Source organism: Gymnoscopelus braueri, assembly GCF_963280865.1.
Source record: "Gymnoscopelus braueri genome assembly, chromosome: 23".
NCBI classification, from domain to species: Eukaryota; Metazoa; Chordata; class Actinopteri; order Myctophiformes; family Myctophidae; genus Gymnoscopelus; species Gymnoscopelus braueri.
The window spans coordinates 25231140-25353035 of record NC_137625.1 but is presented as its reverse complement, the minus strand read 5'-3'; the positions used below and the strand labels follow the sequence as shown (position 1 = coordinate 25353035).

The 121896-nt window shown below is 41.6% G+C and overlaps 8 protein-coding genes across 10 annotated transcripts in view; 3 read left to right on the top strand and 5 right to left on the bottom strand.

Annotated features, from left to right (window-relative positions):
• Positions 1 to 1073: 1073 nt before the first annotated feature.
• Positions 1074 to 7185, top strand: phyh (phytanoyl-CoA 2-hydroxylase). Its single transcript, XM_080421765.1, has 9 exons — positions 1074 to 1352; positions 2195 to 2247; positions 2481 to 2591; positions 3022 to 3190; positions 3385 to 3466; positions 3744 to 3925; positions 4713 to 4862; positions 5718 to 5852; positions 5959 to 7185. Exons 1-9 carry the CDS (start codon positions 1284 to 1286, stop codon positions 6010 to 6012), a joined length of 1005 nt encoding a protein of 334 aa, XP_080277891.1. The 5' UTR covers positions 1074 to 1283; the 3' UTR covers positions 6013 to 7185.
• Positions 7186 to 10739: 3554 nt separating this feature from the next.
• On the top strand, positions 10740 to 14833 carry ucmaa (upper zone of growth plate and cartilage matrix associated a). Its single transcript, XM_080421484.1, has 5 exons — positions 10740 to 10831; positions 11029 to 11081; positions 11243 to 11338; positions 13584 to 13682; positions 14287 to 14833. Exons 1-5 carry the CDS (start codon positions 10767 to 10769, stop codon positions 14373 to 14375), a joined length of 402 nt encoding a protein of 133 aa, XP_080277610.1. The 5' UTR covers positions 10740 to 10766; the 3' UTR covers positions 14376 to 14833.
• A 531-nt stretch (positions 14834 to 15364) lies between these two features.
• On the bottom strand, positions 15365 to 30224 carry mcm10 (minichromosome maintenance 10 replication initiation factor). The gene is made up of 18 exons (XM_080421458.1): positions 30060 to 30224; positions 29712 to 29764; positions 27478 to 27759; positions 25652 to 25876; positions 25003 to 25131; positions 24688 to 24877; positions 23867 to 24032; positions 23121 to 23288; positions 22475 to 22591; positions 21826 to 22022; positions 21061 to 21149; positions 20676 to 20783; positions 20032 to 20541; positions 18457 to 18587; positions 18235 to 18348; positions 17403 to 17548; positions 16930 to 16972; positions 15365 to 15738 (listed from the first exon to the last, which is right to left on the bottom strand). The coding sequence occupies exons 2-18, from the start codon at positions 29716 to 29718 to the stop codon at positions 15655 to 15657; spliced, it is 2706 nt and encodes a 901-aa protein (XP_080277584.1). The 5' UTR covers positions 29719 to 29764; positions 30060 to 30224; the 3' UTR covers positions 15365 to 15654.
• Positions 30225 to 31920: 1696 nt separating this feature from the next.
• LOC308079268 (optineurin-like) lies at positions 31921 to 56796 on the bottom strand. Its single transcript, XM_080420647.1, has 14 exons — positions 56713 to 56796; positions 49736 to 49890; positions 49230 to 49347; positions 48594 to 48748; positions 48053 to 48200; positions 47565 to 47719; positions 47059 to 47176; positions 37213 to 37328; positions 36686 to 36835; positions 35831 to 35915; positions 35251 to 35409; positions 34242 to 34384; positions 33635 to 33717; positions 31921 to 33546 (listed from the first exon to the last, which is right to left on the bottom strand). Exons 1-14 carry the CDS (start codon positions 56785 to 56787, stop codon positions 33428 to 33430), a joined length of 1779 nt encoding a protein of 592 aa, XP_080276773.1. The 5' UTR covers positions 56788 to 56796; the 3' UTR covers positions 31921 to 33427.
• Positions 56797 to 59925: 3129 nt separating this feature from the next.
• LOC308079602 (optineurin-like) lies at positions 59926 to 71489 on the bottom strand (the record flags this gene model as incomplete). Its single annotated transcript, XM_080421152.1, has 15 exons — positions 59926 to 60752; positions 60841 to 60923; positions 61448 to 61590; positions 62366 to 62524; positions 62921 to 63005; positions 63779 to 63928; positions 64310 to 64422; positions 66579 to 66696; positions 67086 to 67240; positions 67574 to 67721; positions 68115 to 68269; positions 68605 to 68752; positions 69146 to 69300; positions 70370 to 70531; positions 71481 to 71489. The coding sequence occupies 15 exons, from the start codon at positions 71487 to 71489 to the stop codon at positions 60634 to 60636; spliced, it is 1902 nt and encodes a 633-aa protein (XP_080277278.1). The 3' UTR covers positions 59926 to 60633.
• Positions 71490 to 72966: 1477 nt separating this feature from the next.
• On the bottom strand, positions 72967 to 88105 carry optn (optineurin). 2 transcript variants are annotated; one of them, XM_080420645.1, is made up of 13 exons: positions 87990 to 88105; positions 86294 to 86433; positions 85561 to 85751; positions 84017 to 84178; positions 83285 to 83469; positions 82776 to 82893; positions 80500 to 80615; positions 79973 to 80122; positions 76747 to 76831; positions 76166 to 76324; positions 75294 to 75436; positions 74687 to 74769; positions 72967 to 74598 (listed from the first exon to the last, which is right to left on the bottom strand). In XM_080420645.1, the coding sequence occupies exons 2-13, from the start codon at positions 86424 to 86426 to the stop codon at positions 74480 to 74482; spliced, it is 1644 nt and encodes a 547-aa protein (XP_080276771.1). In that variant the 5' UTR covers positions 86427 to 86433; positions 87990 to 88105; the 3' UTR covers positions 72967 to 74479. The 2 variants fall into 2 exon arrangements, with proteins under 2 accessions (XP_080276771.1, XP_080276772.1); XM_080420646.1 differs by having other exon boundaries at positions 84017 to 84160.
• A 3115-nt stretch (positions 88106 to 91220) lies between these two features.
• On the top strand, positions 91221 to 105118 carry ccdc3a (coiled-coil domain containing 3a). Its single transcript, XM_080421384.1, has 5 exons — positions 91221 to 91902; positions 93146 to 93285; positions 93635 to 93809; positions 103699 to 104200; positions 104466 to 105118. Exons 1-4 carry the CDS (start codon positions 91651 to 91653, stop codon positions 103999 to 104001), a joined length of 870 nt encoding a protein of 289 aa, XP_080277510.1. The 5' UTR covers positions 91221 to 91650; the 3' UTR covers positions 104002 to 104200; positions 104466 to 105118.
• An 8927-nt stretch (positions 105119 to 114045) lies between these two features.
• Positions 114046 to 121896, bottom strand: part of camk1da (calcium/calmodulin-dependent protein kinase 1Da) — a 73468-nt gene continuing 65617 nt past the window's right edge. The window contains exons 7-12 of one of the 2 annotated variants that reach the window (XR_013932668.1): positions 121143 to 121255; positions 119974 to 120052; positions 118925 to 119012; positions 116472 to 116730; positions 115498 to 116243; positions 114046 to 115069 (exon numbers count right to left, since the gene is read on the bottom strand). Coding sequence is in view for 1 of the 2 variants with exons in the window: in XM_080421762.1 (XP_080277888.1) it covers positions 116113 to 116243; positions 116472 to 116730; positions 118925 to 119012; positions 119974 to 120052; positions 121143 to 121255 (670 nt within the window). In the remaining variant the exon portion in view is untranslated. Of the gene's footprint in view, positions 116244 to 116471; positions 116731 to 118924; positions 119013 to 119973; positions 120053 to 121142; positions 121256 to 121896 lie in introns of both variants that reach the window. The other variant, XM_080421762.1, reaches the window with a different exon arrangement.

The following is a 121896-nucleotide window of genomic DNA, read 5'->3' as shown; positions in this document are numbered from 1 at the left end:
AGGGCTTTTACTTAACAGAGTATTTTTTACATTGCAGTATTGATACTTTTACTTAAGTAAAACATTTGAGTACTTTTTCCACCTCTGGATTCTAACCCACAGAGCCACAGCCTACTTTTATAGGCTCTAGGTTTTTTTAATAGGCCACTCTCTAGGACAGCTGACACTTTCCTGTTTATTTTCATACCACAGAAGAAAGAAGATGGTTGAACACAGCTGAAAAAGTAATAATTACATGACATCTCTGCGAATCGATGTAGGCTACATATTGTTGCTTTAAATTGTGCACACAAAAAAATCTCCAATAACCATCATTGAGTTATGTTAGTTGTTGTGTGGCGCCTCCTACTGGATTAAAGTTAACATGTTGCAGAATTACTAAACTTTAAGAAAACGGATAACGATAATGGTAAGTGATATTTAACCAACTGTTAAGTCATTTTTCCCCCTCTATTTTTTTTTACAGTATGCTACTCATCTTTATAATAAAAAAATAATGGTAGGCAACTATTTAGCTCATTTTTTTCTATCATTTTATTGTGTTGGTCTACTGTTTAGCTATGGTTTCTCTATCCTAACATTGATCATTTGACATTTTTTTGGTATCCTTAATTATTTTTTTTTCTATTTTTTTAACAGTACTTCTATTTTGGCAAATACACTCTTATAATGTACTTTTGACCTCAGTACTATTTTGGCGAATAAACTCTTATAATGTTCTGTTGACCTCGTTGTTGTGTCGTGTTTGGGGGTTCAAAGAACAGTGGCTTAAATACCACTTATACCAACAACAAAGCAGCATGCTATGAAAAAGTAAAAACTTGTGGACAAGAATCCTAATTCAGGTGCCCACTCATCCAGGTGCCCAGTTATCTCCACCCCTAAGTGCCCACTCGTCCAGGTGCCCACATGTCCCTAGTGCCCACTCATCCAGGTGCCCAGTTTTCTCCACCCCTAAGTGCCCACTCGTCCAGGTGCCCAGATGTCCCTATAGTGCCCAATTGTCCCTAGTGCCCAGATGGGTTTTGGTGCCCAGTGCCCAGATGTTTTTGGTGCCCACTGGTCCTGTTTCCAATGGTTGTTGCCAAAGTTGCGTAACAGTTACTGTGTTATTATCACTTTGACCTAGTGGGAGATGTGCCCACCTACTCCTAGCATAAGTGTAGGACGTAGGAGAGATACTAGTGGACCATTAGATGACAGTCACAGGACAGACTGTTCCATTTGATCGTCGTGTGTAAGACATTTTTAAATCAATAATATAAGTTAGTTATTTTGGTAAAATGTCGCGGGCTGCGGAGAGGCTCAAAGTGGTCTTCAGTCATCTGGACCGACGGTCTGGAGATTTGATTGTATCCTTTTTCAGATTGTGTCTGATAGACAGCTTGTTCATGATGTTCATGCTCCAAGTACAGACTGTACAGTAGCTACTGCCTGGGTTGTTGACACACTGTGTCGGCGGAGCCAGGAAATCGAGCCCGGGGTCTGGGAATAATACGAAGAAGGCCGCTGCAAAACTATTTGTTTCCCGCAGGGAAATAAATGATCTTATTTTTTAAATGTATTTAATTATGCTGACCGACCACCAGAGCACTTCCGAGGATTTTGCCACAGCTTTTTGGATATGTATGCCTGGTTGGTACACTGTAGTAACACAACGATCTTTTTAGTTTTTATTGTTGTCGTGGTTGATGAAAGGGTAACAGCAGGAAGAGTGGGCACCTCGATGTAAAATCGGCTATTTGGTCTGAAATGTCAAAAAATAAAATATTTGGATAACGGTCTTAAGTAATGTAAATAGTATACATTATTAGGACATGATAGAACATTTGACAATTAAGGTATAATATTTCTACAATTGCTACACATGGCTACAAAACCTGTATATCCATTTTTTTGGGGGGCGTAAACAAGAAGTTGAAAGTTACATTTAAGTCTGATAATGATGTACCATGCATGTTCACATCATGTAGGCTATAGCCTACTTTACATAACTTAAGACATTTTTCAACAAACACTTTTGACGTTTTGGACAAAATAGCTAATTTTACATCGAGGTGCCCACTCTTCTTGTATGGGCTGAAAGTAACGAACCTATCGTGACACATCTGCAAGCTGAATATATTCTATATATACACATATTCTTTGTAATATCTAACAAGCTTTTACTGCCCTTGACTGATTTAATCATTAGCAAGCCTCACCCACTTCTGGCCAAGTTGCATACTATCACCCACAAGTGCTTAGGTAAGTTTATCTTGTATTTTATTGCCCAATCACTTCTGTAACATCGCCGTAATATTTCTATTCATAATTTGTATCGACAGGCTACAGTAGGCCCTATCACCTGTTATACAAGCAGCTGCTTCTTCACCTTTGACACACATTACCCCCGTGCATCTGGGATGTAGAGTCCATAGATCAATGTTGACCAGCAAAGCATGATGTCATAACAGACACAGTCTGTTTACTTTTCACAGGTACACACATGACAATGACCTGCTGACTACTGAGCAGCGACTGTCCTATGACAGTAATGGCTTCGTCCTCATCAAGAACTTGGTGTCCGAGGAGGACATCGACAGGTTCAGGTGACAACACAGTAACATCACCACAAACTGTCAGATCACTAGATGGAATTAGTTCTCCTGCAGAAAAACAGAGCCCGATAAGATTGCGGGCTATAATATAAATTGTATGATGTTGTAAATAATAATAATATTGTTGGGAAATAATGGTATGTATAAATGGTATTTGATCAGTGTTAGTGTTACAGGTATGCAGATCATTTCTGAAGTGAATGAATGCCAGTTCTCATGCATTGTGCCATGTGGGGCAGTAAGACAGTGCTCCTCTGTTGCTGACAGAGGGAGACACACAGAGAAACCAGATGTGTTTATTCACTGGTGCTGAATAGAGCAGAGGAGAACAAATCCCATCTTCCCTGAGGATTGAACACAATCTGTCTCTATCCCTCTGTGCGTGCGTGCATGCATGTGTGTGTGTGTGTGTGGTCTTCAGGGGTGAGTTTGAGCGTATTTGCAGACGAGAGGTGAATGTTCCCGGGCTGATGGTGATGAGAGACGTGTCCATCGCGAAGTCCGAGTTTGTCGCGGATCAGAAGGCGGTCTCCAAGCTCCAGGACTTCCAGGAAGACCCTGAATTGTTCCGATATTGCACATTACCGGAGGTACTGTAGGCACTTATAACTTATATGTTAATACAGTGGTTCTCATACTTTTTCATGTCAAGGACCCCCAAATTGATATGTATTTTGCTGCGGACTCCCATGTGATTCCCCCTCCCCCAGGGGGGATACCTTTTACAGTAAGGAGCTACACTGATGAAACTTGAACACTTAAAACGTATTCTTTCTTTGCTCAGATTCTTAAGTATGTGGAATGTTTTACTGGTCCCAACATCATGGCCATGCACACCATGCTGATCAACAAACCTCCAGATGCAGGTACAGCACATGTATGGAGCAACTCTACAAACATATACTGTAGCACCTGCTGAAATATTGATTATATAAGCTTTATAACTATGTAATAAAATAGGTAACTATTGTAGGAGTCATGTTATAGGAGTCATTTTAATTAAATACAATTCTGTAATACCTTCCACCTATACAGGGGATGGGATATTATGATCTGTAGTTTACCGACCACATGCATTACTTACACATGTATTACTTAGTCACATTTGTATTGTGTAATGGCTTGTTACTATTTCTAAATCAGGAAATAAGTCGTCCCGTCACCCGATGCACCAGGACTTGCATTACTTTCCCTTCCGCCCGGCCGATCAGATTGTATGTTCGTGGACGGCCATGGAGAAAGTCAACAGGCAAAATGGCTGCCTGGTCGTTCTGCCTGGAACACACACCGGCACCCTGAAAGAGCATGACTACCCAGACTGGGAGGTATGCCCTCTCATCCATACAACATATGTATACACACACGTACACACACACGCTCACTGTCTGAAACCACATTATAACATGCACAACATGCCCCACACCAGTGTTGATTTCGTCGACTATAGAACTATGACGAAAAATGTTGGTCGACTACCTTTTTTTCACTGACGAAAACTAAATAAAAACTAAGCTATGACGACTAAAACTAAGACTAAATATATTGACAATTTCGTCAACAAATAAAAACTAGACTAAAATGTTAGTGAGGGACTAGTGGAGAAGAGATCCAGTAGAACTAAAGTCATTTTATGTTTAGTTGCGCTCGGGTGTGGTGCTCTGAAAATAGCAGATCTACAAGCTCACAACACGTCGCAGCGCGACGCGTTGTGAGCTTGTAGATCGGCTATTTTCAGCATGCAAACAAGTGTAAAATCATCCATTACGACGCCATCAAGGCACCGCCAAAATACATTATAGTCGACTAAATCAACTGTAGATTTAGTCGATTATAATCTTATGATATTTAGTCGACTAAAACTAGACAAAATCTAAAACATTTCAGATGACTAAAATATGACTAAAACTAAATGGAATATTATTCAAAAGACTATGACTAAAACTAAATCAAAATTTGCTGTCAAAATCAACACTGATGCCCCACACTATATCACTCCATCTTTTCCGCACACAGAGCGATATGTACAGTACATGCACAAAATCAAATGCATAAACTTGCATGCACGCACGCACACTGTACAGAGCATACAATGCTACTCTCTTCTCCCTCCAGGGTGGTGTGAATAAGATGTACCATGGAATACGGGACTATGACCCTCAGCATCCCAGGGTGCACCTGGAGATGGAGAAAGGCGACACAGTGTTCTTCCACCCCTTGCTGATCCACGGCTCGGGGATGAACCAGACGCAGGGCTTCCGCAAGGTAACGAATTCTCCATATTCACACGGCAGCTTTTTCGCTACCTGATGTAATAATGGTCAGAGTGGCATTTCCCACCCACACCCACGAGTATGACATGAGACTGAACTGGATGCCGTGTGAATATGGTCAATTAACCCATTAAGACCGGGAACGCATGCGTGTCATTTTAAGATTTCTTTGGCTATTCAAAAATAGCAGATCTACAAGTTCATAGCGCAGCACCGAGTGCCGCGCTATGAACTTGTAGATCTACTATTTTGGAAAAATCTTGAAAATGTGTGCAAATCTTTGAATATATATGCGTTTTTAAGCGAACTTTTTTTGCTCAAATCTTTGCTTCTGGGGGGGTTCCTGGAACAAAATATTTTGAGATGGGGGTCCGCGGCCAAATACATATCATTTGGGGGGTCCTTGACATGAAACAGTTTGAGAACCACTGATATTATAGCAACATAAGTTTTTTTCTAAAAACTGTTATGATTTAGAAGACATTTGCAGAACCCCAGAAGCAAAGATTTGAGTTTAAAAAAAAAACAAGATTAAAAAAAAATAGCAGATCTACAAGCTCATAGCGCGGCACTTGGTGCCGCGCTATGAGCTATGAGCTATTTTTTAATAGCCAAATAAATCTAAAAATGACACAGATGCATGCGTTCTTGGTCTTAATGGGTTAAAAGTAAATAAATAAATAATCAGAATACAATGCTTAACCCCCCCTCTCCCTCTCTACTTTCTGCGTGTGTGTGTGCGTGTGTGTGTGTGTGTGTGTGTGTGTGTGTGTGTGTGTGTGTGTGTGTGTGTGTGCGTGTGCGTGTGCGTGTGCGTGCGCGTGCGCGTGTGTGTGTGTGTTTACAGGCCATCTCCTGCCACTATGCTAGTGCCAACTGTTATTACATTGACGTGAAGGGAACAACCCAGGAGAACATTGAGAAGGAAGTGAAAGAGATTGCAGCCAAGAAATATGATTTGGATGACAGCCTCACTTTCAAGGTGTGATATGTGTGATTTTAATACATGAATGCAATTGTACAGTATAATAAAATGAAAAAAAGGTGAGGTTCAGTAAACTTACGCTTTGCTTATATTTCTGCTGCAGGACACATGGGCCTTAAGGGGCCGTCTGGTGCAAGGGGAGAGGACCAGCCTGTGACGGAGGAAATCAATGAAAGCTCTTTGGGAGATAGTTATTGTAAACTATAATAATCACTAGAGACTGACCTGTGGACCAGTCAATACGCTGAAACACGACGACGACGACAACTACTACTATTACTAGTGGCTGCTTAACAGGCAATCGTCAGTGTGTTGATGCCAATTTGGGGGGTTAGGCTTTATACTTCATTGAATGACCAACCTGACAAGTGACATAAAGGTTGAGAGAAATATTCAGCTGATAATACCTTTATTAATACAAGTCGTTTTTGTTGAGCAGGTGGGTCAGGCTATAAGGCATTGGTTCTCAAAGTGGGGTCCGGGGACCCCTAGGGGTCCTTGAGGGAGTTCCAGGGGGTCCCCAGCTAAATGATAGATTAGGCACCAAATGGACCCTTATGGGTCTGTAACTGATGGAACCAAATGGACCCTGACGGGTCCATTTGGTTCCATTTGTACACTCTCAGAGTTAAATTAACATAGATTTTACAATATAAATTGGGGTCCAAGAGAGAGAAATGACATTAAATGGGGGTCCATAGCCCTAATGCATGTCAAACTGGGGGTCCTTGAAATGTAAATGGTTGAGAATCACTGCTAGAGCCGTAAGCAATCTTCTCTTATGGGGGTCTCTGGCATATCTTTTCAAATGGGGATCCGCGGGCTAATAAGTCTCAATTTGGGGGTCCTTGACATGAAAAAGTTTGAGAACCACTGCTATAAGGTATAAATAAGCCTTTATTGTTCTGTGTTGTATTCGATTGGTATGCAAATCAAAATGGAGAGAAAAAATGCTCAGAAGAATTGCTCTCAATATGTTAGACAGGATTGTGTGTTTCAGACTAACAGTCAATGGAAGCATCAGGGAAAGAGTGAAAGTGAGTAAGGATTGGAATTGGAGAGATGAAAATACAGGGAACGGGTACAGGCAGAGAAGCCATGGGATGATTCAGAGGTGTCATGGTGGTGTGTGGTATTTTTGTCGACTTAGAAATGTGTTAAAGCAGAGGAACTGTCCCAGCGTTTTAAATTGTAGTACTTCATTAATGACACACAAATGCTAATATATTTTGCACCTAATTGCCTTACTCGACTTTTGTCGTATATCATTTTAATCCTTTCAGTTCCTGTTGTAATATTTGTAGTAATAAACAGAACTGTAATATGATAATGAGCAGATTTCTACTGGTTTCTTCAATCTTTTATTTAATGTGTGTGCGCGCGTGTGACACACATGGTGTTGTATTCATCTGAAACTCTTTTTTTTTACAGACATGATTTGCAGGAAGCCCCATCCTCTCTAAGCTGCATGAATATGGACTAAAGTTTAATGAAAACCAAAAAATGACTAGAAACCTCTCTGATCTCGGCTTGTCCCAGACAGACAGATGCGGATACTGGTGGTGGGAGTGGTTGGCATTTATTATTACAATAGAAATGGGGTGGATGTGATACAACAGGCAGCAATGGTGCAGTACACTAGAAATGCATGTCGATCACCCTAAAAAAAATACTATGCTGTGCAAAACCCCTTCTTTACAAATGAAAGGACAGGCTTTGAGAGAGTGAGAGGACAAAGAGAGTTAGGGACTGTTATTGGGAGCAGTTTCTATTTGGCTGTTTTTGAAATAAGAAGTTGGACTGTTTCCTGGCTGAGGCCCACGTCTCAGCCAGGAAAGAAATAAGAAATACCTGACTGCAGAACTCGGCACGCGTGTACGAGGCGAGTTCAAATGTATTGAGCCATGAGAAACGGAGAGAACGCCGACTTTGTTCAAAAGGGGAACCTCTCAGTCTGACACTAATGCAGGAAAACTCGACGTGTTAGGAAAACACAGTGATGTTTGATCTCCAATGTTCATCATGCTTTAAGCAGGAACTGGTGTACCCTGCTGCCTCTCTGAGTGCATCCCTTCCAGCAACCAGCATGTGCACGCACGCACACACGCACACGCGCACGCGCGCACACACACACACACACACACACACACACACACACACACACACACACACACACACACACACACACACACACACACACACACACACACACACACACACACACACACACACACACACACACACACACACACACACACAGGTTTAATTGCAGACACACCTATTGCCAAAATCTGTAGTCACTTTACTGAGAGCAGGCTGGCCAAACAGCCATCCTCTTGCCCATTTTCCTTCTGAGAGAGAGAAGGATTCTCAACTACAGTAGCACAGACTGTAAGAATTCAGAAATCCCTCCACATATAACACAGACACATACTAAATCAGACATGTCCTTTTCCTACAGTAACTAATGCTCTTAGCTTAGATTCTATAGAGTACAATAGTAGATTTACAATTGTTCTGGTTGTGTGAGATGCTGCCAAAAAGTATGGGTTCCTGCCAAGACAAAACTTTGCACACCAAGACTAACTCATACTTCATCATATGGCCATGTCACTCGCTAAGAAACATTTAACTGAAAAGTAGTTCTTTTTGGCAAGAGATGTGGATTACAAGTATATATTAGGCTTAAGTCATGGAGCCTCAGTGCTCATGAATGCAGACATCAAGAAAAGACTGTCAAGGTTGTTTTGGGTGGAAACCTCACGTGTCCAAAACTGTTACTTCTCAGGATTCCAATTCAAAAGAATACTGTTGGGATTTAGAAGATATTTGTAGAATATTCGGCTTCAGGTCTTAATGGGTCAAGGTGGTCTTTATTGTTATATCTTGTGTACAGGTACATAAGAGTAAAACTTCAGACATTGTAGCAGCATTAGTAACAGTACCACAAAAAAAATCTAATGTACTGTATCTACACAACAAATGAAAATATATAATAAATAACCTGAATGTGAGAGCGTCCTCCTGGAGGTATTCTGGGGGAAGTTATTCCCTCCTTGTCCAGCAGGATGACAATCCAGCCTCATAACTTTCATAAACCTTTGGCTCTCTGGACCAACATCAATCATGTAGGCTGTTCATTTTTCCATCATATGCTACATATGCATAATGCTACCCTTCCTGTAATACACGGTATTTCTCCTATTTGCCTATTTTATTTCCATTGCACTGGGCTGTCTATTGCAACACGGTTTTTAAATCCTTTTTTTAAATATGAATATTTTATTAGCTAAAGGGAAATTTCACTTTAAAACACCTCTGAGGTAATTCTGACATCTTCTTGGACTTTTGTACGCACCCCAAACTGATTTTAAGTTTCTTGATTCAATATTTAGATATTTGATATTCATTTGATCAGACGGTAAGCCCATTCAACTTCAAACTCCATATTATACTCATTGCAAACACGTCCCTTGTTCTGGTCGACAAATATTGTCCTTCTAATGAATGGAGAGACCTTCAGTGGGTAGTATTTCATGCATAGACTTCATGGATTTCACGCATGGACTCCTTGAGGCAGCATTACATTACAGAAAATGTTAACATAATAAAATAACTAATGGAAAAATGAAGATCTCCCCATTCATTAGGAAAATATCAGTCACCAGAAGTAAGTATGTGTGTGTTTTCAGTGAGTGCAACACAGAGTTTGAAGTTGAATGGGCTTATATGTGTGTGTGTGGGGGGGGGAGGGTTTCTAAACAAATGAATATCAAATTATGTAAATATTGAATCAAGCATGCTTACAAACTGTCTGGTGTGCACACAAATGCCAGATTAGACACGAAAATGACCCCTGAAGTGTTTTAAAGCTAACTAATTTAAGTGTCTGAAATGCACATCTTCACTGTTAGAAGTGCAAAACGTAATTGTCAAATTGATCTACCATGTATTAGGTACACTAGTACTGTTTAATAACATGCGTGTAAGCTATGCTCATATAAGCAACGCATGATGGCTGCAGCATGTATTGCATGTACTGTATGTGATGGCATGCATCAACATACACACAGACACACACCATGCTCCTGTGAGAGATACACATTACACACACAAGAACCAGCAAACACATCTGTATCTCCATTTGTATCTACTTACAAACAGCATGGCAAGACGACCTCAAACAGAAACACATGCCTCCTCCACCCTGCCACACAGACAAACAGAGGCAGACAAAGAAACCATTGACATGTTGGGAAAGGTTCTGATAACTGATTGGCGAGAGATGTGTCCTGATTTTGCTTCACTTGCCAGCCCAGTGCCACAGATCATCATACATGATCCATACAGTATGAACATATTATTCACTGTCAGAGGTTACAGTAGAGTTTAGTTATGTAGTACTACTACTTACTGCCCTTTATGCCTGCTCTTTTCTAGCAATCTCCCATTCACTCCTTAACCACCTTCAACCTGGCATATTAATGGCCAATCTACAAGCTCACTATGTGTTACTTTGCATCATATCATAAAGTACAACATAGGGCTTAAGAGGTTAATCGATATTTGTTGACAGAAAGTTAAATGGTCACGTAAGTGCATTTCCAGGAAGTGTTTGTGTGTTTTTTAATGTCTTACAGTAATCAAAGCAACACACCGACCGGAGCTCTGTCTCTCTCTGCGTTTCCTCAGGTTATATTCCACAGCCCCTACTTCTTCCCCTCGCTTCACCCCATACCACTCCTCCTCCCTAGTGAAATTCCAGCTGTCCCCCTTCTCCCATTAGACTCTTTCTTTCTCTCTCTCTCTCTCTCCTCCCACTCTCCCTCCCTTGCCTCAATCTCTCTCTCTCTCTCCCGCTCATTCAGTTGTGCTGCAGATCCAGTAGAGCACCACACTGTCCCCTCCAAGATGTCCTGGATGCAAGTCATCATGCTTTCTCTGCTCGCCACCGTCCTCCTCCTCCTCACCGGTGAGTGAAAGGGCCTGGGATGAACGTCATTGGGGGGGGGGGGGGGGGGGGGACAGGTAGGTGGGGGTAGAGAGGGCGTGGTAACAAACGAGACACAAATTCTTCAAACGAATTCGATTAGAGGACGGACAACCAAATCCATCCATTTTTATCTGCTTGCGATGTGATAAAAGTGTTTCTCCTCTCTCTCCCAGTCTCCAGCGGGGTGGAAAGTGCTGCTGTACCAGACGACCCCAAGGCAGAGGAACCCAAAGGTGAATTTTTACCGATCTTTAACCCAACCCGGCTGCGTATATATATAAATATATATAATAACATTTTCTCCCATGACTGCACCTGCCACTGCTTATATGTGACCTGCTGTGCCGTGGCCTTCAACCTCTGCACCCCCCCCCCCCCCGTCTTTGAACCCTAGGGCCGGCGCGGCAGGTCTTCATGCCCGAGTCGGACGCCTCCACCTTCTTCAAGCGTCGCAGCCGCCGCTCTGTCAGGTGGCAGGACGAGTACCAAGGTAGGGGCTGCTTCTCGTTTAACTGTGGCAGAGGATGGTGGGTGAGGGGGGGGTTTGGTGGTGGATGGTTTGGGGTTTGTGTGTGTGTGTGTGGGGGGGGGGGCATTTATCAACTTGCATGTGGTTGACGCGCACCAACTTAGCCAGTGTGGTTGAAGTGGTCTCAGTGTAGGCAGTTGAAATGTGTCAGAGGGCAGGTGGTCTTGGAAGAGTATGGTGTGGGTGTGTTGAATGTGTAGGTTTTTGGCCGAGATGGTTTGAGGTTGTTGTGACGGTCAGCTGCGAAACCTCAGCAGAGAAAAGAAGTTGCCTGAAATGTACGCATGTGCCCTACTGTCGAGCGGTGACACTTAAATCTATCACACATGCACACACACAGCTGGAAGTTTCAGAGGGAGTCACAGGGTACAATGGAGTAGTTTCTCTGTGATGTTGTCCCCCTCAGTTAGAGTTAACCCATTAATACCTGATGCCGATTCTACAAATGTCTACTAAATCCCAACAGTTAAAAAAAAAAAAAAAAATTCTATATCAGTGGTTCTCAAACTTTTTCATGTCAAGGATCTACAAAATGATATGTATTTGGCCGCGGACCCTCATTGCAAAATATTTGGTTCCAGGGACCCCCAGAAGCAAAGATTTAAGTAAAAAAATGTCCCTTTAAAAATGTATATATTCATAGATTTGCACACATTTTCACGATTTTTCAAAAATAGCAGATCTACAAGCGCTATTTATATCCCTTGCCAACACAAACCCATGAGAACCTGAGGGGGGGCAGCCACGCGCATGTTGTTGTCCTGTACATGTGTGGGTGAGTGAGGTGCTTTGAAGTTGTGACCCCGATGGCAAAGTGATGCACAGGTAGCAGGGAAAATGGCAGCAGGGGCTGAGCTTTGCAATGCAGCCACCAATAAACAGAACATTTGTGTGAGAGAGGACAAGAAATGAGAGAGAGAAGGTAAATGGGAAAAATGTGCAGAGAAATAGATTAGAAACAGAAAGGCCTCCGTTATTCATGTGAGCAGTGGTGGAAACTAAGTAACGTACAGTTACTGAAGTACTTTACTTAAGTAAAATGTTGCAGTACTTTTACTTTACTTGAGTATTTAACATTTTCAGTGCTTTATACTTCTATTCCACTATGTTTCAAAGGCAAATATTGTACTTTTTACTCCACTACAATTATTTGAAAACTTTAGTTACTTTACTACAGTACTAGTTACTTTGTAGATTTAGCTTATTACAAAACACACATTAACCAGTTAACCCTATTTTATACTTTGTATACAGCACGTCACACACCGACGCATTGTGAGCTTGTAGATCGGCTATTCTTGAAAACATTGAGACAAAATTTGAGTACTTTTACTTTTGTACTGCAAGTATAATTTGATGCCAATACTTTTGTACTTTTACTCAAGTACTGTACATTTTTAATACTGGCCTTTTACTTATAACATAGTATTTTTATATTGTGGTATTGCTACCTTTTCTTAAGTAAAAGTACTTCTTCCAGCACTGCTAAATGGGAGAGGAGAGTTTCCTTCACCTAACCTGCAGCTAAGCCCCAAAACATTACAGTACTTGGTAGGAAAACAAGTGTGTGTGTGTGTGTGTGTGTGTGTGTGTGTGTGTGTGTGTGTGTGTGTGTGTGTGTTTGTTTATTGAAAATATTGTGATGGAGATGATCTTAACGCTTCGGATTTTGGGGGTAAAGTGCTAATGTGTACTGTACACAATAACTGCTCTGTAACCCCATGTGCATGTGTCTATGTTTGCATGCAAGAGCTCATACAAGCATCATTTACAAAGCACTGCATAGTAGCATGCTCATTACATCACAGGTTTTCAAAATGGGGGCTGCCAGGCACGGAACGGGGGGGGGGGCATTTGGAAAGGAGGGGGGGGGGGGAAAAATCATATACAGTAAAGTAGATTTTTTTTTTCAATTCATACGATTATTGTGCGAGTTTAACTACTTATTTACAAATTTTGGGCATGTCATTGTCTAAATAAAAAAAGTTGTCAAAAATAGCAGATCTACAATCTGCTATTTTTGGGGTAAAGCCATTTCACAGTGGGAGGCGCCCGCAACCAGAGGCTGTGGCTATTTCCGGGGACTTGGCATGGAAAAGTTTAGAACTGCAGCATTACATCGCATAAAAAACAACATAAAACGCCTCGATCCTCTTTTCCCACTAATGTCTCTCCATAATGCACTCCCGCCTCTTCCTCCATATAGCCGAGCAGAGGGTGAGGATGGCGACGAACGAGAGGAGGCGCGAGTACAACGAGGAGCAAAGGACCGAGTTTGAGAACTACGTGGAAGAGGAGCGTGACGGTAAGACACAATCCCCACGAGCCACTGAGCCGCAGATGACAGCCTGAGGTCTCAAACCAAACCTTAAGTGTCCATTTGCGTCCATGCACAGATGACAATGTTCTCTGTGGTCGACTGGCTTATGGTTTATGGGAATGGGGTAACAACAGCTTCTAAACTGAGGGCCTTGAGAATAAAGATGCAATCGCGTGCTAAATATATATCCAGAAAGTGTCAAATGCCAGTAACCACCAGTAGCGCTCTCACGTGGTTCATGTGTCACATGTGCTTCATCAACGCCCCCTATGACGATTCAATGTTTGGAACTATACAGTAGTGTTTGGAACTATACAACAGTGTTTGGAAGTATAGAGTAATGTTTGGAACTATTCACAGTAGAGTTTGGAAGTACATTCCAAGCATAACTTCCACAACTTACTTACACATTCTTCTTTTTGTTGTCATCACTGAGCAAACCAAAACAAATTCCAAATCAACTTCCAAGTTGGTTTTGACAATGAATTATTGAATATTGAATGTTATGATTATTCTTCATTTACGTACAATAGTCTATGAGACGGTCATAAATAATCTGCCAGTAACGACAAAATCTCCACCTCCACAGAGCAAAATGAGAGAACGAGGGAGAAGCACGAGCAGGTGCGTGAGTATCACTACGACGGACAGTACCCACGCTACTACTGGAGCCACTGAGCATGCTCAGCAACCTGGACGTTAGTCCTTGGAAACAGACGTAAGGTAGTTGTAGGTTGTAGGTGTAGTCAATCTGCTGTCCTCTCATGACAGAACCCCCCCTCCTCCCCCCACAACAGTCCACTATTCACCTCATAAAGCTTTGTCTATGAAAACCTAAATGCAATGTGTCATGTCAAATTGTAAACAAAATGCTTTTTTTGTCATAAAGAATGGAATCTAGAACTTCTGAAGCTTAAGAGTCTTAAAACAGCAATCTGTCTGCTAAAGTATGCATGCATTTTATACTGTCCTGTACATTAACACTTATACCGGTATACTATTGTTTTGCATTTGAAAACTACACAATGAGATATTAAGAATATACTTCTCAGGCAATTGCTGGCTCTCCAGAGACAGTGGCAGTGTTGTCTTTGTCAGCAAACTGAGCAAAGATCACTACTGTAATACAACTACAAATAAAGACATGGTTTCCATACCAAATACTGTAGCTCTGGTGTGTCCTAATTTCATACGAGCATTACCAGGTATTTGCAGTGGATGAAATAAAAGAGCAGAAGATGTAGTGCCCTGGAGAACTCATCAGCAATGGGATGAATGCTGTCTGGAATCCACGTGAGGCTCTCCACATTCCAGTGGAAATATTACACAAGAACTGGGCAGAAGAGAAAACAGAGGATATGGAGAAAAATGCAAAAACAGAAAATGAGCTGAAAAAAAGCCTTCTCAAGTCATTTGACTTGACGTTCACTCCTTGCTGATCAACTGAATTCTCACAACTAGGATCATTTGTTTTACGTGCCAAAGACATGTGGCCAAATACAACCAAATACTCTTAGTGACACAGACTCTTCACTGGACTCTTCACTGGATGGCAAAGAATGCAAACAAAACGTAACAAAAGCCAATTTCCATTTCTTTTCAAATTACTCTGCACGATTTAATACGTTCATTTCCAGCAAATACAGCAGGAGGTCAGAACAAATTGTTTAATTAAAAAAGCACACAGGAAGATCTCCATAATCAACATTAAAAAAACCATAACAAGTAGTACATTATTCAAGGAAATGTAACATTAACAAACTTAAAACACATGAACCCTCGTGTCCCTATTCTGGGCATAACAGAATAGGCGAACATTCACAGAAAATAGGTGGACATTCAGGTATTTTAAGTGGTTAAAAATACCCAATTTTCCTCGACACACACAGTTGTGGGTGGCCTGTGAGTAGCAAGGAAGATGACGAGATGAAGGTAACCATTAAGTGGGGGGGGGTTGTCACTGCATGCTGTTCAGGAATTTGGCCTGTTCCTCTCCCCGAGGCTGCAGCAGCTCACCACCTAGCTTAGGTCCTTTCTTCTCCTGGGGTTGAGAAACACGTTAAGTTAGGAACTTAGGATCATTGATTTGATGATGTTTTACACCACTGATTCTCAACGTTGTGTCCGGGGAGTGGACCACCAGCGGTCCAAATGGACCCTTATGGGTCTGTAACTTTGAGACTGTACATATGGAACCAAATGGACCCCCATTTCTACACTCTCAAATGTGGATCCTGGGACTAATGCATATCAAACTGTGGATCCTTGGGAAAAAAAGGCTGAGAATCACTGAACTATACTATTGTGAAACCCCAATCTACTGTACACTGTCAAATCACTTATTCAACTCTCAGAGTTACAGACCTGTAAGGCACTGGTGGTCCCTAAACCCAAAGTTGAGAACCAGTGTTTTACATGGAAGAACTGTACTCACAGGCCTGGCTTTGTGATATTAATGATGTAATGATCCTGACGAGGTTGTTAAGTTACTTATTTAAATCAACTATTCTTCAGTCTGTTATTTTTGAATAACTGTTCTGCTATGGATGCAGAAGTTTGTAAGCTATTAATACAATCTCATTACAGATTTTGTATGTACGTAGCTAACTAGGTAATTAATGCGACATTGTACAGAGAAGTGGTCATTATTGCAAAATAACCCCCTTCAGGATACAGGATCATGTTGTGTTGATAGTCGGTATATAATCAAACACATTTCTGTAGGCCAACTTTTAGCTTTTTGATAGATGAAATTACACAATAATGTAGCCTACCCACAATTGTCCTATGCTAGAAAAGCCTGACAAAAGTGTCAACATTCCCAAAATGCACCAGAATACAGGAAATTACATCTACTTAGTTTTAAAAGTTTCCAGAAACGGCGGCCTTTGCTGTGTGTCCTTGCTGTGACGGCCATTGCTGTGTGTCACTCCCTATCTCTCTCCCCATTTCCTGTCAGTCTACGGTCCTATCTATAATAAAGGCATAAAAGCCCACAACTAAATCTTTTTTCTTTTAAAAGATGCATAATCAGAGATTTTCCAGCACATAGCTTCAGTAAAGCACCACTCAATTAAAAAAACCACACCACCCTTTACAAAATACGTTTTTTTGTTCCGTTTCTGACCTCATGCCACAACTATTATAATTACCTACAAAAATGCAGTACTTTATTCAAAATATAAGCACATAACTTGTAACGTATTATATGTAAATGTAAATTGTAATTTACCTTCAGCATGCCATCTCTTTCCCATTTGAACAGCCCACAGTTACTGAAACACAAGACACAACATAACTAAGCAATGAACCCCAACAACAAACATCATTTTCTAACAGAGCACAGTATTACCAAGGATGTGTTCTACTTCTAAATGTGATAGTTGCTAGCTGAAGCAAAATGTGGCACGATCATGTCATTTTACTTGACGAAATTGTCACACAATTGTGATAAACAAATGTAATCGTGTTTTTGGCATTGAACATTGGAACATACAACTAAATATTACATCTGTTTGGCTTTTAGACTTCGTAAACAAATAATTCACAGGGCAGATTATACAGAAGAAATGACTGACATATTTAATAACTTGTTTTACTATTATTTTTGTATTATTGGTATTGTGCAAAATAACTGCGATTAGGCAATTATGTAATAATTGTGACAGGCCTAGAAATGTCATTCACTATGTAAGGCTGTCTCACCTGCAGTGTTGATGAGGGAGTCTGTCCAGTGCGATGGCCCGCTGTCCACAGGGACATTTGAAGAAGCGCTTGGTTGCGTCATGCCACTTTAAGGCATGATTCTGCTCAACACAGCGGTCTGCTGGCTTGAAGTACGTGTAGTTACACTGGCAATGGAGGAACACAAGACATCATCAGATTGAAATGCATATTATACAGCATAATAATAACTTGACGTGAACTGGAAAATTTCACAGTAATATATTTTCTCCCATTGTGACGACTATTTATTTATTTTATAATTGGTGAGACATGAGTGGTACAGAGAAACAAAAGTTAATTGTCATAGTTAACATATCACCAGGTTTTTTAATTATATGAGACAGTGACAACCAAAACCGATAGGACTGAACATAAACAAAGAAAAAGAACACCACCGACGCCACCAACAACAACAAAAAAGGGCAAAACAGAAAAGTAAATGACCAAAAATTCAATGGGGAGAAATTACGTTAATCAGAGATTACAGTATGAGAATAAAATAAAATGACCCGCACACCGTCTGCACTTGCACAATAGACATTCTACAGGCCTGAAGAAGGTCTATGTGACCGAAACGTTGCTTAAATAATAAAAGTGTTCCTATTGTGCAAGTGCAGACGGCGTGCGGGTCATTTTTATTGTATTCTCATACGTTGATCCCGGCCTACGCACCCGTCTCTGAGCCGATCAGTTGTGCATAAGACTTTTCCACTTCTATCACAGTGAAATCAAAATGTGTGAAGTGTCTATTCTGGTCCCATCTCGTTGTTATAAAAGTCTCTTTAATCAATAGAAAGAAATCCTCTAGTACCTTCTTACAGGAGACAGCTCGACACTTCATCTCTTTGGTGTCCCTCATCTTGTCTTCCATCTGCTCCTTCTTCACCAGCACGTCAAAGTAGCGTTCCTGGAGCTGGTACTCAGCCTGTGAGAGAGAAGAGAAGGACTTTTAAGCTTTATTTATACTTAGATCGCACGTCCATGTCAGTTGACAAAGACACGATGACAGCTATTGCATTGAAATACATCTTACCGCCTGTAGTACGAGATTGTGGCGAGATTTGGCATTAAGGATCTTCTGAAACTCCTCTGACTCAACATATTCAAGCTGTTCCCGTCTCTTCTTCTGCGCCGGCATGTCCCCCTCGGCCCCAGATGACTCCCCTGCATGGGTGAGTGAAAAAGAACTGGTGAGGACTTGAACAAAACCCAAACTCCAGATGTGTGTTGAAGTTTAAGATGGGCTTTGAAATGGGGCATGTCATGTAGATGAGTGGAGAGTGCGCTGACCACATAATCACAACGTCACTGGTTTGATTCCGGCAGACCTGTGTTGTACATGATCTTCCCCCCCGCCCCCCCATACCCTCAGCTCAATATAGATATTTGTTTATTTGTTAGGATCCCCAATAGCTGTACCCTAAAGCACCGCTAGTCTTCCTGGGGTCCACATATAAAACAATACATACATTTAAAACATACATTTAAAAAGACAAAACATAAAGAAAAAAGAAAAAGTACATTAAATTTTATAGTCCATATACAAAATAATTTTAAGAACACATATGACCAATTAAAATGCATTAAAAACTATCTAGAACATCATACAACAATTATTTCCCCAGGTGAACTAGCTTTTTGAATAGTGATTTCTGTGTCAGTTTGGTCATTATTATGAGATAGATACCTCAATGAAGACTAAATATCTATGCTTCTATAGACACGATATCTATACTGTATATAAACTGGGACTTGAATGTCCTCATATAGATGATAAAAGCCTGTCAGGTAGGGGTGTGCCGACATATCGTCCCGCGATATATCGCGATACGTTTTCGTGACGATATGTATCGTTTTGGAAATATTGAAATATGTTTTTTTTTTTTTTTTTTTTTTTTTACAATAATAATAATCAGGCATGCAAACAGCCCCGAGGTGAAAAGGGTGACAACACGTAGTTTTTTTTCGGGTCAGGTGTCACACTATTGCCCTATTTGGATTCAAAACGGCTATTGTAGCTGAAAAGCTACAAGTTTGCATGTCTGAATAATTCAAAAACAGAATTTTTGTTTGCTTTTTTTCTCCCCCATATATTTTCATAATAAAAAAGTGCGTATCGTATCGAAATCGTATCGAAGTTGTGAGCCCAATATCGTATCGTATCGTATCGTATCGTATCGTATCGTATCGTTTCGTATCCGTATCGTTTCGTGAAATCGGCACACCCCTACTGTCAGGCAAACTCTTTGCCAAGTGTCTGTGTGTTGCATACCATCAGGTAGGGGTGTGGGGAAAAAATCGATTCGAATATGAATCGCGATTCTCATGGACGATTCTCAACAACAAAAAATATCAATACAAATAAAAAAATATATATATATGTTTTTTTTGTATAATGACATTTTTGAGAAGTGGCAAGTTCTGGGCTGAATCGGGGAAAAAACAAATTTGAATCGAAAAAGAAAAAGTTTTTGAATCGAGAATCGTTTTGAATCGGGAAAAAATTATCGTTTTTGAATCGAGAATCGTTTGTTTTGAAAAAAATCTGAATCGTGACCCCCAAGAATCGGAATCGAATCGTGAGATAGCAGAAGATTCACAGCCCTACCATCGGGTGATACCAGGTTCTTCTCTACCCGGGCAGAGATGTCACTGCCATCACTTCTTTTCCTCTTAGTCTTCACAGCATTGGGGTCTTCCTTTGCCAGCGACCCTTTAGCTCGCAGCTTCCTGAGGGCTGCCAGCTTAGCGGCCGACAGACTGGGCGAGCTCGGGGCCGGTGGAGGGCTGTGGTCAAAGAACAGGATGTCCTCTCCCTCTGAGAAGCCTCGTCCGAGGGTGGGGGCGGCGTGGCGCACGGCGGGGCTCTGGGCGGTGGCCTTGGGGACCTTAGAGGCGGCTTTAGGTGACAGCAGGGCCCCCCCTGCTGGGCCTGGCGGGGAGGAGGAGGGCCCTGGCGCTCCTGCGGCCCCGGGGGTATTCTGCGAAACCCTCTTCTGGATCTCCTCAGCCCTGCGCTTGCGGTTCTCCAGCAACTCCAGCTGCTTCTGTTTCTGCTGCTTGATCAACTCGGAGGCCGTGATGGACTGGACCCCTGCTCCATCTGTGCCCTTGGAGCCTGGAAGAGATGGCGTGTTCCGTGAGGGGTAGTGAGAATACAAACCCACTGCCACTGAACATACAAACGGTTAACAAGAGTTGTTAGGTCAGTGGCTATCATATTTGGTTTAATCCCGTCTCTGGAGTCAGTACCTGAAGGTTTGGTCAGGTGCTTCTTTAGCTGGAGGGCGCCAGGGGTCGGCACCGCCATCAGTGTCTTGAAGTCATCTGTGCAGCCTGAGACCTCGCCAGACTTTAGGGCTGAACACACAAGTCAATTCACACAAACAAGTTAATTTAAACACTTTCAATCTGGCATCCCTATTTTGGGCATGACATTATAGGTGAAAATGTTTTCAAAACATAAAAAAAATACAAGTTCACAATGCATCACATTATGATGTGTTGTAAGTTTGCAGGTCGGCTATTTTCAGAAAGCAAGCACAAAAACACGTCAATTGAAATACACAGTAAGAGCATTGCGTTTTCCTTTACATCCATATTCCCTTTCTCTCTTCCATTTCCCCCACATTCTTACCCAGTGTCTTGGCTTGGTTAACTAGCTGTGCTGAGCCCTTCACAAACAGCTTGTCCAGAGTGCCCTGGGTGGACTTGTTTGGCTTGGATCTTTAAAAAAATGATATTGGTCGGTGAATTTACTGCTCAAACATTAAAAAACATAACTTCTTCACAGAGATGTAGCAATTTGACTTCTACTTTGCGGCACAATACTTTTAACTAGCGTTACTTGGTGGAAATGAGTGTTGATTTCGTCGACTAAAACGATGACGAAAAATGTTCGTCGACTACCTTTTTTCACTGACGAAAACTAAATAAAACGAAATTCGTCAACAAATAAAAACTAGACTAAAATGTTAGTGAGGGACTAGTGGAGAAGAGATCCAGTAGAACTAAAAGACACTTGGGTGTTGCGCTCTGAAAATAGCAGATCTACAAGCTCACTACGTCGCGCTGCGACGCGTTGTGAGCTTGTAGATCTGCTATTTTCAGCATGCAACCAAGTGTAAAATCAGCCTTTAATACACCATCAAGGCACCGCCAAAATAGATTTTAGTCGACTAAATCAACTGAAGATTTAGTTGACTAAAGTCTAATGATATTTAGTCAACTAAAACTAGACTAACAGTAAAACATTTTAGATGACTAAAATATGACTGAAACTAAATGGAATCTTATTCAAAAGACTAGTATGACTAAAACTAAATCAAAATGTGCTGTCAAAATCAACACCGGTGGATAAATGCCATTTTCTTCAAGCAACGAAGTATACTACTACACTCACAGAGCCGTGGCACAGGCAGACGAGGACACGCCGCCGTAGTAGAAGCCCTCATTACACAGACGCTCCTTCAGGCTCCCGCCCTTCGCCTTCACCTTGCCAGTAGCCTTTCCCGAGAAGGAGGACTGGAGTTCGGATCTCTTGGAGCTCATCTTCTTGTACTGGGCTTTGACGTGGTACTGGCAGTACTGGCATTCATACTGGGACATGGAGCAGACAGAACAACAGTAAGACACGGAAAAGAAAGTGGCAGCAGTTTATACTTAACCTGTTAAGACCGCGAACGCATCTGTGTGTCATTTTTAGATTTCTTTGGGCTATTCATAAATAGCAGATCTACAAGCTCATAGATCAGATTTTTTTTTGTTATCGTTTAAATTTGTGCAAATCTTTGAATATAGATTTTTTAAAGCGAAATGTTTACTCAAATATTTGCTTCTGGGGGTTCCTGGAACAGAATATTTTGAGATGGGGGTCCGCGGCCAAATACATAATTTTGGGGGTCCTTGACATAAAAAGGTTTCAGAACCACTGCTTTAGAAACATTGTTTTTTTTCAAAAAAATGTTAGGATTTAGAAGACATTTTGTAGAATCGGAACCTCAGGCCTTTAATGGGTTAATGAATAGACATGTGGAAGGTCTGGGGCCCACCAAGTTAACCAGCTGCGAGCAGGGTTCTCCATTCTTCTTTGCCGCCTTACAGGTGCCGAAGTCGACGGCCTCACCCATCAACATCACCTTCTGCGGGTGGTCTACCGACAGACTGACCTGACAAGAGGAGAAGGGGAAAGGGAAACAAAGTCAGACTGTATTCATTCAAATGCATTTTATTTTCTCATTACATTACAGTCATTTAGCAGCCGCTTTTCATCCAAAGCCACTTACAACAAGTGTTTCAACATAGGTAGGCAAGAAAACTACTAATCACCAGAAGTCTTAAGAATACTTAAGAGTATACCTAGCAAAAGGTAAAAGTGTAATATATCAGCTACCTACATTCTTAAAACAGATGAGACAAATAGGAAAATCAAATGAGCAAGAGCTAAAACAAATAAATCTATCGAATAAACAAGATCCAATAAAAACAAGAGCTCGTACAACTAATTGAGAACAAGTAGGCAAGGCAAAGGAGGAAGGGTCTGGGTAGTGTTTCCTGAAGAGGTGGGTTTTCAGCCTGCGGTGAAAGATGGGCAGTGACTCTGCTGTCATGACATCAGTGGGGAGTTCATTCCACCACTGTGGGACCAGAACAGAAAAAAAGCTGCGACCGTGTAGATCTCACATGGCTTTCACTCACCCCGTCATAGCCGTCTTTCTGTTTCATGGGGTTGGGATTGAGGACACCAATCACGGTGCCAGGCTCGGTTTTCCAGTGTTCTTTGTGCACCTCGCCAAACAGCAAGAGGGACACATACACATCCAGGTTATGGAGGTCGTTCAGCTTCCAAATGCTGAAGGTCTTGCCCTGGAAAAACAAAATCGTTCTGTCTCTGTCGTTGCTGAAATGATCTTCTGTTTTTGGTTAACCCATTTAAGACCGGGAACGCATCTGTGTCATTTTAAGATTTCTTTGGCTATTCAAAAATAGCAGATATACGAGCTCATAGCGCGGCACCGAGTGCCGCGCTATGAGCTTGTAGATCTGCTATTTTTGAAAAATCTTGAAAAATGTGTGCAAATGTTTGAGAACCACTGATATTGTAGCAACATAAGTGTTTCAAATTTAAAAAATTCAAATTTGATTTTAGAAGACATTTGTAGAATCCCCCAGAATCAAAGAGTTGAGTTACAAATGTTCGCTTAAAAAATATACACATTCAAAGATTTGACCAGATTTTCACGAAAAAAAAAAAAAAAGAATGCAGATCTACAAGCTCATAGCGCGGCACTCGGTGCCACGCTATGAGCTTGTAGATATTTTTGAATAGCCCAATTTTCTTTTTTTTTAAATTACACAGATGCGTGCCCGGTCTTAATGCGTTAACAGGGATTGGAGAAGTCACCTGACAGAAAGGAAGTAAATAATAGAGTATATAGACATACACTGCTATTGCTCTGCGGGGTGGCTTTGCTGACCAGCACGGCGAAGGTTACCCAGTCGCTGTCCTCTAGCTTCTCCTTGGCCAAACGCTCCGGCAGCTGGGAGAGCCGGATCATCCTGCGGTTAGCCATTTTATTGTCCATCTCAGTGGACGACACACGAGGTCTCCTAAAAACACAACAACGGTCACAAATTACACCTCAGCCTCGTCTGAGAGAGAGCCTGGAGTGCTTAGATTACACAAACACACACATATAGGGTAAAATGTCTCTTATCAAATCAAATCTAACGTTATTGAAATAGCACATTTAACCCATTAAGACCTGGAACGCATCTGTGACATTTTTTGATTTGAGCTAAAAAGCATTATTTTAAACTTTGGGCTATTCAAAAATAGCAGATATACAAGCTCGTAGTGCGGCACCAAGAACCGCACTACGAGCTTGTAGATCTGCTATTTTTTTTAAATCGTGAAAATGTGTGCAAATCTTTGAATACATATATTCTTTTAAAGTGACTCATATCTTTGCTTCTGGCGGTCCCTGGAACAAAATATTTTGAGATGGGGGTCCGCGGCCAAATTCATACAGTTTTGGGGGTCCTTGACATGACAAAGTTTGAGCACCACTGACATAGAAACATACGTTTTTTAGAATACTGTTGGGATTTCGAAGACATTCGTAGAATCGGCTTCAGGTCTTAATGGGTTCAAAACAACAACTGTTGACCAAAGTGAAAACCATTTAATATAAGTGCATGTTCTTGTCTTGGATATTTGCTCCATATTGCTTTAGAGTTGGACATATTAGGGATGTGGGCCAACCTTAGCCGTAATCCAGAGTACTTCTCAACGGCCACGTCTTTTGGAGCAGGAGGATGATTGGTGGGTTTTGCCTGTTTCGTTGTGGAAGAAGAAGCAAAACCAGAGCTTTTTGGAGCTGGAGGTGAACGAAGTGGATCTTTTGGAAGGAACGTGCTGCCAATCTTTATCTCCACCAGAGGGCATCTATCTTCTGAGGAGGATGAAAAAAAAAGAAGAAAAAAACATTCAAGTCTCCTTTTCCACAAAATGTATGTTAATCATACAGTACATGTCCAGATTGTCCACATAGTATTAACCAATTTGTCCAAGTCTTACCTGGTGAGGTCTGGTGGGCTACTCTAGGTTTGCGTTTGAATGAGTCGGCATTGTTCAACTGCGCAGAGAAGTCTGAGGAATCGTGCATCTTCTGGCCTTCTTGTCTTTCTGGCGTGGTCAATGGCTTTACTGCAGTCAAAAAGACATATATATATATATATATTCATAAATATATTTGCACCATTCTGTTCTGCTTTGCTAGTGCAGGTATATTTAAAAGGGCCATACTGCAGTCAATACATTACAATACAGTCATTGTCTATTCACAGCTTCAGTCATACAGTCTATCGTGACATTGTTTTCCGTTAATAATGTTTTCGATGTTGCGTATTTCCTCCAAACTCATTAAAATGAATTATACTTACCTGAATAATTGATTTAATGTTGGCTAAACATCATTGGATGGGTACTAAGTCATGGACATTTGTCTTTCATAATTACAAAATCAATCTTTTCTCCAGGGACGTTTGTCTGTACTTTTCAAATTGCAATGATAATATAACAAAGACATTTACCACTCAATGACATTTAGTGTGTCGAATTATCAGTCTCAAGCAAGTCTTTGCAAATAGATGTTCACACCGTACTGAAAGGAATGGGATCAAATGGTCTGCAAAACTTTAAAAAAAGAAAATAGTGAAAATCATACCCGTTTGGGTCTGGGTCTTGGTCTTGTGCGTGGAAGGGGGTGGTTTGGTGGTGAAAATCTGTCTGGATACTCCCTGTGAAGGTGACCTGGGTTTAGGGCTGGGTTTAGGGCTAGACAGACTCCCCGTGCTCCTGCCTGGAGTGGAGGCTGAAGTGGAAGCCTTCTGTGATGCTTTCAGCTGCTGCTGGAGCTTCTGCATCTTCTCCTGCATACGCCTCATCTCCTCTAACAGACGGAAACGGTCAAGATACACACACGCACCGTGATTAGCTCGCACATTTTCAAAAATCGCTTATAGGACCACCGTTCTGCTAGAATTAACTCATTGAGACCTGGAACGCATCTGTGTCATTTTTTGATTTCTTCTGCTTTTAAAAAATAGCAGATATACAAGCTCATATGAGCTTGTAGATCAGCTATTTTTTTTTTATCTTGAAAATGTGTGCAAATCTTTGAATATAAATATCACTTTTTAGAGTGATTTTTTTTACTAAAATCTTTGCTTTTGGGGGGTCCCTGGAACAACATATTTTGAGATGGGGGTCCAAATATATGAAAAAGTTTGAAAACCGCTGATATTATAGCAACATACGTTTTTTCTTAGGATTTTTGTTAGGATTTAGAAGACCAATCTGGCGCAGAAGCAAAGATTTGAGTTAAAATTTTAAAAAATATATATATTCCAAGATTCGCGATTTTTTTTTTGAATAGCCAAATAAATCTAAAATGACACATATTCCAGGTCTTAAAGGGTTAATACAGTTTACCTTATTTCACCTCAACATAACATGGGCAGCTATGCTATTGCTATGCAAATCAAGTCACTTATTAGTTCTTAATCACTGTCTGCTACAAACTCAAAGGGCTTTTACAGGTCCACATGGAACCACAGAAACAAACGACACCCCATGTCCTTTAGTTTAACTTTAGACCCTCAAAATGGGCAAGAAATGTAGCCCGGTAAACAACCCTGGTCGCGGAATTCACATTTCATTTGAATTCAGCAGAATTCAAAGGAAATGTGAATTGCGCGACCAGGATGGTTTACCAGGCTACAAGAAATGTCCCCCAAGATAAAATCCTTGACAAGAAAAAAGAAACCTAGGAAGGATCATAAAAGAGAGGGCCTACTTCTAGGGCAGATGGGCATGCAATATGTGCACTTGTTGGCAATGTCCAAATGCACAACAAATAAAAGTATTAATTATCATTACAAGTAAAGTGGTCATCAATATGTCCGTACACGGACAAATGTGTCCATGGCAAATTTTTTATTTTATTTTTTACACACCATTATAATGTTCTTATTTTGATCATAAGACCCAATGACTGAATGTCAAGTCTCCAGGTTTTATTCAAAATATGTATGACACTGATTTACTGACACTATGGCATATTAGGAGTCCAACTAGTACTGGTGGTTCTCAAATGTTTTATTTGCAAGGACCCCCATAACTCTGAGAGTGTACAAATGGAACCAAATGGACCCGTAAGGGTCCATTTGGTTCCATTTGAACACTCTCAGAGTTACAGACCTGTTATGGTCATTCAGGGCTAGTGTTTTTGGTAATAGTATTGCACTCATTTTTAATGTCCGTGGCAAAAATGGAATTTTGTAAAAAAATGTCCACCACAAGCCAGCATGGCGATGACCCCTGGATCAGTAACTAATACTAATGTTTGTTTCAAAATACTACTTACTGTAACACTACTTATACGATAGCGTTTAGTGTGTATAACTTGTTACTATATTCTTTGCTACCATAGTAACAAATTATACACTAACGTAATATGTTAAAACAAGTTGCCAACCATTTTGCACAAACCTTCCAAGTCTTCCCTGGACTTGTCAAGGCTCCCAGTGGCTTCTCCATCAGCTTCTACCTTCTCATCGTCAATGTCATCAACATCTCCAAAGGGATCGGTCACTTTGTCCCCGTTCTTCACATCTTCCTCGATCCCGTCCCTGTATTCGCCCTCATCCTCGTCGTTGTCAAACAGGTCATTCAAGTCTTCTTCTGCGGTCTCTTGACGCGCGGGGTCGCGCTCCTCTCCAGCGCCCTCTGCCTCTGTTAGCAGCGCAGTCAAGATGTCCAGATCATCCTCACCTAGAGACACACGGTCTGAATCACTGCTCCGTACAATGTTACACTGATGTAATCGCTAATCGTCAATATTAGATAACAACTTTAAACACATTGAGTTACAAAGTGTTGGATTGAACAGATGACAAATCATATAAACAAGAAAACACACAACATAAACTTCATTTATAAATTGATATAAACAAAATGAGAGAGAGAGAGACATTTTGAAAAAAAAAAGCCTAATTAACATCGATGTGCCCACCTATCCTGTTACCCCTCATAATACAGCACATCACCTGTAACTGCAAATGGACATTGTCTAACGTATGTATGTGATTATTATAAAGTCTGTCATAATTTAGTCTTCATGGACGGGACAGGTTTGCCATTGGGAAGGAATCAGGAAGGCTGTTCCAAAGTGGAAGAGAGTTCTAACAGCAGCAAGGCTACTAGATGTTTACTTTGACAGTGAAACGCTAATAGACAGAGCTCTGTAGTAGCCTACTGTCTCTGGTTCGGTAACCAGAAAGACTCGCCCCAAAACACACTCGCCCCTTCTTGTATTCTTGCATTTGTTTTACTGAGGATAGAAATAAGTTTAGGGTTAGGTATAGGTTTTAGTTACTGAGGTTACGTTTAGGAATAAGGTTAGGTTTAAGCACAGTTTACTGAGGTTACGTTTAGGAATAAGGTTAGGTTTAAGCATAGTTTACTGAGGTTACGTTTAGGAATAAGGTTAGGTTTAAGCATAGTTTTACTGAGGTTACGTTTAGGAATAAGGTTAGGTTTAAGCATAGTTTACTGAGGTTACGTTTAGGAATAAGGTTAGGTTTAAGCATAGTTTTACTGAGGTTACGTTTAGGAATAAGGTTAGGTTTAAGCATAGTTTACTGAGGTTACGTTTAGGAATAAGGTTAGGTTTAAGCATAGTTTACTGAGGTTACGTTTAGGAATAAGGTTAAGTTTAAGCATAGTTTACTGAGGTTACGTTTAGGAATAAGGTTAGGTTTAAGCATAGTTTACTGAGGTTACGTTTAGGAATAAGGTTAGGTTTAAGCATAGTTTACTGAGGTTACGTTTAGGAATAAGGTTAGGTTTAAGCATAGTTTACTGAGGTTACGCTTAGGAATAAGGTTAGGTTTAAGCATAGTTTACTGAGGTTACGTTTAGGAATAAGGTTAGGTTTAAGCACAGTTTACTGAGGTTACGTTTAGGAATAAGGTTAGGTTTAAGCATAGTTTTACTGAGGTTACGTTTAGGAATAAGGTTATGTTTAACCATAGTTTACTGAGGTTACGATTAGGAATACCAGGTGAATACCACTGGATTTGCCCCGGGGCGACTGTGTTTTGGGGCGAGCGTTTTTGGTATTCTCTGGTTCTACTCACTGTACTCCCTGACCTACGGCTGCTGGTATGGAGGCAAAAAATCATACAAAGGGGGCAAAGTTTAAACGTCCAACTTGGACATTTAAACTTTGCCCCCTTTGTATGATTTTTCCAAGTACCAAGTACCTTATCAATAATATCAAGTTCAAGTTTATTATGTCCCAAACTGGGCAATTTATGTTACTGCAGATAATGATAGGAAACTCCAAGACACAGTAAACATACATACACAAGACATATAGACATAGACATGATCGCAAGATCCAGATAATAATAGCTACTAATAGCTAACTCCTCCTGCTTCCATTATTGATGGCACGAATGGAAGTAGGTACAAATGAGAATTTGTACCTATTGTTTTTAGCTGCAGGGGTCTTTAACCTTTGGCCGGAAGGCAAGAATTCTTAATCTAAAAATCAATGTCATGTGAAACTTGATTGAGAGACAGATCAAATGTGAGTGAGTGTGGTCTCAATCTAGTTATTATGGTTTAAACAGTTGGCAGACACTGGAGACAGAGTAGTCAGAGAATCACAATAATCAGGAAATAAACTTTCAAAACGAAGAAAATGTTATGTTACTTACTTTCCATTTTCAAAAATCCCTCGGAGGTAAGATTATGCTGAGTTTAGATGGCTCTGTGAGAAACCGACAATAACAGACATTATACTTTAACTTAAGGTAGGTTAGATAGATCAGATGTTATTGTAGGGGGGGGACACTTTAACTTAGTTAATTTAAACTTAAGCAGTGGTTAGCAGTGGATATATAGATCAGATATTATTGTAAAGGGGGGAACACTTTAACTTAAGCAGTGGTTAGATAGGTATATAGATCAGATATTATTGTAAAGGGGGGAACACTTTAACTTAAGCAGTGGGGTAGATAGATCATATGTTATTGTTAAAAGGGGGGGAAAACAATTTAACTTACATGGTGTCACCCTCGTCTTCGACTAGTATCTGTCAGTTGACCGCCGCATCAGCCTGTTCACAGAATAGTTATTACTTTCTCTGTTTGCCAACCTAACACGTTATGTCTACAGTTTATTTGTTATTATTATTAAGTGCTGAAGTGGTTACAGACTACATGCATCCGCTCAGCTCAGCTGCTGTGTGAAGCGTATTCGTGTCTAAAACTGGCGCTAAACGAAGGACCCAGTGTTGACAGATGTTGTGAGAGAAACAAGCAACCAGGTCAAGGACTACAAGCCCAGTTTCCTCCGAGGTGGAAAGACTGGTGACGCGAGGTTACTTACAAGCCCAGAAGAAACAACTAGGGCACTACTAAGCCATTATAAGCACTTTAACCTATATACGCAACGCATAGTGAGCTTGTAGATCGGCTATTTAAAAAAATGTGGAATAGTTGGTATATTTTTGAAACATTCTAACACAAGTCTGGCATGCGGCTCCCTGGCATAAAACATTTTCAGATGGGGGACAAAATACATATTAATTTGGCGGTCCATGACAGGAACATATATGGTTGAAATAATACAATTAAATTGTGGGGGGGAAAAAGCCCAAATAAGTAACTACTACACTAACAAGCCCAAAAAACGCAACGCGCAACTAACCAATATTTACAAGCAACTTTACAGAAAGTCAAGTCATAAGTCGCTTATAATAAGCGGACATGGCAACACTGGAAGGACCCCGTTGTGTTGTTGAATTGTAGGTTGTTTTCGATTTGCCTGATTAAAACTGCATACTGTGTGTGTCCGCTTTCCTTTGCATTCTCATTTCTCTCTAATTAAATTGATAGTTAAAATGTAATTAACTATCAGGAAAAGACATTTAAAATAACAAAACATTTTGATTATGATCAGATTATGATCGGTAATCGGTTTAACGGTCAGGCACACACAGACAACTATGCACTAGTGTTAACCCGAAAAGGGTACAGTCAATTATACAGTGGTTCTCAGGGGGGGGGGGGGTCTCCAGATGACAGTGAAGTTACAATTTAAGTCATTTTAAATCCTTTTTAGTACCTAAAAAAATACAAGAAAAAATGACCATTACTATGCCAAAAGTAATCAACAAACTATACTGATCAAACATTGGCCAAGTTCTCAAATAATATAATAAAGAGCCTCAAGAGGCGAAAATCGTGGAAATAGCAGATCTACAAGCGATCTGCTAGAGATCTGCTATTTTCAAAATATGTATCTGTGGAACCAAGTCTAACTAAAAGTAATGCCTCAACTCCTACAATTCCAAGAGCTTGTCAGGGTGGGGGGGTCCCCAGTTCCAATATGATTATTTTGGGGGGGGGTCCCAGTTCCAATATGATTTTTTTGGGGGGTCCCCAGTTCAAATATAATGATTATTGTCAGGGTGGGGGGGTCCCCAGTTCAAATATTATATTTTTTTTGGGGGGGGGGGGGGGGGGGGGGTCCCCAGTTCAAATATAATGATTATTTTGGGGGGGTCTCCAGATTAAATATGATTATTTTTTGGGGGTCCCCAGTTCAGATATAATGATTATTTTGGGGGGGTCTCCAGATTAAATATGATTATTTTGGGGGTCCTCAGTTCAAATGATTATTTTGGGGGGGGGTCACGGCCTGAAAAGGTTGAGACCACTGCCCTACTAGACAGTAAAAACGAATGAACAGAGATACATAATATATTAAACCTAATATACCTGTGTACTTTATAATATATATTATAGTATTTGCCATATTAAATAATCTAACACACAAGTGTATTGTAATGAATAAATATAACTTTGTATTTGATAGATGATGTCCATATTGCTGTACACTCTGTCAATATGGTACAGTATGTAACATTACCATGTATTTAATTTACACAAAAATCAATTCATGTTGACATCCTGTGCTGTTTGTCAGACAGAGACAGCAAATATTTGAAAACTGTTTTTATTATATTCATAAAACTAAAGCACAGAATTTAAGGTCATAGACAACTTAACTTACGAAGCAGATGTTTGGTAGAAAGATGTGCCAGTTAACACACTAGAACATAAGGTGATGTACAGTAATATACAGTACACATACTGTAGGTTAACAGAATCAGCTTAATACAGTATGTTCATATTTTTTTATGTTGCTACTAGGTAAACAAGAGTTGAAAGACAAATCGCAACATTAAAGTGCCTACGGGCTGTTTGCCACCACTAAGATAGACCTGAATATTGGAAATATTGAACACGATATTGCCAAAGAAAACAGAATGAATTTTCTTAAATAAACACACCTCCAAAGATCTCAGAGCATCCCAGCTAATTATTCAATATTTAACCTGTAAAAGGTTCAACTTTGGCTGATTAATAATCTGTAAGTGTGGGTACAGGCTACACATAAAAGAAAATCACACACTTGTCAGTACTTATACTTATTTCTATCCTTCATCCAATACCAGACCACATTTTAATGTATATTACCGTCTACCAAGCATTTAGAGATGAACCATGTGATTGCCCGGTTCCAATATCAAAGGATTGTGGATCAGAAAAGAGGTACAGTTCAAAGCAGAGGAAGACTTATATATTAAAGGAATAGTCAACCCCCCAAAAAATGAATATATTATCATCATCTACTCAGCTAGCTTAAGGGTCAAATACATGCATTTTAATGGTGTAATTTGGTGTAATGTAAATGTTTTGCTTATCTTTGACAGCCTCTGACAGACGCACATTTCCATGACACGAACAGTGGTTCATGTCGAGGACACCCAAATTGATATGCATTTGGCCGGCCAGGAAGACCCCAGAGATTTGTGTTGTTAAAATTTAACAACACAAATCTCTGGGGTCTTCCGGCCCCAACAAAATGTGTAATTTTTTTAAAATTGGGAATACATTTGAACAACCCGTGGAACCCCTTCAAGGAGGACCCAAAAAGAACCTTCACCCGTTTCAACTGGCATGAGGGTGAGGAGATGATGACAGAATTTTCATTTCTGGATTTCCTATTACTTTATGGTGCTACTTAGGATTGCACAAGTTGTTGTAGTTCAGATACTCTACAGCTTGAGGAACCGAATATAACATGGCACCACTTCTCTATAGTGCGTGCCAACTTGCCGTCACCACGGGGGGTGTGGCATAGTAGCTGCAGACATACTTGTGGGGGGCAATGTTAAGTCAACCTGTTTATACCCCACAAAGTCCGCCGCTACAAAATGACACTTGTTGACGCCCCCTTCAGGATTTTTGGCACGCACTATAGAACTCAATGGACGCGGCCGCCGTGTTCTATTGGGTTTTGAATGGTGTTCTCGGGGCAGAGACAGTGTTCTACTGTCTCTGGGCTTGACAGAGACAGTAGTTCAGATGATGCAATCCATGATGTGGATTTGCAGACTGTCCAGGTCTGGTAGAATCTCGTTGCATTTGGGACAGGCATGCTCCGGGATGTTCACCTGCTGCTGCCATTCTCTGCCGTCACCTGAGAAGAGTCAGAGGGGCTCATTAGGACCTTTGCTGTACCTGCTACTGGCCTATCAAAAAACATGTTGATGTACACACAGCATTACCTCTTCCACCCTGTGCACCAGCGCCCCCATGTGGATTGCCTCCCCGTGGCACGTGTCTCCTTTGCATCTCGTTCAGGGATTGCCTATGCAGAAGATAAGAGAATGGCTGTATTGTCTTCATATCATTGGTTCCATAAAAATACATGGATATTTTATCAAGACAGACAGCAGGAAAGCTGAGAAGGCAGATAACCACTTGATTGAACCCCAGCATCCATATTATGGGGGGAACATTAGCCAAAGAATATAAGATCGACAAGCTCACAACGCTTCGTGTGAGCTTGTAGATCGGCAGTTTTGGGCTTAGGAATGTAACAAAACATCTCCATGAATGCAAGGCTTTATGGGGTGTGTAATTGATAGAAAATAAGTAATTATTTGAGTGAACTGCTCCTAAGCATTATAAATACCATTTATATCAAGATAGGTTGAAAATGGGTGAAGTGCTCACTTAAGCGTAATTGATGTTTCGGTGACAAGGTGTTGAGCACATGATATATTACGTAATATTTTGCCACTAGACAAAAGAAAATGTATTATGTGATTTATGTTGAGTCCCATGTTGCACGACAATTTCTTTGCCAAAACATAAATTATTCAGCCACACCTGCCCAGTGAATCCATTTCCTCTTGAAGTTGGGAGTTCTGCTTCTTTACGAACTCCAACTGAGCAGCCAGGCGTTCCCTCTCTTCATGGATCTTCTCTCTGGCTGCACGCTCAGCATAAAAGTCTGATGAATACACCTCTGCCTGCAAACAGAAGTGCCACAGCAAGTTATTTATTCTTCTAAAACAGATAGTTCTAGTCCTGGATTCTGAATGGCTGAGTCCCGTTGTAAAATACTCAATTAGCATAGCACACACCTAGGACAGCATGTATCAGCAACGTCTTGTTTACAATATTCAACCGTAACATTACATGGATGGATGTGTAATCTGTTTTCAATTTACTTTTTTTCCTAGGGCAAGGTAAAGCCCGAGTTATACACGACAGTGTGGCGCTTCTAAAATAGCCGACCTACAAGCTCACAGCGCGTTGTGATGCTTGTAGATCAGCCATTTTAGAAGCATGGAACCATCGTAAGCTGAAGCATAAAATTAGGCTTAAGAGGAGCGCTCCTTCTTGGCCTGTGTATGTGCAATTCTTTTCTGTTTTAACCAACAGTCAGGTTTTTCCTTACATTTTAATCATTTGGGGAACGCTAAAGGCATGTCTACGCACAGACACACGTTTGTCTTTCTCAACAGAGTATAAATCAGGCAACCCCTAATCCTAAACCCCAATTGAATATTTTCCAAATAGTAAAACTAACCATTAAAACAACAATTTCTCTTGTGAGGACCAGGACAATGGTCGTCACAATGTCCATTTCTCAAATTCTACTATACATGTGGGAACATCTGGCCCTCACAAGGATAGTAATGCACGCACGCACGCACGCACGCACACACACACACACACACACACACACACACACACACACACACACACACACACACACACACACACACACACACACACACACACACACACACACACACACACACACACACACACACACACACACACACACACACACACACACACACACACACACACACACACACACACACACACAGGCCTGGAAGACAGAGATGGTCTCCAGCTCCTTCTCTTTCTGGAAGATCTCCTGCTTCATGGCATCCATCTTCTCTTGTTTAGTAGCCAGGGCCTGTTCTGCTGCAGCCAGCCGGGCCTGCATGTCATCCAACGCCTCCTTGGGCGCCATCTGAGTCTAGAAGGTATGTTCAAGACAACTTCGTTTGAGTTTTAAGTCAGTTCTCAATAGGGCTGGTTAATTAACGGAAAATATATAAAAAAAGACTTTTAGAACTTATTCTAACCATGTCAAACTTGCTCACATACGTTATTTAAGACCATTTTTTTAAAAGTAATCAAGTCCAGTCTCAAGTTATTAGAATCCAAGTCCCAAATTCTCTTCATACATCAAGTCTCAAGTAAATAATGAGTTTTACTGATAAGGTTTTGTGCATTTTAATGCACAAATTAGACTACGCATTTTAATGACAGCCATACCAATTCCACACAAGCAATGTTGCACAATACTGGAAGTTGTCTATTTGCTTGGTAGAGGATATTTACATGTAATACATTATAACAGATGTAGTGTAGATGTTGGCTGTGGACAGAGTCACCTCTCTCTTTTTCTTCTCCTCTTTGAGCTCGTTGTAGTCTTCAAAGAGCTTGGTGTAGGCATCCTTCAGCTGCGCCAGGTTGTTCCTGAGATGGAGAATGGGGATTATTGGTGGGATGAATTATCGTTATTTAACAAGACCGGTGGCATTCGGGCACTGACCTACTCGGACACCACGCAAGTTGGGAACAATGTAAGTCGGAAAAGCTGGGAATGCATGCCTCACCCAGTTATGCGATACCTGTTGTTGCGGTTGTCAAGAGTACTCATTGTACTCATTGTTAAGAGTACCCAGTGTGGTACCCATTACCCCAGTACTAAGAACGTTGGATATTAAAATCAACAAGTTATTTATATAAACACCACTGGCCTACTCAGAAACGATGCAAGTCGGGAACGATGCAAGTTGGGAATGCATGCAATACCCATTGCAGTTGTTGTCAGTACCTGTTGTCGGAGTACACAGGACCGATTAACTAAATAGGATCTCCATAATTGGAGTTGTAATGGAGTTCGATTGTACACACTACCACTTATATGGGTGCAACAGCACAAACGTGAAGCAAAGCTCTGCCAAAACTGGTTGGCCAATCAGAGAAGCCAGTGGAGACATACATGCTTTGTGAATTTATAGATATATTGTTTGTATTTTGTGTTATTATTATTGGTGACTTAAGACTCAAGTGTATGGTTCAGATACAGCATGAGAAGCGGACACGCTAAAGGAATATGGGTGTGTTAATAGCAATATTTTTTAAATAGCCAACGACCTACAAACGTCAGAAAGTGGTTGCCTGTGTGTGTGTGTGTGTGTGTGTGTGTGTGTGTGTGTGTGTGTGTGTGTGTTCTCTCCCACCTCTCCTCGCCAGTCTTCCTTTGCTCCAGCTGGCTCTGAGCCTGCATGCTGTCCAGCTGCAGCTTTAGCCTGTCATTCTCTGTCTGCACTGCCTGCTTGTCCACCAGCTGGGCACGTAGAGTCACCACGTCCTGTTCCACTTCTCGACATCTACAGAGAGAGCGAGAAAGCAATGAAAGAAGTGACAGTTCACCATAAGCAGAACTTCAATGGGTGCAAGGCACAACCCCGCCTTGAATATTGTTTATGAAATAATAATATACCGATATGTCGAATAACTGTTATTAACAACTGTAGACAACAATTGCAGAAAAAAACGTTTTTTAACACAAATCTTCTCTTCTGGTTTAAAAGACTGAACAATGCAGGCAATGGGCATGTGCATAATGAATATACTTTAATCAAGCAGTAAGTCCCATGTGGATCGATTACTTCCCCCCCCCCCCTCTTGCGTGTCTGACACAGATGAACAGCATTGGTATGAATGAAAAGGTTTGTTCTTTACTTGTCCATTTCTGCGGTCTTACCTGTCTTGGAGTTTCTTCTTCATACCCTCTGCTTCTCCCAGTTTACTCTGAGCCTGCTGCAGCTCTTTAAACAGTGCCATCATCTGAGACTTCAGATCCTCCACCTCGGACGCAGCCTGAACCACAAGAAGAACATCTAATTGTGTCAAAACAAGTCATCGATAGGACAGCGTTTCTCTGGGATTTGTCCTTGCAGCTTGATTTCACATTAGGCCTAGGCAATTCGAAATTATAACAAAATCGACAAGCAGGTTTTATTTTATATTTGTTTTATTTCGTATGTATAAACACTTGTAGATCTGCTAGTTTCACTATAGTTCTTTTTTTTTTTACGTTTGAAATAATTGATTTCAAGTCATATCGCTCAGCCCCATTTCACGTGCTGAAGTGCCCTTTCCTTTTTTTATCATCAAATCAAAATCAATGTTTCACGATTATGTAATCATGAAACTTCAAACATTACATCTTATTAGGTCAGCTGTTGCACCTCGTCCTCGTCTCCTCACAATTACACAAAACTTGATATGTGAGAACATTGTACAACCCATCTGTAGTGATTGAACTAAATTTGGCCCAATACCGCCTTCAGTTCGGTCACGGTGGCGTTTGGACTCACCAAAAGTTTGCTTCTTGACGCGCTCGCCTCGCTCACTCCAGCCTGGCTCCTTCCAGCAAGCAGCACGGCAATAATAATAATACCCCAAAAGTCACCCTTGTGTGTGTATTTCCTAATTCCTTTTGTTTCTATGTTTGTTTCCTAAATTCCTTAATGTGTGCTATAACGTGCGTGCGGTAAGAACTGTTGCTTCTCTCCGAGTCCAAACACCGGGAGTCGCACACGTGTGTTCATTATATCAATGAGTAGGTGACGTGAACCACCACCAATGCGCCAAATGCTCCCTTGTGGCTTGGCAGTGCAATGACACCACCAAATAAGGAATATAAATCAAATAAACCAAAAACACCCATATTGGCTCCTACACACCGGCCCCTTAATTGTGATAAACAATTACCAAAAACAAAACAAATTCCTATGGAGCCAATAATAAAGTGAACTTTAGACTGTTTGTGCAGCAGAGGTGTTGTCTGCAACCTCTGCAGCTTCTTGCAGTAGACAGATCTTGTTGATTGGTCTATCCAACTGTCCAGTCTTTGTCTTTAGCTTCACTGATCGCACTAGGCCTCTCTTATCGGGGTAAGTGTCTATTATTTTTCCCATCAGCCATGAACCTCTTGGCGCAGTGGGATCCATAATGATGACCAAGTCACCAACAGCGAAGCTTCTCTTTTGTTTGTTCCACTTTTGTCTTTCCTGTAATAGTGGGAGGTATTCCTTCAACCACCTTTTCCAAAATAGGTCTGCCATATACTGAACTTGTCGCCATCTTTTTCTGGTGTACAGATCTTCCTCCTTGAAAAGTCCAGGTGGCAGTAATGGTTTCCTCTTCAAAAGTAGCAGATGATTAGGCGTGAGCGCCTCCAGGTCATTGGGGTCATCTGAAACCTTTGTGATAGGTCGGTCGTTCAAAATGGCTTCAATTTCACACATGATGGTATGCAAGCCCTCATCATCCATATGTTGTTGTTTGAGAACAGAGTAGAGCACTTTCTTAACAAGACGTATAAGGCGTTCCCATGCTCCTCCATGATGAGATCCTGCAGGTGTGTTGAAGCTCCATTTTAGTCCATCTGATAAGAAAGCTTTCTGTATTTTGCTATGGTCCAAGGATGACAATGCTTCTCTGAGCTCTCTTTCTGCACCAACAAAATTTGTGCCGTTGTCAGATCGCAAATGTACTACTTGGCCTCTGCGACATATGAATCTTCTCACAGCATTTATACATGAGCTTGTATCTAATGAATATGCCACTTCAAGGTGTATGGCTCTACTAGCCATGCAAGTAAATATAACACCATAGCGCTTGACCATATTGCGACCTCTCTTAACCTCAATAGGTCCAAAATAATCAACTCCTGTGTTTGTGAAAGGAGGTAGGTTGGGAATAAGTCTTTCTGGTGGCAAATCAGCCATTTTTTGTTCTCCAAGCCTTCCTTGGTAACGTCTGCATACAACACAGTGAGATATTGTTTTCCTGCATGCTGCATTGGCATTTGTGATCCAATATTTCTTTCTGAGGGTAGATAGCATATGGTTTCGCCCAGCATGTCCTAAAAGGGTATGAATGTGTTGTAGAATGAGTTTGGAAATGAACTGATCTTTGGACAGAATCACAGGGTGCTTAACTTCTTCAGGCATGGCTGCCTTACTGAGTCTGCCTCCTACTTTCAACAGCTCATTCTCGAACACAGGGTCCAATCTGGAAATGTCACTGTTCCCTTTTACAGCTTTCCCCTTTTCCAAGTTGCTAACTTCCATTGGGAATCTCTCTCTCTGGCTGAAACGAACAATTTCAATCTCAGCCTTTGAAACATCTTCCACAGTTACTGACTGTCCACCAAGTTCAGCTTTAAGTTTAGTCATTTTTTAATCGTTTTGATCAGAGGCTTGCATTTCTCTTCTGCATCTTGCAAGTTTAAGCAGAGTGTCTTTGAATTTGAGAAACCAAGCTACTGCAATTCTTAGTCTAGTCCAATCTGAAAAGTAGCACAACAGCTGTTGTGTGGCATTCTTTGAATCATTCACAGTTATGACATTCACATGAACATTCTTTTTGACGTTTGGGTCATCATTGGAAATTGGATGGGGCTCCACGGTGAGTTTTGGCCATTCCTCTTCTGCTTTCAGAAGAAACTCTGGGCCCTTGATCCATCTCTTACAAGTCAGAAAACGATCTGCAGACAACCCTCTGGAAGCATCATCAGCGGGATTGGTCTTTGAGTTGATGTATCTCCACTGTGAGAGGTCTGTCGCTTCTCTTATGGTAGCCACTCGATTTGCTACAAAGGTAAGAAACCTTGTAGTTTCACTTGCGATGTACTTGAGTACTGTCATGCTGTCCGTCCAAAATACGGATTGTTTCAACTGAAATGAAAGCTCCTTCTTCAGCATTTTGTCAACACGCACTGCTAACACAGCAGCCGTGAGCTCGAGTCTGGGAATCGTAGTTTGTTTCATTGGAGCAACTCTAGACTTTCCTAAAAGAAAAGAAACTTGTGCTCCCGTTTTAAATGTTAGTCTAATGTAAGCCACGGTTCCATAACCATATTCACTTGCGTCTGAAAAATGATGCAATTGTGCACTTTCTGGCAGTCCAGAGTATTTATCTTTGATGCACCGCGGCACCTTAAACACCGACATCTTTTTCAGCTCTGCCAACCATTCTTGCCATTGTCGAGAAGTTGTCTGTGGTACCTCTTCATCCCAGCTGATGTTTTTCCTACACATTTCTTGCAGCAACCGTTTAGGTGGGAGAATGAACGGAGCTAAAAAGCCTAAGGGATCATAGATGGAACTAATCACAGATAAGATGCCACGTCTGGTGCATGGGCGTGGTTCCACAGATGTTCTAAACTGAAATGTGTCAGTTTCCACACACCAGTACAGTCCAAGAGCTCGTTCCATGGGCAAGTCATCCTTATCCAAATCTAGATCTCTGGTGGTCTTAGATCTTTTCTCCTCTGCAATAGATGTCAACACTGTGCGACTGTTAGCGATCCATTTTGAAAGATGAAATCCTCCTTTCTGAAGCATATTAGCCAGGTCTTGTACCATTTGCATTGCCTCTTCCTTTGATGGTAGTGATTTCAAGCAATCATCCACGTAGAAGTTATGATAGACAGTGTCACACACTATTGGAGGGAAACGATCTTTGTTATCCTCTGCTGTTTTCTTAAGGGCATAATTAGCACAACTGGGGGATGAGGTAGCACCAAACAGATGCACCAGCATTCGATATTCTACTGGATCTTTAGAGCAGTCTCCTTTAGGCCACCACAAAAACCTGAGAAAATCAATGTCTTTTTCTGACACTCTGACCTGGTGGAACATTGCTTGTATATCTGCCATTAAGGCCACATGTTCTTCTCTAAATCTTAAGAGAACTCCAAGCAGAGTGTTAGTAAGGTCTGGTCCTTGCAGTAATTGGCTGTTAAGCGAGACACCTTGAAAATCTGCTGCACAGTCAAAAACTACTCTCAATGATTTCTTTTGGGGGTGGTACACTCCATGATGAGGGAGGTACCATGTCTTACTGTCATTACGCTGTAATTGATGTGGTGGAACAATCTCAGCGTATCCTTTGTCGATAACGTCACCTAAAAAAGCTGCATAATCTTGCTGATATTTCAAGTCTCTTTTGAACTTCCTCTTTAAATTCTGCAGACGCTGCACAGCAATGTTGCGGTTGTTAGGCATAGTGATGTTATCGTTTCTGAATGGTAGATCCAAACAGTAATGGCCTTCCTTAAGTTTGACTGATTTCTCCATGATGTCCATGAATTTCAAGTCCTCCCTTGACATTTCAAGTTTTTCCTCTGTTGACTTTTCATTGAAATCCTGATTGTATTGTGAAATTAACAGCTCCTCAATTTTGGCAACAGAAATCCTATTTGCAGTTACAATGTCACTGTTGTCATTTCCACTTCTCAGCGGTCCATTAACGACCCATCCTAATTGGGTTCGCACAGCGTAGGGTCCATTTTTGCGACTGTTGATAACCTCTAGTGGTTCCATTAGATGAGGAGCGTTCGTTCCTATGAGTAGATCCACGTCCTTGTCAATTTCTTTGATTTTGATTTTGTTCAAGTATGGCCATTTCTGTACTTCCTTTTGTTTAGGTGCATTGTTTTTAGACACAGGCATCGTTTGTTGTGTGATTACTTCTGGGAGGTGAAGAAATTGATCACCATCAAGCTTGCACACTTCCAATCCCTTAAATGCACTACAAGTTACAACTTTTTGTTGCCCCATTGTGCGGAGCAGTATTTCTTTACGTGTTCCTGTTAAGTTTAACCGTTTCAATAAATTCTCAGTACAAAAGGTAGCTGTGCTTCCTGGGTCTAAGAATGCATATGTCTGTACCATTTTATCACCCTTTTGTGACTTCACCTGTACAGGCACAATTGAGAGAACACAATTATCCTCCTGTCCGGCCCCTGTATGGCCACATGACTCCACTGTTACGATAGCACTGCTCACTGGTGCTTCCTGTTGCTGAACTGTTTTGCTCTCTCTTTCTTTGAACTGAATATGAAGGATGCTGGGGTGTTTGGCATTACACACATTGCAAATGAGCCGCCCTTTACAGTCTTTGCTCATGTGTCCTACTTTTAAACAGCCAAAGCAAATGCCTTTCTCCTTTAGAAAGACAATTTTATCCTTGTGCATCTTCTTTTTCAGCTTGTAGCACTCCCCCAATAGGTGTGCTCCTTCACAGCATAAACAGAGCTCTTTTGAGTTGCCAGATGCCACTTGTGGCTGCTCTGGCTCAACAGCAGCTGCTACTGTAGCAAAACTGCTTCCTTTGTACTTTTGACTTTTGACATTTAAGCTCTTTTTGTCAGTGTCAACTTTGCCTTTGCCTTGAATATCGCCAAATAAAGGATCAGACATTATTTTGACTTGTTTTTCAATGAAATGAACTAGATCTGGAAACAGAGCTCTGTAGCCTCTACGCTCCTGTAGCTCACAGGCCACAACTCTCCACCGCTCTCTAAGTCTGTATGGCAATTTCATGATTATTGATCTGATGTTAGATGTGATATTTAATTCTTCCATATTCTCTATTTCCTCCATAGCAGTACAACATTCTCGTAGAAAGAAAGCAAAAGACTGAAACCCACTGACATCCTCTGGCTTGATTAAAGGCCAAGCATAAGCCTTTTCCATGTAAGCTGAAGCTATTTTACTTTCATTGCCGAAATGAGTTTTTAGCAGTAATTTGGCTCTTTCATAACCTTGATTTGGGGGTAAGTATTGACAACTTTTCACAAGCTCTTTAGGTTTCCCTTTCGTGTACTGCTCTAAGTAGTAGAGACAGTCCTGGCTATTGTCAGTTTTCTTTTCAATTGAATGTTCAAAAGACTTGAATGTTCCATAGGATCGCCACTGAACACTGGGATTTCTCTTTCAGGCAACATGGCAGCAATCTGTTGTTTGACTAATAATGCAGTGATTTCATTTTGCGTCCTTAACAAGCTGTGGATGTTACTTTCACTGTTAACACCACGTGAAGTTAAATCAGCAGCATTGCTCCTGTTAGTTTGAGATTGTCTTTGATGTTGGTGGTCCCTTGTTTGGTGGTCCCTTGTGGTTCTTTGAGTTCTACTGAGTGGCTGAGATTCAGCAGCATCCATTGCTCCAAGTGAGAGAGCCTGTTGTCCTCGATGAGGCCTTTCAACTTGTGTTGTTTCGTATTGTAGATGTGGCTGATATGTTTGTCTGGGTTCCTTTGGTCGAACGTCCTGTGAATATGCCAGTTCATTTGTAGGTTGAGTTGTTGATCTGATCCGAGGCCTTTCCGTGGCCTGCAATGGTGCAGGCTGCTTTTCTTTTGATGTGATATTTGGTTCAGTTAGAGTTCGCTGTTGTTTTGAGTTGACTAGGTATGCATTCATGCCATCACCTTTGCTTTTGGCTCCAATAGACACACCACTTCCTTCCAACACCTGTATTTTTGCATTTGCAGCAGCTATATCAGTGTTCATGGCCAATTGTTCTTTTTTCCTTTTTATATTTTCCTCCTCCACCTCCAAAGCATGCTTAGCTCCCAGTGCAGCAGCACGCTCCAGCAATGCAGCCTTCTCTGCTTGAGCTTTTCGATAAGCTGAGGAAGTAGTACTTATTTTTGAGACATTTGTTTTTGAGAGTATCTTAGAAATGTTTGAAATACTGTCTTCTGGGTGAACAATGTCCTCATCATCATCATCATCATCATCGTCATCATCATCGTCATCATCCTGTACGACATTAGCAGACAGCCACTTTGTCACAAGACTTACAAACTGATTATTTACACCTGTTTTTGTTTTAAACCAATAATCCTGCTTTTTATACTCCCCTTCAGGGAGTGGGTATTTAAGCAACTGCTGGTGCGATTCAGCAGCACCATCACAACTGAGTTGAAACTGCTTCAAACCCAATTGAACCTCTTTAACTTAATTTGTTTGCATATGATTCTCAATTTCTTTTAACAGCTTACTTGCTTTAGCAAATTTAGCTTTTCTCTCCTTTTGAATATTTTCAATGTACATTTGGAACCCCCTTTCGGTGATTGTAATTGGCCTCTTTTCCGTTCCATCCTCCTGGGTTTGAACGGGTTCGGAATCCCCAGCGGGGGGTGCATTGTCTTTATCCAAACCCTCGGCCTCGTCCATTTTAATATGACGACGGGCTTATAGTTCATATAATGACATCAAATGCAAACGCATACAAACGAACACATCAATTTGACGGTCAAACTCCTCATTGTCTTTCAACTCGCCACCTAAATACAGCCTAATACTGTTCCAAAACTTCAGGCAGTGTTAAAGAAAGGAAAGGACACACCCACCACAATCAATGTCTTCTTTTAGCGTTGCAGATGACGTTCATCCGATTAATAATTGCCGTCGCAATATCTAATTGTCCAAAGAAACGTAAACAATCAAACGAAGTCCTCAAATGAAAACGATATCCATCCTTCGATGTCCTCACTTGAAGTCCCTCGCTGTCCTCATTGTGAACATAAACGATCCAACGATGTCCTCAATGTCTTCTCCATAGAGATAAAGTTCTTACTTGTGTAGTGATTGAACTAAATTTGGCCCAATACCGCCTTCAGTTCGGTCACGGTGGCGTTTGGACTCACCAAAAGTTTGCTTCTTGACGCGCTCGCCTCGCTCGCTCCAGCCTGGCTCCTTCCAGCAAGCAGCACGGCAATAATAATAATACCCCAAAAGTCACCCTTGTGTGTGTATTTCCTAATTCCTTTTGTTTCTATGTTTGTTTCCTAAATTCCTTAATGTGTGCTATAACGTGCGTGCGGTAAGAACTGTTGCTTCTCTCCGAGTCCAAACACCGGGAGTCGCACACGTGTGTTCATTATATCAATGAGTAGGTGACGTGAACCACCACCAATGCGCCAAATGCTCCCTTGTGGCTTGGCAGTGCAATGACACCACCAAATAAGGAATATAAATCAAATAAACCAAAAACACCCATATTGGCTCCTACACCATCCATCCGTCCATCCATGATTCAGACCACAGAAGAACAATAATCACACAGAGACTATTACTGTGCATGCCATCTGGTATATGGTACCCATAAGCACAAAAACCAAAGACATATTAAGAAAATTGTAAAATAAATGTAATTAAAATAATCCAATTTTATCATCAATAATCGTAATTACAATATCAAAGTAATCAGGATAATAATTGTACCCATAATCATGCAGCACTGATCCGGAAATATTATTACAAACACGCATTTCTACTACAGATTTGATTTTCATCATTACACACCCCAGTGTTGATTTTGATCTTTATTCTTTATTTAGTTGAGAACCAGATATATGGGCAGAGTTTCCTCTTTTGTCAACCCTCAGGCCCTCAGGATCCTCTCAGGGGCCCTGACTCAGCCCCTTTTTGACTATGCTAGCTCCTCTTGGTACTCCAACACCTCAGTGTCACTGAAGACTAAGCTTCAAACCTCCCAAAACAAACTGATTCGACTACTTCTCGGACTGGGGCCCATGACCCACCTCTCTCCCACTCACTTTACCAGCCTAGGCTGGCTCAGGGTGGAAGACAGGGTTAAACAACTAAAAATGGGACTGGTCTTCAAAATTGTAAATGCAGATTTGCCCGAAATGCCCCCTATACCCGCTTATCTGTCAAAATACCTCCAAAAAGTTAGTGACACCCACAGTCACGAAACTAGAGGGAGCGTAAACAACAATCTGGTACCACCCACCCATAAAACAAACATGGGCAAATTCTCCTTCTACACCACGGCCACTGAGGTATGGAATAGCCTAACCCCATCCCTCAAAAAATGCAGTTCGTTGGGCTCATTCAAAACGGCCCTAAAAACTCATCTTTCTGGAGGCCATAAGATGAGGTAGTACCAGTTTCCCTGTAGACAGATGACCCCCCCCCCCCTTTTTTTGTATATACTTTTTATTTATTTTTCATGAGGCTTTTTTTGTACATAGTGGTATTTTTTTCTCTGTTTTTTATGTTGATTTGAACTGTTTGGTTGCTATTATATATGTCTATGAAATTAATTCAAGGACCCCAACGGAAACAAGACCGCAAGGACTTTTTTGGTCGGACCTTTTAGACAAAAGTATTATAAATGTAACTGTGTTGTTTTACATTCTTTTGCCTAATAAAAATGTCAATCAATCAATCAAAGTTTTAGTCATAGTCTTTTGAATAAGATTCCATTTAGTTTTAGTCATATTTTAGTCATCTGAAATGTTTTACTGTTTGTCTAGTTTTAGTCGACTAAATATCATAAGATTATAGTCAACTAAATCTACAGTTGATTTAGTCGACTAAAATGTATTTTGCCGGTGCCTTGATGGCGTCATAATGGCTGATTTTACACTTGGTTGCAAGCGCCACACCCGAGCGAAACCAAACATAAAATAACTTGTCTTAGTTCTACTGGATCTCTTCTCCACTAAACCCTCACTAAAATGTTAGTCTAGTTTTTATTTGCTGACGAAATTGTCAATATATTTAGTCTTAGTTTTAGTCGTCATAGCTTAGTTTTTATTTAGTTTTTATTTAGTTTTCGTCAGTGAAAAAAGGTAGTCGACGAACATTTTTCGTCATAGTTTTAGTCGACGAAATATAGTCACACCCCCTATAATTTTACTATCACTACTAATACTATTACTACCGCCACCATTATCACAACTGCTTTACTAATGTACCATTACTGCTAGTATATACCTTTTCTTCCTTCCCAGTTTCTCCTTGTTGGGTTTTCCCGTCCGTCCCCTTCTCAAGCTGCAGGGAGGTTTGTGTTGAGCTCTCAATGACCAAACTCTTCTCTTCCAACTCCATGATCCTACAGTATAAAAGAGGTACATGAGGCAGTGTTCCAGACTTACACACTATAGGCCCAGAAATAGGCCATTTAACCAATTTCAACCAGGCGTAGCTGTTTTCATGTCATTGTAGGCAAATATGTAAAAAATAATCAGAATTTTTCACAAAATAGCTGATCTACAACTGTGATTCTCAACCTTTTTAATTTCAAGGACCCCCAGGTTGATATGCATTAGGCCACGGACCCTTAACAGGTCCATTTGCACACTCTCAAGAGTTAAATTAACACTCAGGTCAGGATTTCACATTGTGTCCACATTCACAAAGCACTACAAAGCATAAAATCAGACTTAAGTGGTTAAATATATCACATAAAAAATTAGGCAACTCAAAAACCTTAGGCCTACCTGGCCTGAGATGCCTGGAGCTCAATTTCCAATTTCTGGAGGGGCTGGCTCACGGTCAATTCCTCAGACTCCAGCCGAGAGGCGCTCATGCTCAAGTCCTGCCGACCACACCTTTCACCTCCACATGCATCCCTCAGACCCTCCGCATCGCCATCCTGAAAATCCAAGCAGGAACACATTAGTGTGTGTGTGTGTGTTGACTGATTGAATATTTTATTAGGCAAAAATGTAAAACAGCACAGTTACATTTAAAATACTTTGTCTAAAAGGTCTGTTCAGTCCTTGCGGTCTTGTTTCCAATGAGGTCTTTGGTATTCAATTCATAGTCATATATAGTGGCACCACAGTTCAAATATCAATACAAAAATACAGAAAAAGATAACACTAAGTACAAACAAAAAATAAAATAAAAAAAAAGCAGAGGAAAAAAATAAAAAGCTATATGTACAAAACAGGGGGTCGTCTGTCTAATGGGAAAATAGTACTACCTCCTTTTTTTGCCTCCTGAAAGGTGAATTTTCAGAATATAGCCCAGCGAATAAGCCCAGCGAACTGCACTTTTTGAGGGAAGGGGTTTGTGTTGAGCTCTCAATGACCCACTGCACCACCAAACTCTTCTCTTCCAACTCCCTGATCCTACAGTATAAAAAAAAAAGGTACATGAGGCAGTGTTCCAGACTTACACACTATAGGCCCAGAAATAGGCCATTTAACCAATTTCAACCAGGCGTAGCTGTTTTCATGTCATTGTAGGCAAATATGTAAAAAAATAATCAGAATTTTTCACAAAATAGCTGATCTACAACTGTGATTCTCAACCTTTTTAATTTCAAGGACCCCCAGGTTGATATGCATTAGGCCACGGACCCTTAACAGGTCCATTTGCACACTCTCAAGAGTTAAATTAACACTCAGGTCAGGATTTCACATTGTGTCCACATTCACAAAGCACTACAAAGCATAAAATCAGACTTAAGTGGTTAAATATATCACATAAAAAATTAGGCAACTCAAAAACCTTAGGCCTACCTGGCCTGAGATGCCTGGAGCTCAATTTCCAATTTCTGGAGGGGCTGGCTCACGGTCAATTCCTCAGACTCCAGCCGAGAGGCGCTCATGCTCAAGTCCTGCCGACCACACCTTTCACCTCCACATGCATCCCTCAGACCCTCCGCATCGCCATCCTGAAAATGGCGATGGCGTTTTAGTCGACTAAATATCATAAGATTATAGTCAACTAAATCTACAGTTGATTTAGTCGACTAAAATGTATTTTGCCGGTGCCTTGATGGCGTCATAATGGCTGATTTTACACTTGGTTGCAAGCGCCACACCCGAGCGAAACCAAACATAAAATAACTTGTCTTAGTTCTACTGGATCTCTTCTCCACTAAACCCTCACTAAAATGTTAGTCTAGTTTTTATTTGCTGACGAAATTGTCAATATATTTAGTCTTAGTTTTAGTCGTCATAGCTTAGTTTTTATTTAGTTTTTATTTAGTTTTCGTCAGTGAAAAAAGGTAGTCGACGAACATTTTTCGTCATAGTTTTAGTCGACGAAATATAGTCACACCCCCTATAATTTTACTATCACTACTAATACTATTACTACCGCCACCATTATCACAACTGCTTTACTAATGTACCATTACTGCTAGTATATACCTTTTCTTCCTTCCCAGTTTCTCCTTGTTGGGTTTTCCCGTCCGTCCCCTTCTCAAGCTGCAGGGAGGTTTGTGTTGAGCTCTCAATGACCAAACTCTTCTCTTCCAACTCCATGATCCTACAGTATAAAAGAGGTACATGAGGCAGTGTTCCAGACTTACACACTATAGGCCCAGAAATAGGCCATTTAACCAATTTCAACCAGGCGTAGCTGTTTTCATGTCATTGTAGGCAAATATGTAAAAAATAATCAGAATTTTTCACAAAATAGCTGATCTACAACTGTGATTCTCAACCTTTTTAATTTCAAGGACCCCCAGGTTGATATGCATTAGGCCACGGACCCTTAACAGGTCCATTTGCACACTCTCAAGAGTTAAATTAACACTCAGGTCAGGATTTCACATTGTGTCCACATTCACAAAGCACTACAAAGCATAAAATCAGACTTAAGTGGTTAAATATATCACATAAAAAATTAGGCAACTCAAAAACCTTAGGCCTACCTGGCCTGAGATGCCTGGAGCTCAATTTCCAATTTCTGGAGGGGCTGGCTCACGGTCAATTCCTCAGACTCCAGCCGAGAGGCGCTCATGCTCAAGTCCTGCCGACCACACCTTTCACCTCCACATGCATCCCTCAGACCCTCCGCATCGCCATCCTGAAAATCCAAGCAGGAACACATTAGTGTGTGTGTGTGTGTTGACTGATTGAATATTTTATTAGGCAAAAATGTAAAACAGCACAGTTACATTTAAAATACTTTGTCTAAAAGGTCTGTTCAGTCCTTGCGGTCTTGTTTCCAATGAGGTCTTTGGTATTCAATTCATAGTCATATATAGTGGCACCACAGTTCAAATATCAATACAAAAATACAGAAAAAGATAACACTAAGTACAAACAAAAAATAAAATAAAAAAAAAGCAGAGGAAAAAAATAAAAAGCTATATGTACAAAACAGGGGGTCGTCTGTCTAATGGGAAAATAGTACTACCTCCTTTTTTTGCCTCCTGAAAGGTGAATTTTCAGAATATAGCCCAGCGAATAAGCCCAGCGAACTGCACTTTTTGAGGGAAGGGGTTAGACTATTCCCAATCTGGGAACCCAGAGCCAGTGAGAATGAAAAACAGCACCCTCTGCTGTTTGTACTATCTCTCACTGGCTCTGGGACAATGGCGACGTAGCACCCGTGCGCAAAGGAAACCAGGGTTTTGGTCTGCCTTCAGCTTTCACTTCCGGTGGTGCCACTATGTTTTCATTCCCACTAACAATATTTCTACACGGAACACTAACACCACTTCTCCCAGAAAACATGGATCGTTTTGGTTATAAGCCCACTTGTTTCTTTTTTTTTGAAATTTTGTTTTTATTGAAGTCATCTTGTGTACAGACAGTTTCTTATATTCATATATATGTATACGCATTCTTTTGTACAGTTTCAGAGTTTTTGAAATGTTCATTTTTCTTTGATGACGACAGTTTGACATTTTTTCTTTTTTTTTTGCAGTCAAAATAAACAAAGAAAGAAAACCAAAAACAGAGACAAAAGATAAAAAGAAATAAAATATAGCATAATAGTATCTGGCAGTGAGCAGCTTGGGGGGGGCTTTACATAATCTTGCGCATTTAAGAACAGTTGCAGGGTCAACACACAGGGCACAAAAGAAAAAGAAAAGGGAAGGAAGAAACAGGGCACCTTAGAATTTGTTTAGTCTTTCAGCAGAAGTCTGAGCGGGTTGGTTTCACATATTCAGTCCATTTAGACCAAATCCAAAAGAATTTGTCTTCTTGATTTTTGATTGAGAAAGACAGTTTTTCCATTCTATAGATCTCATGAACTATCTCAATCCATTCCTCCACGGTGGGTGTCTGTGGTTGCATCCACTTTCTAGTAATGGCCTTCTTGCATGCCACCAGAAGGATCAGAATCAGTTTCTTATCGTTGCTGTCCAGAGAGTCATATGGGAGGTTACCCAGATATAAGGCATCGAACTGGAAGAGAATGTTAATTCCGAAAACAGCCTCTAGGTGTTCGTGAATGTCCTTCCAATATGAATTCAAGACTGGGCACTCCCAGAAGACATGAAAGTGATTTGCTACATTCTGACCACATGATCTCCAACAGTTAACCCCTGTCTCTCTGTATCTTTTTTGCAGAGGTGTTATGAAGTATCTTATTTGATTTTTCCAATTAAATTCCCTCCATGTGTTTGAACATGTCGTTTCCCATAATACTGTGCTTGTTTTCTCCCATTCCTCCTCAGTTATAGTAAAATTACCCTCTCTTTCCCATTTATCCTTGACATATATCGTGTCCTCAGTTGTATTCTGTTGGAGACCATTATACAGTCTGGAAATAATCCTGTTACATGTAGGAGAACTTCCTGCTGACAAGAATACCTTCATTAATTCTGATGCCTCTAAGTTCAAGAATCCTCCCAATTTTTGGTGGATATAGTGTCTGAGCTGAAGATACCTGTAAAAGTCTTTTTTCTCCAATCCAAATTCCTTCTGGATGGATTCAAAGCTCCTGAGTGCCCCCTTGTGTACAAATGTGTAATAATTTGAGATGCCTTTTTCAGTCCAGCTATTAAATCGTCCATCATTACTGTTTGGGATAAAGTCAGTGTCGTATGCACACCATCTCAGCATTTTGACTCCGTTTTTTAGGCCACATTTTTTCAGTGTTTCTTGCCAAATTTGTAATGCTGTGTTAATCCAGGGGTTGTTTTTGTCCTTCATTTCGTTTATAAGCCTATCATCTCCAATTATGGCAGCCAGTGGGACCCCCTGTGAGCATGCCATCTCAATATCTTTCCATCTTGCCGAATATGATGGGGTACACCAGCACACAAGAGGCCTCAGTTGAGCAGCACAGTAATATTCGTTCAAACATGGTAAACCCAGACCACCTGCCTTCCTTCTTAATTGTAGTGTTTTATATCTAATTCTAGGTTTCTTCCCTTGCCATAGAAAGCCAGATATTAATTTATCCCAATCTCTAAACTGTTTGGGTGTCACCTCAACCGGGAGGGACTGAAACAGGTACAATAGCCTTGGCAAAATGTTCATTTTGACCGAGTCTATTCTGGAGCTCAGACTCAGGAAGGGAATAAGACTCCATCGTGCTACGTCAGATTTAAGTTTTTCATTTAGTGGGCCATAATTGAGATCTGCTATTTTGGAGATATCTTTGGGCAAAACGATCCCTAAGTAGCGAATTGAGTCTGAGTCCCATTTCAAGTTGTACTTTCCTATTATACTGGTAGGTGGGTTGTAGTTAAAAGTGATAACCTGGGTCTTCTCTACGTTGAGTTTGTAGCCCGATAGGGATCCGTACTCCTCTAATCCTTCCATTAGGATCGGGACTGACTGTGTGGGCCGCCTTACATATAAAAGGACATCGTCCGTGAAAAGGGCCAGTTTATGTTCTCCATCTGCCATATTTATTCCCTTAATACTTCCATTTTGTCTAATCATTTGGCTTAATGGTTCGATGAATGCGGCGAAGAGTCCGCACGAAAGCCCGCAGCCTTGTCTAACTCCACGTTCCAGTGTAAACGGATCTGACAAGTCACCATTTATTTTTATTCTAGCGGATGGATTTTTGTATAATGCCTGGATTGTCTTGATAATAGAGTCATGGAACCCAAATCTCTTTAGAACCTTGAAAAGGAAGCTCCAAACCACTAAATCGTAAGCTTTGCGTGCATCCAGGCTTATTAAGGCCGTCTCTTCTCCACTCTGAGCCATGTGACTGATAATATGTAAAGATCTTTTAATGTTATCCTGTGTCTGTCTCTGGCGAATGAACCCCGTCTGGTCATTATGGATAATTATAGGTAGAATCTTATCTAGTCTTTGTGTCAGTATGGATGTGAATAGCTTGTAGTCTAGATTTAATAAGCTGATGGGTCGGTAACTGTCACATTCTACTTTGTCTTTGCCCTCTTTTGGGATGACTGTAATTATTGCTTCCTTCCAGGATGACGGGGTCTCTCCCGTCTGCAAAACCCAGTTAAAAGCTCTAAAGAGAATCGGAGTCAAGACCTCTCTCAATCCTTTATACCATTCTGCCGTGAAGCCGTCTGTGCCTGGAGATTTCCCTGTTTTCAGTCTAGAGATGGCCAATTCTATTTCTTCTGTTGTTATTTTAGCTATTAATTCTTTGTTTTGGTTCTCTGTGACCGTGGGTAAATCAAGAGATGTAAGGAATGAGTCAATTTGGTGTTCATTATCAATTTGTGGCTGTGAGTATAATTTCTTATAAAAAGTGTTGAAGCTTTCTTTGATTTTTTTCTAGGCTATTCTCTATGGCACCAGACTCAGGGTTCCGTATCTTGTGGATAGTACTGTCGGCTTCTTGTTTTCTCAATTTATATGCTAAAAGGCGCATTGACTTTCCTCCTACTTCGTAATATCGCTGTCTAGTGAATAGTAGTTTCTTTTTTATTTCTTGCGTGCCCATGTCATCCAGTTCGTTCTTTATTTCCCTCATCTCTTCTTTCACCCCAACATCTAAGCTATTGGCATGGTTTCTTTGTAGGTGTTTTAATTTAATTTCCAAATCATGTATTTTTTGTCTCCTTAGTTTCTTAGTTAAGGCGGCAAGGGCTATGATTTTTCCTCTAGAAACCGATTTTAAACAGTCCCAGAGCACAGACGGTGAAACCTCCCCATTATCATTCAGCTCAAGATACGTTTCAATATCACTTTTCAGATTCGCTTTAATCGCTAGATTATTCATAATGCTAGAATTGAATCTCCACAGTGTGGTCCTTGGTTTTCCATTCAGGCATATGGTCATATATATAGGGCTGTGATCTGACAGGGCTATTGGGCCTATATCACAACCTTTTATTTTATGAAAGTCTCTATTGAACACGAAGAAGTAATCTAACCTGGCATATACTGAGTGTGGGGCACTGTAATGGGTATAGTCTCGACTGGTGGGGTACATTTCTCTCCAAACATCTACAAATCCTACTTCCTTCATCAATGCAGTAGTCTTTCTACTTATTGGTTTGGGCTCTGGGTTGCCCCCAGAGGAATCAAGATGTGGTCGCAGGCGGAAATTATAGTCTCCCGCATTAATGAGAGTGCCTTGTGACTTTGTCACCATTAAATCAAATATTTGCTTGTAAAATGTCCAATCACTACCCGGTGGGGCGTACACGTTTAGCAGGCTCACCGTAATCCCCTCTATCTTCCCTATTATCATTATGAATCTACCTTCCTTATCCTTAAACTCTGCTATGTGTTCATAGTTCACAGAGCGGGATATCAGTATAGCCACCCCTCTCCTATGACCGAACTTATAGGAAGATGAATATACATATTTAAACCCTGATTTGTTCAATTTAGCGTGTTCTATATCATTGAGGTGGGTCTCTTGTAGATATGCTATTTGTACTCTATCCTTTTGTAACTTTGAAAGTACCTTTCCTCTTTTAGTTGGACTAATCAGGCCATTTACATTAAATGAAACTATCCTTGTGTCCTGCATTTAGGTTATACCCAGCGTGAACATCATCACAGTGAAAAGCATCCCCCTAGCTGCCCGACAAAGCTGCGAAAAAACAAAAAATATGCACCAGACATGTAAAAACAAAAACATATAAGGTAGAATGAAAAATGCATATCTGGGTTCCAAGGTAGAGGTCTTAGCTACGACCCTACACCAACCCTGAACAAGGTTCAGGGGTAGACCCCCCTCTCTAGAGGGGAAGCCCTTAAAGTTGACAACATAATTTTCTATCTTTTTAAAGTATCGGCTTGGTAAACAATTTTACTGTATTGGAAACATAAACAAACAAACAAACAAAAAGGATCAACATCTACTGTGATTTGACTCACCGATCTCAATTTCAAATCCTAATTTAAGTTACCGCAGGTCGGCCATTCTTTTCTTTGTTTTAATGTACTCCATCTCACCCATCTGTCATTAAGATTCCTCCTCAATGTTCTCTGTAGCTTCGGGTGGTGGTGTGTGTCTTCTGAAAGACTGTAGTTTCTCCTTGTAGCGTGAGGTGCTTGGGCGAGGTACTCGTTTCTCGTTCCCACGTCGGGTGTTCTTCTGCCATGTCAGTAGTCGAATTCTCTCCATTAGCGTCTCCGGGGTTTGGATCACGGTGACGGGGAAGCCTCTTCTCTCCATGTCCTGCGTCGCCTCCATCGCTGTATCATACTGTAGGTCTTGGTTCCCTCGTTGTAATCCACTCTTAGGCGGGCGGGGTGGAGGGTTTTGAATTGTATATTCTTATCTTTCAGTACCTTGCGTGCCTCCGTGTATTCTCTGCGCTTTTGTAGGATGCGTGGGGGGTGGTCATTGTCCAGGTTGATGCGATGATCTTTCCACGTGAATCCTTTCTTTTGCCACGCCGTTTGGAGCACCATTTCTTTAGTTTTAAAGCTAAGAAATTTGACCACAATGGACCTAGCTTGCGCGTCTGCCGGTGGTTTGGGGCCCAGTGAGCGATGTGATCTCTGGAGCTGAAGAGGCTCTGTGGCCGGCAGCCCCAAACCTTCTTGTAGTAATTTCTCCACAAATTCGTTCATTGACGTGGCATCGTCTTCCATCTCCTCCGGGACGCCAAACACCCGCAAATTTTCGCGTCTGGAACGGCATTGTTGGTCGAGTATGTTAGCGTCGAATTGGGCTAATAGCTTTAGCATTTCCGACGTGACATCCTCCGTGTTCTGGATCCTTTCCTCCGTCTTAGTGATTCGGTCCTCTGCTTCGTCCATTCTTTTGTTCGTTTTCTGTAGCTCCTCTTTAATATCTTCAAGTTGTTTCTTGTTATCTTGTCTGAACTCCTGTATTTCCTTGAGGATTGTGGCCGCCATGCCTGAATTCACAGGCTGGGCCGCGCCATCTTGGCTGTCGTGACCAGGAGAGCTGCTGCGGCTTTCTCCACCTTCGTCGTATTTGTTCATGTTTCTGATGGGTTTTCTGTGCGGGGTTTTGTTACCAGGCATTTCCGCCCCTCTCTCGTTGTTTTATTTATACGTTTGACTAACAATTTCGCAGTTTATGGGGCTTTCTGTTGATTTCTTATCGGGAGCGACTTTACTATGCTGCCATCCTGTTGGCGTCACAACCGGAACTCCCCAAGCCCACTTGTTTCTATGATGAAAGAGTAAGTTAAAATGTGAATATCTTTCTGTGGTTTTGTGACGCTATTGTTAAATTAGTTTGGGTTTGTTTCGAGGGGGAAAGATCGACGGACACGTGAATCCCGCCCACTACACTTGATTGGGTAAAGCGCGGCCTGCTTCCTGATCTGAAGGCACGCCCACTTGTAGCCCAGTGCGTACATGTTATGACGAGCCTTCACGACAGATTCCAACGCAGAGCAGAATCTGTTCTTGAGAGATTAGACTATTCCAAACCTGGGTGGCAGTGCTGTAGAAGGAGAATTTGCCTGCGTGTTTTATGAGTGGGTGGTACCAGTGTGTGTGTGTGTGTGTGTGTGTTACTTACTTCAAACGTTATGATCTCTATGAAGGAGTCATCTGGTGACCCCTGGCCTGTCTTGAGTTGGAGTTCAGAGTTCATGGGCACCAAGTCGTTCTTCTCCGCTTGCAGCCGAGCCACCTGGACACGCAGTGCGTCCAGCTCTGCACTCTGATTGGCCGATATCTGCCTGGAAATGAAATCCCAGTTAAACCAAAGAAATCAAGGCAAAATAAATAATAGCGGCAGAAGGAACAGATGAAAGGGAGTTTCAACGCTCCTCAGCCAAGTAGAGGTAGGTCTGGTGCGTCACAGCAGAGGGACACAAGCAGCAATAAACGTGAGGATAACACTGGGGCAGCTCTAGTTGAAGCCTCTTTATTGAAGGAACAATTATACAAGACAACAACTAACGTTTCGGTGTTAGCTGCACAATGCACAACTTCTTCAGAGTCGTGACAGATAAAGGCCGCTCAGCTCAGCTGCTGTGTGAAGCGTATTTGTGTCTAAAACCATAGATATATATCTATGTCTAAAACTGGCGCTAAACGAAGGACCCAGTGTTGACAGATGTTGTGAGAGAAACAAGCAACCAGGTCAAGGACTACAAGCCCAGTTTCCTCCGAGGTGGAAAGACTGGTGACGTGAGGTTACTTACAAGCCCAGAAGAAACAACTAGGGCACTACTAAGCCATTATAAGCACTTTAACCTATATATATACATACGCAACGCATAGTGAGCTTGTAGATTGGCTATTTTTTTATTTTTTTTAATAGTTGGTATATTTTTGAAACATTCTAACAACACAAGTCTGGCATGCGGCTCCCTGGCATAAAACATTTTCAGATGGGGGACAAAATACATATTAATTTGGCGGTCCATGACAGGAACATATATGGTTGAAATAATAAAATGAAATTGTGGGGGAAAAAAAGCCCAAATAAGTAACTACTACACTAACAAGCCCAAAAAACGCAACGCGCAACTAACCAATATTTACAAGCAACTTTACAGAAAATCAAATCATAAGTCGCTTATAATAAGCGGACATGGCAACACTGGAAGGACCCCGTTGTGTTGTTGAATTGTAGGTTGTTTTCGATTTGCCTGATTAAAACTGCATACTGTGTGTGTCCGCTTTCCTTTGCATTCTCATTTCTCTCTAATTAAATTGATAGTTAAAATTAAATTAACTATCAGGAAAAGAAATTTAAAATAACAAAACATTTTGATTATGATCAGATTATGATCGGTAATCGGTTTAACTGTCAGGCACACACAGACAACTATGCGCTAGTGTTAACCCGAAAAGGGTACAGTCAATTATTTGGTACAGTGGTTCTCAGGGGGGGGGGGGGGGGGGGTCTCCAGATGACAGTGAAGTTACAATTTAAGTAATTTTAAATCCTTTTTAGTACCTAAAAAAATACAAGAAACAATGACCATTACTATGCCAAAAGTAATCAACAAACTATACTGATCAAACATTGGCCAAGTTCTCAAATAATATAATAAAGAGCCTCAAGGGACGAAAATCGTGGAAATAGCAGATCTACAAGCGATCTGCTAGACGCTAGAGATCTGCTATTTTCAAAATATTTATCTGTGGAACCAAGTCTAACTAAAAGTAATGCCTCAACTCCTACAATTCCAAGAGCTTGTCAGGGTGGGGGGGGGGGGGTCCCCAGTTCCAATATGATTATTTTGGGGGGGGGTCCCAGTTCCAATATGATTTTTTTGGGGGGTCCCCAGTTCAAATATAATGATTATTGTCAGGGTGGGGGGGTCCCCAGTTCAAATATTATATTATTATTTTTTTTTGGGGGGGGGGTCCCCAGTTCAAATATAATGATTATTTTGGGGGGGGTCTCCAGATTAAATATGATTATTTTTTGGGGGTCCCCAGTTCAAATATAATGATTATTTTGGGGGGGTCTCCAGATTAAATATGATTATTTTGGGGGTCCTCAGTTCAAATGATTATTTTGGGGGGGGGTCACGGCCTGAAAAGGTTGAGACCACTGCCCTACTAGACAGTAAAAACGAATGAATAGAGATACATAATATATTAAACCTAATATACCTGTGTACTTTATAATATATATTATAATATGTGCCATATTAAATAATCTAACACACAAGTGTATTGTAATGAATAAATATAACTTTGTATTTGATAGATGATGTCCATATTGCTGTACACTGTCAATATGGTACAGTATGTAACATTACCATGTATTTAATTTACACAAAAATCAATTCATGTTGACATCCTGTGCTGTTTGTCAGACAGAGACAGCAAATATTTGAAAACTGTTTTTATTATATTCATAAAACTAAAGCACAGAATTTAAGGTCATAGACAACTTAACTTACGAAGCAGATGTTTGGTAGAAAGATGTGCCAGTTAACACACTAGAACATAAGGTGATGTACAGTAATATACAGTACACATACTGTAGGTTAACAGAATCAGCTTAATACAGTATGTTCATATTTTTTTATGTTGCTACTAGGTAAACAAGAGTTGAAAGACAAATCGCAACATTAAAGTGCCTACGGGCTGTTTGCCACCACTAAGATAGACCTGAATATTGGAAATATTGAACACGATATTCCTTTTGCCAAAGAAAACAGAATGAATTTTCTTAAATAAACACACCTCCAAAGATCTCAGAGCATCCCAGCTAATTATTCAATATTTAACCTGTAAAAGGTTCAACTTTGGCTGATTAATAATCTGTAAGTGTGGGTACAGGCTACACATAAAAGAAAATCACACACTTGTCAGTACTTATACTTATTTCTATCCTTCATCCAATACCAGACCACATTTTAATGTATATTACCGTCTACCAAGCATTTAGAGATGAACCATGTGATTGCCCGGTTCCAATATCAAAGGATTGTGGATCAGAAAAGAGGTACAGTTCAAAGCAGAGGAAGACTTATATATTAAAGGAATAGTCAACCCCCCAAAAAATGAATATATTATCATCATCTACTCAGCTAGCTTAAAGGGATACTTCACTTTCGGGCCGGGGACACATTTAAAAAAAATATTAAAAATAAATGAAAAAAGTTATGGAAAATTCATGGCCCCCTCACACATTAGTAGGACACTGCGTGTCGTGAGGGGGCCATGAATTTTCCATAACTTTTTTCATTTATTTTTAATATTTTTTTTAAATGTGTCCCCGGCCCGAAAGTGAAGTATCCCTTTAAGGGTCAAATACATGCATTTTAATGGTGTAATTTGGTGTAATGTAAATGTTTTGCTTATTTTTGACAGCCTCTGACAGACGCACATTTCCATGACACGAACAGTGGTTCATGTCGAGGACACCCAAATTGATATGCATTTGGCCGGCCAGGAAGACCCCAGAGATTTGTGTTGTTAAAATTTAACAACACAAATCTCTGGGGTCTTCCGGCCCCAACAAAATGTGTAATTTTTTTTAAAATTGGGAATACATTTGAACAACCCGTGGAACCCCTTCAAGGAGGACCCAAAAAGAACCTTCACCCGTTTCAACTGGCATGAGGGTGAGGAGATGATGACAGAATTTTCATTTCTGGATTTCCTATTACTTTATGGTGCTACTTAGGATTGCACAAGTTGTTGTAGTTCAGATACTCTACAGCTTGAGGAACCGAATATAACATGGCACCACTTCTCTATAGTGCGTGCCAACTTGCCGTCACCACGGGGGGCGTGGCATAGTAGCTGCAGACATACTTGTGGGGGGCAATGTTAAGTCAACCTGTTTATACCCCACAAAGATGTCCGCCGCTACAAAATGACACTTGTTGACGCCCCCTTCAGGATTTTTGGCACGCACTATAGAACTCAATGGACGCGGCCGGCGTGTTCTATTGGGTTTTGAATGGTGTTCTCGGGGCAGAGACAGTGTTCTACTGTCTCTGGGCTTGACAGAGACAGTAGTTCAGATGATGCAATCCATGATGTGGATTTGCAGACTGTCCAGGTCTGGTAGAATCTCGTTGCATTTGGGACAGGCATGCTCCGGGATGTTCACCTGCTGCTGCCATTCTCTGCCGTCACCTGAGAAGAGTCAGAGGGGCTCATTAGGACCTTTGCTGTACCTGCTACTGGCCTATCAAAAAACATGTTGATGTACACACAGCATTACCTCTTCCACCCTGTGCACCAGCGCCCCCATGTGGATTGCCTCCCCGTGGCACGTGTCTCCTTTGCATCTCGTTCAGGGATTGCCTATGCAGAAGATAAGAGAATGGCTGTATTGTCTTCATATCATTGGTTCCATAAAAATACATGGATATTTTATCAAGACAGACAGCAGGAAAGCTGAGAAGGCAGATAACCACTTGATTGAACCCCAGCATCCATATTATGGGGGGAACATTAGCCAAAGAATATAAGATCGACAAGCTCACAACGCTTCGTGTGAGCTTGTAGATCGGCAGTTTTGGGCTTAGGAATGTAACAAAACATCTCCATGAATGCAAGGCTTTATGGGGTGTGTAATTGATAGAAAATAAGTAATTATTTGAGTGAACTACTCCTAAGCATTATAAATACCATTTATATCAAGATAGGTTGAAAATGGGTGAAGTGCTCACTTAAGCGTAATTGATGTTTCGGTGACAAGGTGTTGAGCACATGATATATTACGTAATATTTTGCCACTAGACAAAAGAAAATGTATTATGTGATTTATGTTGAGTCCCATGTTGCACGACAATTTCTTTGCCAAAACATAAATTATTCAGCCACACCTGCCCAGTGAATCCATTTCCTCTTGAAGTTGGGAGTTCTGCTTCTTTACGAACTCCAACTGAGCAGCCAGGCGTTCCCTCTCTTCATGGATCTTCTCTCTGGCTGCACGCTCAGCATAAAAGTCTGATGAATACACCTCTGCCTGCAAACAGAAGTGCCACAGCAAGTTATTTATTCTTCTAAAACAGATAGTTCTAGTCCTGGATTCTGAATGGCTGAGTCCCGTTGTAAAATACTCAATTAGCATAGCACACACCTAGGACAGCATGTATCAGCAACGTCTTGTTTACAATATTCAACCGTAACATTACATGGATGTGCTACTGTTTTCAATTTACTTTTTTTCCTAGGGCAAGGTAAAGCCCGAGTTATACACGACAGTGTGGCGCTTCTAAAATAGCCGACCTACAAGCTCACAGCGCGTTGTGATGCTTGTAGATCAGCCATTTTAGAAGCATGGCACCATCGTAAGCTGAAGCATAAAATTAGGCTTAAGAGGAGCGCTCCTTCTTGGCCTGTGTATGTGCAATTCTTTTCTGTTTTAACCAACAGTCAGGTTTTTCCTTACATTTTAATCATTTGGGGAACGCTAAAGGCATGTCTACGCACAGACACACGTTTGTCTTTCTCAACAGAGTATAAATCAGGCATGACTCTAAACCCAACCCCTAAACGCCTAATCCTAACCCCCAATTGAATATTTTCCAAATAGTAAAACTAACCATTAAAACAACAATTTCTCTTGTGAGGACCAGGACAATGGTCGTCACAATGTCCATTTCTCAAATTCTACTATACATGTGGGAACATCTGGCCCTCACAAGGATAGTAATACAAGTACACACACACACACACACACACACACACACACACACACACACACACACACACACACACACACACACACACACACACACCTGGGCCTGGAAGACAGAGATGGTCTCCAGCTCCTTCTCTTTCTGGAAGATCTCCTGCTTCATGGCATCCATCTTCTCTTGTTTAGTAGCCAGGGCCTGTTCTGCTGCAGCCAGCCGGGCCTGCATGTCATCCAATGCCTCCTTGGGCGCCATCTGAGTCTAGAAGGTATGATCAAGACAACTTCGTTTGAGTTTTAAGTCAGTTCTCAAGAGGGCTGGTTAATTAACGGAAAATATATAAAAAAAAGACTTTTAGAACTTATTCTAACCATGTCAAACTTGCTCACATACGTTATTTAAGACCATTCTTTTAAAAGTAATCAAGTCCAGTCTCAAGTTATTAGAATCCAAGTCCCAAATTCTCTTCATACATCAAGTCTCAAGTAAATAATGAGTTTTACTGATAAGGTTTTGTGCATTTTAATGACAGCCATACCAATTCCACACAAGCAATGTTGCACAATACTGGAAGTTGTCTATTTGCTTGGTAGAGGATATTTACATGTAATACATTATAACAGATGTAGTGTAGATGTTGGCTGTGGACAGAGTCACCTCTCTCTTTTTCTTCTCCTCTTTGAGCTCGTTGTAGTCTTCAAAGAGCTTGGTGTAGGCATCCTTCAGCTGCGCCAGGTTGTTCCTGAGATGGAGAATGGGGATTATTGGTGGGATGAATTATCGTTATTTAACAAGACCGGTGGCATTCGGGCACTGACCTACTCGGACACCACGCAAGTTGGGAACAATGTAAGTCGGAAAAGTTGGGAATGCATGCCTCACCCAGTTATGCGATACCTGTTGTAGCGGTTGTCAAGAGTACTCGTTGTACTCATTGTTAAGAGTACCCAGTGTGGTACCCATTACCCCAGTACTAAGAACGTTGGATATTAAAATCAACAAGTTATTTATATAAACACCACTGGCCTACTCAGAAACGATGCAAGTCGGGAACGATGCAAGTTGGGAATGCATGCAATACCCATTGCAGTTGTTGTCAGTACCTGTTGTCGGAGTACACAGGACCGATTAACTAAATAGGATCTCCATAATTGGAGTTGTAATGGAGTTCGATTGTACACACTACCACTTATATGGGTGCAACAGCACAAACGTGAAGCAAAGATCTGCCAAAACTGGTTGGCCAATCAGAGAAGCCAGTGGAGACATACGTGCTTTGTGAATTTATAGATATATTATTTGTATTTTGTGTTATTATTATTGGTGACTTAAGACTCATGTGTATGGTTCAGATACAGCATGAGAAGCGGACACGCTAAAGGAATATGGGTGTGTTAATAGCAATATTTTTAAATAGCCAACGACCTACAAACGTCAGAAAGTGGTTGCCTGTGTGTGTGTGTGTGTGTGTGTGTGTGTGTGTGTGTGTGTGTGTGTGTGTGTGTTCTCTCCCACCTCTCCTCGCCAGTCTTCCTTTGCTCCAGCTGGCTCTGAGCCTGCATGCTGTCCAGCTGCAGCTTTAGCCTGTCATTCTCTGTCTGCACTGCCTGCTTGTCCACCAGCTGGGCACGTAGAGTCACCACGTCCTGTTCCACTTCTCGACATCTACAGAGAGAGCGAGAAAGCAATGAAAGAAGTGACAGTTCACCATAAGCAGAACTTCAATGGGTGCAAGGCACAACCCCGCCTTGAATATTGTTTATGAAATAATAATATACCGATATGTCGAATAACTGTTATTAACAACTGTAGACAACAATTGCAGAAAAAAACGTTTTTTAACACAAATCTTCTCTTCTGGTTTAAAAGACTGAACAATGCAGGCAATGGGCATGTGCATAATGAATATACTTTAATCAAGCAGTAAGTCCCATGTGGATCGATTACTTCCCCCCCCCCCCCCCCTCTTGCGTGTCTGACACAGATGAACAGCATTGGTATGAATGAAAAGGTTTGTTCTTTACTTGTCCATTTCTGCGGTCTTACCTGTCTTGGAGTTTCTTCTTCATACCCTCTGCTTCTCCCAGTTTACTCTGAGCCTGCTGCAGCTCTTTAAACAGTGCCATCTGAGACTTCAGATCCTCCACCTCGGACGCAGCCTGAACCACAAGAAGAACATCTAATTGTGTCAAAACAAGTCATCGATAGGACAGCGTTTCTCTGGGATTTGTCCTTGCAGCTTGATTTCACATTAGGCCTAGGCAATTCGAAATTATAACAAAATCGACAAGCAGGTTTTATTTTATATTTGTTTTATTTCGTATGTATAAACACTTGTAGATCTGCTAGTTTCACTATAGTTCTTTTTTTTTTTTACGTTTGAAATAATTGATTTCAAGTCATATCGCTCAGCCCCATTTCACGTGCTGAAGTGCCCTTTCCTTTTTTTATCATCAAATCAAAATCAATGTTTCACGATTATGTAATCATGAAACTTCAAACATTACATCTTATTAGGTCAGCTGTTGCACCTCGTCCTCGTCTCCTCACAATTACACAAAACTTGATATGTGAGAACATTGTACAACCCATCCGTCCATCCATGATTCAGACCACAGAAGAACAATAATCACACAGAGACTATTACTGTGCATGCCATCTGGTATATGGTACCCATAAGCACAAAAACCAAAGACATATTAAGAAAATTGTAAAATAAATGTAATTAAAATAATCCAATTTTATCATCAATAATCGTAATTACAATATCAAAGTAATCAGGATAATAATTGTACCCATAATCATGCAGCACTGATCCGGAAATATTATTACAAACACGCATTTCTACTACAGATTTGATTTTCATCATTACACACCCCAGTGTTGATTTTGACAGCAAATCTTTATTTAGTTGAGAACCAGATATATGGGCAGAGTTTCCTCTTTTGTCAACCCTCAGGCCCTCAGGATCCTCTCAGGGGCCCTGATTCAGCCCCTTTTTGACTATGCTAGCTCCTCTTGGTACTCCAACACCTCAGTGTCACTGAAGACTAAGCTTCAAACCTCCCAAAACAAACTGATTCGACTACTTCTCGGACTGGGGCCCATGACCCACCTCTCTCCCACTCACTTTACCAGCCTAGGCTGGCTCAGGGTGGAAGACAGGGTTAAACAACTAAAAATGGGACTGGTCTTCAAAATTGTAAATGCAGATTTGCCCGAAATGCCCCCTATACCCGCTTATCTGTCAAAATACCTCCAAAAAGTTAGTGACACCCACAGTCACGAAACTAGAGGGAGCGTAAACAACAATCTGGTACCACCCACCCATAAAACAAACATGGGCAAATTCTCCTTCTACACCACGGCCACTGAGGTATGGAATAGCCTAACCCCATCCCTCAAAAAATGCAGTTCGTTGGGCTCATTCAAAACGGCCCTAAAAACTCATCTTTCTGGAGGCCATAAGATGAGGTAGTACCAGTTTCCCTGTAGACAGATGACCCCCCCCCCCTTTTTTTGTATATACTTTTTATTTATTTTTCATGAGGCTTTTTTTGTACATAGTGGTATTTTTTTCTCTGTTTTTTATGTTGATTTGAACTGTTTGGTTGCTATTATATATGTCTATGAAATTAATTCAAGGACCCCAACGGAAACAAGACCGCAAGGACTTTTTTGGTCGGACCTTTTAGACAAAAGTATTATAAATGTAACTGTGTTGTTTTACATTCTTTTGCCTAATAAAAATGTCAATCAATCAATCAAAGTTTTAGTCATAGTCTTTTGAATAAGATTCCATTTAGTTTTAGTCATATTTTAGTCATCTGAAATGTTTTACTGTTTGTCTAGTTTTAGTCGACTAAATATCATAAGATTATAGTCAACTAAATCTACAGTTGATTTAGTCGACTAAAATGTATTTTGCCGGTGCCTTGATGGCGTCATAATGGCTGATTTTACACTTGGTTGCAAGCGCCACACCCGAGCGAAACCAAACATAAAATAACTTGTCTTAGTTCTACTGGATCTCTTCTCCACTAAACCCTCACTAAAATGTTAGTCTAGTTTTTATTTGCTGACGAAATTGTCAATATATTTAGTCTTAGTTTTAGTCGTCATAGCTTAGTTTTTATTTAGTTTTTATTTAGTTTTCGTCAGTGAAAAAAGGTAGTCGACGAACATTTTTCGTCATAGTTTTAGTCGACGAAATATAGTCACACCCCCTATAATTTTACTATCACTACTAATACTATTACTACCGCCACCATTATCACAACTGCTTTACTAATGTACCATTACTGCTAGTATATACCTTTTCTTCCTTCCCAGTTTCTCCTTGTTGGGTTTTCCCGTCTGTCCCCTTCTCAAGCTGCAGGGAGGTTTGTGTTGAGCTCTCAATGACCAAACTCTTCTCTTCCAACTCCATGATCCTACAGTATAAAAGAGGTACATGAGGCAGTGTTCCAGACTTACACACTATAGGCCCAGAAATAGGCCATTTAACCAATTTCAACCAGGCGTAGCTGTTTTCATGTCATTGTAGGCAAATATGTAAAAAAATAATCAGAATTTTTCACAAAATAGCTGATCTACAACTGTGATTCTCAACCTTTTTAATTTCAAGGACCCCCAGGTTGATATGCATTAGGCCACGGACCCTTAACAGGTCCATTTGCACACTCTCAAGAGTTAAATTAACACTCAGGTCAGGATTTCACATTGTGTCCACATTCACAAAGCACTACAAAGCATAAAATCAGACTTAAGTGGTTAAATATATCACATAAAAAATTAGGCAACTCAAAAACCTTAGGCCTACCTGGCCTGAGATGCCTGGAGCTCAATTTCCAATTTCTGGAGGGGCTGGCTCACGGTCAATTCCTCAGACTCCAGCCGAGAGGCGCTCATGCTCAAGTCCTGCCGACCACACCTTTCACCTCCACATGCATCCCTCAGACCCTCCGCATCGCCATCCTGAAAATCCAAGCAGGAACACATTAGTGTGTGTGTGTGTGTTGACTGATTGAATATTTTATTAGGCAAAAATGTAAAACAGCACAGTTACATTTAAAATACTTTGTCTAAAAGGTCTGTTCAGTCCTTGCGGTCTTGTTTCCAATGAGGTCTTTGGTATTCAATTCATAGTCATATATAGTGGCACCACAGTTCAAATATCAATACAAAAATACAGAAAAAGATAACACTAAGTACAAACAAAAAATAAAATAAAAAAAAAGCAGAGGAAAAAAATTAAAAGCTATATGTACAAAACAGGGGGTCGTCTGTCTAATGGGAAAATAGTACTACCTCCTTTTTTTGCCTCCTGAAAGGTGAATTTTCAGAATATAGCCCAGCGAATAAGCCCAGCGAACTGCACTTTTTGAGGGAAGGGGTTTGTGTTGAGCTCTCAATGACCCACTGCACCACCAAACTCTTCTCTTCCAACTCCCTGATCCTACAGTATAAAAAAAAAAGGTACATGAGGCAGTGTTCCAGACTTACACACTATAGGCCCAGAAATAGGCCATTTAACCAATTTCAACCAGGCGTAGCTGTTTTCATGTCATTGTAGGCAAATATGTAAAAAAATAATCAGAATTTTTCACAAAATAGCTGATCTACAACTGTGATTCTCAACCTTTTTAATTTCAAGGACCCCCAGGTTGATATGCATTAGGCCACGGACCCTTAACAGGTCCATTTGCACACTCTCAAGAGTTAAATTAACACTCAGGTCAGGATTTCACATTGTGTCCACATTCACAAAGCACTACAAAGCATAAAATCAGACTTAAGTGGTTAAATATATCACATAAAAAATTAGGCAACTCAAAAACCTTAGGCCTACCTGGCCTGAGATGCCTGGAGCTCAATTTCCAATTTCTGGAGGGGCTGGCTCACGGTCAATTCCTCAGACTCCAGCCGAGAGGCGCTCATGCTCAAGTCCTGCCGACCACACCTTTCACCTCCACATGCATCCCTCAGACCCTCCGCATCGCCATCCTGAAAATCCAAGCAGGAACACATTAGTGTGTGTGTGTGTGTGTTGACTGATTGAATATTTTATTAGGCAAAAATGTAAAACAGCACAGTTACATTTAAAATACTTTGTCTAAAAGGTCTGTTCAGTCCTTGCGGTCTTGTTTCCAATGAGGTCTTTGGTATTCAATTCATAGTCATATATAGTGGCACCACAGTTCAAATATCAATACAAAAATACAGAAAAAGATAACACTAAGTACAAACAAAAAATAAAATAAAAAAAAAGCAGAGGAAAAAAATTAAAAGCTATATGTACAAAACAGGGGGTCGTCTGTCTAATGGGAAAATAGTACTACCTCCTTTTTTTGCCTCCTGAAAGGTGAATTTTCAGAATATAGCCCAGCGAATAAGCCCAGCGAACTGCACTTTTTGAGGGAAGGGGTTTGTGTTGAGCTCTCAATGACCCACTGCACCACCAAACTCTTCTCTTCCAACTCCCTGATCCTACAGTATAAAAAAAAAAGGTACATGAGGCAGTGTTCCAGACTTACACACTATAGGCCCAGAAATAGGCCATTTAACCAATTTCAACCAGGCGTAGCTGTTTTCATGTCATTGTAGGCAAATATGTAAAAAAATAATCAGAATTTTTCACAAAATAGCTGATCTACAACTGTGATTCTCAACCTTTTTAATTTCAAGGACCCCCAGGTTGATATGCATTAGGCCACGGACCCTTAACAGGTCCATTTGCACACTCTCAAGAGTTAAATTAACACTCAGGTCAGGATTTCACATTGTGTCCACATTCACAAAGCACTACAAAGCATAAAATCAGACTTAAGTGGTTAAATATATCACATAAAAAATTAGGCAACTCAAAAACCTTAGGCCTACCTGGCCTGAGATGCCTGGAGCTCAATTTCCAATTTCTGGAGGGGCTGGCTCACGGTCAATTCCTCAGACTCCAGCCGAGAGGCGCTCATGCTCAAGTCCTGCCGACCACACCTTTCACCTCCACATGCATCCCTCAGACCCTCCGCATCGCCATCCTGAAAATCCAAGCAGGAACACATTAGTGTGTGTGTGTGTGTGTTGACTGATTGAATATTTTATTAGGCAAAAATGTAAAACAGCACAGTTACATTTAAAATACTTTGTCTAAAAGGTCTGTTCAGTCCTTGCGGTCTTGTTTCCAATGAGGTCTTTGGTATTCAATTCATAGTCATATATAGTGGCACCACAGTTCAAATATCAATACAAAAATACAGAAAAAGATAACACTAAGTACAAACAAAAAATAAAATAAAAAAAAAGCAGAGGAAAAAAATAAAAAAGCTATATGTACAAAACAGGGGGTCGTCTGTCTAATGGGAAAATAGTACTACCTCCTTTTTTTGCCTCCTGAAAGGTGAATTTTCAGAATATAGCCCAGCGAATAAGCCCAGCGAACTGCACTTTTTGAGGGAAGGGGTTAGACTATTCCCAATCTGGGAACCCAGAGCCAGTGAGAATGAAAAACAGCGCCCTCTGCTGTTTGTACTATCTCTCACTGGCTCTGGGACAATGGCGACGTAGCACCCGTGCGCAAAGGAAACCGGGGTTTTGGTCTGCCTTCAGCTTTCACTTCCGGTGGTGCCACTATGTTTTCATTCCCACTAACAATATTTCTACACGGAACACTAACACCACTTCTCCCAGAGAACATGGATCGTTTTGGTTATAAGCCCACTTGTTTCTATGATGAAAGAGTAAGTTAAAATGTGAATATCTTTCTGTGGTTTTGTGACGCTATTGTTAAATTAGTTTGGGTTTGTTTCGAGGGGGAAAGATCGACGGACACGTGAATCCCGCCCACTACACTTGATTGGGTAAAGCGCGGCCTGCTTCCTGATCTGAAGGCACGCCCACTTGTAGCCCAGTGCGTACATGTTATGACGAGCCTTCACGACAGATTCCAACGCAGAGCAGAATCTGTTCTTGAGAGATTAGACTATTCCAAACCTGGGTGGCAGTGCTGTAGAAGGAGAATTTGCCTGCGTGTTTTATGAGTGGGTGGTACCAGTGTGTGTGTGTGTGTGTGTGTGTGTGTGTGTGTGTGTGTGTGTGTGTGTTACTTACTTCAAACGTTATGATCTCTATGAAGGAGTCATCTGGTGACCCCTGGCCTGTCTTGAGTTGGAGTTCAGAGTTCATGGGCACCAAGTCGTTCTTCTCCGCTTGCAGCCGAGCCACCTGGACACGCAGTGCGTCCAGCTCTGCACTCTGATTGGCCGATGCTGCCTGGAAATGAAATCCCAGTTAAACCAAAGAAATCAAGGCAAAATAAATAATAACGGCAGAAGGAACAGATGAAAGGGAGTTTCAACCATAGATATATATAAAGGCTAGATGGCTCAAGGGGGCGTTGCAAGCGTAGCTCAACCGCGGCCATCTTGCGACGGTCATTCATAACATTATGTCTATGGGGCATATACTTTGAAATAACCATAGCGTGCTCAATTTTCATCCGATTTTCAAACGGTTCGGTGTTTTGTAAACACCAAAGATGTAGTTTTGATACTGCATACTTAATTTTATTAAATAAATAAAAAACATGGTTATAAGTATGCAGTGTCATAACTACATCTTTGGTGTTTACAAAACACCAAACCGTTTGAAAATTGAGCACGCTATGGTTATTTCAAAGTATATGCCCCATAGACATAATGTTATGAATGACCGTCCCAAGATGGCCGCCATGTGGCAACGTTGTACTCCATTGGCCAGCAGCGCGGGTGAGTCATCTAGCCTTTATATATATCTATGGTTTCAACGCTCCTCAGCCAAGTAGAGGTAGGTCTGGTGCGTCACAGCAGAGGGACACAAGCAGCAATAAACGTGAGGATAACACTGGGGCAGCTCTAGTTGAAGCCTCTTTATTGAAGGAACAATTATACAAGACAACAACTAACGTTTCGGTGTTAGCTGCACAATGCACAACTTCTTCAGAGTCGTGACAGATAAAGGCCGCTCAGCTCAGCTGCTGTGTGAAGCGTATTTGTGTCTAAAACTGGCGCTAAACGAAGGACCCAGTGTTGACAGATGTTGTGAGAGAAACAAGCAACCAGGTCAAGGACTACAAGCCCAGTTTCCTCCGAGGTGGAAAGACTGGTGACGCGAGGTTACTTACAAGCCCAGAAGAAACAACTAGGGCACTACTAAGCCATTATAAGCACTTTAACCTATATACGCAACGCATAGTGAGCTTGTAGATTGGCTATTTTTTTTTTTTTTGAATAGTTGGTATATTTTTGAAACATTCTAACAACACAAGTCTGGCATGCGGCTCCCTGGCATAAAACATTTTCAGATGGGGGACAAAATACATATTAATTTGGCGGTCCATGACAGGAACATATATGGTTGAAATAATAAAATAAAATTGTGGGGGGAAAAAGCCCAAATAAGTAACTACTACACTAACAAGCCCAAAAAACGCAACGCGCAACTAACCAATATTTACAAGCAACTTTACAGAAAATCAAGTCATAAGTCGCTTATAATAAGCGGACATGGCAACACTGGAAGGACCCCGTCGTGTTGTTGAATTGTAGGTTGTTTTCGATTTGCCTGATTAAAACTGCATACTGTGTGTGTCCGCTTTCCTTTGCATTCTCATTTCTCTCTAATTAAATTGATAGTTAAAATTAAATTAACTATCAGGAAAATAAATTTAAAATAACAAAACATTTTGATTATGATCAGATTATGATCGGTAATCGGTTTAACTGTCAGGCACACACAGACAACTATGCGCTAGTGTTAACCCGAAAAGGGTACAGTCAATTATACAGTGGTTCTCAGGGGGGGGGGGGTCTCCAGATGACAGTGAAGTTACAATTTAAGTCATTTTAAATCCTTTTTAGTACCTAAAAAAATACAAGAAACAATGACCATTACTATGCCAAAAGTAATCAACAAACTATACTGATCAAACATTGGCCAAGTTCTCAAATAATATAATAAAGAGCCTCAAGAGGCGAAAATCGTGGAAATAGCAGATCTACAAGCGATCTGCTAGACGCTAGAGATCTGCTATTTTCAAAATATTTATCTGTGGAACCAAGTCTAACTAAAAGTAATGCCTCAACTCCTACAATTCCAAGAGCTTGTCAGGGTGGGGTGGGGGGGTCCCCAGTTCCAATATGATTATTTTGGGGGGGGGGTCCCAGTTCCAATATGATTTTTTTGGGGGGTCCCCAGTTCAAATATAATGATTATTGTCAGGGTGGGGGGGTCCCCAGTTCAAATATTATATTATTATTATTTTTTGGGGGGGGGGTCCCCAGTTCAAATATAATGATTATTTTGGGGGGGGTCTCCAGATTAAATATGATTATTTTTTGGGGGTCCCCAGTTCAAATATAATGATTATTTTGGGGGGGTCTCCAGATTAAATATGATTATTTTGGGGGTCCTCAGTTCAAATGATTATTTTGGGGGGGGGTCACGGCATGAAAAGGTTGAGACCACTGCCCTACTAGACAGTAAAAACGAATGAATAGAGATACATAATATATTAAACCTAATATACCTGTGTACTTTATAATATATATTATAATATGTGCCATATTAAATAATCTAACACACAAGTGTATTGTAATGAATAAATATAACTTTGTATTTGATAGATGATGTCCATATTGCTGTACACTCTGTCAATATGGTACAGTATGTAACATTACCATGTATTTAATTTACACAAAAATCAATTCATGTTGACATCCTGTGCTGTTTGTCAGACAGAGACAGCAAATATTTGAAAACTGTTTTTATTATATTCATAAAACTAAAGCACAGAATTTAAGGTCATAGACAACTTAACTTACGAAGCAGATGTTTGGTAGAAAGATGTGCCAGTTAACACACTAGAACATAAGGTGATGTACAGTAATATACAGTACACATACTGTAGGTTAACAGAATCAGCTTAATACAGTATGTTCATATTTTTTTATGTTGCTACTAGGTAAACAAGAGTTGAAAGACAAATCGCAACATTAAAGTGCCTACGGGCTGTTTGCCACCACTAAGATAGACCTGAATATTGGAAATATTGAACACGATATTCCTTTTGCCAAAGAAAACAGAATGAATTTTCTTAAATAAACACACCTCCAAAGATCTCAGAGCATCCCAGCTAATTATTCAATATTTAACCTGTAAAAGGTTCAACTTTGGCTGATTAATAATCTGTAAGTGTGGGTACAGGCTACACATAAAAGAAAATCACACACTTGTCAGTACTTATACTTATTTCTATCCTTCATCCAATACCAGACCACATTTTAATGTATATTACCGTCTACCAAGCATTTAGAGATGAACCATGTGATTGCCCGGTTCCAATATCAAAGGATTGTGGATCAGAAAAGAGGTACAGTTCAAAGCAGAGGAAGACTTATATATTAAAGGAATAGTCAACCCCCCAAAAAATGAATATATTATCATCATCTACTCAGCTAGCTTAAGGGTCAAATACATGCATTTTAATGGTGTAATTTGGTGTAATGTAAATGTTTTGCTTATTTTTGACAGCCTCTGACAGACGCACATTTCCATGACACGAACAGTGGTTCATGTCGAGGACACCCAAATTGATATGCATTTGGCCGGCCAGGAAGACCCCAGAGATTTGTGTTGTTAAAATTTAACAACACAAATCTCTGGGGTCTTCCGGCCCCAACAAAATGTGTAATTTTTTTAAAATTGGGAATACATTTGAACAACCCGTGGAACTCCTTCAAGGAGGACCCAAAAAGAACCTTCACCCGTTTCAACTGGCATGAGGGTGAGGAGATGATGACAGAATTTTCATTTCTGGATTTCCTATTACTTTATGGTGCTACTTAGGATTGCACAAGTTGTTGTAGTTCAGATACTCTACAGCTTGAGGAACCGAATATAACATGGCACCACTTCTCTATAGTGCGTGCCAACTTGCCGTCACCACGGGGGGTGTGGCATAGTAGCTGCAGACATACTTGTGGGGGGCAATGTTAAGTCAACCTGTTTATACCCCACAAAGTCCGCCGCTACAAAATGACACTTGTTGACGCCCCCTTCAGGATTTTTGGCACGCACTATAGAACTCAATGGATGCGGCCGCCGTGTTCTATTGGGTTTTGAATGGTGTTCTCGGGGCAGAGACAGTGTTCTACTGTCTCTGGGCTTGACAGAGACAGTAGTTCAGATGATGCAATCCATGATGTGGATTTGCAGACTGTCCAGGTCTGGTAGAATCTCGTTGCATTTGGGACAGGCATGCTCCGGGATGTTCACCTGCTGCTGCCATTCTCTGCCGTCACCTGAGAAGAGTCAGAGGGGCTCATTAGGACCTTTGCTGTACCTGCTACTGGCCTATCAAAAAACATGTTGATGTACACACAGCATTACCTCTTCCACCCTGTGCACCAGCGCCCCCATGTGGATTGCCTCCCCGTGGCACGTGTCTCCTTTGCATCTCGTTCAGGGATTGCCTATGCAGAAGATAAGAGAATGGCTGTATTCTCTTCATATCATTGGTTCCATAAAAATACATGGATATTTTATCAAGACAGACAGCAGGAAAGCTGAGAAGGCAGATAACCACTTGATTGAACCCCAGCATCCATATTATGGGGGGAACATTAGCCAAAGAATATAAGATCGACAAGCTCACAACGCTTCGTGTGAGCTTGTAGATCGGCAGTTTTGGGCTTAGGAATGTAACAAAACATCTCCATGAATGCAAGGCTTTATGGGGTGTGTAATTGATAGAAAATAAGTAATTATTTGAGTGAACTACTCCTAAGCATTATAAATACCATTTATATCAAGATAGGTTGAAAATGGGTGAAGTGCTCACTTAAGTGTAATTGATGTTTCGGTGACAAGGTGTTGAGCACATGATATATTACGTAATATTTTGCCACTAGACAAAAGAAAATGTATTATGTGATTTATGTTGAGTCCCATGTTGCACGACAATTTCTTTGCCAAAACATAAATTATTCAGCCACACCTGCCCAGTGAATCCATTTCCTCTTGAAGTTGGGAGTTCTGCTTCTTTACGAACTCCAACTGAGCAGCCAGGCGTTCCCTCTCTTCATGGATCTTCTCTCTGGCTGCACGCTCAGCATAAAAGTCTGATGAATACACCTCTGCCTGCAAACAGAAGTGCCACAGCAAGTTATTTATTCTTCTAAAACAGATAGTTCTAGTCCTGGATTCTGAATGGCTGAGTCCCGTTGTAAAATACTCAATTAGCATAGCACACACCTAGGACAGCATGTATCAGCAACGTCTTGTTTACAATATTCAACCGTAACATTACATGGATGTGCTACTGTTTTCAATTTACTTTTTTTCCTAGGGCAAGGTAAAGCCCGAGTTATACACGACAGTGTGGCGCTTCTAAAATAGCCGACCTACAAGCTCACAGCGCGTTGTGATGCTTGTAGATCAGCCATTTTAGAAGCATGGCACCATCGTAAGCTGAAGCATAAAATTAGGCTTAAGAGGAGCGCTCCTTCTTGGCCTGTGTATGTGCAATTCTTTTCTGTTTTAACCAACAGTCAGGTTTTTCCTTACATTTTAATCATTTGGGGAACGCTAAAGGCATGTCTACGCACAGACACACGTTTGTCTTTCTCAACAGAGTATAAATCAGGCATGACTCTAAACCCAACCCCTAAACGCCTAATCCTAACCCCCAATTGAATATTTTCCAAATAGTAAAACTAACCATTAAAACAACAATTTCTCTTGTGAGGACCAGGACAATGGTCGTCACAATGTCCATTTCTCAAATTCTACTATACATGTGGGAACATCTGGCCCTCACAAGGATAGTAATACAAGTACACACACACACACACACACACACACACACACCTGGGCCTGGAAGACAGAGATGGTCTCCAGCTCCTTCTCTTTCTGGAAGATCTCCTGCTTCATGGCATCCATCTTCTCTTGTTTAGTAGCCAGGGCCTGTTCTGCTGCAGCCAGCCGGGCCTGCATGTCATCCAACGCCTCCTTGGGCGCCATCTGAGTCTAGAAGGTATGTTCAAGACAACTTCGTTTGAGTTTTAAGTCAGTTCTCAATAGGGCTGGTTAATTAACGGAAAATATATAAAAAAAAGACTTTTAGAACTTATTCTAACCATGTCAAACTTGCTCACATACGTTATTTAAGACCATTTTTTTAAAAGTAATCAAGTCCAGTCTCAAGTTATTAGAATCCAAGTCCCAAATTCTCTTCATACATCAAGTCTCAAGTAAATAATGAGTTTTACTGATAAGGTTTTGTGCATTTTAATGCACAAATTAGACTACGCATTTTAATGACAGCCATACCAATTCCACACAAGCAATGTTGCACAATACTGGAAGTTGTCTATTTGCTTGGTAGAGGATATTTACATGTAATACATTATAACAGATGTAGTGTAGATGTTGGCTGTGGACAGAGTCACCTCTCTCTTTTTCTTCTCCTCTTTGAGCTCGTTGTAGTCTTCAAAGAGCTTGGTGTAGGCATCCTTCAGCTGCGCCAGGTTGTTCCTGAGATGGAGAATGGGGATTATTGGTGGGATGAATTATCGTTATTTAACAAGACCGGTGGCATTCGGGCACTGACCTACTCGGACACCACGCAAGTTGGGAACAATGTAAGTCGGAAAAGTTGGGAATGCATGCCTCACCCAGTTATGCGATACCTGTTGTAGCGGTTGTCAAGAGTACTCGTTGTACTCATTGTTAAGAGTACCCAGTGTGGTACCCATTACCCCAGTACTAAGAACGTTGGATATTAAAATCAACAAGTTATTTATATAAACACCACTGGCCTACTCAGAAACGATGCAAGTCGGGAACGATGCAAGTTGGGAATGCATGCAATACCCATTGCAGTTGTTGTCAGTACTAGTAGGGGGTACTAAGCACAAAAAATTGCCAAATCGTTACGCGGCGGATAAAAGCATGAAATTTGATACAGATGTCCCTTGGGTCATCCTAAAACATCCTAGAAGGGGTGCCCAAAAAAATCTTAAACAGGAAGTGACTTATGGACAAAATTCAAAATGGCCACCTAAACTGTTGACCGTTGACTCAAAAGACACCAAAATAATCTCCAAAAAGCATAAAATTTGGCACATATGTCCCTTGGGTCATCCTAAGACATCCTAGAAGGGGTGCCCAAAGGAATCTGAAACAGGAAGCGAGTTATTGACAAAATTGAAAATGGCTGCCTACAGTGTTATCTATTGACTCAAAAGACAACTAAAGAATCTCATAAAAGCATACAATTTGGCAGACATGTCCCTTGGGTCATCCCAAGACATCCCAGAAGGGGTGCCCAAAAAAATCTTAAACAGGAAGTGAGTCATTGACAAAATTGAAAATGACCGCCTACAGTGTTGACTCAAAAGACAACTAAAGAATCTCATAATGGCATACATGTCCCTTTGGGTCATCCTAAGACATCCTAGAAGGGGTGCCTGAAATGATCTGAAACAGGAAGTGAGTTATTGACTAAATTGAAAATGGCTGTGTACAGTCTTGACAGATGATGCAAAAGACACTCATAAAAAATAATCTCATAAAAGCATGAAATTTGGTACAAATGTCCCTTGGGTGATCTGAATGCATCCTAAGGGGTGCCAAAACAAGTTTGAATAGTCTCTCAATGGAAAACACTCCTCCCACACGGGCTGCACTGCTACAATATTCAAATCGAGCAGCCAATCTAGCATTTGGTCCAGAAGCCTGAAAGCTATGCAATCTCTACCATCTCCTGACAAATAAATTAAAGTCGCTGATTCGTGGACACCTTTATGGACACTCTTGCCAGAGGCTGCTTAAGTTTGTAGAGAACTCAAGTGTGGCTGCAAAGCTGAGCCCTTCTGTTCGAGAAAGTGTAGATGCCGGGATGCTGGGTTACCTTGCAGAGCATTATGCCAATGTGCTGGTAATTGCGAAATGGCACACATGAATACATGTAGTTACTAAACACTAATCACAAAAAAACAGTAATGATCAAGAAGAAAATACATGAGAAGATAGAGTGTAAAACAAGCAAGAAGATGTAGAGTGCAAAATAAATAAGATGCAGAGAGTAAAATAAGAATATGCAGAGTAAGATAAGATGCAGAGTAAAATAAATGAGAATATGCAGAGAGTTAGATAAATAAAGAAGATTCAAAGAGTACAATAAAAAAATTATGCAGAAAGTAAAATAAATAAGTGATGTAGAAATAAAAACAGAAGGTAGACTACAAAATACGGCAAGTTATGCACTGCATAACCTGTCGTATTGAGTCTGCATAATATGCAGACTGCCATGGTCAACTGTTTAAACAGCCATTTAGAATTTCTTCAACATGGTCCCTTCCTAAAAAGTTTAATAAACAAGCAAACAGATAAATAACCCCTTCTAGGATATATTAAGAAGCACTCAATGTACGTACCAAATTATACACTTTTATGACGTCCCCTTATGTTTTCTTTTGTGTCAACTGCATTTAGGCGGTCACTTCCTGTTTAAAACCTTTTTGGGCACCCCTTGTAGGATGCGTTCAGATCACCCAAGGGACATTTGTACCACATTTCATGCTTTTATGAGATTCTGTAGGTATCTTGCATCATCTTTCAACACTGTAGGCGGCCATTTTCAATTTAGTCAATAACTCACTTCCTGTTTCAGATTATTTTTGGCACCCCTTCTAGGATGTGTTAGGATGACCCAAGGGACATATGTGCCAAATTGTATACTTTTTGGAGATTCTATAGGCTTTTTGAGTCAATCGCCAACACTGTAGGCGGCCATTTTCAATTTAGTCAATAACTCACTTCCTGTTGAAGACTTTTTTGGGCACCCCTTCTAGGATGTCTTAGGATGACCCAAGGGACATGTGTGACACATTTTATACTTTTTGGAGATTCTTTAGTTGTCTTTTGAGTCAATCGACAACACTAGGCGGCCATTTTCAATTTGGTCAATAACTCACTTCCTGTTTCAGATTTTTTTGGGCTCCCCTTCTAGGATGTCTTAGGATGACCCAAAGGACATGTGTGCCACATTTTATGCTTTTTGGAGATTATTTTGGTGTCTTTTGAGTCAACGGTCAACAGTTTAGGTGGCCATTTTGGATTTTGTCCATAACTCACTTCCTGTTTAAGATTTTTTTGGGCACCCCTTCTAGGATGTTTTAGGATGACCCAAGGGACATCTGTATCAAATTTCATGCTTTTATCCGCCGCGTAACGATTTTTCACTTAGTACCCCCTACTATACCTGTTGTCGGAGTACACAGGACCGATTAACTAAATAGGATCTCCATAATTGGAGTTGTAATGGAGTTCGATTGTACACACTACCACTTATATGGGTGCAACAGCACAAACGTGAAGCAAAGATCTGCCAAAACTGGTTGGCCAATCAGAGAAGCCAGTGGAGACATACGTGCTTTGTGAATTTATAGATATATTATTTGTATTTTGTGTTATTATTATTGGTGACTTAAGACTCATGTGTATGGTTCAGATACAGCATGAGAAGCGGACACGCTAAAGGAATATGGGTGTGTTAATAGCAATATTTTTAAATAGCCAACGACCTACAAACGTCAGAAAGTGGTTGCCTGTGTGTGTGTGTGTGTGTGTGTGTGTGTGTGTGTGTGTGTGTGTGTGTGTGTTCTCTCCCACCTCTCCTCGCCAGTCTTCCTTTGCTCCAGCTGGCTCTGAGCCTGCATGCTGTCCAGCTGCAGCTTTAGCCTGTCATTCTCTGTCTGCACTGCCTGCTTGTCCACCAGCTGGGCACGTAGAGTCACCACGTCCTGTTCCACTTCTCGACATCTACAGAGAGAGCGAGAAAGCAATGAAAGAAGTGACAGTTCACCATAAGCAGAACTTCAATGGGTGCAAGGCACAACCCCGCCTTGAATATTGTTTATGAAATAATAATATACCGATATGTCGAATAACTGTTATTAACAACTGTAGACAACAATTGCAGAAAAAAACGTTTTTTAACACAAATCTTCTCTTCTGGTTTAAAAGACTGAACAATGCAGGCAATGGGCATGTGCATAATGAATATACTTTAATCAAGCAGTAAGTCCCATGTGGATCGATTACTCCCCCCCCCCCCCTCTTGCGTGTCTGACACAGATGAACAGCATTGGTATGAATGAAAAGGTTTGTTCTTTACTTGTCCATTTCTGCGGTCTTACCTGTCTTGGAGTTTCTTCTTCATACCCTCTGCTTCTCCCAGTTTACTCTGAGCCTGCTGCAGCTCTTTAAACAGTGCCATCATCTGAGACTTCAGATCCTCCACCTCGGACGCAGCCTGAACCACAAGAAGAACATCTAATTGTGTCAAAACAAGTCATCGATAGGACAGCGTTTCTCTGGGATTTGTCCTTGCAGCTTGATTTCACATTAGGCCTAGGCAATTCGAAAATATAACAAAATCGACAAGCAGGTTTTATTTTATATTTGTTTTATTTCGTATGTATAAACACTTGTAGATCTGCTAGTTTCACTATAGTTCTTTTTTTTTTTACGTTTGAAATAATTGATTTCAAGTCATATCGCTCAGCCCCATTTCACGTGCTGAAGTGCCCTTTCCTTTTTTTATCATCAAATCAAAATCAATGTTTCACGATTATGTAATCATGAAACTTCAAACATTACATCTTATTAGGTCAGCTGTTGCACCTCGTCCTCGTCTCCTCACAATTACACAAAACTTGATATGTGAGAACATTGTACAACCCATCCGTCCATCCATGATTCAGACCACAGAAGAACAATAATCACACAGAGACTATTACTGTGCATGCCATCTGGTATATGGTACCCATAAGCACAAAAACCAAAGACATATTAAGAAAATTGTAAAATAAATGTAATTAAAATAATCCAATTTTATCATCAATAATCGTAATTACAATATCAAAGTAATCAGGATAATAATTGTACCCATAATCATGCAGCACTGATCCGGAAATATTATTACAAACACGCATTTCTACTACAGATTTGATTTTCATCATTACACACCCCAGTGTTGATTTTGACAGCAAATCTTTATTTAGTTGAGAACCAGATATATGGGCAGAGTTTCCTCTTTTGTCAACCCTCAGGCCCTCAGGATCCTCTCAGGGGCCCTGATTCAGCCCCTTTTTGACTATGCTAGCTCCTCTTGGTACTCCAACACCTCAGTGTCACTGAAGACTAAGCTTCAAACCTCCCAAAAGAAACTGATTCGACTACTTCTCGGACTGGGGCCCATGACCCACCTCTCTCCCACTCACTTTACCAGCCTAGGCTGGCTCAGGGTGGAAGACAGGGTTAAACAACTAAAAATGGGACTGGTCTTCAAAATTGTAAATGCAGATTTGCCCGAAATGCCCCCTATACCCGCTTATCAAAATACCTCCAAAAAGTTAGTGACACCCACAGTCACGAAACTAGAGGGAGTGTAAACAACAATCTGGTACCACCCACCCATAAAACAAACATGGGCAAATTACACCACGGCCACTGAGGTATGGAATACCTAACCCTAACCCCATCCCTCAAAAAATGCAGTTCGTTGGGCTCATTCAAAACAGCCCTAAAAACTCATCTTTCTGGAGGCCATAAGATGAGGTAGTACCACAGTCTATGGATAGTACCAGTTTCCCTGTAGACAGATGCCCCCCCTCCCCCCTTTTTTTGTATATACTTTTTATTTATTTTTCATGATGCTTTTTTTGTACATAGTGGTATTTTTTTCTGTTTTTTATGTTGATTTGAACTGTTTGGTTGCTATTATATATGTCTATGAAATTAATTCAAGGACCCCAACGGAAACAAGACCGCAAGGACTTTTTTGGTCGGACCTTTTAGACAAAAGTATTATAAATGTAACTGTGTTGTTTTACATTCTTTTGCCTAATAAAAATTTCAATCAATCAATCAAAGTTTTAATCATAGTCTTTTGAATAAAATTCCATTTAGTTTTAGTCATATTTTAGTCATCTGAAATGTTTTAGTTTGTCTAGTTTTAGTCGACTAAATATCATAAGATTATAGTCAACTAAATCTACAGTTGATTTAGTCGACTAAAATGTATTTTGCCGGTGCCTTGATGCCGTCGTAATGGCTGATTTTAGACTTGGTTGCAAGCGCAACACCCGAGCGAAACCAAACATAAAATAACTTGTCTCAGTTCTACTGGATCTCTTCTCCACTAAACCCTCACTAAAATGTTAGTCTAGTTTTTATTTGCTGACGAAATTGTAAATATATTTAGTCTCAGTTTTAGTCGTCATAGCTTAGTTTTTATTTAGTTTTCGTCAGTGAAAAAAGGTAGTCGACGAACATTTTTCGTCATAGTTTTAGTCGACGAAATCAACACTTAGTCACACCCCCTATAATTTTACTATCACTACTAATACTATTACTACCGCCACCATTATCACAACTGCTGTACTAATGTACCATTACTGCTAGTATATACCTTTTCTTCCTTCCCAGTTTCTCCTTGTTGGGTTTTCCCATCCGTCCCCTTCTCTGGCTGCAGGGAGGTTTGTGTTGAGCTCTCAATGACCAAACTCTTCTCTTCCAACTCCATGATCCTACAGTATAAAAGAGGTACATGAGGCAGTGTTCCAGACTTACACACTATAGGCCCAGAAATAGGCCATTTAACCACTTTCAACCAGGCGTAGCTGTTTTCATGTCATTGTAGGCGAATATGTTAAAACATTTTCAGAATTTCTCACAAAATAGCTGATCTACAACTGTGATTCTCAACCTTTTGAATTTCAAGGACCCCCAGGTTGATATGCATTAGGCCACGGACCCTTAACAGGTCCATTTGCACACTCTCAAGAGTTAAATTAACACTCAGGTCAGGATTTCACATTGTGTCCACATTCACAAGGCACTTCAAAGCATAAAATCGGACTTAAGTGGTTAAATACATATCACATTAAAAATTAGGCAACTTAAAAACCTTAGGCCTACCTGGCCTGAGATGCCTGGAGCTCAATTTCCAATTTCTCCGCCTTCTGCGTCTCCTTCCTTAGGAGCTGGAGGAGCTGGCTCACGGTCAATTCCTCAGACTCCAGCCGAGAGGCGCTCATGCTCAAGTCCTGCCGACCACACCTTTCACCTCCACATGCATCCCTCAGACCCTCCGCATCGCCATCCTGAAAATCCAAGCAGGAACACATTAGTGTGTGTGTGTGTGTGTTGATTGATTGAATATTTTATCATCAGGCAAAAATGTAAAACAGCACATTTACATTTAAAATACTTTGTCTAATTGGGTCAGTTCAAAATGAGGTCTTTGGTATTCAATTCATAGTCATATATAGTGGCACCACAGTTCAAATATCAATTAAAAAAATACAGAAAAAGATAACACTAAGTACAAACAAAAAATTTAAAAAGCAGAGGAAAAAAATAAAAAGCTATATGTACAAAACAGGGGGTCGTCTGTCTAATGGGAAAATAGTACTACCTCCTTTTTTGGCCTCCTGAAAGGTGAGTTTTCAGAGCCGTTTTAAATAAGCCCAGCGAACTGCACTTTTTGAGGGAAGGGGCTAGACTATTCCAAACCTGGGTGGCAGTGCTGTAGAAGGAGAATTTGCCTGTGTGTTTTATGAGTGGGTGGTACCAGTGTGTGTGTGTGTGTGTGTGTGTGTGTGTGTGTGTGTGTGTGTGTGTGTGTGTGTGTGTGTGTGTGGTACTTACTTCAAACGTTATGATCTCTATGAAGGAGTCATCTGGTGACCCCTGGCCTGTCTTGAGTTGGAGTTCAGAGTTCATGGCCACCAAGTCGTTCTTCTCAGCTTGCAGCCGAGCCACCTGGACACGCAGTGCGTCCAGCTCTGTGCTCTGATTGGCCGATGCTGCCTGGAAATGAAATCCCAGTTAAACCAAAGAAATCGAGGCAAAATAAATAATAACGGCAGATTCTTCCAAGGAACACATGAAAGGGAGTTTCACCGCTCCTCAGCCAAGTAGAGGTAGGTCTGGTGTGTCACAGCAGAGGGTCACAAGCAGCAATAAACGTGAGGATAACACTGGGGCAGCACTCGGACAAGTTGAAGCCTCTTTATTGAAGGAACAATTATACAAGACAACAACTAACGTTTCGATGTTAGCACAATGCACAGCTTCTTCAGAGTCGTGACAGATAAAGGCTGGGCAAACATTTAAAATCAGGTGAGTAGCAGGGGCAGTCCTCTCAATTAGCCAATGTCTGAATCGGGCTAAATCGGGTTAACAAAATATTTTGTTTATTGTTCATATAGTGCCACCTATGGTCTATGAAAGCAACATAGGTTGGTGATAAAATAATACAAAACCAATTGATAGCTATAATAATTGGCAATTGCGTAGTTGCATTTACATCAACTGCAACAATATTTCATATTCATGATGAGATTCCAAGCAAAGACAAAAACTAAATAAGAGACTTATAATGAATCTTCACAACCACTATTCCCTCTAATGAACACTTGCATCCCTATTCTGGTAGGAACATTTGCCAAAACTAAATGATCTACAAGCTCACAACACGACAACATGTTGTGAGCTTGTAGATCGCCTATTTTGGGCAAAGAGATTTGGTGGAGGGGGCCACTATATTTCCACACTCACTCCAGAGGGCCACATTGCATACTGTCAGGCAGAAACCTCTTCTCTAAATTAATGCTGTACTTCGCCATTCTATGTCACACAAAAGTAGCAAAATTAGCAGATCTACAAGCTCAAAACGCGTCGCGTTTTGAGCTTGTAGATCTGCTAATTTTGGCTGAGGGGGCGGAGCCAAAAGTTCACCCTGCGTATGTCACTGATCACATGACCTCAATCAATTATCCTTTTCTAGGCAACACAGAAGGGGGGGGGGGGACTTTTTTCTTTTTTCCCCCACACAACAGCTCTAAGGTGTATTAAAGACATAGTTCAATGTTGAAAATGAGTGGTCTTCCCCTTTATGTTAACTTTATGAACTTAAATACAAATACATTGGACATAAAAAAGAAGATAATGCTAGTCATTAAGTTACTAATATATAAGTAATTAAAGCGGGTCATGTTTACATGCTTGGAATTGTAACAGCTGAAATCAATAATATATCAGTAATCCGATATTAACCTGCGGGCCGCATTAAGTGAAGGTGGGGGCTGCATGTGGCCCCCGGGCCGCCAGTTGCTCATGTATGTAATAGGGGGTTTAATTGGTAAAGTTCTACTCGGCTATTTCAACCATTGTCATTCCCTGGCTCTCACCATTCCACTCCCCTCCGTCTCCTGCACTTTCTTGCTGAGCTCTTGGTTGCGCAGAGTGAGAGCTTCCATGCGGCCACGCGCCTCCTCCAGCCTCCCCTCCAGGAAGTCCCTCTCCTCTCTCTGCTTCTCTCGCCAGGCTGACAGGCCCTCAAAACGCTCCTTCATAGACAGGTTGGTTTGTCTCAGTGCCTCTGCAGGGGGAACGCAGAGAAGTCACAATACAGCAGTGGTTCTTCTCACACTTTTTGATTGGGCCACAGACCCCCATAACAAACAATGCTGAGTTACAGACCTCTAAGTCAGTGGTTCTCAAACTTTTTCATGTCAAGGACCCCCAAAATTATATGTATTTGGCCGCGGACCCCCATCTCAAAATATTTCGTTCCAGGGACCCCCCAGAAGCAAAGATTTGAGTTACAAATGTTCGCTTTAAAAAATATATATATTCAAAAAGGTTTGCAGAAATGTACATTTTCCTGGGGACCCCCTGGAACCCCCCCGCAAGTACCCCTGGGGGTCCCCGGACCCCACATTGAGAACCAAAGCTCTAAGTCTAAGTGTCCGTTTGGTTCCTAACAATAAATAATTTAGCTGGGATGCCCTGGAACCCTATCAAGGACGGAGGACCCCTGGGGGTCCCTAGACCACACTGCAATACAACGCCGGCAACCATGACTCGTCAATAATGTCTTCCTGCTTGTATTTTCAGGATGACTTTTTTTTTCCCCCTCACCCTTGAGATCTCTGTTCTCCTGGATGAGGATGTTCATCTGTTCAAGGGTTTCTTCCAGGGCTCCTTGCGAGCCTACTGCAGGCACCGGGCCCCGAGAAATGTCCCCATTCATCATGGGGGCACCAGAGGCCATGCTCCTACTAAAAGGAGAGAGTATTGTTAGGACATTAGGCCTATGGTGAATGGTAAAATTACCAACTGACTCATTGCTTTCAGTCACAGCCACGCATCATCATCCGACATCATCCAGTTAAATAACCTTATCAGCAGATCAGGAATTAGTCATCAGGGCACATAGTTGTGGTTACTGGCACTGATAGTTAGACAAACGTATTATCAAAACAACCCATTATAAATCTTCAAAACAACCCATGAACAGTGGTGGGAAAAGCACTCAATTTTTTTACTTAAGTAAAAGTATGAATACTGCAATGTAGAAATACTCAGTTACAAGTAAAAGTCCAGAATTGATTGATTGTTTTACAATCAATTCCGGTCTTTTACCTAACAGAGTATTTCTACATTGCAGCAAAGCCAGAGCAAAGTAGAAAGTACTCTTTATGCAGAATGTTCCATTAAGTTTTCAAATTTATAAATGTATTAAAATCTTTTGAAAATAGCAGATCTACAAGCATATACAGCTTGTAGATTGGCTATTTTCATATGGCCAAAAATGTATATAGGGCTGAAGTGGTTAATGTATGTTTTGTAATAATAATCAAAATCTGCAAAGTAACTAGTAACTCAAGTTTTCAAATAATTGTACAATAAAAAGTAAATATTTGTACAATATTTGGTTCTGAGATGTAGTGGAGTAGAAGTAAAAGTATTGAAAATATTCAAGTAAAGTACTTGAGTAAATGTACTTAGTTACTTTACACCACTGCCCATTGCAGAGACAAGGAGGGAATTTCCATCCGATCCAAATTGGACCGAACGTCAACAGTAAGGAATGCCAACGACATTAAGAAGCTGTATCATATCAACCTCCTTCTACATTACAGTTTCATTTTCATTTTCATTTTCTTACAGGTGGGCCTAGAGAGGGTTCTGTTGCTGGGACATACGGTAGCCCAGATACATGACCGTCATGGATTAACTTCAACATCGTGTTTGCACTTTCTCCCTTTCTGGCCCGTACATCTACACATAAACGTTCAGATTTCACATAAAGTGCTTACCCCATGGCCACGGATGTTACAATTCTGTTCGGGCCCTCAGAAGTACCCGTATCTTCCGTTTTCTTCAATAAAAAGCATTTCAATCCGATCGGTGACCATTTTTTTCTTATTTTCTCCATATACTTTCAACTACGCGACCCTATCGGTTGGGACGTGTATTGCACTCTGATACGTTATAACTATGAGAAAATGGCCATCGATCGGATTAAAATGTTTTTTATTGAACAATACGGAAGCTACGTGTACTTCTGAGGGCCCGTACATAATTGTAACATCCGTGGCCATGGGGTAAGCATTTTTATATTTGAAATCTGAACGTATATGTAGATGTACGGGCCAAAAAGGGAGAAAGTGCAAACACTATGTTGAAGTTCATCCATGACGGTCATGACGTCTTGGATCCATGGCTCGGACATACAGCAGAGAAAACTTCATAATATTAGTTACACAACATGAATGTGGTTGATCAAAAACAGATGGCGATCATCCCATCCAACACTAAGCATTTTACTCACGCGTGGTAAAGTAAACCTGGTTGTAAAGGCAGTAATGTAGAATAGATCCCACTCAGAGTCAGAGAGATCTTCCACCTAGAACTGGGATCTTCAGACAGAACAGTCGCTTTGGGTTGTTTATTTCCTCGTCTCGACGTCACGACAAGTGTTGCCACGTCTGCTTTGTATAAGCGACATAGATCATCTGACAAAGGTCTCCTCATAAGTCATTATACCCAGGATAAACTCTAAATCAGGTAACAGGCTATGGTGCTTTACTCACTATGGCTCCACTCTGTGGAATTCTATACCAGCTGATTTAAGGTCTGTTACAACAGTTTATTATTTTAAAAGCAAAAACCTACCCATTCTCACAAGCTTTCAGCTAGGTTCGGAGTGTGTAGTTATCTTTAAAACTGGACTTTCATTGTATTAATTCATTCTATGCTATTGTGTTCATTTGTGTCATTACTGACTTTTGCATTTTCTTGTCTTTATTTTATTTTTCATTTTTTATTTTAAGCACATTGAGTCCGCACTTGTTGTATGAAATGTGCTATATAAATAAATGTGACTTGACTTGACTTTGGGCTTGTTTTTTCTGTAAAGTTGCTTGTAAGTATAGTTGCGGGTTGCGTTTTCCTTTTTGGGCTTGTTTCTAAATTTTGTTTAAACCAGTGGTTCTTAAACATTTTCATGTCAGGGTTTGGACCCCCAAATTAATATATATTTGTCCCCTAACCCCCATCTGAAAATGTAACAGATTTTGTTGTTAGAATGTTTTAAAAATCTTCCAAATAGTCCACATTTTATCTCAAGATATTTTTTTTAATAGCAGATCTACAAGCTCACAACTGCGACGCGTTGTGAGCTTGTAGATCGGCTATCTTCAATGTATACAGTATATGATAACTTAGAAAAAACAGGATAGTATGCTTTCAATAAGGAATACCGTAATAAGAAGTAACACAGAGTCAGTCTTAAATAATAATCAGGTTTACTTGAGCTTATTTGCACAGGAGAGACAAGGTACAGCATAAAAATATTCTCTACTGGTAATACAAAATGTTCCCCAATATAACAGACAGGTTATCTTTCATTAAGCCCACCCCACAATATAATATCAACATGGACAGGGGCGAAGGCTCATCTTGGTGGCAAGGTTGTCTGTGCTGAGGCATCATGGATAAACTGTAGTCACAACTTTCATGGGTAAGAAAGAGTATAGGCCAGGGAGCAAGGACATCTTATATCGGCAGTTACAGAACTGTCCCTTCTGAGCAAAATACATCATACTTTATGCAATTATCCAAAATGATACAATACAATAATCATAATCTAATATACTATTGATTATAACATATCTAACAGTGTACATATATGCTATAGTTTTAAAAGTGCTCATAATGGCCTAGTGGCATAGTTGCTTAATATTTTTTTGGCTTGTTTTCATAGACCTGCTGCTTATTTCTCTCACAAAAGCTGGCAACACACGTCACGGCCTCCACCTGCGCAGTACCGTCACGGATCTGATTCAATGTGCGCCACTAAAGCCCGTGCTAAGTCATGGTCCCGCAGCCATCCATGTGTTTTGTAGATCTGTGAATGAAAACGGTGCGTCGCCCGTCGTTGTATTGCCCAATATTTGGGGAGGAGTGTTCAGTCAGCTGACGGTGACGTTAGGATTTCTAGTCTCTGACCTTGCAGATTGAAACCTTATTGTCTCTCCGCCAGGCCCAAGGTCCTGAAAATAAAAAAAACAACTTAATAAGGTTAATATGAGCATCATATCAATATTTTAATGTTTTTGTTGCACCTTTATTCCATACATTCCACAGAGCTGGACCACACTTGGAAAAATTAGATCATCAACTTGATGAACTATTTCTAAAATAAATAAAATATTTAAGGTGTTTTTAATTTTACATTTTAGTTATAGAGGACAATTATAATGTATTAAGGCATATTTGGCTTATTAGCCAGGCATCCTTTTAAGTTAACTAACTCAGTACAAGTACAACCATATATTATTAAAGCCCTATGTATAGTTAGATAGTGGAATTAAAGATAAATATGCAATCATTAGTCAACTTGTGTTGTTGACTGTTACTATAGTTGCTGCATAGTAGTAGTGTAGGATAGCTGTGCAGCTCTTTACAATGTCCGCTAGAGGGCACAGTTGTCTAGCTTGTCTTGGGTAAATGTAATTCTGTCTGTATGTAACTTACATCAGATCAGTGGTGATGATGATATATTATGTCATCACTAATCGAATGAGAAAAGACGGGGAAAGTTCTGATAATGTCAACAGCGTTGAAATCCCGTCCCGCAGTATAAACTCTATTATTTATTACCATGTTGTGACATGATTATAGCCCAATCATGTTATAGCCCAATCATGTTTACCTATGTTTAGTGTGTTGTTTGCAGTGGTGGAAAGTAACTAAGTACATTTACTTAAGTACTGTACTTAAGTACACTTTTGAGGTATTTGTACTTTACTTGAGTATTTCCAATTTCCAATACTTTTACTTCTACTCCACTACATCTCAGAGGCAAATATTGTACTTTTACTCCACTACAATTATTTGAGAACATTAGTTACTAGTTACTTTTCAGATATAAATTATGATATTATGAAACATGCATTAACCATTTTAAACCTATTTTATACCTAGGCCATTTGAAAATAGCCGATCTACAAGCTTACAACGCGTCGCAACGCGTCGCACCGCGACGCGTTGTGAGCTTGTAGATCTGCTATTTTCAAATATTTAGTACTTTTACTTTTGGTACTTTAAGTACATTTTGTTGCCAATACTTTTGTACTTTTTACTCAAGTACATTTTTAATTCTGGACTTTTACTTGTAACAGAGTATTTTTATATTGCAGTATTGATACTTTTACTTAAGTAAAGAATTTGAGTACTTTTTCCACCACTGGTTGTTTGTATTATGGCTTACTTAGGTGCCACATGTGCATATTTCCCCCCGAAAATGATACACGACATATTCATAAGGGGTAATGATGTTTAAACTGGACATAGTAAGTGATCAATTGAACTATTTGTGTGGAAGGAAGACACTGGTCAATGATTGGCTGCTGCAAGTGTGAACTTTGGGGCTGTCTGATTGGATGAGTCAATGAATGTGTGAGATTGGCATCTTTTTAGGAGTCCAGTGGAATGTCTTTGAATGGGAGCTGAACAGTGCGGACGAGCCTTGGCGCGCACACCGCGCGCTGGAGACAACTTTACGCGCGTCTAGGTAAAACGCTGCCTGTCCTCCAGACGTCGATGGGAATGATAACAATAACACACCGCGAGAGTCCAACCCCCAGGGATCAGGCAGGCGAGAGAGCAGGTTGACTCTTAGCTGCTTTGTAGTTGTTTTGTAGCTTTTTAGCTGTTGTTTAAAGCAGTTTATTTTTTATAGATTATTAGGATTTTGTTTTGCTCTTTTTTTTTAACTGTTCTGCAACTTCCTAAGTTCACTCATATTCACTTTATCTGCAGTAGTTGGACATATTTTTGGGCAAATGGAACCCGTGTTTTAACTCAATCCTGGAATTTAGAATAGGCTTTCACCCTAAAGGCAATATCGAAGGATTTGATTATAGAGGGGAAAACCCCAAGATTCCTGTTTATTTTTTACTCTGGGGGTGTTGGGTGGGCCTGTCAGGATGCTTTACGCACTTGTGACCGTGTCGCTGGGCATGTTCCTGTTCGCGTGTCCGTGGAGCTTCGCGCACGGCTGCCAGCTGCCCTCCGAGTGGCGCCCGCTGAGCGAGGGCTGCCGCGCCGAGCTGGCGGAGATAATCATCTATGCCAAGGTGCTCGCCATCCACCGGGAGGAGAGCAGCCTGTACAACTCGCTGCCCTTCGGGTACAACGGCTACCAGGGCGCAGAGGAAGGGCTGCTCTACTCGGCAGAGGTTTGAGTTGATTTATTTATTATTAGATCAGGGCCCCTGAATCAGGGGTTCTCAAACTTTTTCATGTCAAGGACCCCCAAAAATGATATGTGTCTGGCACAAATATTTTGTGCCAGGGATTTTTCAAAAATAGCAGATCTACAAGCTCATAGCGCGGCACCGAGTGCCGTGCTATGAGCTTGTAGATCTGCTATTTTTGAATAGCCAAAGTATAAAATATGGTTAAAGTGGTTAAAATGATGGTGACGCTATATTAACTAATTTTGCTGGGGACCCCCTGGTACCCTGGATCCCTGGGGGTCCCAGGACCCCACTTTGAGAACCAATGATTTATTAGATCAGGGGTTCTCAAACTTTTTTGGGCTCAGGGCACCCCTGCAAATAACTTTTTCCATTGACGGCACCCCTGAATTACATTGTTACTTTACAGCACCTTAATGCATTTTTGTCATGTACGCAAATATGTAAATCTTCCCCCCTATGACACAGTAGTAGGCCTATCTCATAAGGAAAAGTTCAGAGAATATCAGTTTCCATTTAGGACAGATTGAAAATAACTTTACTTGACGTTTAACCACTTGAACCCCAGGATCCCTTATTCTGGGTGGAACATTACCCAAAAATAGCAGATCTACAAGCTCACAACGCGTCGCAATCTGTTATTTTTGGCAAAGAGATTTGGTGTAGATGGCAAAAGAACACACCAAGTAGCTACAGTGCAACTCAGGTCCGTTTGACTAAGTATAGAGGGTCTAAAAGTGGTTTAACTGAAGTGATATTGATAAATTCCCAAACAATTTTTTAAGTATTCTGACTGCGCCACCCCTGGATTTGTGTAACGGCACCCTAGGGTGCCACGGCACCCACTTTGAGAAACTCTGTATTAGATCCCCATTAGCTTACTGTACAGTCACAGCAGCTACTCTTCCTGGGGTCTCAACCAGCATCATCAACAACAACAACAACATATTTTACATCAATACATATAACATTCATTCAACAAACTCATCACAAATTACAGACAGTACAACACAAAGACACTAACTCAGGACCTAATACATTAGATAGCTCTATAGGACCATTTAATCTTCAACATAATTGATAAATCTCTTATCTCAACCTTAAATGTCAAAATAAATATTATTGTGGGATGTAAATATTATAGTGGGATGTATAGCTCATATCCCCCTTTTTCTTTTCTTTTTTACATCACTTCTTGTGTGAACAAAACCCTTTTCTGCAGGTGGAACTGCAGTGTGACCAGGCATGGGGCAGCATGCTGGAGGTGCCAGCCGGCTCCCGCCTCAACCTGACGGGTCTGGGCTATCTGTCGTGTCAGTCACACACAGTGATGGAGAACTACTCCTACATCTTTTTCCTCCGGTGAGTGGACTGCATGATAATTCACATTGGAAGGGGGGTGGACGGTGCTGAAAACAGTGCTGTTGTCTTAAGACCTGAGGCCCTCCCCCCTCCCCCAGAAGAGAAGATTTGTGTTAAAAAAAAATCTATGTTTTTCAAAAATTTTCAAACACTTTCAAGATATATAAAAAAAAGTTCATGCGTGTCACTTAGTGCGGCACTAAGTGACACGCTGTGAGCTTGTACATCTGCTATTTTCACCAGCACCACACCGGCATGCATTAGGCTTCACAGTTCACACACAGCAGGGCACTAGCTAGCGCACAAACACTTATAAACAACCTCCATCATACCATTTCCTCCCCCGCAGGATGGATGAGAACTACAACATCCTGCCCCACGGAGTCAACTTCCAGGATGCCATCTTTCCAGACACGCCGGAGAACAGGCGGATGTTCTCAAGCCTGTTCCAGTTCTCCAACTGTACCCACGGCCAGCCCCTTCACACCTTTACGCCAGAGTGGGACCCCCAGGAAGACAGCAGGGTAGGAGGACCCCCTCATGCATTCACCTATACAGTTAGAGTGCATGTTTTATAGAGGGAAGGGGAGGAGAGAGGGGGGGGTATGTATGATGAAATAGAGGGATGTTGGCCTCTGGGCTCAAACAGCTGGAAAGATAAATCCTACCTGTCTGGGGAGAATATCAAAGACAAACGCACTAACAAGCAAACACACACGCACACGCACACACATATACAATCGAGAAACACCATCTGAAGTACATTTACCCCCCCAACACCCCCCCCAACACACACACACACACACACACACACACACACACACACACACACACACACACACACACACACACACACACACACACGCACAGTGATTCTTTTGTGAGATATGTTGTGTGAGATATTGGAGAGCCAATGAAGTTGACCATGACCTTATATGCTCTATAAAGTCCCCCCCCCCCACACACACACACACACACACACACACACACACATGCACACACACACACACACACGCACGCATGCACGCACGCATGCCACGCAGTGCACGCACACACACACACACACACACACACTCATGCAAGCTGACCCCCAAGTTTATCTACCCACCTGCTCAGTCAGATGCAGAGAAAGACATGGTTGGCGACCCAGATCAATTGTGAATCTTGTTGTCACACACTTATGAATGCAAGTGTGTGGTATAAAGAAAGATAAAGAGAGTGAGGTAACAGAGGGCATGTGAGGGGAAAAGGCTAATAACTTTATGGGGGACAGTAAATCCCAGTTGGAGTTGAGGTTTTAATATGCTGGCATCGCTGTGTGCAGAACCAGAGGAATGCGCTGGTCTACTTTACCTACTTTAACCTGCAGTGAGAATAATACTCTGTATAATTAAATTATGTTTTATCTGTACAGGTCATAAACCTCTAGTCATAAAAGCCCTGTGCATGCACACAAACACATTTATACGGACAAGCGTTAGTTATGTAATATTTGTACTCAAGAGTGTACAAATGTAACCAAATTGATCCATGTACATAGGATTTTTACTGTGCATTCTTGATTCTTGTTATAAACCAACAACCTGCACTGTCATACATCGAATCCATTGACCAGCGCAATCTCCTCTACAACTTCCTTTAATGATTCTACTTTTCCTGAATTGCTGAGACAAAGAGTAAATTGTTCTAGTTTTGCTGACTCTTACATATCAATTTGATTCACGCTGAGTGAAGAGTGATACACAATCAGAGTTATGTTTGTTCATATTTCATAATCAGGGGTACGAATTAAGAGCAAAATGGTGAATATGGTCAATGACATCAATTATGGCAGTGGAGTTCTAAATACTATATGGCCCCTTCATGTGTGACCTGCAGGTGCCTGGAGTCCTGGACAGTAGTGCTCTCAAGGATGTGCTGCACAGAAAAATGTCTCTGATAACAAAAATAATGCTCTTAAGATTATTTGTGTAAAAAAAAAAAAAATGCTCCAGTGATTTTCAGGTGCTGACATACCATTTCATAAGCTCACCAACAGGGATTATAGACTAACGCAGTGGTTCTCAAAGTGGATTCTAGGGACTCTCTGGGTTCCTTTAGGGAGGTCTAAATTGACCCTTACAAGTCTGTAACTCTGACAGTATACAAATGGGTTCCATTTGTATACTGTCAGAGTCAAGGGGAGACCTTGAATTTTTAAGGTTTGAGAACCACTGGTCACTAACCCAATAAAGCAAAAAAAAAAAGGTTTTTCATACAGCTTAAAAAAAAATCTTGTGACAAACATTTTGATTTCCACACACACATGCACAAATAGACTGTGCCTAATCGTCTGCAGTATCTGAGCTTTAGTGGTATAACTCAGTATGTGGAAGAGTGAATATGATTGAGCCCTAACAGCAGTTCTTAGTATCAGCTGCTGGTAGAAAACCAAAGCAGCCACATTGATTGTCTCAGGTGACTGTCTGTCACCTCTGGTCCCCCCAGGCATGCAGGATATTGACCGCCCATTAAGTCAAAGGTCAAATTACAGAGTCACTCCACACCCCGCGATAATTCCACTATCTCGTGCCGTCCTCCCTTTTGCCATGAAGCAACCTTATCATGCTGACCACTGACATTTTGTTGACTGTCAGGTGGAAATGTCTCAAAACTGTTACTTTTGAGGAAATGGGAAAAAGAACACGTGTTCCAATGAATCCAGTGTAATTATTATTTAGTCACAAGCTCTTGTTAACACTTTTTATTGGATATTCATAAAATGCACAGACAGACATTTTCAACCTGGAAAAAAATCGGAAATGTTTCAAAAATAGCATCACATTGTTTTGCTATTTTTGCTACTTTGCCCGACATTGTCATACTACAAAATATGAAATAGGGCATTCATTTATGACAAATAATGCAAAGATCAAGTGATGATTTAAGGAATCGTAAATAATATTGTGGCGGGATCAAGATGATCTAGTTTTCCATTAAAAATATGGAGGGAAGAGGTGGAATTCACCTTTGGAATAGGTATTGTGTTTAACACACTACATAGCCATTGCACAAGTCCCTCTTTATAGTGAATGCCAATTGTGTTAATATTGGAACTGTTACGCCACTCCATAGGTAAATGTGCAACACATTTCCTTTTAACCATCACGCAGGAATTGTTTGTCAACGAGGCACGATTTCAGAGGATTGGTCTGATGTCTCCCTCTGTACCTGGACGTCCCAGTACAGTGGGTTTCATTCAGCGTGACCTCCACGGTGTCGGGTTTCTAATGGGGAGCTGTGAGGGGAGAGGTCAGGAGGCAGGGGTTAAAGACACTACTCATTGACAGAAGCAGTATTCGCCTGCAGCCAGGGGCTGTGTCCTGTAAGCAGGACTGGACATGAAACAGGTGGGCCTCAGGTGTTAAAGACAGAAGGTATGGCAGACAATACAAAACCACCTGATTCGACAGTAATCCAAGACAGTGGTTCTCAAACACTTTCATGTCAAGGACCCCCAAATTAATATGTATTTGGTCGCGGACCCCCATATGAAAAGAGTTAGTGCCAGGGACACCCATACAAGATTTGTGTTGTTAAAATGTTATTTGTTTTTAAATAGCCGATCTACAAGCTCACAACGCGTGTGGTTATATATATTTTGATGCTATATTAACACATTTTGCTGGGGACCCCCTGGAACCCCCTCAAGGACCCCTGGGGGTCTCCAGACCCCACTTTGAGAACCAGTGATCTAAGAGAGCCTAAGCCCTATAGACCAATTATTTGTTTACCAACATTGAGACTGGACGCACAGGTGACTGTTTCATGTAATCAATTCCCAACAGATCCCCAAACCCGTTGTTTTGGGGTGCGCTGGTTTCACTTCATTCAACCTCCTCTTGTGTGTTGGCTAGCGAGACATATACTTCATCGCGCAACGGTATTGCACGCCGAGAACAGCTGACATGCAAGCTCACAACCGCGTCGCGGATGCGACCGTTGTGAGCTTGGAGGTCTGCTATTCTTACTTACACACACACACACACACACAACACACACACACACACACACACACACACACACACACACACACACACACACACACACACACACACACACACACACACACACACACACACACACACACACACACACACACACACACACACACAGAGCATAGGTGTTGCTAGCATGTGAGGCATCCTCCAGCCACATGTCCCAGACAGAGGTGGTTAATAGGCGGAAGTTTGAAGAATCAGGGATAATGAGGCCGGATCACTCGACTCCTGTCCTTCTTTTTTTTTCTTCCTGTGAGAACGCAGTTGGTCCAGACAGACTCCCACCCAGACTGCACTCTTATGCCAGAGGGACAACCCCCCCCCCATTCCCCCCAACACTTCAGTTAGCACTCGTTTAAAGCCCCTATTATCCACTCGAACCGTTACGGAGGGCTGACTGGAATACATGGGACACTTTGTCCTCCCAGTGTTGCCCGTCAGCGGTCCGGAACTGGGCCACAGGAAGAATGCTGCTCATTTAAGGCTTTCCCTCCTTTGTTTGGAGAGAGAGTGTGTGATGGCTTAAGATGAGTGGGAAAGAGCAGCGGGACGGAGGAGAAATGATGGGCTCCCTATCGGTACTCAGGGCCGGTTCTAGGGGGGGGCAGGGGTGGGCAGTGCCCACCCAAACGTGCATCCTGCCCACCCAATCAAAATTTGGGTAAAAAAAAAAAAAAATTTTTTTTTTATCATAAAATATTTGTGTAACATTTATTTTGATTGGGTGGGCACCATAGACTCTAAGTGGGCACCGTGGGCAGCATTTTAGACCCACCTGAACACGCACCGCTTAGTGTCTCTCCGAAGCGGGGGGGTGGGGGGACTGTGACGGGCCGACTGCTCGCAAAACCCACACACAGAAAAATGAAGCAGAACCGTTTGGGGCCCCCGAAAACCCCCCAAATGGTTTTGGGCCCCCCCAAAAAAAATTTCGTCGCCGCGCTGCGCGCGGCTCCGAGGAAGCCGCCCCCCCAGCATTTATTAATGCCCCCCCAGTTAATAATTTCTGTATCCGGCCCTGTCGGTACTGCAGTCAAATCCTGAGCTGCCCCGGGCCTAAAGAGTAGCTGTAGTGTGCGTGTGTGTGTGTGTGTGTGTGTGTGTGTGTGTGTGTGTGTGTGTGTGTGTGTGTGTGTGTGTGTGTGTGTGTGTGTGTGTGTGTGTGTGTGTGACACACAGACATGCACATCACCAGTGGTGGAAAGTAACTAAGTACATTTTTGACGTATTTGTACTGTACTTGAGTATTTACAATTTCCGATACTTTTACTTCTACTCCACTACATCTCTGTCCCAAATATTGTACTTTTACTCCACTACATTTATTTGAAAAGTAACTTACTAGTTACTTTGTAGATTTAGATTATTATTACAAAACATGCATTAACCACTTCAGCCCTACATACATTTTGGTCATTTGAAAATAGTGCGTAGATCTGCTATTTTCAAAAGATTTTTATACATTTGAAACTTGAAATGGGACATTCTGCATAATGAGTACTTTTACTTTTGGTACTTTAAGTACATTTTGATACCAATACCTTTGTACTTTTACTCAAGTAAATTTAGAATTCTGGACTTTTACTTGTAAAAGAGTATTTCTACATTGCAGTATCGATACTTTTACTTAAGTACTTTTTCCACCACTGCACATCGCTGTTAGTGTTTTGTTAACAGAAATCGTATCCCTGACCCTCCTGTCTTCTGCACACAGTAAAATCCTCAGTGTTAGACCCTTACAGGTCCACTTGTTTACACTGACTTGAGACTGCTTGGACATATAGGAGCACTAATTCATTTGGGTCCCCAGGGTTAGATTAACATGGAGGATTTTTTTTGTTTTGTTTTTTTTGTCTTTTTATTGTGCTCTTTTTCTCTAAGCACCTTAACGTCCATATGTATATCATGCACAGTATAAGTATAACATGCACAGTATACATACATTGCTGCTATGCTCAGGCACCTTAGTTTTTTTATTATCTCAGGTACTTTGTAAATATGTAGATAACTTGTCTGGCCTTCTGTTGCTCTCTTGTTTTCATCTCCTTCCCACTTGCCCCCCACCCCTCTTCTTCTCCCCCCCCCCCCTCTTCTTTCTATGGAAATTAACGTTGCGATGGGAGCGATGTACAAAAACGAATTTCACCCACTTTTTTACCTTGTAAACCTGTGATGTGACAATAAATCTGATTCTGATTCTGATTCATGAGTCATGTCTAACCCAGCTGAATGCTGCTTTAACCACTTATTATATTATATTATAGCATCCATAATTATTCTGAGGGGAACATTAGCCACAACATTATTATTTTTGGCTAAGAGATTTGGTGTAGATGGAAAAAAAGCGTTTCAAGTACAGTTGTAACTCAAGTCCGTTTCACTAAGAACAGAGGGTTTAAGTGGATAATGAGATTGTAAATCAGGGCCAGTGAAAGTCTGAACTGGTCCTATCCTCCTATGCCCACATTCAGGCCTGACAGGGGAAGGAACGCTGACCCTGAGAATATCTTTATAAAACTCCTCTCTCTGTGGGGTTGGCGAAAGGGCCTACTCTGTGTGGAGTTTGCATGTTCTCCTAGGGTAGTTAATACCCTCACAAAAACATGTAGTAATCCTGGTCGCTATACCGCCTCCCCCATGACAGCCGGGGCGCCTGATGGAGGGAAAAGGAACTGGTTGGAATAAAGTGTTCCTTCCACGCGCTACGTCCTACCGGGGAAACGCCCCCCCCCCCCCCTGTCAGGTGACAAGAAGGTCAGTTGGCTCTCATGCATTGAAGGAGGCATGAGCTCGGCCCTCTCTCTCTCTCTCTCTCTCTCTCTCTCTCTCTCTCTCTCTCTCTCTCTCTCTCTCTCTCTTTCTTGTAACCATGGAACCCACCCTCCAGTCCAAACAATACAGCTGGTACAGCAGTAGCTGTGTCTCTTGCCAGATAGAAGGACATCTTACTCATTTGTTCCATTCTGTGCTTCACTGCTTGCCATATTCTTCACCAGGAGCTGACACACACACACACGCGCATGCACGCAAGGGCACACACACACACACACGCGCGCGCGCGCGCGCGCGCACCTTATACTCTCGCAGACTATGATTAGCTTAAGCATTACAGCTGCTCTGAGATTGTAAAATGGAGTTTATGTCAGAGGGTGTGTGTGTGTGTGTGTGTGTGTGTGTGTGTGTGTGTGTGTGTGTGTGTGTGTGTGTGTGTGTGTGTGTGTGTGTGTGTGTGTGTGTGTGTGTGTGTGTGTGTGTGTGTGTGTGTGTGTGTGTGTGTGTGTTTGTGTGCGCCTTTCCCTTTTTATTGAGGTTGTATCTTTTGAACGTTAACATTCATGGCTGTCTTTGCGAGTGTGTGTGCATGTGCCTGCTTGCCTGCGTCGTGTCTTTAAGTAGTGTTTATACAGATGATACTTAGCAGCAGGCAGGTAACACCCGGATGTTTTGACAGGTGGCCACGGGGACCAGGGTTGGGGTTGGATCACGCGGAGTGCTTTGGCACTGGTGTATAGCGTTTATTATCTATTAGGGTGTTTGTTAGTGTTTCTATTAGCGTGTTTATTAGAGAAGGTAATGCACACATTTTATTATTATTATTATTATTTTTAGATTTATTTCGGGGCATTTTATGCTTTACGTCAGATTACGTCAGACACAGGAAATCAAGGGCAGAGATAGGAGAGATGGGGGTCGGATTTTAACCCGGTCTTCACGCTCTACTCTCGCAAGGAGTATGATCTGTGCACTAACTTGCCAGGCACCCCATATACTGTAGATCCTTCATAAATGTACCATATTCACACAGCGGCCATTCCCCCAAGTATGATAAGAGCAAAATAGGCCATGCGTCCAGTGTGAAAATGTACAATTTTACTGTGCTGTGTTGTCTTAATTGTTTTTTTTAGACATTTTATCAATATTCTGCAAGCTATTTCTCGTACTACAAACTATATATATATTAATTTATATTATATTGCCTAAGTCTAAAGGATAAACACACACACACACACACACACAACTATGGGGACCTTCCCCCATGTTGACCTTTTTCGGCATTAGGGTGGACAGCTCACGGAGAGGGCATGCTCCGCCAGTGAATTGGAAAACTGGGGCCCCTGACATGACACGGTACAGTACTGTGAAGGGGCCCCACTTTCCTCACACCCTCCGTGGGTCTGGACTCTGGAGAGACAGCTAGAGAGTGTGACAGAAAGGACGGGTTGACAGGAGTGTTCATCTGGGTCATATACTCTGAGCATGGTGCCTCTCACCAACCCTGCATGTGAGCTGTGGGCCATGTTCATGAGGGCAGAGGGTTAGGCCACACACACACACACACACACACACACACACACACACACACACACACACACACACACACACACACACACACACACACACACACACACACACACACACACACACACACACACACACACGTGTTGATTTCGTCGACTACAACTATGACGAAAAATGTTCGTCGACTACCTTTTTTCACTGACAAAAACTAAATAGAAACTAAATAAAAACTAAGCTATGATGACTAAAACTAAGACTAAATACATTGATAATTTCATCAACAAATAAAAACTAGATGGAAATTGTTAGTGAAGGACTAGTGGAGAAGAGATCCAGTAGAACTAAAAGACAAGTCATTTTATGTTTGGTTGCGCTCGGGTGTTGCGCTCTGAAAATAGCCGATCTACAAGCTCACAACGCGTCACGCTGCGACGCGTTGTGAGCTTGTAGATCGGCTATTTTCAGCATGCAACCAAGTGTAAAATCTGCCATTACGACACCATCAAGGCACCGCCGAAATACATTTTAGTCGACTAAATCAACTGTAGATTTAGTCGACTAAAACTAGACAAAAACAAAACAGATTACTAAATTGTGACTAAAACTAAATGGATTTTTTTTCAAAGGACTATGACTGTCAAAATCAACACTGACACACACACACACACACACACACACACACACACACACACACACACACACACACACACACACACACACACACACACACACACACCCACACACACACACACACACACACACACACACACACACACACACACACACACACACACACACACACACACACACACACACACACACACACACACACCTATACATTCTCTTCTAGAGACTAGTGGTTTGAATCCTCTGCAGTGCAGAGGATCGGCCACCCGATTTTCCCGAGCGCTCCAACAAACACAATTGGCCACGTTCTCAGTAGGGAAGCCAGCAGGGCAGCAGCAATCTCTGTCACTGCACTAGGGATTTCTACAGGTTGGCCAGGGCACTTGTTCGGCAGGTGGAAGAACTAGGTCGGATAACGTCTTCCTACGCACACGCTATGCCCTCCCAGTGAAACCCCTCATTGTCAGGTGCCTGGTGACTTCATGTGTATCGAAGGAAACGTGCTTGGAAAATTGGGTATAGGCATAATAACGAGTATATTGGGAAAATTGGTAATAGGCTATATGCACAGTAGCCATATTGGAAGGAAATTGGGCCTCTTCCTTACTTCCTTCCAATGGAATGATACTAATGAAGGCTCTGTTCCATTTCGTGTAGCACAGTGGTTCTCAAACTTTTTAATTTCAAGGACCCCCATAACTCTGAGAGTGTACAAATGGAACCAAATGGACCCTTACGGGTCAATTTCGTTCCATTTGTACACTCTCAGAGTTACACACCTGTAAGGGGCCATTTGGAACCCCCTCAAGGAACCATGAGGGTCCCTGGACCACACTTTGAGACCCACTGGTGTCTTCAGTGAGCCAACTTGCACAACTTCAGCCCACTGACTCTGTTTGACCAGAATGGAACAGAGCCTTAATTAGTATTATTGGTAACACCTGTTAAGGAAGTAAGAAGAGGCCCAATTTATTTCCAATATGGCTGCTGTGCATAGAGCCTATAGGCATTATAACGAATAAATGAGGAAAATTGGTAATTAGCATAATAACAAATACATTGGGAGAAAAAGGGGAAAAAGTTAGGAAAAAAAGAAATCTTCACACACACGCCCCGTTAACCCTTCGCCCTCTGAAGTGTCAGGTCTCTCAAGAATCCCTCCCAGGGAAGAAAGGCAGCAACGGAGGAGAAGTAACGCAGGCACTAGAGTTAAAAAGAACAAAGGGAACGCACTCTGCTGGGAAAATGATGTCACTGGTGCTCTCACGCTCTGACACCAGCTGAACATGGACAACAACAACAACAACTGGTTGTGTAGTGTGACCAAAAAACAACAACACATCTTTCTGTCCATCTCTCAATCCGTCCATCTTTTACAAGAGCTCTGCACACATCTCAGTCTCATTAACTTGCCCTCTCCTCTCCTCTCCTCTCCTCTCCAACACAGCTGCTGTGCTCCTCGGTGCAGGAGGCCCTGTTCGAGGAGGAGGAGCGGGCCCGGAAGCTGCAGGAGCGCATGGCCACGGTGGAAAGGCGCAACCAGCAGCTGAAAGAGCGCGTGCGCAAGGTGAAGCGCTCGCTGCGGAACGCCCGCAAGGCGGCGCGCCGGGCCGGGCAGGAGGCGCGGGAGCTGCAGGAGAAGCTGAGGGTGGCGGAGAGGCGGGCGGCCCGCCACCCGAACGCCATCTCACAGGAGGAGCTGGCGCCGGCGCGCTTTGACGCGGCGCTCCGTCCTCGGATGTCACTTTAACGCGCATTCCCTTGCTCCTCCTCTGACTCGCACTGGAACAGATTGTAGGGGACGAGGAGACTGCTGGGCAGTTCTCCGTGCAAAGGCCAAGCGTTTTACATTACGGTACAATGCAACACATTTAGGCACAACATACACACTTTTCATTATGTTACGTAATATGTGCATCACATATTGGACACATTGTGCTATAGTAATGGTGCGTTCACACGGGCAGATTAAAAGATTACAACGCGGTTGTTGACGTCATCAAACGTGCGGACATCGGAGCTACAGTTGTAGCTTTGTATCTTTGTATCTGGAAGTTGAACCCAGCTCAACTTGAATTTGTAGCTTTGTATCTTTGTCGCCAGAGCTACAGCTACAAACGTCTGATGTATCTTAGTATCTTCATGTCGCTGGTTTCCATTGAAAATGAATGGTAGCATGTATCTTTTAATCTGCCCGCGTGAACGCACCATAAGTGTTCAGGGAGGCTTAAGAGATACAGTGGTAACCATCACAGAAGTCCTCTGTCTGTCTGTCTGTCTGTCTGTCTGTCTCAGTTAGTTGGGTATTACATCACTGCTTGTGCCTCGTAATGTCTGAAAAGAAAACAATGGCAGAAAAGAGAACATATAGTAACTCTTCTTTAGGGGGGTTAGATTAATGGCTAAGCTGCAGTTCACTGCTGGGGGTAGTCAGTGAAACGGAGGACGCCTGTGGCGGCGACAACTGTAAATAAACGGACTGTCTCTGGACTGTGCTCTCCAAAATGATTGCAGTGGAGTGAGGAAATGACCACTTTGCTTCATACTTGGGTGTTGGGAAACAGCAACCAGGGTGAATACGGTCAAAAACAGAAGATTGGAGTGTGACAGAGGAAAAAATGTAAGACATTGCTTTGCAATGCCGTGCGTATGTGTTAGAAAGAGATGGGCTCAGATTTAGGTCACCTGTGTAAGAATGAAATTCTGTGACACTTGGTTGGTTGGGTTTTAATTGTAAACTGTACTATCTGAGAAAAGAAACCACAAAACCTCACGTTCACGATAATGTCAATATTACCTTGTATATTGGATATTTTCATATGAATGTATATCTGCATTTCTATATAAACTTTGATTGGACAACCGTTTATATTTGAATATGACATTATTTTGTGGAACAGCATCTCGAGAGTGATGGATAGAGGGGTGAGGAGAAAGAGAGGAAGAAAGTTTTGCTTTTCAGGTTCAGTTTGCCGGGGGGATGGGGGGAATGCATGCCTCTTTTGATATCCCCTCTCTGGTCAGACTGAATAAAATACATGCATTTCCTTTAGGGAAACATTGTCTGATATGGTTTATATTTGGTTTATATGTTTGTTAATATCCCAATTTAACAATGTCATAAAAAAATATATGTTCTTCTGGGCAAATGCTAAACATGTATTCTTTAAAATGTATTTAAAAAAGCAATGTCATCAAAAGACAATAGCAGGTTAATAAACTCAATGTGTAGCGATGTGACTGGTGAGCTTGTAGATAATCTATTTTAGCCTCATTTATATGATGAAGTGTGGCTTAAGTGGTTAAGAAAATGCACCCCCCACCTGTGTTGGATTTTTCCACCCCTTTTTTTTTTTACTAATCGAACCATGACTACATGGATTCTTGACGGGTTTCCCTCTCTCCCTGGACACAACCAGATGTACCACCCCCACAATGTCTCTCCCTGTATCTCTCCATTCTGCTCTCCTTCTTTCCTCATCCTCTCTCTCTCTCTCTCTCTCTCGTGTTCCAGCATTTGAACCCCATCACACAGACCCGTTGGCCTCAATCAACATCTGGCTGTGTGAGCACATGAAAATAAATACCTGCATCTGTAGGAGAGTGTGCGAGCGCGCACGCACACACACACACACACACACACACACACACACACGCACGCACGCACGCACGCACGCACGCACGCACGCACGCACGCACGCACGCACGCACGCACGCACGCACGCACGCACGCACGCACGCACGCACGCACGCACGCACGCACGCACGCAGACGGACAGACACAAATCTGTCCGGGTTCGGGTTTTTGGTCCATCAAGCTAAGCAAGTGACACAGAGCAGAATGGAATGTACTTTTCTGGGCAGACGAAGGGCCAGGATCAGCAGGGTCTCGCTGAACTATTTCGCTTCGTTTGGGGAGCTTGAAAATAGACCACCGATAGAATGCTTGGAGTCTGTCTGGCCATATAGCAAAAAGATGGAAAAACCTGATGTCCCTGTTTGGGCCTTCACTGCAAAACCCTGAGCACTCTGCTGCACTCCAGGAGAGTTAAGAGATTGAGGGTGTAGTTGATGCAAAGAGGTTGCAATGCAATCATTTCTTGGTAATTAAATAATAATAATAATAATAATAATAATACGTTGCATTTCAGATGCTCGTAGGCATACATGAGGCTCATCGATGAGCAGAGAGGAGGTCCAACTTGAACGAGTCAGAAGACGGAGGTGGGAGGAGGTCAGGAGGTGAACCTGCTACGCTCTGGGCTATAAGCCTGTGAGCTGTTGAGAAAATGGGATGTTTTGATTGCGAAGAATTCCAGAACAATGAACAACGCAAAGGAAAGCGAACAGTATCAGCACTGAAACATTTCCAAACATGTCCGCTGTGTTATGCTACCAAAATGACTTTGTTCTTCTTTTCTTCTTCTCACTTTGAATCTTTTGCATCATTGGCCGCTGTCTGGCCTTTTAAATGTGTAATTTAAACAGTTGAAACAGTTCTTCCCACTCAGTTAAGAGTCAGGCAGGGACGGAGAAATGGAGAGAGAGAGAGAGAGAGAGAGAGAGAGAGAGAGAGAGAGAGAGAGAGAGAGAGAGAGAGAGAGAGAGAGAGAGAGAGAGAGAGAGAGAGAGATGGATGTTGAGGTTATGACAGTCCAGAATTAAAAATGTACTTGAGTAAAAGTACAGAAGTATTGGCATAAAAAATGTACTTAAAGTACCAAAAGTAAAAGTACTAAAATATTTGAAAATAGCAAATCTACAAGCTCACAAGTTGTGAGCTTGTAGATCGGCTATTTTCAAATAGCCTAGTTATAAAATAGGGCTAAAGTGGTTAATGTATGTTTTGTAATGTAATAATTTATATCTGCAAAGTAACTAGTAACTAAAGTTTTCAAATGTAGTGGAGTAAAAGTACAATATTTGGATCCAAGATGTAGTGGAATATAAGTAAAAGTATTGGGGAGTTAAATACTCAAGTAAAGTACAAATACCTCAAAATTGTACTTAAGTACAGTACTTAAGTAAATGTACTTAGTTACTTTCCACCACTGAGGGTGAGGAGAGAGAAAAATTAGTGTGTGGAAGAGAGAGAGAGAGAGAGAGAGAGAGAGATGAGAGAGAGAGAGAGAGAGAGAGAGAGAGAGAGAGAAAGAGAGATGGATTTTGAGGTTATGATGAATATAAGATTAGGAGAGAAAAGCTCTTGCCAAGGCAGAGTGATGAGTGAATCCCTCCAGCACATATCAGCTCTACAGCCAATATCAACATACAGTCACCTTCACCCTTGATCCCACAGTGAGTGGATGGGCTCACACTGAAAATGCCATTGTCTGGAGTAAAAGTACAATATTTGCCTCTGAGATGTAGTGGAGTAGAAGTAAAAGTATTTGAAATTGGAAATACTCAAGTAAAGTACAAATACCTCAAAATTGTACTTAAGTACAGTACTTAAGTAAATGTACTTAGTTACTTTCCACCACTGATTGTGCACGTGTGGTTGGAAATATGTTGCATGCATTTTAATAGATTCTCTTTTTATTTTGTATTTCCTTGAGCTTCCTAGGTAGTGGGTTATTGCTTTTACGGATGTTATATGTCTGTCATTGTTATTGTCCTGTATTTGTTGTTACTGGCAGAGCTGTGTAACATTTTATGCCTCTTGGCCAGTTCACACTCGTAAAAGAGACTCTAGTCTCAATATGGTTTTGACTGGTTAAATAAAAAAATACAAATAAATAGCCAGAGATGAGCAAAAGGAAGGCAGGGATGGAAGGTTTCACAGGGAACCACAGAAATGAACAGAGATGCAACTTAATAATGGAAATGTACTTAGTGTGGCTGTCTTGCAATGACGATCAAGTTCAAATGGGATTACAATGGTGGGAAACACAGGGCTCAGCAGGATTCCCACAATACAGCCTCGGTTAAGGTTTGACCTCAACGCTACGCCAACAAAAGCCAATCTTCAACTAATTAAAGGGCCAACGGCACTTATCTGTAATAACTACTATTAACCTTAAAGCTGCTCCAATTTAGCAGAGGAAAACACCACTCATCACAACCACATGCTAATTCCAACAATGGGTGCAGGAAAAAACAGCAAATGGTAATGATTATAAATACCTGCAGTAATCTCTTTGATTTAAATACCAACAGAGCTGCAGTGCTGCACCTATGGTGCCGTTGATGCCTGCGGGGCAATGCAACCGTTTTAGTGGAGGGCATTCAGGGAACATATTATTTTGAGGGAAAGCGAACATCTGCATTCAGCATGGCTGCATCTTGCATGGGTTTGTGAAGCCAACGTCTGCCAGGAGTCCAGACAGCATCTCTCCCATGTCTGGTAAATGTCCATCAAAGTGCTCTGAATGTATGGTGTCCAGTGTCTGCCTGGTGTCCACATGCATGGGATGTATGTATGGTGTTCAGTGTCTGCCTGGTGTCCACATGCATCCTAACCGTAAACACTTAAACACTGTACTTGGTTGATCATTGGTCGAGTCCCCCAAGGGGGCTATTCTAGGGGGGCTTCCTCCTTTTCCCCCTCTTAAGTAAATATCTTTGCAGAAAAAAACGGATCTACAAGCTCACAACGCGATGTGTCGTGAGCTTGTAGATCGGCTATTTTCACAGAACATTTGCCCCCAGAATAAGGACGCTATAGGGTCTGGTAGAATACTACTCTCAACTGTAGATCATAGTGAATTAGAACAAAACGAATTAAAGAAAAGAAAAAAGAAAAGCATCACCCAGTTGATGGTTGCTCAGATGTTCCAGATGAGTGCTGTTAGGGGTTAAGTAGTCTCACGTAGCCAGACAACTATTCCACAATCTCTGAATGCTATAAAGAGTCTGGAACTACAACTCCCGAAATCCGAGAGAGGAAGCTGGCACTTCCGTTCACGAAAATATATTTGAATATATCTTTACATTTCATTATTTTATTTCCATTTCTGCTAAGCAGCAAGCTAAATATACTTAGATGATTTGTATTTATATTAGGATAAATTTGCGCGACTGTAAAGACGAAACGGAAGTGGGGAGGAGGCTTCATATCCGGTTTGTATTCTAATCATGATCAGAGCTTCCGAGTCCCAGACTGTATGACCGGAAACATTTGAAAATTGTGGGAGGCAACAGTCTGGCCACGCGAGACTAGGGGTTAAGTGTCTTTCTCAGGGACACTTTGACATCAAGACCAGCGACTGCTGGAGGAAACAAAATAAACAAGGTGAACGCTCTAAATATCAGATTGTTTTATGGTTAATCCCCATTATACTACCTGGTTGCTCAAGGAAAATATGACACACATACGCATGATGTGCAAGAAATGCATTCCACGCACAAACTCTACCTACCACGAGTGCAACAAGATGAGAAGAGAGTCAACTCATGATCATTCAGGATTTATTTCAGGAGAAGAAAGAAAAAAAAGAATTCTGGCCTCTGTTCATCATGGTAATTCTTGATATGTGCACATGATTGTCGAAGGCATTGGATATACAAGCCCCATAACAGAAGGTTTTCATCATCATCATCATCATCATCATCATCATCACAGCACAGTAAGAGCAGCAGGCAGCGTGATAACCGCACAGTAAAACCCTGAGTCTGTCACTTATCCATTTGTAATTCCAGTGGTGGAAAGTAACTAAGTACATTTACTCAAGTACTGTACTTAAGTACAAATTCGAAGTACATTACTTGAGTATTTCCAATTTTCAATACTTTTACTTCTACTCCACTACATCTCAGAGGAAAATATGGTACTTTTACTGGTACTTTTACTCCACTACAATTATACCACTACAACCGTTTTTTTAATTAATATTACAAAACATACAGTACATTCACCACTTCAGCCCTGTATATACTCCGGCTATTTGAAAATAGCCGATCTACAAGCTCACAACACGTTGCAAAGCGACGCGTTGTGAGCTTGTAGATCTGCTATTTTCAAAGGATTTATACATTAAATTATACATTTGAATACTTGTTAAATTTGACATTGCGTGTAATGAGTACTTTTATTTTTGGTACTGTAAGTTTATTTTGATGCCAATACTTTTGTACTTTTAATCAAGTCAAATTGGAATACCGGCCTTTTACTTGTAACAGTGTAACATTGTGATACTGATACTACTTAAGTAAACAATTTGAGTACTACTTCCACCACTGTGTAATTCTGAAGAGTGTACAAACGGAGCCAAAATCCATTTGGTTCCATTTTGTACCGTACACTCTCGGGAGCAAAAATGAACACTCAGGACTTCACGGTGTGTCCACGTATACGTACACATGAAGGTGTGGTCAGAGTCGACACTGTTGCACAGGATGGTAGTGTCACATGCAGAGAGTAAATACGGCCTGCTGGCTCAGCAGACTCTGGACAAAAAGAGACCCGATATATAAAGGAAGATGCAGTTGGGTCCCACCCAATAGGCTCTATGCACAGCAGCCATATTGGAAAGAAATTGGGCCTCTTCTTACCAAGCCCCCAGAACCCAGTGGTTTCATTGAAGCCAAATGGACATGCTGGCCATTCATGGTACTGCAGGCCTGGGGCCTCAACATGAACGAGCGAAAACGGTTTCGACCAATGGGCTCGACTCACGAGCGTGCGCAAGTGCTTGCGCACGGGGCTGCGCGCTTCTGTGACGCAAAACGCGTCACATCTGTGACGAATTGGGCCCATAATAGGCCGCGCCCACCAAATTTCCAACCCGGAAGAAGGGGTGATTTAGGCCCATGCGCTGGGTGAGCAACTCGATGCAAGTGGATGGGAGGAGATTTCGGGTGCCCTCTCTTCCTGAAGTTCCTTCACAGGTGTTACCAATGATACTACTAATGAGGTTCTGTTCCATTCTGGTCAGGGTGCTGATATCCTGCATGTTGGCTCACTAGAAACACTCCATTTTGGTTCCAAAATGGCCCCCTATGGTGGGTGTGTAACTCTGAGAGTTATGAGGGTCCTTGAAAATAAGGCAACCACTATGCCACACTAAATGGAACAGAGCCTTAATTAGTATCATTGGTAACACCTGTGAAGGAAGTAAGGAAGGGGCCCAATTCATTCCCAATATGGCTGCTGTGCATAGAGCCAATAAAACCCAGCTCTCACGTGGGCTCTCCTCTTCTTTACATACAGTGTAGTATAGATACAAACATCACACAAGGGCATACAGTATAGGGTTGTTATGCAAACACTGGTGGAGTGGAGTCAAATGTTTGATAGTGTCAGACAGTTATCCCCCCGCAACATGCTTGTGTTTTTCATATTTTGTTAACAATGCACTTCAGGAAAAAGAAAATCTTCCTCCTTTTCTCGTGTCAGCTGGTAATAGGTGAGTGTGTTCCAAGAGCGCCAAGGTGTGTGTGTGTGTGTGTGTGTGTGTGTGTGTGTGTGTGTGTGTGTGTGTGTGCGCGTGCGCGTGCGAATGTGAGAGCATCGATTGGGGTCAGAGGTACAGACACAGGTGAACGTATAGAGCGATCGGAACCAGCACAGGTTCATAAATGGTGCGAGATGGTAGGTCAGTCACAGCTTTGGATTTTTTTACACAGACTGTCAGAACTGGAGCCTGAGTTTGGTAAACAATGCATACATTGAAGTTCAACTGACACTGTCGTGGGACAGTCTGTCACAAGGTGTTATACGCTGTATTAAAGCAATCTGCAGTGGGGACACAGTATAGGGGGGTTTCATACAGTTATATATATATATGTAATTGTTTTTACATTGAACATTCCATAGAGATACAATCAACACTCCGCCACCTCCCCGCCTGCACAGCCACACACACACACACACACACACACACACACACACACACACACACACACACACACACACACACACACACGGGCAGACACACACACACACACACACACACACACACACGGGCAGACACACACACACACACACACACACACACACGGACACGCGGACACGCAGACACACTCACCCATACATGCTTGAACAGTACAACATTCGTATCGTAAGTATTATTTTGGAAACAACCATTCATATTCACAATATACTGTATTTACAATAGGTTCTTCAGGGAAAGAAGATTCATTCAGAAAACAATAATTGTTTAGCCTTTGATAAAAAAGAAATGAGAGCAAATCCCATAGAGCCGGAACCTGGCCTTTCTTTTCCCTGCTGCCTGCCTCGAAACTCCCATGGCTCCGAAAGTGCACTTGTGTGTGCGTACACACTTGCTCACATGCGCACATGATATAAATCTCACTCAAAGTACATTGGCACCATTATAACGATGGGTAAAAAAGGACCGTTTTGTCTGTTCTATAGACTTAAACATGTTTATGCAACACTAGTAGCTTATAGTGTCCTTCCACAGGAGAAAGCTTTTATCCCCAATCTTCCATTTTTCTCTCCAGAAACTAGCATAACATGGCGGCACCATGAGTATAAGATATTTCATGAGCCCATGCATAAGGAGCAATGGAAAATATATTTAAATTGTTTTAGTCAATTCAATAAAGCCACATTTTCGTCGGTAGGAGTGTTCTGGAGGGCACTGAATTTACTCACACTATGAGAAGGCAGTGCCTACTAATGGCTGGTAAACCTTTATGTTGGGCAGCTAAACCGACACACAAGATTATATAGCAATATACTGTACAGTAAGTACTTATAAAAGGAACAAACTGAGCAAGAGACAACAAAAACCAGATGACAAGCAGCAGAGGAGACGTACCTACAGTAGGTAAAAATTGTGTTTGCATAATATACATAACTTCAGTGTTTATTCCAACGTACTAGATGCCAAACAGTTAGGGTTTGCCACATATTACACTTTGTATGACTTTAAATCAGCTAATGATCTGGTAAACAGTGGTATAATGCTTGAGCCAAGGGTGGAAGAGTAGTTGGAAGTTGAACAAGGGGGTGGGTAGGAGATCAATAACTTGTCTTCAGCCCTTTGTTTTAATTCATTTAAGCACTTAAACCCTATATATCACTGACTGGGGTCACCCAGGGGTCTATCCTGGGCCCCCTCTTTTTTTCCCCTCTACACAAAATGTCTTAGCTGAAAATAGCCGATTTACAAGCTCATTCTGCGAATGTTTGCCTATCTTCGCTGAAATGTTCGCCCGTTATGAAATGCCCAGCATAAGAACACTAGGTTCAAGTGGTTAATTCTTAAATTGTTCTGCGTTAAACCCCGCTACACTGTCTGTCTAGTTCTTTGGGTTTCGAATACGATCAACTGAATATTCTATAAACCCAACGTTGGTCTTTGGCAAGAAATCACAATAAAGGGACAGATAGATTTGCATGTGACAGAGAAGACAATCCGATATGTCCGAGGGAACACCCGACAGTCAGTGGGTGAAGTCTAAAATCCATAGACCGTCAACGGCACAGCCCACGCTTGTCCACATGTGCCACGACGCTAAAACACTGGCTAGCACCATTCAAACCTGCAATCAATCAATCAATCCGGAACAACTCTGACAAACAGATTAGTGCCAATACTCAGTTTGAAAAATGAAATAAAGACATGGCCTAGGCAGTGTTGCCAGATTCTGTGAGAGAAACAAGCAACCAGGTCTAGGAAAACCAGCCCAAAAGAAGCGACTATGGGCCACATGAGCACTTTAACATATACATCAGCTATTTGAAAATAGCAGATCTACAAGCTCACAACGCGCCGCGATGCGACGCGTTGTGAGCTTGTAGATCGGCTATTTTCAAACAAGATATTGCGGGGAAATTATAATAAGCAGATCTGGCAACCCTGGGCCTATAGGTATCAAAACATTGCAGCCGTCATGATCTGTGACGCTTCAAACACCTGAACCATCGACGGACCGTCGGAAATTAGTAGAGTTGAGTCAAACGTAAACCAGGAGACCAAGTCTTCACAACACACAGTGCAGCTGCTGCAGTATTCCCTGAGCACTTCTCTACGGGGGGGCGCAGCTTGATGACTCAGTGGCGATCGATGGCTCTCGCGGTGAGGTCATGGCTTTGTTGAGACGGAAAGGAAGGGAGGCAGGCAATAGTTCCTCCATCTTGGATTTTGGAACGATTAACCTAAAAAGGATCAACATTTCGAATTTCAGGCTGCAAGCAATTATGTACCAGGCAACTTAAAACTGCCTTGTGACCCGTTCTCCTCTCATTTACACAGAAAGCTAGCTTGTAGTGTGTCTGGCGTTCTGAACTGCGGACAGCCCCGCCCAGTGTTTACAGGCACACCTCTACTCTAATCTACTCTAAAAGGGTGATTTGCGCTTGGTTGCACATCGTGCCGTGCACCAAAAATAACACATCTATATCACAATGCGCGTTGTGAGCGTGTAGATCGGCCATTTTCGGTATGCGACCACCGGCATGCAACTAAGGGTGAATCGCCCTCAACCTAAACCTGCTCCATGTTTCATAGTCACCTGTAAGTGTGTCCCTTAAAGGGTGATCGTTATAAAAGTCTTAGAAAGTAAGAAAATAATGAAACATATTGTGATGTTTCAGATAAAGTAGTTATACAATGTTCCAATCCCATTTGGGGGATTTCAAAATGCTTCACGATGTCTACGTTCTACGGATTAATCTAGGTGGATAAACTATTTAACTGATGTGCACACATAATCGGTGGCTGAAAAAAAATACAGCCTCTAATCCTCCCTGTGCAAATAGATATAAAGCGCTTACTCATATGTAACACCACTCAACAGTCGTATGGTACTTTTAAAGCACTTCTTAAACATAATGCATAAACAAACATAAAAGCCCACGAGAACATGTAAGACAATGATAGCAATAACAATAGAGTACAGAAGTCCTGACGTCACTCGTTCATCCCCTGGTTCGTAAAGTAATTTCTCTATGGAGAATAACATTGGGTCATCTTAGAATCGTCTCATATAAGAATTGTGGTCCAAAAATAAACAAACTGTCTCGGCGATATTGTCAGGGAGGTGGCTCTGTATCGTTTATGATAGTCAGACACTTATATTTAATACAGTCAGTTTCTGGCGAAAATTTAACTAATTCGGCGGAAGTAACATTATCGTTTTCTCACCGTCAGTTGATGCTTCATATCCATAAGAGTCAAACCGCCGGGATCATTTGTTTATTTTTGGAACACAGTTCTTATTTGACGCGATATTAAAGACGTCTATGGGAATTCAGAACGGGGGTGGAAAACTGCGAACCAGGTAGGATGCGTAAATTACGTCAGACTTCGGTGCTCTATACAGAAAGACAAACTAATCCAGTTGTCCACCGCCAACTCGAAGGTGTGAAAACTAAATCAAGCAATGCAGGAAACAGTGAGACACCAGAGAGGAGCGAAGTCAAGTTCAACTGACATTGACTAACAGCAATGACACCACCTACTGTAGCCCCGCCTCCGACCACCAATGGCCACTCACACTCAACGTATTTGACCCTCCTCCTCACTGAGAACAGCCAATCACATTCGGCCTTAGTAAGTGTCTTTTGGAGAGTCATTGTCCATGGCGTTGCTCTTGTGGGAGGGGTCCAACGTGGCGTCTAGTCCAGGCAAGGAGAGGGGGGGTGAGCGGTGCGTACAGTATGGCATTGTATGGTTTGATATCGGCGGGGTTTGGGTACAGAGTCCTCTGCTCTCCCGTTCCTCCTGGACGTGCTGTGACAGGAGGGTGGACGGGGGGGGGCAGGGCGGGGAGCTGGCTGGGGGGAAGAGGGTGGCGTGTGAGGAGAGACGTGCGGCAAAGAGAGGGCGAAGAGAGGAAGTAACCCTGTACCTCATTTTCCTTTCTCTCTCTCTCTCTCTCTCTTTCGGTGTGTCTTTCTCTCTCACAACGCGGTGGCCTCCCAGCTGGTTCCCCGCGGGACCTGGCGTCACTTAGTCCCTGTTAGCACCGGCGGCGGCACAACTGAGGGGTGTGGACGGGCCAGCTCGGCCCCCGCGGCAGGGGAGGAGGAGGAGGCGGCAGAAGCCAGGCTGCAGGGGGTGGCGGGGGCCGTGACACCTGAGAGGAGAGGATTCATAATACATACATCAGTCATGAAGCACCTCCTTAGCTACAAGTTTGTGTATTCTCTAATAAACTATGCATGGAAATTTAAGTGTGCATGCTATATGCATGCTTATTTGTGTACAATAAATAGTGTACACATTGGAGGGTGAGAAAGTTGTGTGTGGTAGCATGAAATTGCAGCAGCGTTTCCTGTTTCAAGCAAATGGCAGCAGTACTCACGGGGGGCTGTACTGGAGGTATCTATGGAAGAGGTCTTGGTTGGGGGGGCACTGCTGGTGCTCTGGCTGGGGATTTGGCTCTGGCTAGGCAGGCTGGCCTGGCCCTGGCCCTGGCCCACTTGGTTCTGGTTGGAGGACTGGGCCTGTGTCTGAGCTGGCTTCGGGTTCTGGCTTCTGTCCGTCTGTCTGTTTGAGTCCATGCTGCTGCCCAGCTGCAGCCTCCTCATGTGTCTGACCACTGCTGTGGCATTGAATGCTTGCTGGAGAGAGAGGTGGATGGAGGGAGAAAGACACGTTCACCTTAAATGGTATTTAATGAAACATCTCACAGTTATGGTGCAGAAAAACGTAACTAAAAAGATGCCAGACCCCACTCAGTACAGTGCATACATCCTGCCAATGCTATGTAACTGTTAAGATATGTCATTTCCAAATAATGGATAGTTCAGCACTACAGTATACAGTATTTAGAATATATAGCCAATAATGTAGCTGCATACATTCCAAGGTGTTACGTAAATCCATTTAGAAGTTACGGCAAACTATTTGGGCAATCAATGTGAAAAGTTAAACAGTTTTTTTTGAAAAAAGTTCTGGTAGGAACTGGTTGAAGCTGGGGGGGAGAAGGGTCCAAACAATCAAAGGGCGTTTTTTCCTAGTTCCCAGAATAGGTAGGTACACTAGGGTTCATGTAGTTATAATATATATAATATGTATAATTAATATATAATGATGAATCGTATTTTCCAAGTACACAACACTTGGTTAAAATTGAAATGGAATTATACACACATTTGTTAAAGATATTACTTGACTAATCAAAGATATTTCTTATTGACATGTTTGTTGACATTATTCTATGATCATTATTTAGTTAAATACACTGTTCTGAGAGGCGGGCAAGTGTACACTGCAGATAAATAAAGGCTGCTTCTACAGTATAAATGACTATGTGTTTGTATTTATGTATGTAGCACGGACACCTGCACTGATAGTAAGACAAACCCTCGTCTCTGTTAACAGAGTTACACGGATGTTGCACGAAAATCAGTGACCGATGCCTTGCAGTCATTGGTGATTGCGTAATCATTCTATTCAATGGGTCACCACTTTTGGTGTGACACTCGGCTGACGGTATTACTGGTTGTGTTTTTATTACATTAATTTGTCGCACCATGGCAGAGATTGAGAGAAGACAGAGAGGTTGCCCTTTAGAACAGTCATGGAAGTATTCACATTATTTTTGGATTTATTGGGGGAAAAAGGAGAACAATGCAAATTGGCCTTGGTGAAGCCCAGCACAGCTCCACTACACTGGGTGTGGTGGTCACTACTTTTTAATGGCATTAATCCTGTAATGTAACAAGTTACTTTTAAGAGTAACGTTACCCAACACTGCTCAAGACGCACGCAAGCACACGCACACAAACGCATGCTAACACGATGCGCACTAGCAGCAGCCTGCCGCTTCCATGTTTAATTAGCAGTATTTGCAACACCCTGGTGTGATTTGCTTCAAGTGGCACTGGTGAGAAGCCTATTGAAATTAATGGAGAGGGATTTAACATTGTCCCTTTTTAGTTCATATATAGCTCAATTAAATAAACTCAAATGCACTGTTTACTTCACACTGGGTGTGGTTTTCTGGCTCAAACTGATCGCAGTCCTATGTTTGCCAGACCCAGGGGGTCAGGCCTACATGAGGCTTTGTCGGTCCCCTTTTGCTATCGTATTATATATATATGGACGAAAACGTTTTCGTACATGTCCCTCTTTTTGATTGGCCAAGCTTAGCGTGACGTAGTTTAGAAACCATTCAGATTTCCGCCCATTCAGATTTCAACCACTAGGGGTCTGGCAGTACCAGGTCCCCTGGTTCCCTTGTTTTGTTTTGAACTACCTATGTAGAGGATTTGATCCAGATTAAAGCTTGGATTTGATTTCCTGATTTGATCGGATATCAAAGTGATCCCAATCCTGTATGTTGGCTTTGAACTGCCCAAAATCCGACACTCAGAAAGGCATTACACGTTCGGAACTCTTGGGCCCTGGAGATATCCTGCTCAAAGATAAACAGACAGACAGAGCAGGACAAAAACATTAAGCCTGGTCCAATGCCGTTTGGCGGAGGCATACTGTAAGTCCTGCAGAAGATTTAACCAACTCATAATCCTTCACACATACTGTACAACACACGCCCTAACCCATAAGCCAAGAAAACCAAACACAGGAGCAATAATAATGAAAGTCAAAGACAGAAAACAAATACCATGGAAAAGAGACAAGGAGAGGAAAGCAGAGGAATGAAAGGAGTGAAGATGAGAAAGATGTAAATGAAAGCGAGTGTTTAAACCATCTGTCAGCACGACCGTCCGTTACAGTTACAGAACAAATGACCAAACTATATAAACAGAACACAAATCCACAGAGAACATAACAGATACACAAACCCACCCTCCATTTGCTCTTGGCAAAGTTCTTCTTGATCTGTCGGCTGACAGATTCATGGATATTCTTACAGAGCGCTGTATCTCCGGAGATCCTGAGATCACACACACACACACACACACACACACACACACACAAACATTTTCCATGATAAACAATATGAGTAATAAATATCTCACAATTGCCTATATTTATGTGTATGAAAATGTGTGTGCGTGTACCACGTTTTACTATCCTTGTGGGGATCAGAAATCCCCACGAGGATAGTAAAATCAGAACAAATGGACCATTGTTCATAACAGTAGGGTAATGATTAGGCATTTAGGCCCTAGGTTTAAGGGTAGGGTGAGGGGTTAAAGCTGCACCATGTAGCTTGGGGTACGAGTGGCCACTTTGGACACACATAACATGGCAGCCAACGTCTTTGACTTCATTACCCAAGAGTCTCTGCAAGCATGTCTGACGAGACACGTTGTGATTGCAGCCCCTAGCAGGGACCCCCCTGAGTCTATACATTTATGGAAGGATGATTGTTATTACTTAAACAAGTAACTTTATAATTTTGTGGGACATAATATGCTATATAGTTGTTAAAAAGTTACATAGTGGTGCTTTAAGGTTAGTGTTAGCTTTATGGTAAGGCAGATGGTTAGGGGATTAGAGTTAGGATGGGATAATGTTAATGGTTACTATTACATTAGTTTAGGGTAGGGCAAGTATCTTTGTTTCTTCTATCTGGTGTTGCATATGGTGCTGCTGATGTAAGACAAATTTCGGAACAAGTATCATCAATCAATCAATCATTGCCTGATTTCTACTTGGTTGCGTGCCGTGCAAATAGCCAATCTACAAGCTCACAACACCTAGAGTTGCGATACGTTATGAGCTCGTAGATCTACTATTTTTGGATTAAAATAGGTTTGATGTCCCCACGAAGACAAATGTGTGTGTGCGCATGTGTGCATATGTGTTCGTGTGTGTGTGTGTGCGCGTGTGCGTGTGCGTGTGCGTGTGTGTGTGTGTGTGTGTGTGTGTGTGTGTGTGTGTGTGTTCACCATGGGTGTCTGAGAGCCTGTTCACAGGTGTAACGCTTTGGCGGATCTTTCTCCATTAGACTGCTGATAAAATCCTTGGCTGGAAAAAGAACCAGAGGGTCAACAGTAATTATGCACACACACACACACACACACACACACACACACACACACACACACACACACACACACACACACACACACACACACACACACACACACACACACACACACACACACACACACACACACACACACACACACACACACGAGATACCTGAGTGGTGTCTCAGGCTTGTTTCCAGTAAACACAATGGCTGCTTTACTGCCAGTCAGGGAGAACGGTTCGCCTGGCAGACTGGAAATAAACGTGTGCAGTGCATCGTTTGCGGCTGAGAGTAGTGTGACCCCGAATTCTTACACTACCACTCACACACCAGTGCAGCGCGCCCCCGCAAACACACACACATTCCCAGCAGATGACGTCAGGGGCAGTGGTTAACCGGGTGGTGTGTGTGGTCCATGTGTGTGAGGAATAATAGAGGAAGAGGATGAGGAGGACGGAATGGTGCTGCTGTCCCGAAGGAAGCTTCATCACTGGACCACATACACACAGTAAAACCCAGTGTTCATTTATCCATTTTTAACTCGGTGAGTGTTGGTTACATTTGTGGTTTAAGTGATTTAAATGTGTTAAGTATTTATTGTGTTTGTTTAGTAACAAGGGTCTCCCAGTCTCTCCCGGGGGACTGGGGGATCCCGAGGCGTTCCAAGGCCAGTGTGGAGATATGCAGCGAGGATCTCCCTAGGGAGACGCTCGAGAGGCATCCGTACTAGATGCCCGAACCACCGAAGCTGGCTCCTTTCCAAGTCAAGGAGCAGCGGTTCTACTCCGAGTCTCTCACGGATGACTGAACTTCTCACCCTATCTCTAAGGGAGAGGCCGGCCACCCATCTGAGAGAACTCATTTTGGCCGCTTGTATCTGCGATCTTATTCTTTCAGTCATGACCCAAAGTTCATGACCATAGGTGAGACTAGAAACGAAGATTGCTCGGTAGATCGAGAGCTTTGCCTTCTGGCTCAGAAAAAAAAGCTTGACACATTTTTTGTTTAGTTTTTTCTATAGTATATTCTGTTTACTATAGCAACACTATATATAGCAATGATTGTTATGGGCATATAAAGCACCTGAATCTGATATGTCGTCCCAGTACGGTGCATCGAACTCATAGTCAGCTTTCAGGATCTGTTCGAAGAGCTTGGAGTCGTTTTCGTCGTAGAATGGCGGGTATCCACACAAGCTGCAGATAAAACACAATAAAGATGGGTTACAGCTGGGTTGAGCTCCAACACTGCCAAAATCCTGAGCTAAACTTTAACTCTGAAAGAGTTTCCGAGTAAAATTTACATTCAGGATTATTTACAGTGCACTAAATTGTATAAGCCACAATTACACAAAGCACACGACGGGGGGAAAATGCTACCGAGTTGAATAGTATGATAATGGGATAAATGAAGTAAATTGCTACCTGAATAAGCTGAACAACACTGTGTTAAACTAACCACATGTCCCTTCTCGCCAAACCTGAATATTTGTACCGCTACCTAATTGAACTTTTGGCAGGGTGGAACTGTAATACCCCCCCCAACCCGACCCCGCGAGAGCATTAGCAACCATTACCATAAATAGCCATTAAAATGCCTTTCTCAATCCATACACACGCCAAACACACAAGACGGTCCGATGAAGCGGGGCCGTTCTGCCCGACGTGGTGAGAGGCGCCCTTTGGTTTTCGTGCTTTCACATTTGGTTAAAGACTCGCACGTCTTGTCCCTCCACAGGAGCCCGGGGCGATTATCTCGCCCGATTACATGATGCGATCTTCACACCTGAAGAGAGACCAACCAGGCGTAACCGAGTCGGCCCGTCAAGAGGTGGAGA

Bases quoted from the DNA above. Each gene is read 5' to 3' on its own strand.
- phyh (XM_080421765.1), top strand. From the start codon at position 1,284: ATGTCGCGGGCTGCGGAGAGGCTCAAAGTGGTCTTCAGTCATCTGGAC. The intron at 2,248-2,480 runs GTAAGTTTATCT...TACTTTTCACAG, and splicing joins TATCACCCACAAGTGCTTAG to GTACACACATGACAATGACC. The intron at 3,467-3,743 runs GTACAGCACATG...TTTCTAAATCAG, and splicing joins CAACAAACCTCCAGATGCAG to GAAATAAGTCGTCCCGTCAC.
- ucmaa (XM_080421484.1), top strand. From the start codon at position 10,767: ATGTCCTGGATGCAAGTCATCATGCTTTCTCTGCTCGCCACCGTCCTC. The intron at 11,082-11,242 runs GTGAATTTTTAC...TTTGAACCCTAG, and splicing joins CAAGGCAGAGGAACCCAAAG to GGCCGGCGCGGCAGGTCTTC. The intron at 13,683-14,286 runs GTAAGACACAAT...CCACCTCCACAG, and splicing joins CGTGGAAGAGGAGCGTGACG to AGCAAAATGAGAGAACGAGG.
- mcm10 (XM_080421458.1), bottom strand. The intron at 22,592-23,120 runs GTGAGTGAAAGC...TCCTCTTGTCAG, and splicing joins AGAAAGACGGCTATGACGGG to GTCAGTCTGTCGGTAGACCA. The intron at 16,973-17,402 runs GTGAGACAGCCT...CTTGTGTTTCAG, and splicing joins CTCCCTCATCAACACTGCAG to TAACTGTGGGCTGTTCAAAT.
- LOC308079268 (XM_080420647.1), bottom strand. From the start codon at position 56,787: ATGAACTCTGAACTCCAACTCAAGACAGGCCAGGGGTCACCAGATGAC. The intron at 34,385-35,250 runs GTGTGTGTGTGT...TTCTGTTTGCAG, and splicing joins TCTCTGTCTTCCAGGCCTGT to GCAGAGGTGTATTCATCAGA. The intron at 33,547-33,634 runs GTAATGCTGTGT...GACTCTTCTCAG, and splicing joins TGGTGCACAGGGTGGAAGAG to GTGACGGCAGAGAATGGCAG.
- optn (XM_080420645.1), bottom strand. From the start codon at position 86,426: ATGGCCTCTGGTGCCCCCATGATGAATGGGGACATTTCTCGGGGCCCG. The intron at 84,179-85,560 runs GTGAGAGCCAGG...TTTCATTTCCAG, and splicing joins AGACGGAGGGGAGTGGAATG to GCAGCATCGGCCAATCAGAG. The intron at 83,470-84,016 runs GTAAGTACCACA...TTGGATTTTCAG, and splicing joins TAGAGATCATAACGTTTGAA to GATGGCGATGCGGAGGGTCT.
- ccdc3a (XM_080421384.1), top strand. From the start codon at position 91,651: ATGCTTTACGCACTTGTGACCGTGTCGCTGGGCATGTTCCTGTTCGCG. The intron at 91,903-93,145 runs GTTTGAGTTGAT...CCTTTTCTGCAG, and splicing joins GGCTGCTCTACTCGGCAGAG to GTGGAACTGCAGTGTGACCA. The intron at 93,286-93,634 runs GTGAGTGGACTG...CCTCCCCCGCAG, and splicing joins TCCTACATCTTTTTCCTCCG to GATGGATGAGAACTACAACA.